Source organism: Bactrocera neohumeralis, chromosome 5, assembly GCF_024586455.1.
Source record: "Bactrocera neohumeralis isolate Rockhampton chromosome 5, APGP_CSIRO_Bneo_wtdbg2-racon-allhic-juicebox.fasta_v2, whole genome shotgun sequence".
Taxonomy (NCBI): domain Eukaryota; kingdom Metazoa; phylum Arthropoda; class Insecta; order Diptera; family Tephritidae; genus Bactrocera; species Bactrocera neohumeralis.
The window spans coordinates 57,604,196-57,748,374 of NC_065922.1; the positions used below are offsets into that span (position 1 = coordinate 57,604,196).

Sequence of the window (144,179 nt, forward strand, 5' to 3'; positions counted from 1 at the left end):
AACTGCCGCAATCACCATCAACAATGCTCCCCCGCAACTAAGGCAAAAAACGTCAACGTTTCGACTCATTTTTCATGCACCCTCAAATCCTACACATCCTGCATGACGACAACACATCCTCGCCGCCGTTACAGCAAGATATAAAAGCATCTGTTGTATGCTGGAGAGTGGAAGTTTTTTCAAAGCTATTAGAGATTGTTTAATACGACTTGAACCAAAACATATTTTATGGATATGACCCCATCCATGCTACTCAAATGTTCCTTTGTGTCGTTGTATGTTAAAGGCATAGCATTTTCAAGTGCAATTTCGCCGTTATCCTGTTTAACTTGTTGTTGTCTAGCCATAACTGTTTTCATTACTGTTTTCCTTGTTACCGACTGTTCTATGTTGTTTTTGTTGTAAATGAATTTCATTTACCACCCACATTGCCAAATATTTAGACGTGATTTTGCAGCCCCTCACTGTTTTTGCGGCCGACGTTGTGACGCAAGGGGAATAACGAATTTATTTATTTCGGTATTTTTATTGAGTAATAGTGGGTGGCAAATGGGTGGTGATATTGACTTTTGCAGGTTGGGATTTTTTCTAACTCTCCCTCGCCTCCACATTCCCACTGAAATGTTTGCACATTTAAATGTCGTTAATGGCGGGCGAAACTGCCTTTTTGGGCAGGGCCAACATTTAAGCAGCATTTATTGCTTTCGTGGAGGGCTGGCTGCGAGAAGTGTAAAGGATCATTGAGCAGTTATTGAAATTAATTGGAAATTATTCTCATAGTCAGCGGTCTAATGAGTTCGAATCAATTAGAAATAATTGCTTTTATAGAGAAGTTCAATATTTTAAATAGCCATTTTAGAAGATTTAACTTTTATTTCAATTAAATATAAAATAGTTTCTTGAGTGACGATACGGACTTTCTGTGAAGGAAATGTTAGTGGAATGAACACTACTAAAAGCTATTTTAACTATTAATTTCATTTTTATCTACAATTACAATTTACAAGTACAATAAATATGCCAAAGGTTTAAGTTGACGAAAAATTTTAAGAGTGAACTTTGAAATACAAGTACATAGGTGGGAGTGAAAATATTTAAAACACTTATCGGTACGCTTAATTGTTGTATATATTATACACATATTTAGTATTTAACAAATAACATAAGCTTAAATTTTCTATGATATCTTACGAACCCTGGACATAAATTTTGCTCAAAATAGAAGCGCAGCTCAAAGAAGAAAGAAATGGTAGCTTTTTGCTTTAGTTTTATGAACTTCTTCGAAATCACTGCCTTTGTCAAAGATCTGTGCAAAATTTTGTAAAGATTCTCTGTGAAATGAGCAATGTTTCCAACAAGATTTTAGTTTGTCTATCAGTTTGTATGGAAGCTATATCTTTTATTGGTATACAAGGTGCGTTCCAAAGTAAACAAGACTTAAAAAAAAAACAGAACAAATGTTTTTTTCGGCAAAATCAATTTATGTTATTCAAAATAGTCTCCTTCTGCTTCAATACACCTTTTTGAATGGTCCAAAAGCATGTCGAACGTGTGATTTAGCTCGTTGGCCGGTATGGCCGCGAGTATGCCGGTGCAAGCCTTTTGAATGGCCTCTACGTCTGCATAACGCTTTCTTTTCATGTGCAAATGCATTTTCCCGAAAAGGAAGCGCACGGTGCCATATCAGGTGAATAAGGGGAATGGTTAATGGTAAAAACGTGATTTTTGGTCAAATAATCGTCCTTCGAATGTTGAATTCTGAGCAATTTTTGGTCGTCAGTAAATTTGTGCGGAACAAACCGTGCACACACCTTTCGTAAGCCCAAATGTTCGGTCAAAATGCGATAAATCGATGTTTTAGAGATGTTCAATTCCATTTCCATGAATTTCAATGACGGGTTCGGCTGATTTTTGATGAATTCACGCACAGTTTCGATGGAATTTCCGGTGATCGCAGATTTTGATTAGCCCACATGTTGATCGTCATATATGTCCTCACGACCACTTTGAAAACATTGAAACTACTGGTGCACTCTGCTACGGGATAGGCAATTATCGCCATAAACTAGTTTCATCAATTGAAACGTTTCGGTAAAAGTCTTACCAAATTTAAAACAAAATTTATTGTTGGCTCTTTGTTCGAAGCTCATTTTCGCACAGATAATACGAGTAATGACATGACATGAAATTCTCACTGTTTACTTTGGAACGCACCTTGTAATATTGGAAGTTCCGACAAATAGGCAGTTTCTTTTGGAGAAAAAGACGTGTCCAAAATTTCAGATCGATATCTCAAAAACTTAAGGACTAATTCGCGTATATACACACAGACGAACATGGCTAAATCGACTCAGCTAATCATGCTGGTTATTCCTACATACAAATATAGACTTTATAAGGGCTCCGCCGCGGTTAAAGCGCCAGTTCTTTCTTCTTTTCACTAAAAAGCGCTAATTCGAGATCCCAAGTGCAGCCAGGTCTTTTTTCACCTGATCTCTCCTTATTCTCTACTTCCACCGGCATCGAAAACCTTCAAAGCTGGAGTGTTCTTTTCCATTCAGACAACATGGCCTAGCCAGTGCAGCCGCTGCCTCTTAATTCACTGAACCATGTCAATGTCGCCATATATCTCATCGTTCCATCGACTGGGGTATTTACCAAAGCCAGTGCGCAAACGATCAGAAATCTACCGCAAAACCTATCTATCGAACACTCTTAAGGCCGACTCATCATATACGTAGTATAGCAGGGCGGGAATAATAAAGCAATTTGGTCTTTGTTTGTCGAGAGAGAACTTTTCTTTCAATTGCCTACTCAGTTCAAAGTAACACCTGTTGGCAAGAGTTATTACGCGTTGAATTTCAAGACTGATATATTGTAGTTGTTAATGTTGTTACTGGTTCCAAGATAGATGAAACTATCAATATTATACATCAAAGTTTTGACTGTCAACAAATTGCGAATGCGATGACTTCTTGTTGTCAGGAGATATTTCGTCTTGTTTTCATTCACAGCCCATTAGCTTCGATTCCTTATCCAGTCTGAAGAAAGCAAACTAATGCCGCCGTTGTTGAGGCCAATAATATTAAAATTATCGGCGTACACCAGCAGATGTACACTCTTGTTAAAGATTGTACCTTCTCGATTCAGCTCTGCAGCGCGAATTGTTTTCTCCAGATGTAGATTGAAGAAGTCACAGAAGTCGAACCTCGGCTGGAGAGGTCCTTCCCGATACTGACGTAGCTTTTGGTGTTTCTTAACGTCAGCTTACACAGCCGTATTAGCTTTGTGGGAATATCTTAAATATGGTCCTAGATGATAGTGAAACCCTATGGTATGTAAATAGTCAACCACCATTTTATATATCTGTAAAGCTGCAATAAGAATTATATGTTTACCAAGTTTTGTTTCACGAAGTCAGTTTTGTTGCCCTTTCTGTCAAGTACCGTGGTTAAAAACTGTTTATTTTACGTTGGTGGTTAGATAGTGTAAAAGTGATTTCAATGCACTTTGGAACGTAATACTTTCCATCAACAATGTGAGGCATACTAAACTTATGTTTAAAGAGGGTAAGACCGCCTACAACATGGAAACCCTTTAGGGCAAAACTATACTTCCGATGTAAGTATACGAAGATGGTCCGATAAATAAACGTCTGCAAAGTAAACCTCTGTGGCGATGATAACCAACTCATTCTACTAATATTTCTGCCCAAAAATTATACATTCAAAACAGGAAACAAACAAAAGACAAAGCGGCGAAATCTAAAGACTATCGAAGCTTAATTCTCACAACTCAGTTGGTCGTCGCGAAGTCGGATATGTGAGCCGGTGCGTTTTCATGGCGCAGAAGCTAAATAAGACACATTGTTGTCATTTACCAAGGAAACACTAATAATTCGACGTTATAGAATCGCTTTGCCCTTCTCCAGGATTTCAATATACATATAGATCACAACTTGTGACGTCCATTATTTCGAATCATACTTGATCTCTGGTGTATAACAAACGATCCGTTTCAGTTAAATTTTCACTCCACAGCTTGCTGATGCCCAAAATTCCATGCATAATATAACAACCCCTGTCTTTTTAGTTGCCCAGTTAGCAACGTCAATAGGTGAAGAGTGACATATAGTTGTATACATGTATTTAAATCTATGAACTCACTCGATGTAACAAAAACTCATTAAATTTGTTACCTGTGAATGTTCAAAAAGTGCTTGAAAGCAATACTTCACCTTAAATTTCAATAACCAAAGTGTCGAGTTATCAACGAACGCCATCCTTCCCTTTCACTAAACTTAGTACAACATATTGCCTTAATAGGCTAATACAAAAACACAGTAATTACTTAAAATGTCGATGCGCACATTTATTTGTAATAATCATAATAATATTAATATTTTTTGCAATAGTTAAAAGTATTTTACAAACATCTCATGCAACTTTGCAACACCGAAAGCATCGTAGTGGTGTACAGAGTAGGTAGGAGGACTAATGAATCCTTCTATGCAAAACCTAACGCCAAAATCAACGAATACTTTTAATATTACAAAGCTGTACCACTTGACTGCTCATTCACCATATTTCATCTTCATAAAATTAACTTTTTTTTAGTTTCGAATGCCATATAATTAGAAAGTAGTATTTTGGTATTTAAACTAAGCAAGCTAGAGTTTTTAAATTTACATGTTAAATATATTTAATATTTGTTTAGTTGCAGTTGCACTTTGTCATTACATAAAATTTACGTTATTTATATATTTAAGTTTTTAGCTAAAAATCAACAATATTTATTAAATTTATTTTCTTAAGTTTCTTTACTTTTAGTTTTATTCAAAAACTAGCTATGCACTAATATTTTCCTTTGTATTTATGTGCAGTGTATTTCTTCTACAAGTATGTTATTTGTTTATGTTTTTTGCTTTTTTTTTTGCTTATAAATAGGGTATAGCGAGATATTTATTTGATTAGTTTAGCAAATAGAGCCCATCGCTAAATTATAATTTGACTTTTAACTGTGATTTTATTTTATTTAAAATTTCCTTAACACTCGTACATATGATCGAAAGGAGCAGACGCAAATTCCAAATAAAGGGTGACTCATATGCTTAAAGGTTATAGGCTTAGCGTTTTCGTAAGCACATTCTAGCTGAGTTAATGCAACACTTAAATGTTTATTTTCTATCAATTGGACTAGAAATTTTTTTCTATGCATTACCCGTTGCAACAAGTGATATTTTTTCGAAATTAATACGTTTAATTAATTTTTGATGAAAGATTTCTTTCTTGTTTGGTTTTTCATTTTGAATATTTGTGGTGTCGCTTTTTTTATAAAATTTTTAAACAATTTATATTCTTAATGTTTACAACATTGGTTCTTCAATATATTTCGCAGCTATTTACAAAATTTCCTCCCACTTCATATTTGAAACGATAAGCATTTCGATATTTTTTTTTGTTTAGTTGTACATAGAGTTTAGCATTTTTGATTGTTTGACTATGTACGATATTTTTAACAACACATTGTTACAAGCATTATTTACAATAGAGTTTGTATACCAAAATGTTTCGGCTTAACCCTCACTTAACCTCCTCCTTCCTACGCAAATTAGGCCATCATTCGTTTTTTATGTCCCCCTCACTACACACATTAGTTGTCGCATTAGTAGACCGTTGGACCCATTCCGAGCGCCACCTCAATTGGTGAACAGAAAGGGTCCCAATGACCCTCAGACCATTGGTGGTTTAATATCCACCAAAGTGCTGTGATGATCTAGTCCGGGGCTGGGCGCCGAATTGCCAACCAAATGATGATGGTGGTGATGATGCAAGTGAGCATGCGCATGTTGCTGTTGTTGATGATGTTGCAACTGCGCTTGCGCTTGTGCCTGCGCTTGCGCCTGTGCCTGGGCTTGCGCTTGTTGCTGCTGCTGTTGATGATGTTGTTGCTGAGCGTGCAGCATTACTGGTGAACCGCCAGACATATTGTGCGGTGATGACAGATGCAAGCCGCCGGCCAATAGTCCACCAGTTGGTGTGGTATTGCCACCGCCGCCTGACTGATGCGAATTGGGTGTGCCAGGATGACTACCATTACCAGTTTGATGTCCGTTGCTACCGCTTAGACCATTTGATTCGCCAGATTGGTTGCCAGGCTCCTCCGAATCGCTGCATGACTCCGATGAACCCTTCTTCATGCTACCACCTTGACCGGTAGCGTTGTGTGTCTTTACATGCTTAGCCAGGTGATCGCTGCGCATAAAGCGTTTGTTGCAGATGGGGCAAGCGAACCGCTTCTCACCGGTGTGCGTGCGCAGATGACGTTGTAGTTCATCGGATCGTGTAAAACGTTTGCCACAGAAAAGCCAATTACAAACAAACGGTCGCTCACCAGTGTGCCAACGCAAATGCGCTTTCAAATGCGAAGTCTTGCCGTACACTTTGCCACACCCAGGTATGTGGCACGAGTGTATATTCTTCTTGCGCAAGTGCACGCCAGCTGGACCCAATCGTTCAGCTTCCTGGCAATTCGGACAATCGCAAGTGGCGCGGCCTGCATAACGTCTCTGTGAACGTGGTGATGGTGTTGAAGGCGTTGATGCTTGCGGCGAGGCCGCAGTGGAAGCGGCCGACGGTGAACTATGTGGCAGCGAGAAACCACCCACACCTTGGCCAGGCAACATACTCTTGTATGTGTCTTGTAGTAGATGTTGGCCAGAGCCTAACAGATGTGCCGTATTTGAAAGCGAATGCGACAGCGCCGAAGAATAGTCTGAGCCGGCGGCTGTGGCGTAGTTGGCCATGGTTGAATGCATACCAGCGCCACCCATATCTAGCCAACTGCCAGCAGCACTGTGCATATCCCACCAACCGGAGTTAACGCTTGCTGCCTCGGCCGCTTTATGCGCTGATGCGGTAACCGCATTAAAGGGCCAATCATATGGATGACGTGAATATACGGAGCCGAATGTAGCGCCCTCCACTTTGCCCAACAAACCCTGATGCATGTGGTGATTGTCAGAGACCATGCTGCCACTCGGGCTGCTCGTATTCGGAAAGTAGAGATCGCTACCATAAGCTGAGGGGTTGCTAACAGCAGCACATGATGAAGGAATTGGGCGACTGTAAGGATAAATGCTGAAATTATTATCAGTTATAAGTATCGTTGCTCAATTGGTGGTATGTGGTGGAAAAGTGGATAACAGGAGGCAGGTGTGAAGGGTTTTGGTACTTTGCAATAAGCGCTTACCTAGCGGTGATGTTGACCATTGTATTGATGCTGGACGACGGCAAACTGCGTGAGGAGGCAGCCGATGAGACGCCGCTTAAACCCAAATTACTACTCGACGAACCCGAACCCGATGATGACGAAGCGGAAGAGATGGTACATGGTGAATGCTGCCCTCCAGCAGTACTACTCGACGGTGAAGTGGGACTTTTCTTCCAGGGATGGAAACCTTTTCCCACAGCTGCATCGGCAAGAGGCGGTGGAGATTTGCTAGACAATTTATTGCACTGTGCAGCCAACATTGCTAGCGGTGTGCCACGCAGACTAGGATGATCCTACAGTGAAAGTAAGAAATAAATTAATATTTTTATAAATTTATATAACTTGAAATTCTGTTTAAAATTACTTGAAAAGCATAAGCATGCGAAAGTTTAATCCTAACGGCAAAGAAACAACGGTTAACAGCAGCCTTTTGCGGTAAGCGCAATCAAAAGACAGTAAAACAAATTGATGAAGAAGCGTGAGAATATTCCACGAAGTACAAACCAATTTCAAACTGATCTGAATACAAATTGGATATGTTCAATAAAAAAAAATCCGCACAAGGCTGGTCACACACGGTGCTTCAACAAGAACTCCAAGTTAAAATAAATAAATTTTGATTTGTTCACTAAATCTAATTTGATTGCTACGCCAACTCAATTTCCTCTCGCAAACATATGACTACTACAAACAACAAATCTAACCAACGTAGTAGCAAATCCTCATCACGCAGCTGCCCCACCAATTATCCATTCATACTTCTACACCGATTTTTTGATTTATTCTATTTCAAATCGCCGCCGCATACCAACAACACACCTAACATTTGCTCAGAAAGAGTCTTCGAACAGTCAACAAGAGGAAGTCATTAAGTTCCCAAATAGCGTTGAGTTCAAAAACAAAAAAAAGGATGCGGAATTACGAGTGAAGATGAGGATATAGATTTTTGACTTCTTTGCCGTGCAGCACTTGCGTAGCGAAACGAAAGAACGTAAATCTTGACACTTGTTTGAAATTCTTGGAAAAAGTGTACTTATATTTTATTGGCGCCGAAGTAAGTTGCCTTTTTTATTTAATGCTAGTATTAGGCATCAAAGGTACCAAATTATTTGATGTATGGTTTTTGTAATAATTGCTTTCTCACCATAGTTTTTAATTACACACAAGTTTGTTATATACTCATTAGAATGTGAGAATGGTTTAGGCCCTTTACTTGTATGTTGTGATTTTTTTTTTTTAATTATTTATATGGTATATTTTGAATATTAAAAATTTTTATAATTTATATAATTGTAATCTAATTTTTTATTATTCAGTTTGTGTACAGAAATATCTTCTTCTTCTTTATTGGCGTAGACACCGCTTAAGCGATTATTATCTAATAAGAAAATATTTATAATTTCTATATTAATTATTTACTACCGAATATGAAGAGCTCCGTGCCTAAGACCATCTTCATGCCGAAAATATTAATGAATATTTGAAGCATCTTGATTGTATCAGCATGGACTAGTTTGATGAAAAAGTGGTCGATATTAACTGGTTAATATTATACCCTTTCTGCTGTTGCCTATATGTCAAACAAATCGGTTAGTATCTCTTACTTTGGTATGGTTTAATACCAATTTAAGGGATAATTTTCTACCTTCCTAATAAGATGTACATATACATATACATAATGATTTCCGATAGTTAAATTGCCTTTAAAATTAATATTTCAGATATTGAATCGGGTATAAGACTGAATCTATGTACATATACATACATTACATATAGTCTATATTATAAAGATGAAAATTTTAATTGTTTGTTTTTTAGTTTGAATTGAATGGGCTTCGAAACTACTTGAGGAATTTGAAGGGCTCCCGATGGGATCCTTATTCATCCTTGCTAAAACCTCAATACAAATAATTTTAAAAGTTCGTTGTCCAGATCTCATCGTTCCTTGAGGTCCTCCTACAAAAAGTGGGATGGCAAATGGAGTGGTCTGCTAGTATTAAATAATTTGTTATTAAAAGTGAGAAAAATCGGTTTACAATTTTATTTAAAAAGAAATGCATATTTCGAGTGGCATTTTTTCGGAAAATTAGAATGCCGTTTTGTAGTTATCTAATCACATGTTTCAATTATCAATATTTGGCCTTTTTAATGAAAATAAGAAGTTGATCAAGTATTGCGCTATTACTTTCAGCATTAAAACTGCCTTTTGTTTTATGAAAAATATTCCGAAGAAAAAAACGTTAGCATGAGCACATGTCTATAAATGTAGATATACTTACACCTATAGACATGTTCAGTGCTGCACACAACATTTATGCATTTATTAGTAGCATTGCAGTTTATATAAAATAATTGAAAGTTGTCTTGCAGCAAAACAAGATTATGCAAGTCGATAGCGCAGCGGCAAAATTTTCAGTTGCCCAGTTCATTTCCATATACAGTTATGGACAAAATAATAAGATTACTTTTTTGAAGAATGCTTTTCTTTTCTTTCTGAATCGTAGTTGTACTATGTATATCCCATACCCATATTTTCGGTCAAACGTGAGTGGAATTCATACTGGGACCTGCATATTCGGGCTCTAGGGGTTTGAACAGTTTTTGCTGGATTTCGAAAATTTTTGGTCATAATGTGGCATACTCTAAAAGCTTTATTCGTGCTAGGTTTTATTCCGTTATATTAATTTATTATAGATTTGTGTACTGAAAAGTGAAAGAATCAAATGGAATTAAAAATTGTGATATACGGAAGTAGGCGTGGTTTTAGTCCGATTTCGCCAATTTTCGTACTGTGACGTAAGGATGTAACAAGAATACCATGAACTAAATTTAGTCTAAATCGTCGAGCACTTCCTGAGATATGGGATTTCACCATTAAGTTTTGGGAGATATGTGAGGGTTTCACGAAGCCATAGACCGGATTTCAACTCGTCTCGTCGAAATTGTTTCCTCTTAACGTTAGGCGTAGATACGTTTAAAAAAAATTATGAGAAAAATCATCGCAAAACGTGGCAACGCTAACTTATTCACATAGAAGGGTCCACAAAACGTCGTAGGAAAATGTTCCTTGGTCAGACGAAAATAAAATAAATTAGAAAAAATGATGGCAAAATGTTTGTCAGACCATCGAAATTTTTATTCAAGCTATAGTGGTTGGATGTACATATCTCTTCTGGCATAGCGTTGGTTCTATTTTTGATATTAATGAAAATAAGGACCAGTACGTCCAAATACTTGAGGAGTTCACGCAACCTTTTAATAAATGCCCTTAAAATGAATATATATAGTATATCGCAATCTTAAGACTTTAATGTTACAACAACTTTATGAAAAGCAGTCAAGGAGCGTAGTAGATTTGTAGATGATATGTTCAAACGCAGCATTGTTATTAATGAAGGATTCTAATGTTAATTTTTCTTTAAGCACAATTTCTGCGTTTAAATATCCATTTTGGTGTTAATGTCCAATGAAATTCGAATATGGTCAAGTATGTGAAAACTCATTTTTACATTCAACTTAAGATAACTTTTTCATATCGTCACCTAAAATGCAAAACAACGTATCAACCGAAAAATCGAAATTGAGTTTTGTATTACTTATGATTCACTACATCATATTACATATAGGTAGCATGCAAATTTCAGCTTACGCTATCAGTTATAACCAATATATAACCAAAACGCAAATTTTGTCTTTATTAGTGGTTTTTATTATATCGTGTTTCCTTCGTCTCTAAACTTATGAAAAGTGGTGTTATTTTGAATTTTAGGTGACGATATTTATGTAATGTAATACACATTTGTAAATGAAGACGAATAAAATAAACCATTAATTAATTCCTTTTAATAGTTCTGTTTGTTATTGGCGTATGCAAAACTTGAATACTATTTTACTAAACTATTTTTTTGTCCATAACTGTATAACCAATTAATAATTAATAACGTGTCAAGAGTAAATTCCGTCATTTCAGTTGCTCGACTATTAACCCCAAATTAAAACGGTTTATAAATGACAAAATTGTCTAAATAAATCAAAATTGTTGAAACGTTTGCGCAGGCACACATTCTTTAAATACACCATTTAATATATATGTATTTCCTCCTTCGTGGTATCCGTATAAATTACGAATAACCGCAATGCCAACCACGAAATTAAAAAGCAACGTAAAGTTCGCTGCATCGCATGCAACAAGGCAACATCATTTAGACATTTGCAACATGCGCTAACGGTCAACGGTGGCAGGCGCGAAATTGCGATCGCAATTGCATTTATTTTAATTCGGCAACAACGGTTCAAGTTCACTTTAACGGGAAAATTGCTAACTACTGACTGTTACCTGACTAGTCTTCTTTTGCCGGTTGAGCATTTGATTATTGGGTAATTGCACTAATTGCAATTACTACCGCATCAACAAGAACAACGGCGAACAAGTGAAGATCTGCCGTACAGTAGTCGCGCGCTTTTCATTGGCCCAAAGTCGGCAATGCCAATTGGCAATTCTTTTGCCAGGCTTGCTACCTGCCGCAGCAAACAAGAAAACGAAAAAGATAGATTTGGAAACCAGCCACAATTTTCAGCTACTGCATTGCGCCCAAAACAAAAAAAAACTCGCAGATTAATAGCACTGAAAATAAAATGCTTTGGAAATTAACATCTTCTCTTCTGCACCCCCTTCCATGGCGGCTGACGCGTTTCTTCTTGCTTGCTGCAATTGAGCAAGTTCGGAAACATTCAGCGTACAGTCTGACTACGTAGATTGGCAACCAATTGCTCGATAATAATTTACTTGCAAAAGAGAAGAAATTTGCAGAACTACGCCACTGGAATAGTGAAATTTTGGCGGAAGCTACTATTTTGTAGATAATTGCGTGTTACGTCTGAGCGGCGGCGCATACTACGTCAAGTTGCTGCAAAGTATAGCAGAAATTTCAACTGAATCGCAGTTAGGAAATTTCGCTTTTCACAGTTCCCTTCCACAGTGTTTGCCTTCTTGTTCTGCCCACAATCTCAGTGTTACCTTATTGCTGCTATCAAAGCCTTTTCCTTATTCTAGACAAAATGAGTAAAAGAATTCAGTTAAATTAAAAGAAATTGCCCACGTTTAGACGCACAATTTTCAAGGCAATTCAACTTGTTTGGCATACATACTTGCGCACCATTTTCAATGGAGTATGCTGTGGGCGCTCGCTCACGTGCGCCTAACACCAATTACGAACTCTTACTATATTCAACGTAACTACTTTTACGAATACACGACGAATGCGGTTTATGTGTGATAGTGTGGTATCTACCAACCCACCAACTTAACAAACCACTTGCTGGTATATCTCGAATAGCTGGTATCAAGGTGAACCAGAGAGGCTTGACTTGTATCGTTAACCCACAATTCTCCCAGCGTAATGGCTATGAATTTAATGAAATAAGTTATTACACTGCAAAAAAGTGGAGAACACATCAGAGCTTTTCTGATATCTTCGGAGTTATGAAATTGATCAGAAATCGTAAATTGTAAGATATATACGTTATAAACGTAACGTATATTAAACATTATAGGTTGTCAAAAAAGTCTTGCGGTATTTTCGCTAGTTGGCGCTGAAAGCGCGTAGTTCTAGTTTTAATCTTCACATCGGGTCATGCTATACCTTTTTGGAAAGCTCATTTCACGCGCTAACGCGTGTTTGATTGATTGCCGTTTCTTTTAAGTCGTTCTTGAGTTATAGCGTCGCAAACATGGAGCAAAATAAAGAGAAAATACTGCATATTTTACAGTACTTCTACGATAAAGGCAAAAATGCATCTCAAGTTGCCAATAAAATTTGTGCAGTTTATGGACCCGATACAGTTTCCATTTCCACCGCACAACAATGGTTTCAACGTTTTCGTTCTGGTGTAGAGGTGGTCGAAGATGCGCCACGCTCCGGAAGGCCTGTCGTCGAAAATTGCGATAAAATACCTGAATTGGTCGAAAGAGACCGGCATAGTAGCAGCCGTAGCATCGGTCAAGAGCTGGGCATGAGTCATCAAAAATTCATTACAATTTCAATAAAAAAAAATTCCAAAAAAACATCGCAAGACTTTTTTGACAACCCATTGTTAGAGCTCTTCATAATAATAAGCAAAAAAAAATTTTGCAGTGAAGCTATAAAAGCCTTCAGAAATACAAAAAAATCCTTTCGAAAACTTTGATCGGTCAGTTTGTATGCTATAGTGCCAGCTAAATGCTGTAATGACTGGATCTGAATACATTTTTCTATTGGACAATAACCCATGTCAAATTTGATATATTTGATTTTCCATATAAGCACTTGATTTCGATCGGTTAGTTGGTATCGGAACTATATGATAAAGTGATTCGATCGGAGAGATCTTCGAAAATTGTACCACTGTCTTAGGCAGTAATCCGTGCCGAATTTCGTGAAGATATCGTGCCAAATGAAAAAGTTTTCCATACAAGCACTTCATTCCCATATTTCAGTTTGTATAGCAGTTATATGCTTAACTTACCCGATATTCCATGCAAAATTTCTTGAGAATATCTCGTAAATTGAAGAAGTTTTCCATGCAAACACATGACATGATAGTGATCTGATCTTAACTATTATGAATATATTTTTTAGGGTCCCGGACGTTTCCTTTTAGATTGCACAAACTTCGTGTCAAACTTATTATAACCTGTTTAGGTTATAAAGAATATTTATAACTTTTCACAATATTGTTGTCAAAAATAAATTTGTTTGAAGTAGGGAAGGGCTCAGTAAATTATTGTCGATTTGGATACAACTAACTAGAACATGAAGGCAATAAATAATCTAAATTTTTTAACTGTATTACTTACAACTACGAAATAAGCAAAGTAAAAATTATTTAGACAACTACCTTATCTTAGCTGTTCGCTTGCTCAGCTCTAAATTTTATATAACAGACCCTGCTGGAAAATTATTAATCCACCTTTATAGTATAATATAGTTCCTATCATGCCACAAAAACTACACAGATTTCATAAATGACTTTGCCGTGATGAAAGAAGGCACATACATATGTTTTACAAACTTCTTTAGTATCTTTAAAGATTTTAGGAGACGGTCTTAGTTTTGCACCTTAATAAAAAAATGAAGCAAATGGGAAACATTACATAATAATATATTCATGTCAATAGTAGAAAATTTAGCATTAAATATTCCTTCTAATGGTGGTCATTCCTTAGCAAGTAATGTATATGTAGTAATGCAGCTCAATAAGCTCTCCAGAAGTTAGGCGCTCGGTTGCAGCCTAATTACGTGTTAACACTGCAATATGTATAATATAAAATATAAATTACCACCTTTATTGAATCTAAATTTGGCAGGTGCTTTGTAAGCAAGCCAAGATTTCTCCGCGGGGCTTGCCAAGACCTCATACGGTTGTATACAAGTGCGCAGGTTTTAGCTTAATTGAGGCAATTATGCTGCAGCTGTAATACTGTATTACAAGTAAAATCAGTATTAACATGTGTACACATAAACTTAAGCATTCATAGACCAAAGCATGTTGTGGCACAAAACGGGCAGGACACTGCACTCATTGAAAAAAATTGTGCCATGCTTCAATTGTCTGTGATTTAATTTGATTAATCGATTAATTGACTTGCGATTTACAGCGAACGAGTTCAAATGCATATGCGCAAGCATGGGTAACGGTTCAAACGTTAAGTTGTATGTTTGTTGAGTTTGAGTTGAGTTTCGCTGCACTGCGCTAATCCCCTCTTTTTCGCCTTCGCACACGGCCTGCTATCAAAGCCTTTACCATCATCAACTCACCGGGTAGCCGTCAACAGCAAATCCAAATTGGTTGTGTCTGAAGGAGTGCAGCCAGAGTGTGGAAATTGGTCGAAAGTAAGGGAGAGAAAGTGGCGCTTGATTCATTTTTAACCATGTTCTTTATTCGTTTTGGAGGTATAAACCTTACCCTCCACTGACTGTGGCGCCACTCGAACGTCGCTAAACTGTCTGCGCACTAATTCCATTTCATTTAATAACAATGAGCCTATTGTCTAGCAATTTGCCACGGTTTTGCTGCCTACGAAAATTACTTCCAAAAAAATTGTAATGAAAGCAATGAAGCAACGGCATATTATGCTTGAAAACAAGGTGAGTCCAACAAATCATGCAAGCGCATAGCACTACTGTGCTGCCTCGAAAACATTGCCCACTCACTGTGCGTTCGCGTTGAAGCGGCATGCAAACTGTTTGAAATCGTCCGCACAGCACACATCATCACACCCAAATCAAAGCGGATCAGATCAAAGGTTCGCCCACTCTAGCGGTAACCTCAGCTCAGCATTCGACAACAACAAATATACTAACTTATCTGGCAATCAACGAGAATCTGATTGTGTGGCGCACTTAAGTGCCACATTGAATTTAGATTTTTCACTTTTTATTGCTCATTAAAATGTCCAACTGCAGCAACAAAAAGTCATCTCTCCTACCTAATAGGTGAGTACAATGTAGCGTTTATATGTTTGTGGAATAAACAGGTACCTTTCGTTTCGGCTCGCATGGCTGTCACTTTGACATTTGTTACTACATGATTCTGCTTGTCTCGTTTGTTCTTTGTCCATTTGTATTGTATTTGTTGTTATTTGGGTTGCTGCTGCGCACTAAATCACTAGTTGTGGCACCTGCTGTGAAAATTATGACACCGCCTATTGATGTGCAACTTGTTGCCGCTATCTCCAAAAGGTGGCAATCATGGAGCGATACGATGATATGCTTGTGTAACAAGCGTGTATGTAACTATACTATATACATATGTGTATTTAAATACTTATATTTATGCATGTTGCTACATACATACTCGTACACTGATTAGCTTATTGTGTTTACCAATATCTATCATCTGCATTGTCGTTTATTGTGGTTCAAGCACTGGTGTGGTGCTATAAGAACATGATATACAGTGCTCTCAAAACGCGTAACCAAATAACTATAAAAATACTTGTGTATATAGGCGCATGAAAGTTGGATGTAAAGGATTTATGAGGATTTGCAGATTTGTTACCTAAGCAGCTTAAAAATATATTTTTAACGCTTAAATTTTTTGCCAAAGGCATGCCTGATAATTTTTTTGGCAAAAGGTTAATCCACTTAGTCCAGACCTACCACTAGCCTCTATATATGTAGTGATTTCGGACTTTCCACCTGACTTTAAACCGTTTATATCGTTAATTATGTGCGATATTTCAATAAAATTAAGTAGAAAAGTTAATAATAATATATAATGAATGAAATTGGACTAGACCATGTTCAAAACCCCAAATCACTCATGTAAGAAATTCCTAAACACTGTACTCTGACTTTTCTCACCGATCTGAAACTTTGCGACACCCTTTGTTCAAAAGAAACCGCCAATAGCGGATAACTATTTCATATAGCGAGATATCTTAGCAAAATTTGGCTCTATTATTGTCCAAGACCACCCTGCCATCTCCGAAGAAATTTCTCAAATCGGATGGCTATGCTATAACATATAGCTGTCATACAAACTAACCGACAAAAGCCAAGTTCCTGTCAGTGATTTTTGAATTTGATTTTGATTTCCAAATATGTCATATAAATATAATAATGGGTGATCCAAGTAGAGATAGCCTTTCTATAGCGTTTTTGTTTTTTTTTGACAGATCACGTCGCGAGTCGTGCCAAGCTGTCTTGCTATTATTGCTGAGTGTTGGTTGGCATTTCATCTGTCTGACGTATGGAACGACTTGGCACATTACATCGAGATCTTAAATTGAAAACATAACAAGAAACAACGTTAACTTCGGCTGCACCGAAGCTAACATACCCTTCACAGGTGCATTTCTTTTAGTAATTATGTGTTCAGTTTGTATGGAAGCTATACGCTAAAGTAATCCGATCTAAACAATTTTTTCGGAGATTACATAGTTGTCTTAGAAAATAATCTATACAAAATTTTGTGAAGATACTTTGTCAAATGCAAAAGTTTTCCATACCAGCACTAGATTCCGATCGTTCAGTTTGTAAGGTTGCTATATGCTATAGTGGTCCGATATCGGCAGTTCCGACAAATGAACAGCTTCTTGAAGAGAAAATGATGTTTGCAAAACTTCAAAACGATATCTTAAAAACTGAGGGACAGACAGGCGGGCAGACAGACGGACGGACATGGTTAAATCGACTCAGCTCAACAAACTGATCATTTATATAGTATATACTTTAAAGGTCTCCGACGCCTCCTTCTGGGTTTTACAAACTTCGTGACAAACTTAATATACCCTGTTCAGGGTATAAAAAATACAGCTTGTGCAAGTATTGAACCAACGCTCGACCTTCCCAAGCGACATCGCTTCGCTCTATGGCTCTTGAAAAGTTCCAAGGTGAGAACGTAACCGTCATGGCGACCGTTATCGCGCCATGATAACCGACTATTTGATGCCTGAATTTGAAGCCCGTGATCTGGACGACATTTGGTTTCACCAAGTAGTTGCCACTTCCCACACATCGCATCAATCAATAGATCACGTTTTCGGCCGGTCGATTGGCCACCAAGATCGTGAGATATCACACCGTTACACTTTTTCCTGTGGGGATATGCTTAGTCTAAAGTCTATATGGACAATACCGCTTCGATTCAGGCCACGAAATGGATCACCCCTTTTATTCAGTCTATCTCTGAAAAAATTGCAATCATTTAGTCATATCTTTGAAATTCTTGTAGATATTTATGTCTGATCTTGTATTTTATATAAAATTCGTAACTGAATGGCAGCAATATTTAATGAATGAAAATGTTCTTATTTTTATATGACATTTCGTACATTAAAAAAAAAACAGAAACGCAAGCGGTCCTTGATTCCTGTGGTGAGGAGCACAAAATCAGTCAATAATCAAGAAGATACTGCGCTAATAACAAACACGTGATAATGTTTCAGCTAATAGCAAATGTGAGGTCGATAATTATACCGTAACTACTTAAATTTCAAACTCAAAGATGCAAATCACGCATCATATACAAACATACTTTAATAAGGTACATCCACAACGTACAAGAACAAGCATTTAAGCAAGCATAATTTATTTGTACAATATATTTTGTAATTTCCCAAATTAAATGCATTAACGTGGCACATAAAAGACACTTAAAAGCGCTTCCATCGATCGAAATTATGAACTGAAGAACGATGCATAATTAACTGTTAACGTTGCCGAAGATCAAATTCGTGAATTAATTTGCCGTTGCGTTTTTATATCCCTGCAGGAATTACTTGATGTTTGGGAGTGAACATATAGGGTGATCCATTTCAAGGTTCCCTACTTTTTTAGAAAGAAGCACAGAAACTTCAAATATAATGGTCAAAGTTTATTATAATTCGAAAAATTATTTTTTGGCATTTATTTTTGGAAGATTATCTCCTTCAAATGTTGGCCACGACTACGTCTCAGATGGTTCATCCGTTGACTCCAATTTTCGATGACACGTTTGAGCATTTCGACTAGTAACTGGCAAATAAATGACACGCGTGATGTTTTGCTCCTTGGTCTGAATCGAAGTGAAACTGTTCGCATAGACGTTAAACTTTACATATGCCCTCATGAAAAAGTTTAGCAGTATGATATCACACAGTCTTGGTGGCCAATCGGTCGGCCCAAGACGTGAAATTATCTGCTCACCGAAGTGTTTTCTTCATAAATCTATTGATTGAAGCGATATGTGAGAAGTGGCACCGTCTTGTTGAAATCAAATGTCGCCGAGAAAACGATCGCCATTGACGGTTAGGTTTCCACCAGGCGTATTTTTTGAAGAAATACGGACCAATGGTTCTAACGCCGCACAAACCACACCAAACTTTTTTTTCTGAATAAAATGGCAGCTCTTGAATCTCTTCAGGTTGCTCTTCATCCTAAATGCGTCAATTTTGCTTGTTTACATACCTATTGAGTCAGAAATCGCTTAACAAAATTTGGCTCGAAAACGTCGTATCTTCTAAGAACTTTTTAAGAGCCCATACAGCGGAGCGATATCGTTTGGGAAGGTGGAGTAGCTTCAGTTCCTGCATTTTTTTATGCTTTCAACTTAAGATCTCGACGAAAAATGCGCCAAGACGTTCCAAACGTCAGTCCGAGTTGCTGCCGGCCCCGAATCAACTCTCTCCGGTCTTCGTCTTAGCTACGGTTGCTATAATTTCTTCACTGCATGCTTAACATACATAGTCTATTCGGTAGAATATTATCTAATAATGAATACTGGTTCTCAAGTTGGGTGATAGTGTTGCGAATAGTACGCTCAGTATGCCGATTATATTGACCATAAGTTGAGCGAAACACATTCTTTCTAGAACGTGAATTTTCGTAATAAGTTGTAACGATTGAGGAGTATGTCTTTCCATGATGAAATGCCAAACAATATTAAACAAAAATAATTCGTCACTCTAAAATGAAGTAGAAATGAATACAAAAATCAGCTTCTATTTCTTAGCATTTGGTTAATATTTGGCGATAATGTTTCAACTTTTTCTGCGAGGGTATATTACTTCACAAAATATGCTTGCATGCATTCATACTATACACATATACATACATATACCTTATAAGACTTTGCAATATTGTATGCTTGTGTTTGATAAACGCGAAAAAAGGCAAACAAAAAATTAATGTTGTCTCGACGCGTAACGAATTAACGCACAAACAACCGAAGTAACTGTGGTTTTGCAGCTAGTGGCAATTGAAGCCTAAACAGTACACCCTGCAAAAAACCCAAAAAATTATGCTGCCTTCAACTTCATTTATTTCAGTTGCCTACTCAATCTTATCAAAAGTTGAGGCGACTTGAGTTTCACTTTTCACATGCATACGAGCTATACTTACGATCTCTATGTATAAGATCTTATACATATTGTATATTGTTTTATGGTCAAAGTTGTTAAATGACTGATGCAAGCTACTACCGTCGCTCCAGCTGTATTTTGATTTTTTATTGCTTTTATTCTTGTTGTTGCCATTTAGCGAATTTCATTCGTACCACGCGCAAGTCGAAGCTTAATGAGTTTTTGGAGCGCTATAGTTCGCGCTACAGTGCCTGGTTCGTACCGTCTAAAGCGCTCTCTGCGCCTCACTATATATCTAGTGTGTTTGTATATGCGCCCATCCGTTAACTACAGCTTACCCACACTTCCAACGCTCACAATCATTTAACTTAAATGCGTTTTTCCAAGGAAGCCCCCAAACACGACGACTATGGAGCCAACGCGCATGCGTTGAAACGTTGAAAATTAAAAATTTCAAAGCGCCGCACATCTGTAAGGACGATAGTGAACCCTTTTCCCACACAAACACACAAGTGTCAGATGTTTTTTTTCAATATTTAATTTTCTCTTTATATTTCAAGCATGATTTGCAAGATTATGTTATTGCTGTTGCTTCTATGTATGTATGTATGTATGTGTGTACCTATAGCTGTTGCCACTTTTAGTTGGCCTGTTCATATTCCAATTTTATATATTTTTAATCAACTTTCGGGCTCAAAGTAGCACTTGGTCGTGTCTGTGCGACGTCTTGAGAGCGGGTAAATGAATTTCTGCTTGCAGTAAATTAAGTTTGTTTAGTCATCAGCACTGTCAGAGTAGGGGAACAAAAACAACAATAGCACTTATTGAAATCGAACAAAAGCGTAGTGTGGCCATAACCGCTACCACATCAATAAGTGGCAATAATTATTCCCACGCTTAGTTTAGCGGCCAAAATGTTATGTTGTCTACAATTTTGTTATTGTTGTATTTATTGCTTGCCGGTTTGGTGTGGAAGCGCTCGGAATTTTGCAGTTTGCGCCCATTAGTTAACACTTCGTATGCTAATATCAAAGTGCTCGCCAGTACAATGCGACCACAAGGCAGAAACAACAAATACACACACAACACATCACTCGATTGGCTTACAAGTAAGGGTCGCCCGAGCGCACAATCGTCAAATGAAAGGTTAGCTGCTACTCCAACTCAACTCCTGCGGGCAATATTCCACCGGCACACCAGCAACTGCAATGTTATAAGCTTTCAACAGTAGCGACAGCGGCAGCAGCACTTTGCGGTTGCGCTTGTGGGCTTGGCTGGCATATTAAATGAACACAATAGCCAATGAACTTTTTAATTGCCAATGAAATTGCTTAGCGGATGGTCAGACAGTTAGCCAACCAACAGACTACTCGCACTCAAACGAATGTTGTCGGAACACAGCGGCCTTGCGAATACGGATAGTGCAAACAGTTCAGGGCTCGTCAGACCGTCTGCAATTTATTTACCTAATTTTTTATACGAATGTTTAGGCTTAAATTTTATTTGTTATTTGGCGCCATGGACATGAACAGAAAGCCGTTTAAAATATTAATTTCTTAACTATTATTTGCACAGGTACGGAATAGCAAAATGCAATCGATTTCGTTAAGTCCTCCGATATTCTGTGACTATATGTTTAAATAAAAGGAATTAATTTCGATTTTCCATTGGTGCATGACTAAAATTTCATCAGAAGTCTGCGAAATTCACGAAAGACATTCTTTAAAAAAAAGCTACGGTTTAGTGTCGGACACAATCACTAAAACTTATCATTTAATGACATTTGAATTCGTTTAATTCCGGTCAATTTCCAGGTAGCCTATAAAACGGAAAATCACATATATGCCGGAAACCCCGTTATATTTTAATTACCCACAATATTAGACAATTAAAAATGTGTCACAAATCGATGGTTTTATACACAATAATGCTTATACCGCGTGAGTGCCGTGAAATAGGGTGGCAGAACTGTTGAAAGCATTTTGCTATATGTATATGCTATAATGCTTAAAACGGCCTTTCACAGCAGTGCTGAAAATCCAGAATGGCCCTTGCGCAACTTTTTTCTTTTTTTTAACTTTTGGCAGAAAATAGGGGTATGAGTATTTTCAAAACAATAGATAAAATCGCATCTTTCAGCCGGTGCCCATTGTATAGCTTTGCTAAAAATTTAAATTGCTTCGGATGAACTTATACGTTCTGCTACATTTTCACCTTCTGTCTAAAATTCTTCTTCAGAATTGCTTTCTTCAATGGGTTCTTTGTTTTTCATTGATTCGACCAAATCACATTCATCGGAGAAAATGGCTGCCCAATTTCAATAGAACCCGGATTCAGCTGCGTTGTAAATTTGTTCTGGACATAGGCCAAATTCCTGAATTTTTGCTTGTAGCTTATTTTTGATCGACTATAATAGATTCGGTTGCGAAGATAATTTTTCCCATTGATTGACCTGTCCTTGTTTAACCTGGCTTCATGCCTCCTTAGTCTTTTCTCATGCTCCTATGCTATTTATGAAAATAATCAATATTACTAATATGCCAAATAAAGCTTTTTTAACACGCTAAAACTGAAATTTAAAACAATAAATGTGAGATCTGATCTTAGGTTCATTAAGTTTTTCGCTGATATGATTAATTTGATATCAGCGAAAGAATAGATACGATTACGATAGAACTTTCGTAAATATGAAAATAATACAATAAACCCGAAGAAAGAATGCTTAAAAATTTCGTCTAAGCGCTTTCTCAAAAACGCTAAGTACAAAAGTCAACATACATATAACCAATTATGTATGGCAGATATAAACTCACGCCGCACACGACGAAATCGCTGCCAATTACCCTTTGCTAACTGTAATGACTGCAAAGGCACTGTCGTTGGAGCCACAGCATATTCTGCAGAAGTTCATAAAATGCGCTAACTGAAAATTGTATTTATTAACTTCCAGCCGTAAAACAATCATACACCAAACCTTTACTGCAAGTCATTAAGTCGTAAAAATCCTGTTGGCACATTAGTCAAATGCAATATTTGCATTTGGCATATGAGCATACTCTATTTTATAACCCGCACAACTACCATTTAATAATCATCCGTACACACATACATATGTATGTACATACATATATAGCACCAAGCTGTGCTGCTAAGCAGGTCAGAAAGAGAAAGCAGACATGCAAAAGTAGAAGTAAGTAGCTGCCACGCCTCTAAGCATTTATTGCAAAAAATAATAGTAAGTAGCATGTCATAAAAATGAAATGTAAAATTTTCAAATACTTATAATGAGTATGCAAAAATAAAATGGCAAATGGCTAAAAAGTTTAAAGGAGGGCATACACATTTGCATATACATATATGTATATGCAAAAAATAATAATAATTTTAAACTTACAATAACAAGTTAGATACAGGCAGACACATGGGGATGCAGACAAATTTAAATGCTTACGAAATGCACAACCGTCTAACGGTAATTGAATACAAGAAGAAATGTAAACTTCGCTTGCTAAGCAGCTGTAATACCCTACACAAGTAAAAAGTGTGCCATACAAATATTTGATACTAATCGGTGAGCTTATATGGCAGCTATACTCTTATGCTATAGGGGTTCATTCTAAAAGATTTATTCGGACATTGCTTTGGACAATAATCCATGCGAAATTTAGTGAAGATATCTTGTCAAAACTCGTTTCCGACAAGTCAACAACTTCCTGGACAGAAAGGGTCGCTTACAAAATTTTAGATTGATTTTTCAAAAACTGAGTGACTAACTCGCGTATATACAGACGGTCAGTCAAAACAACCAGAGTAATCGACGATACGCTGATCTTTTATACATATATATATATTTAATAAATACTCCAATTTTCTCTTTTGGCTGTTACAGACTTCGATGCAAATTTTAAATACCTTGTTCAGGGTATATAAATCATGAAAAATAATATCAGCATGTTAAGTAATGAAAATATTACGTTTCCGTTTCATGGTTGCATAACCATATATCTCTCGCCATAAATATGGCCATCAAACCGAGCCTAATAATAGTTGTGGGTAATTGAATGGCCATAAACATATAAATGCCTATAAATATGTAAATGTGTTTATGTATTTAATACGCGTGTACGTGATTATTTATAGTTTGCTTGTAATATATATTTTCCTGAATATAATTACAGCCTTTGTTGTCGTTGTTGACACAAGCATCTCATAATGTATTAAATACCTTTTTTAAATATTCAAATATATATAAAACTATTATTATTGTTTTAAAGCAGAACAACTGTGTTTTTAATATCTATTTATGAATGCTATTTAAAAGAAAATTCAAAGATTGAATATACTTATATGCAACTACCTTTGCATATCAGAATTGCTAATTTGTTACAAAGTTACAGTGTTGCATGAAATACTGGTTGACTAGAGTTTATTTTCGTTGACAACAAATTATAGAAGTCATACTTAATTATCTCATTTATGAACTGCCAGATTAACCTTTAGTTGTGTACAAGAGAGGCTGGCGAAGATTTTAATTCCAATATAAATTTCAAAATCTCATATAAAGTTATACATTTTTATTTGTCAGGACTTTTCGATTTATAATAAGTCGTGTTACTCATCACAAAAGTTATGCTACCTTCTAACCTACTTCAGCACCTAAGCTATGTTATAATACCCGTCATAGGTTTATTATACTCTCGCAACAAAGTTGCTAAGGAGAGTATTATAGTTTTGTTCACATAACGGTTGTTTGTAAGTCCTAAAACTAAAAGAGTCAGATATAGGGTTATATATACCAAAGTGATCAGGGTGACGAGTAGAGTTGAAATCCGGATGTCTGTCTGTCCGTCCGTCCGTGCAAGCTGTAACTTGAGTAAAAATTTAGATATCATGATGAAACTTGGTACACGTATTTCTTGGCTCCATAAGAAGGTTAAGTTCGAAGATGGGCAAAATCAGCCCACTGCCACGCCCACAAAATGGCGAAAATCGAAAACTTATAAAGTGTCATAACTAAGCCATAAATAAAGATATTAAAGTGAAATTTGGCACAAAGCTATTTTGAATTCCATCTGATGCCTTCTCTGTATAATATATACATTAGGACCAAAGACAAATACGGTATTTGAAAAATATGTAAATGACGGATAATGAAATGTCGATTATCACTTTATCATGCGAGAGTATAAATTGTTCGGTGACACCCGAACTTAGCCCTTCCTTACTTGTTTTTTATATTATTTGTATTGAAGTTATGAAAAGATGGAAAAACTTTCCGTAAAATCAGTCAGATAGTAAGCCAAACATACTCCTCGATTCGAGTAGTGATTGGGTTCCACCGCCTCAAAGCGTCGTTCAGGGCGCCACTGTAAATTAAATGATCATGAGAAGCGCAATATCTTTAAAGAACTGCAAAAAAAATCCAAATCCGAAGGCTTCATATATTGCGAAAGAGGTTAATTAAAGGTTCGAGAAACCCATTTGCAGTAACAGCGTGTGCAAAATTTTCAAAAAAGCTGGTTGTCCAAGCCGAGTTGTAGGGAAGAAGACATCCATATCAATGACGAACAAGCAAAAGCGAGTTGCATTTTCCACTGAGTATATTAATAAGCTGGTGAAGTTTTGGAAACGGGTTATTTTTCCAGATGAAAGCAAAAATTTGCGTGTTTGAAACAAAACGGTCGGAAGCTTCTTTGGAGAAACCCCCACTGAGTGTAGCGATAAACAAAATCTTGCTTCGTCAGTAAAACACGTTGGTGGTGGTGTAATGGTGTAGGGTTGTATGCCTCTTAACGGAGTGGGTAATGTTGAGTTTATTAACTACTAGTAATTTTCAACAATTAATAACTGAGTTTATTTGGAAATACGTAAAGCGAATTTGAAGCAAAGTGCAGCAAAACTAGGGTTGAAGGATTTTGTTATTTGTTCTAATTTTGTTTATTGGTTCCAACAGGACAACGACCAAAAGCACACTGCATATTGTAAAACTTTGGATTCTTTACAATGTGCCCAAACAATTACATATGCTCCCCCTCTTCAATCACCAGATCTCAACCCGATTGAGTAGTTATGGAATTTGTTACAAAGTCGAATCCGTCAACACTATATTGAAAGAAATGCTAAAAAGTGTTATACCTGAAGAATGAAGCAAAATCACACCGGAGGAGACGTCAAATTTCGTTAATTCAATGCTAAACCCCTTAAGAGAGGTTTTATATTGAAAAACGTACCCAACTACTTACATTGTTACTGGAAATCATAATTTTTGCTTTAAATTAATGATTGTTATATTTTTATTCCTTTTAACGCAAACTTTTTCTGATCTGAATTACCTTTTTTTTATTTGGTTCTTGTTAGTGTACATTCTTAAATAAAAAACGGAACACAAGAACTGGAGTTAAATTGCTCAGTTTGTATGGCAGATATATGCGATACCAACAGTTCCGGGAAATGAGCATCTTCTTGGAGACGTGTGCAAAGTCTCAAATCAATACCTCAAAAATGGAATAAATAGTCGGGCATAACTAAATCGGCTCAACCGACTATATATGTACATACATATATACTTTATAGGGTCTCCGCCTGTTCCATCTGGGTGTAGCAAACTTCGTAACCCCTGTTCAGGGTACAAAATTATGATGATGTAAAACATAACAGATCCGCCACTAAATCCAACAACATTAATACTGGCTTTTATATTAATATCGAATAGCATTGAAAATAGCATAATATTAACCATATTATTTACTATTATTTTATTTTAACAGCAATTACATTCTTTCTTTTAATACACTTAAGATTTTTTAACCAACAACCATTAAATTAATTGCTTTTGTACAATAATATGATTTGTAATTGAAAAACTGAATATGCATATTTTAACACGCTTAAAGATAATCTTGAATGCACATATAACACAGACATTCTTGTATGTATGTATGTATGTAGGTTTGTATGCAGAAATTGGAGGTGCATGAGTACGTGTAAGCGTGTGGCAATCATACCATAAATGGTCTCTGATCGAAAAAACATTTAATCAAAACGTACATATGTATTTGAAGTCAAATAGCGCGGACAGCCAACGTTTAATAGCCGCCACAGTACAACACCAACAACCGCAACTGCAACAGTACGTGTTTATAACATCATGCGTTTATGGTTGATATAAGCCTATGCTAATATGTACATACATACATACACATGAGTGCATACATTTAGACGTAGATATGTATCAAAATATCAGTGAGGCGAAGCAGCACCTTTACGTGCAGAAAATACCGCTGCAATTAACAAAACATTTTAGTGTTGTGTACTCCCAGGTGAGTGTTTATGTGTATGATGGTTGGCGCACTTCCCGGTTATTAGACACTCGTCAGTTTTAATTAAGCGCCAACCGCATTTTGATAACACCATTAAATGCTCATGCACTCATTTACATACAGGCATACATAAGTACCTACATAGAAATTCGTAACACTGTATGTGTGTGTACAATATAGAGGAATGTATGCAAGCATTTCAACTACTAGCTAGCATATATTCATATGTAAGTGAACGTTAGGAATAGTTTTGTGCTCGCATGACTTTTACTTGTCCCTTTTAATTTCTTCTATGTACATTTCTCTGCTATACCCTAGCTATCTGGCCGTCATATCCAAGTGTTTTGCTAGTAAGAGCCAATTACACAGGTACACACACCGTTAAACAATTACAGTGCTCTTATTTGTGCAACGCCACTTCTGAGTGCATTCGAACTAACCCATTGTATTTAGTTTAATTATCCACACTTTCGATGGAAATTCGAATTTGTTGAAGTTTTAGTTGAAATAGTTGTAATAGTGTTTACCAACAAAAGTTCGACGGCAGATAAAACACTTTAAAACTTTTGCAATTACACACTTTGCAGTTCAGCGCACTGGCGTAAAGCGTAACTGCACTACAGAATATATACTACACTGCAGAATTTGTCTAAAGTACCACCTGTACACATGCGCATGAACAAATAACTACACAGTCAACACAAGTAGGTGGGCGCTCATGTCATCACCATTTTTCTGTCCATTCATTTGTTGATTTTGTCCTTAGCGCCCAAAAGTTATGCTGCATTGTAATTTCCTGGCGTAGTTTTATTTCTACTTAGGTATACGCCAAGGCGTCGAAATTTGTTAGAGCCACTCATCAAAGGGCAATTTTGTAACTACCAGTAATTTTCATCAAATTTCTTTGAAATTGTGAAAGGCTATTAACTTCTAAATTGGAGTCACCTTATCAAGAGTCACAGGTAAAAGTTAGGCTATACATTTTGAATGGATTTCCGGGAACATTTTTCTACTTACATAGGTTTTACAAGATCATTTCGCGGAAATCTGTAATGAATGTATTTGATCCAGTAATTACCATAATTAATAATTAAAGCCCTCTCAGGAGTATCTTAGCATCGTAAGCAAATGAGCTGCAGAAAAGGGCCTCTCCATAAATCCTAGCAAGACGGAACTGGTTTTACAAACTATAAAATACCAGAGGCGCATCTACCAGCAATGGGAGGAACGATTATTCGACCTACTAACAGAGATTAATAGGGATAATCCTATGAAGTAAGCTCTCGTGGAAATCTAATATCGAGGAAAGAGCAAGGAAGGAATCGGTTACCATGCAAACTCTCATCAAAGATGAACTGAAGCTATAGTTAAGTCAATAAGGTTCCACGAAATTTTTGTTTGATGGAAGGCACTAAAAACGACTACACTCGCGAAAACTTGGCGAGTACACTATTTGGGTATACTATGAACCACTCTAACTATGGTAGTATGGCACCGGAAAACATAACATTAAAATGTATGGACGTGAAAGCTGCCTTCAGACTCAGTGAAACTGAGTACTTGGATGACTGCGAATGATTTCATTAAGAAAACACTACTTGGATAACCAGGTCGCCGAACCTAGCCCTGGCAGTCACTTCTCTGCTCACGTACCTTCGAGGGAGGCTTAGGAGGAAAGTGGTGGTGAGCGTTTTTGTGAAATTTCCATCAATTTTAGGCTTCCATACTACTGGCTGCTATACAGGTAGCAGTAGATCTACGGCTCCGGAACGCAATCCATTCTGATAGTACGGCAGTTCGCTGACTATGCGCTCAAGACTAGTGAAAGGTTGTCTAGACTCCCTATCTCCAGCATCGAGTTATTTTATGACTAGACTGCTTTGGATGCCTGACCACACAAGTATTGCAAAAAAGTGTGCGATTGATAAGCTTGCTCGGAAAGGTACTTCAGTCTCAATGACTTCTTGTCCCCGTTGACTTCTTGTGGTTCACGACAGATCTGTTGATCTTCTGATCAAATTAGCAAGCGCTGGTCGAGTACCTGCAATGGTGCAGTGTAATGCGGAGTCTCATTGCACGCCGAATATATATTGGATATGTCAGCGTCAATTCTAGATAAGAAGGAGTTTAACCTGCTACAGTATCCAGAACGAAGCTTCGCAAGGGTCAATCTCGTTACTCGCAGCAACTTGAGCTCTTCTTCTGCAATGGGTGGTGGTTTGACTCCAAGTTCGCCATTCACTAAGAGGGAGACAGTGAAGGTGTTGATGGCCCCACTGTGAATGTCGGAATGTCGGAAATTAGTTCCGTCCGAAGTCTGGTCGGCGTATTGTTTGATGTCGTCGACGTGGTTGAGAAACTACCTCTTGATGTTCCTAGGAGGCGGTTCCGCTCCAAGCAGATGACTGCAGGGATGATTTCTACGAAAAAACCCAACAGGAACTGCTTGGAGAGGAGTTCATTATGCGCCTTAACTGGGAGCATATATCCTCAAATTACCCGCTTTTGCAAGATCAAGGCAAAAATACATCAGATCTTGTACTTTAAGACATTAAGGAGAAATAGTGGAAATATAATTAAGACAACTAAGAAGGATTGTGATAGGCTCAGGGCGTTTTTGCCGATAGCTGTTATCCAACTACTAGAGTTTTTTGTTTAGCTTAACAAAAGAATGCACATAGAAGTCGAAGTGTGAACTCTCCAAAATGCTGAGCATCTGCTATGTAACCTAACCTATTCCTGACAGAAAATTATTATATCCCATTGAATTTTTTATTTCAGTAACTTACGCTCCATAATTAATATTGATGTTTTCAATAACGTCAATTGCGAAATTTAAAGGCAAATATTTCCAACTTGGAGTATAAATTCGAAAAAATGGAGAAATTACTTTTCTTGGTTAAGACTAAATGTCTTCTTTTGTTCAAAACGTCACCGAGTGTTTTACAGTATAACGGACCATTTTTGTACTTACATCGAACCCTCTAGTTTTCTTCCCACACTGTTGGCAAGTCTTTTTCCAACATTTGATACATGCTCAAGGTACTATTACTGAAATATCCTCAGATGACTTTTGAGAAATTGATATGGACCATTTCATCGTGAGTAGTGTGTAAAATAATGCTAGATACTTATGAGCAGTTTCTTTTAAGAAACTATGAAAACACTGCAGAACAGAGCAAAAATCAAGTACCCATTTTTCGAAATAAACAAATGACAAAAGAGAAACAGGAACAGTTCGAAAAGGACTAAACACATCTAAAAGATGTTTTGGTTTGTTTATGCTATGCATTAGAAACGCTAAGTTGTTACTACCAAAATATACAAACTATTAACTAGAAGAACTAAACAGAAGAAATGTTGCAAAAATACACAGAGCCTAAACTAGCTTAAAACAATAGGAAAAAGAATGAAGTACTTGAGACCACAGAAAAGGCGATTTATTGAAGAAAAATTTCATAGCAATAATGACACAAGGTATTTAGAAGACAAGTGAGTTGTAAAAATATTGAGACAAAACAGTAAACTTTGAGAACGTGTACGAAAATAACCGTCCAACTATTGAAACAAGGATTTGCGACATGACAAAGAGTCAAACAAAGGTCTTACATTAGTGTTTAGACCAGATCCTCAAGAGTATCTTTTTGTATTACTTTGTTGCCATGATTATGGATAAAGCAAACACTCGAAAGTACAAAAGCCACTTACAAATTGGAAGGATAACGCTCACAATAAGAAATTGTCATGCTTATGTGTTTTTATTTTTGTTCTTGCAAGTCGAGTACATGTATGTTAAATAAAAGGTACATATATGCAGCATATAAGTGCGAATTTCTACATAATGGTACATACACACAAGTATGCATGAATTATAGAGAATATATATGTTATATACGTATGACTGATTGTTTGCCTTCCCTGTGTTGGGCTGCAGCATGACACACTAAATTTTGCCAACGCCACAAACGTGAATGTGCCAAAAACCAAATCAGCTAAAAGCGGATTAGCAATATACAAAGCCGATAAACACAAGCAACTCTCAGCACTTAAAAATCCACTGCTGTGCTCTCAGCGGATGCTGTGCCACAAACACTTTTAATGCGCGCCAGCATCCTACGGTGATAATTGGCGCAGCGGTACCATCACACAACCTTTGACGAGTCTTGCTACACTCTCATATACCGCTCTTGTGCCTCATGCTGCAATCGCTTATGTTTGCTAGCCCCTCCGAGCCGCGAGCAAATCTTAGCTTGATTTGCGTTAATTTGTTTAAATTGTTGCATGCCGCAAGGATCACAGCGACTGAGAAAAGACACCTAAGCGCGCCATGAACTGCCGCTGTCATTGCCGACAAGTAGAACGCTAATGGTAGCGATGCCGGGCAAGGCGGGTTGTAGCGGCTACCAAAATGTATGTGCGTCGTCCCAAATCATTATTCATTTACCCCAAATGTATTTACAGCAGCGGTGTTGTACGCAGCGTACAACAATAACAAATTATACATTACAATAAAAAAAAACACATTAAAAGCGGTTAACAAATTGTTTGCCGAGCTGGCAGGCGGTAAATGAGCAGTAGCAGGAGAGTGCTCCTTTGCCATTTCTTCAATCGGCCGTGCCGCTCTCGGTTTCATTCACACACTGTCCCACTTGGACCCTATTTACCCCTCCCCCACTGTGCTATTAAAATGCAACAATGCGTTTGCAATAAACGAAAAGAAATTTGTAGCAAAATAAATGCGCCGAGAGCACTAATGACAGCGCTGCAGCGAGTGTGTCGCACTTCCGTAGTCCATTAACATTTCGTTGCTACTAAATGAGGCAAATTAACACTGCGGGAAGGACGAGAAAGCGGTGAGTCCTTTCTGCAAGCATTATAGTTGCGCTTTTATTGATTTATTTCACTTGGCAGCTGTGCGTGCATTTTCATTATAAAATTCGAAAAAAGTGTTTGACGAACTATTTTTTTAAATACACACGAATGTACATATGTAAGTATGCAAGAGTATATAGTATGGTGCTTTGCTTTAGATATTTCATATTTATGTACATGTTGCACTTATTATACCCTAAACAGGGTATATTAAGTTTGTCTGTAACACCTAGGAAGATTAAATGGTCAGCGTGTGACGACCTGTGTCGATTTATCCATGTCCGTCTAACTGTTTCTTCGTCGTTCTGTCCATCTCTATATACGCATTCTAGTCCCGTTCTGGATGCTTTGATTTTAAATTTGATTTTAAACTTCTTCCCAAGAAGCTGCTCATTTATCGAAATCGGCTGTATTGGCTTACTATAGCATATAGCAGCGATAAAAACTGATGGATCAAAATCAAATTCTTATATGGAAAACTTGATGTAGAAATGTGATTATATTATATATCGAATTTAATTGAAATCGGTCGAGTAAATCCCGATATGTGGAATTTCACTTAACCCTTATGTTAGTAACCAACTTTACCGACGTGTTTTAGCAACCGGGTACCGGGGTACCCACGATCTGAGTATTAAAAATTTTGTTTGTTTCTTAGAAAATTTTTTTTTCTTCAAATATTAATAGTCGGTGACAATTTAAAGAAAAAAATACAACGTAAAAACAGCTCCAATTCGTGATGTGTGGACAATGTTAAATTCAAATTTGGCTCAGATGTACAAACCAACAGTTAACTTAACGATTGATGAACAGCTTTATCCATACCGTGGTCGTACTGGATCTACTCAGTATATTCCATCGAAACCAGTTAAATATGGTATAAAGATCTGGTGGATTTGTGATGCAGAAAAGGCATATCCTTGCAAGGGATCATGTATAATGGTAAAACAGATAATACTCGAGAAAAAAATCTGGGTGAAAGAGTAGTGAAAGAATTGGCGGTTCCGTACCGAGGCGAACGGCACGGTGAATCCACAAGTAATGCGCCACTTCTCCTCAAAGATAGCCGTTGAAAGTATATTAGGCCATACACTGACAGAAAGAGTCGTGATAAATCCTGGTCCAGAGACTCCAAAAGATAAAACCGGAAGGAAAAATGTAACAGGATCTTGTCATGTCTGCAAGACGGCGAAAGACACGGAAGGCCTGTGCCAATTGTCATCAACCTGTTTGTGACGAGCACTCAGTTAATCGTGTACAATGTGTTCAATGTCATTAATTATAAAAAAGTGTAAATTTCTTTATTTTTTTTAATAAAATTTAGTTGCATGCATTAATAGAAATTATATACAATTTATTTCCTATGCTTTCCACTGTGGGTACCCGGGTACCCGGTTACTATTGCTAATAGGGCGATGGCTAGAGTTATTTAAAAAATAAATAAATAAAATAAATCAATTAAATGAACTCACAAATAGCTTTCTTTTAAACTAAAAAACGAAACTAAAAAACAAATACACCGCGGTGGGTACCCGGGTATCCGGTTACCAACATAAGGGTTAAATGTGGGCGGCGTCACGCCCATAGCCCAATTTTGACAACTGCTCCTACCAAACCATCGCGTGCCATCCTGGATGTTTATGTTTTTAGTTATTGATTTATTGCACTTTTTCTAGGTTTTAACAAACCCGGGGAATGGTCGTGTTTATAAATCGATTTCACCTTTTTTCGTGCTGACGCAAGAAATGTCGATATGATGATGATAGCCTAACTACAGGTGCCCCTTGCTACTGCAATCCCATGTATCAAATTACAGTTTTATATCTTACTACTAATTGTGCTTCGTTATGGCATTTTATAGGTTTTCACTTCATGTGGTTTTGTGGACGTGGCAGGCATCTACGAAATCGTCTTTATTTTTTTTTCCAAGGGGCATGACGGACGGAGGGACACGTCTTGCTTTCCTGATCATTTATAAAAGATGATCCATTTCGAAGCTCCCTACTTATTATACCCTAAAATAAAACACAGAAACTTCAAATTTAATGGGGAATGTTTATTATTATTCGAAGAACATTTTTTGTCATATATTTTTTAAAGATTATCTCTTTCAAATTTTGGCAGCGGCTACATCACATCCGTTCCATCCGTTGAGTCCAATTTTCAATGACTCGTTCGAACATTTCGACTAATAACTGGCAAATGGCGCGCGTGATGTTTTGCTCCAAGGCCTGAATCGAAGCGGGATTGACCGCATATCAGCCCGGTTTCAAAGTCCATATATCTAAGATAAAACAGAAAATAGTGTTTTCAGTTCATACTTAAGTTATGTAAGTACTGAAAATGGGAGACTTAAGCAGTGCTTAAGTAACAGCTGATGCGAGCAAGTGCCCATCCGCTTGCATTCGATGATAGCTTTATACTTTTCCACCAGTTCCAATAGGTGCTCCGACTCGCTAGCGGTGAAATTCAAGGTTCTTTTGTTGTTTTCATCATTTTCGATATAACTTTCCTCTCAAATTTATGTATTATCTGTTATAATTTAAATATTTCAAACATATTTTTATTGATGACATTTGTAAAACATCATAATAAAATCGTATAAAAATTAAGCATTGACTGTGAAACGCAAACGACTACTCAGTCTGCAACAATGCTAAGATTTTATTTGGGCACAACTTAAGTATGGACTTTGAAACCGGGCATTCGACTTTACATATCATCACAGGTGATATTTGTCTTGTTGAAACCAAATGCCTCCGAGATCACGAGCTTCAACTTATGACATCAAATAGTCGGTTATTACGGCGCGATAACAATCGCCAAGATGGTCAAATGTTATTCAGTAATGAATGACTTGAGTGAAGCGCGGGAAACACATTCTTTACGAAACGTGAATTTTCATAATAAAGTTGAACGGTTTGTAAACGTTGTTCAGGCGTAAGTCTTTCCATGATGAAATGCCAAAAAATACATTTTATCCTATATACTATTTATATTAAACTTTACATATACATAAGTATTTAATTTTGATAACATTATAATTCTTTCTAAACATTTTGAATCTATTACCCACATGCTGAACTTTATTTAAATTTTTCATAAATTTTATGACTCTCTGATTTAAAATTCCACTCATTTTTCGTTAATTTATTGCTTTCATATATTTAATTTTAGAAAATCGTTATTTTTTTGCAACACTAAATTCGCCTTACTGTGCGAAATTATGCGGACGAAAGCAACGGTGCTTTTCTACGGCAATTCGTTTTTTTTTGCTTTTTTTACTTTTACAGTAGCGGAATGATTGCGTGACTTTTGACATATTCATTTTTTGTTTAAAAATATAAAAGTGCCGTTTGCATTTAACCGACAAAATAGTTAAGCAAATTTCAAATTCACAAAAGAACCCCAATGATTAACTTAGTAATCACAATAGTGCTAATAGCCATTAAGTTAATAAAAAGAAAGAAACGCTTTCAAAATGATCATCATCAAGGCAATTATCCTCACAATCGGCAGCCGTAATGAAAACTATTCTATGATCATCTCATAAAATATAAGCGCTTATATATGGTGCATATGTATATGCATACATGCATACATAATTATCTTGATCAACATCATCACCATCTCTGTCAGTCGGCACGTCTACATCAGCCAGCCACTTGCGTGTCAATAATTGCCGAGTATTTGTTATTTTTATTTATTAATGAAACTACAACAATAAAACACTTCTTATTATAGTGAAAATATCGAAACGGCAACTATTTGAACCACAACATACTATTATGTGCCATATGAAGTATACATATTTACATGCATGTGTGTTCCTGCCAAAGCATTTGGCCGCTTGTCGAAAATAAAGTATTTAGCATTCAATTCCACAAAGCTAGTGTCGTGTGTCCCCCAAAGGAATTCACAATCGCTTTGGAATGATATATGAAATGGTCATTTTAACAAATTACTTTTGTAGTTTTTTAAATCTTTCTTTTGTTTTGTTTCGTTTCGTTTTTATTACAGTAATTTCTTTTGTTAAATTAGGCGTTCCTCAGTTCGCGTTTATTCTTTGGTATTGTAAAACTGCGAAAGTTATTTTAATTATGGTATAAACGATGGATTTGGGAGAAAGAACTTTTTAGCATATGCTCATACATACATACGAACACATGTGTATAGGAATTAAAGTCGTAAATTAGAAGAATTTAAATGAAAATAGTCATGAAAAAAGCTGTTTTTAAAGAAATTTAAGCTTAAAAAATTGAAGCAATTCTGCTGCAGTTCTCTTAAGGGGTTACATGGGTTTCATCGGGTAAAAGCAGCATATTTTCAACAACTTTCTTCTCATACAAAAAATTAAATATTTTATTTAAATTTTTTATTGTTTCTCTCGCTGCATTTAGGTTAATATTTTGATTTTATTGTTTAACACCATATCATCTAGCTTTCAAGCCAAGAGCAAAACAAAAAAAGTAAGGAAGGGCTAAGTTCGGGTGTCACCGCACATTTTATACTCTCGCATGATAAAGTGATAATCGAGATTTCATTATCCGTCATTTATATATTTTTCAAATACCGTATTTTTGTAAAGTTTTATTCCGCTATCATCATTGGTTCCTAATGTATACATATATTATACAGAGAAGGCATCAGATGGAATTCGAAATAGCGTTATATTGGAAGAAGGCGTGGTTGTAAACCGATTTCACCCATATTTCGTAAGTGTCATCAGGGTGTTAAGAAAATATTATATACCGAATTTCATTGAAATCGGTCTCGTAGTTCCTGAGATATGGTTTTTGGTCCATAAGTGGTGCAGCTTCCTTCTGCCATTTCTTCCGTAAAATTTAGTGTTTCTGACGTTTTTTGTTAGTTGGTTAACGTACTTTTAGTGATTTTCAACATAACCTTTGTATGGGAGGTGAGCGTGGTTATTATCCGATTTCTTCCATTTTTGAATTTAATATGGAAATGCCTGAAGGAAACGACTGTTTTTCTACAGGTTAATTTTTTTAAATAGTCTGAACAAATTAGGGAATTCCCGCCATTACCGGAATTCCCGCATTTAATTTTTCAAGACCATTTTTATATGTGCGGAAGAAATTGCGGGAATATAGCGCGGGAATTGTTTTATTGCAGAAAACATGAATGACGGGAATTCCCGCAATTTACGCGAATGTGTTAAACAACATGACCTAGCTTTATGCGTACATTTGCAGTTCTGCGAAAAGGAGTCTGAAACACCAGAACAGACTGCAAGCTGTCTGCAGACTCAGGCCGAAGGCCCTTGGATCCTCTTTTCCAAAAAGGGATCACATCGCTTCGCTAGCACCTGGCAGTATATAGGAATTCATCAACACGCTGGAGCTAGGTGAGTACTTTTGATTTAGGAGAGGGCTTAATAGACCTAAGGTCCCGGTGCATTCCTCTTTTGTCAATCTAAGCTTACACTATTTTAAGAATTTTAGGGCTTAAATCCTTTAAATATTTTTAAATAATTGTTAATTGTTTTATTTGAGCAGGGATTAACAAAAAATTATGTAAATAAAAAAATATATATATATATTTCCCTACGAAAACTATTTTTCATTCCATTTAATTAACTATTCAATTAAAAAATACAATATTTATATCAAAACTAACCACCAACAAGCAATCTGCGGTTAAGTATGAAAACCACACATCAAGCAATTTTAGACTCATTAATCAATTTCTGGTATTTCATATCAGAAGTAACACAACCCACTACAGCAGCAGTAATAGAAACGCTTAGACTGGCAAAGAAATTCAAACAAACAAAAAAAAAAAAGACACTAAAACAACAGCAAATGACCCAGCTATATACGCCACAAAGCAGTCAATCAGACGGCCATTCAGCTGCATTAGACCAGCCAGTCAATCAGCTAGTCATTGAAAGCGTTTGACTCATCATTCGTCTTTTTCGTCCGTCAGCGCGCCGGTCATGTCCGCGATCGCCTACTGCAATCAATTCATAAAACAGGTGAGACGCCGCACAACCATTGATTTGTGTGCGGTTAAATACATTCGATCATCTTCTAACTCTTTTCTGGCACTAACTCATAAAACTAAAAACACGAATCCACTCTTTGCTGCTGCAGATTATCTTTTTTCCAAAGAGCAGCGTCAAACGTGTAATGATCATGCGATCGTTTTCAGTTTTCGTAGCCTCACCTCTAAGCACGGATTACCTCACTTGGGCAACGTTTAGTTGTAACTCCTTACCATTGGCCAGCTTAACCGCTTTGAACGTGCCACAGGCGTCTATCCAATAAATTCAAGTTGTTACCCACTTTTCCAAGCGACGCGTCACTCATTTACAATGAACGTGTGTTCCCACATTCGTCACGAAACTCTTTTAACTCGCCAATGTGACTGCAGTCACCTACCGAGGCAATATAGCTTTGGCACTGAGTGAATAGAACACAACACGATCACGCTAGTGATGATCGTTTATGAAAAGTTGTTGACGAAAGATCTTGCAACGGCAGCATATACGGCGGAAAGTGACCGCAGGCAATATAATGGGTTTTCAATTGAAATATAAAAAAATAGCTCCAGCATGGCAAAACGTGCAAATCGATTTGACGATTTTTTTTACAAAGAAAATATTTTTTAAGTTAGCGGACAGAGCAAGTCATGAGTTGTCTATATTTTCGTTTTTGTTGTTGTTTTTTTCAATGCAGCTATATTTTTTGTGGTTGATTTACTTTAGTCATTCACGTCTAGACAAGTACAACGCTTCCTCAGCTCAAACGAGATAAGTGTACACGCCCGTAACTAGCATTTATAAAAGTTGGTAATACGAAAACTTCTCTATCTAACATAAATAATAATTTTCCCCTTTTCGCCTAATGTGATTTTCAATATTGTGTGTACGTTTACTGCAACACTCATTAACTGCCGCCTAATCGAACGTCGATCGCACATTAACAGACACTAGATCAGTGCTTTATTAGATAGTACTTAGCTCCAGCTATCAATAATTACTCACTTACACTTGTTTCGAGGCTATACATGTGTAATTTAATGAAAAATTATTTAATACCAACTTGTGTGTACTATATTGACTTGTTTACATTCGATTATGCATAGTGAGTATTTGTACATAGAATCTTTTCAAATCCAATTACCAAATACTCATACCAATTCATTATGACTGGGTTAAAATATTCTTACTCGACTACATTTGCTTCAAAAGTCATTCTTTGGAAGGTTTTGTGATTTGTTTGAATTTTAATTTTTTATACAAATACGTGATATATCCGATTCTTTTGTATAAGATTAATATGTAACAGGTCAATTGAAAAGTCCCTAGCCTACCATGTAAAGAACATTTGTTTGGCAAACTTCGTTTATTATTCAACATAACTCCCTTTAAGGGAGTGCACTGATTATAGTGACCCTCTAACTTTTCGATACCATTTTGTAGTAAGATACATAAGTGCTTTTCTTCAAAATCGGCCTTAGTTTCGAGGCCTTAGTTTCGAGGCCTCAGTTTCAGCAATCACCTTTTCATTCGACGAAAACTTCTTTCCATCGAACATTCTTGTGAGACCTGCGAATAGACGCAGAGGTCCAGATCTGCAGAAACAGATGCAATTCGAAACCCAATTCATGAACTTTTGCCATATCTCCCTAAGGGGGAGCTGACTTTCCAACTTTTCGATACCATTTTTGTAGTAAGATTTGTCCTTTTCTTCGAAATAGGCGTCATTTAAGGCGATTGCCTCTTCAGTTGAAGAAATTTCTTCCCAGCGAATATTTTTGTGAGATCTGAGAACAGGAAATAGTCACTGGAACCCAGATATGGAGAATACGGTGGATGCGGAAGCAATTCGAAGTCCAATTCATGGATTTATGCCTTCGCTTTTACTGACTTGTGACACGGTGCATTGATTTGGTGATATAACACTTTCTTCTTTTTGAATACGTTTTTCGGCAATTTCGTACTTCAAATGGTCCAATAACCTTGAAATTTAACCGACATTACTAGTTCTGTCCAGAGAAACCACGGGGACACTTTTTATTCGTAACCTCTCAGCCAATTAAGAGATTTATTTACTAAGACTGCGTTCACACACGAATATTTTTGTCGTTTAAACTTTTAGTGCGTCTAAGAGGAAAAGACATGGAAAGTCGATGCCTCGTGCTCTGCAATTCGGTTTGTGTTTTTGTTCTTAACAATTCGCTACTAAGCAACTATACATTTCTATTCATTTTTTTCGAGCCTACGTTACCGGAACGGACCCGGATTTTTTATCCAGTCAGGGACTGTCAACTCGGCAGAATTCTGTCGTTACAACAACAACAACCAAAATGCATTTCGCGATACTGAACCACAAAAGTTGCCATGTATAAATTCACTCTAAATCTATTGAGCGTATTTAAAAAATATTTTCCGAAATTTGAAAAACGAAAGTTTACTGAATTATGTTTTAAACTTATTTTAATAATTGAGTTTCATAATAACAAAATAATTAATAAAATTTAATTTAAATTTACTGTAATAATTCAATATCTTCAGCAGTTAGCGTTCATTAACATTTTATAAGAATTTTAGTTAGTTAGTTGAACAAACAAAACTTGTAACAGCATAAGACATACGTACAATATTTTGCATAAATCATTGATTAGATCATTCGATTTACATATATATGTCTGTTGGCGACAAGTTGTCAGCTGCTAACATGTTCTCTGAAACTCCAATGCCCCTGGAAGTTAGCTATAAAATATTTTAATTTTGTATTATTGACAGCTCAACTAAGGTCCGGCTTTACTGTTCGGAAGCTATGATTGCAAACGATTTGTTGAGTTTGATGTGTCAAAGAAAACATTAATCAAGTTCGTAAGCTTTAAAGCGCTCGCACAAATTGAAACCTCTAGCTTTTACATAGGGTGTTCAAGACGGCTCTTTAGTTTAAGATTACGACTGATAATCATTATGTGTTCTAATGCTAAGTTTTAATTAGTGTTGTGCCAAATAAAACGTACAAATATTTTAAATAATCGAAATTCTTTATTTCTTTTTGATTAATTGCTTTGCTAATTAGAATTATATTATCGGTAAAAATTAATTCTGAGCAAAAATATCCACGCATATTTGGAATTTCATAATGCTTCAAATTAATTTGTTGTAGAATAAAAAATAGATTTAAAATTTTACTTAGTTGCCTTCAACAGCAGTCGCCGTTATAAATGTCTAAGTCCCGGTTTATAGTAATTATTACGTATATAAAGACCTTTATATTTATTGTAAAAATGTATTCAAATGAAAAGATTTGAAAATATTTTTTTTTGTCTTTAAAAACCCAAAACTATGTCTTGTCCGGAGATGTATATAGCTATTTTAATGACGCAACGTTTCCTTCATAATTACTTTTAAAAATTTGTTTTGATTTGTTAAAATCTCTTTAATCCCTTTACTAGAAAGAATGAGAATCTTCAATATATAATACATATGTAGTATTAGGGTCTTTTTTTTAACTCCTCATGAAATTTTCTTGGAACCATAAGAAAATTAAAGCCCTTAATATTAATATTATGTACTCCACCAAGGCATGTAAAGAAAATACAATAAAATCGTGATTTTTTATCTTTAAATTTCTATAGCTCAAAGGCACTTTATGGCATCGGCGAAGTAGTATAAGCTGAGTTTTCCGTGAAATTCGCGTTTTTTTGTATTTATCTTTTAAATGACAAGAGCTACAGAAAAAAATGTAAATGAAAACTGTTGGAAAAATTATTTGCGCTTTCATTAATACTTCTCGAGATATTCAGATTTTTAAGTAAGGCTATATGAAATTTTCACAGATTTTTTAGGTAAATTGTTTAAATTACTAATTTTTTTCCAAATATCTCGAGAAGTATTATTGATAGCGATTTTGCCCTTTTTGTAGCATTATTGGATTATTTTTCAAGTCAACAATAGAAGTTGTTCATATCGGAACACTTTAGCCTTTGTCCGTCATATAATCTGAACGATCAAAATCAATTTTATTTTATTTTACTTATTATTATTATATAGGATATTCTAGCTTCGGTGCAACAGAAGTTAATGTTTCTTCTCAATTGATTTTACTAATGTACTTTCAAAAACACGACAGAAATCGTAAAGCCATTCAATCCAAAATTCCTCAACAAAAATAATCCAAAATTTCGCCCACAAAATAACTACAAACTCAAGGATTTACTAAAGATCAGGAATAATCTTAAACAAAAAAATCTGAATTATTAAATAACTCTGCTTACCAACGTTCAATTTATAAAGGAATGCATCGAAACTTACCTGCAAATAAAAATAGTAAAATAAATATTAGTAAAAAAGCAAAGAAAATTTCTAGCTAATATTGATTATAAAGAAAACCCAATTGACGGCTTTAGCTACTGTTTATATTCATCCACAGGCTTAACCAATTTGTTGGAGACGCCCACAATAAAGAAATCAATATGTCAAACTACACCACATATACATACATACACGTACATCCAGTATGTATGACACTATCCCTGGTGGCAGAAACAAAAATTGTCAGAGGAGTAGACGCAACACCTCTCATATGAATGTATGAACACATGAGATCGTAAAAAGCTGGAAGCAATTCGCCAACAAATTGGCAAAGCTTAAATAAGCTCAACACGCTTCAGAGTTAGCAAATACCAACAATTGAGTACGAGTTTTGAGAGACTAGCGTTATTTATTATTATTATATGAATTGGTACAGCCTTAACTGCCAAGCAATTGACTACCGGTATTTCAAGCGCTGCTGACAATAATGTTGCTATGTACACACACATACGTTTGTATACAAATTAAACTGAAATGCTTGAGTGTGCGACAGAAAAAAGTCAAAACTGACACCAACAGCAGCCATAAGCTACGTACACTGCCAGCCCGTTGACCGCCTGCTTGACTATGCAATAAGGAATTAAGAGTCCAAACCTCAAACAGCTAATAAACACATATGCAAAATAAGCATACACAATAACATTAACAACAACAATAGGTGCAGAAAGCACAGCGGCAGTAGCAGCTTACAAAGTAGCGATATACACGTCTGTAGTTGACGCTTTCAAAGGGGCTCCATAAGCGCTGCCGCCGCATCTACAGCAGCGCACACAGCAGGAGATTTGTTTGGACGCCAGCTCTCGCTGTTGACCAGTCAGGCAAGCTGCCAGGCAATCGGACAGCTAAAGCATGAATATGAATATGTACATATGTACTCAGTTAACAGGTAACCATGTGTGTGTATGTAGGAGTGTATTCAAGTGTGGCGCATGCGTATGAATGGCACATACAAATCGAATATCACTAATTTAAATGAGCAACGCTGATTGCAGTTGCCACTGTTTCCTGCGCTACTAGTTGCCCGCGCTGCGTCATTGTTGTTGCTGCAATTGCGCAGTGGTTCTACTTAAGTCGATACGCAAATGTTCAAGATAAATGTGCGAATGTGCAAACGACTGTGATGTGCATAAGTATGTGCATTGGCTGCAGCCACAAAATAACACCGTTTTGCGCCTCCCTACACGTTCCAGGGCACAATGCTCACAATTTATCAACGTACGCCGCAATCATTGTGGAAGCGGCAGCGCATGGCCAACACCATCTCCACTCGACCAACTGAACAGTCAACTTACTCGTTGCACCACAATTCATCTGCGTCTCAGCTCGACGCCGTCGACGCGTCATTGCGCAAATTGATTTGCATAACCAATTATAAGCGCATACGTAGAGTGAGCGGAGAACATACAGCAAGCAGCGTTTGTTTCTTCAGTCTTTTGAATTTTTGCACTGTGAAACACAACGTTACAAAATTAATGAAACTTTTCTTGATAAAAGTCCTGTTTAAGAAGTGGAGTCAATGAACACCAGATTTTTGGGAATTTTAACTCTTACATCCTAACCCATCAAAACAGCTCACTTCGAGTTTCTTGTTTAGATGACGTCAATGCATTTCAATTTCAGACTACAACTGAAACTAGTAATAGTCTTATCACAATTTAAAAAAAGTTTAAATTACTGAAAATTTCACGAAGCACTAATCATCTGTAATAAATTTATTAAAAAAAGTGGTCCAAGTTTTGAGAATCTTTTGAGAACTTCTTCTGCAGTGACTTCAATGGCATGATGCGTGCGCAGGAACGACAGGCCGATCAATCTATCTTGAAGGATGTTCGTCCTCTGCCACGTTTGTACTGATAAACCGCGGAGAATGTGCAAAGAGGGTTCCAAAGTAAACATGATTTTTTGAATCTAGCGCCCCCTGGTGGCGCCGTTTAAGAATCTATGTACTATCTTCATCGATTGTTTAGTGAGAATTTCATGAGATTTCATTGATTGGAAGCGCAGTAATTGCGTTTTTATGCGTTTGCGTTTAATTGCGTTTGCGTTTTAAATGTCAGTATGTTTGTGTTATCGGTGCAAAAATAAGCTTCGAACAAAGAGCCAACATTAAATTTTGTTTTAAAATTTCAATTGATGAAACATGTTTATGGCGATGATTGCCTATCCCGTAGCAGAGTGCACGAGTGGTTTCAACGTGCTCGTGAAGACATAAATGCCGATCAACAAATGGGGTAATCAAAATCCGTGATCATTGGAAACTCCATCGAAACTGTGCGTGAATTCATCAAAACTAATCTGAAATAATCATTTAAATTCATGGAAATGAAATTGAACATCTCCAAAACATCGATTTATCGCATTTTGACTGAACATTTGGGCTTACGAAAGGTGTGTGCACGGTTTGTTCCACACAAATTGACTGAAGACCAAAAATTGCTCAGAATCCAACATTCGAAGGACGATTATTTGACCAAAAATCACATTTTAACCATTAACCATTCCCCTTATTCACCTGGTATGGCACCGTGCGACTTCTTCCTTTTCGGGAAAATGCGTTTCCACATGAAAGGAAAGCGTTATGCAGACGTAGAGGCCATTCAAAAAGCTTGCACTGGCATACTGGCAGCCATACCGGCCAATGAGCTAAAACACTCGTTCGACATGCTTTTGGGCCGTGCCAAAAGCTGTACTGAAAAAGAAGGAGACTATTTGGAATAAAATAAATTGATTTTGGAACAAAGACCTTATTCAAGTGAGAAATCTTTCATTCTACGGGAACTATTTTAGTCTCTAGTTAAAGTTTTCTCTCTCCCTCCTTTATTTTTCTCCTTCCTGCCTATATTTTTTTTTTCATATAGGTATTTTTTAGTTGGCTGAACACTCTTCTTAGGCTCGTTAATCTTGCCTGTATTTTCCTTCATACAGGACTTTCTCTTGCCTGTATTATCCTTATACAGGTCTTTTTCTTTGGCTGAGACCACAATCCGGCTCGAAGGACCAAATGAACATAAAACAAGCTTTATCAAATATTTCTTACCACTGGTGGGGGAAAATAAATGATAGTCAAGTCTTGTTCTGTGAGAACTATATCATTCTACGAGAAGTGTTTCACTTTCAGTTACGGATCTGATTGGATTTATTAATAATTTAATCTGCATACATTGCTACACGTAAGTTCCTATGCAATTATTTTTGAATTTAGTTATAGTCAGCATGTGCCGCCCATATTCTATTCATGCCATGTTTGTCAGCTTATCAGGCAAGTAAGCCATTGGCTCCAGAATGTAGGATGGTGTCCATTCTGGCTAGTTCATCTGATACAAAGTTAACAAGAATATCACAATGTCCTGAACCCCATTGCAAGTTTATCGTGAAATAGGATGTGTGGATCTAACATACTTGTAAGAGTTCAATGCATTATTTCACTATCTTTGACGCAGCTCTATGCTTTCTGTATACGTATATATTGTTTAAATATATTCCCTGTTTTGAGCACACTCTTTGTCAGAACAAGAAGGCTTTCTTTAATTGCTGTGTTCTCCGTTTGGAAAGTTCTATGAAATTACGAAAATAATTGATACTGGCGACTAATAGAGGACTCTCTTAAACTAAGAGGTGATTTCGCTACCAATTGCTTTTAGAACAAGTCTGTTGGCAGCAAATTAACGTTTAGTGCTTAAATTGGCGATTCTGATGCATATGCTAACTTAACAATTTTTAAAATTCCCACAGGCAATGAAGTCCAAAGGAAATATCATTTGAGCAGCTAAAAATAGTTGGGGCTTACACCATTCGTTCATTGTTCTATAACTAATCCAGATTTACTTCCTTCTATTTTGTAATCAAGTATTGTAAATTTACATGTATAATAGCATGCAGAAATGCGCCACGCCAAGCTACTACTAGGAGGTTTCAATTTGGCAAGGTTTGTAGATATGAACAACCTCCCCCGAGACCAATTTCGTCTCCTGGTCGCGCTCTATACAGGGCACTGCAGGCTCAGGAAGCGCTTGTCCAACAGGGGCATAGTCTCTTGCAAACTGCCAGTTTGTGACATGGAACAGGAAACTACAAAACACCTGATTCTAGATTGCCCAGCAATTTGCAGAAGCAAGCTCAAAGCAGCGGATCCACTTACGTGGACAGGGATCACATCACCTCAGTCGCACCCAGCAAGCACCTGTAATTTTTCAAAGTGCTCTATTTTGTGATGATATGTGATATAGAAGAGGGCAAAACCATAAGTCGCAGTGCAAAACCTCAATTATTTTCTATCAATCTATAATATATGTATTCATATCTGAACTTTTTTGTATTGATTCTATATTACTCTTATTAAAGTGACCGCTGTACAACTAAAACATGATTTTACATATGTTTCTATTCATTTTTAAACACTGTAGCATCAGTAGTATTCCGCATACGTTTTGAGTATGGCAGTCAGCTGGTCGAACAGCCTTGCCATTTGCGATTTGGTACAATATAATTTGCACGAATTCAAAAGTCGATTCATTTAATCGTATAACACATTTGTGCACACACATATGGCTATATGCCCACCACTGCATTTGCGTTTGCGCGTGATACCAGTCGGCCGAGAGCAAGCGCCGTCATTCAAATTGGCGACCACTTATTGTGGGCTGGCGAACACTTTGACTTACTGCTCACCTCGCCTTGCGTTGCTATAGGCAATTGCTAATGGTTCAGCTTGCAGTTTTCATGCTCTTTCGACTTCAGCTGATTTATTAACCAACTGTGCGATACTTTTATTTTTTCTTGCTCTTGCCGTTCCCCCATGCCTCTGCTGAACACCATCCTTTAGTAAATATGTAGTTCGCGCATTTAATTGTTCGATAATTTTTATGAAGCGATTTGGTTTTTTTCTCTAGCTCCGTGTTGAAAAATGCTGAAAAATCAAGTGACAGTTTAGATTTAATGATCATAATTAACTTATGTGGTCGCTTTTTCTCGCATGTAATGCATTGCTCGCCGTTAACTTTTATGGATTTTATATAATTACTTTTTATTACAGGAAATATTGTTGTTATTATAGTGCTTAATAGTTCATATAAAGGAAATATTTAGCTGAAAATTAAATTATGACATTAAGCAAAATTAACGGCAATTTATATAATAATCACGGAGTATATGAAAGCTTTATCATTTTCACTACAAGTGTTTAGGGGTTTTCCATAAATCCAAGTTAAATCGATGGATTAATAAATTCACTGCTGAGATAATATAAACTAATTATTAATTAATACTATTGTGAGCGCTTAAAATATGAGTTGACTTTCAGGTGCCTAGTTTGAATTACTAGAAGAAAGCTGAAAAATAATAATGAATTTTATTTTTTACAACGCTGAATGGCTGTGTGTCAGCCATTAGCTAACATCGTTTCGCCCTTTCTCTGTTCCCGAAATTTGGACGCTGTTTCTTTGACAAAAACTGTAAATGAAATTTATTTTTATTTGAGACGCAAATCCTCAACTTGCATCCACCACTGGTTTGATTTTTTGCGCGTGAAGAAAGAAGCACGACACAATTGTCCAAATGGCAGGAACCATATTAGGACAAGGTTGATCCTTGCTTCTCTCCAACCCATACCACGGTCCCTTCACCCTTCCTTGTCGTACCCTTGTCTTCAAAAACGGGTTGAGCGCCAAAAGGAGTCCTCCTCTGAATACAGCCTTACAGGACAACTAATAATTTCTAAAAGTTAACGATCCAAACGTGGTTAGTTAGACCTGAATAAACGCAATGAACCATAAATCTTCCGCAGAACCTTTCTCTCGAAGGCTCATAGCGCCGACTCATCAGATGTTGACATCGTTCATTCCTCTGCACCATATAGCAGGACGTGAATTATGAGTGTGGTTTTTGTTCGTCGAGAGAGGACTTTAATTCTCAATCGCCTACTCTGTCCGAAGTAGCACTTGTTGGCAAGAGTTATTCTGCGTTGAATTTCGATGCCAACGTTGTTGTTGGTGGGTATGCTGGTTCCAAGATAGATGAAATTATCGACGATTTCGAAGTTATGACTGTCAACAGTGGCGAGGGAGCCAAGACGCGAGTGCGATGACTTTTTGTTTGATGACAGGAGATATTTCGCCTTACACTCGTTTACTACCAGACCCATCTGCTTCGCTTCCCTACCCAGTCTGGAGAAAGCAGAACTAACGATTGTTGAGGCCAATGATATCAATATCATCGGCGTGAGCCAGCATCAGCAGTTAAAATTAATTGCAAATATTAAATTCAGTTGAAATTAAAATTGGATCGCCTCACCTTTAAATTCAAAATCAATCGAGACTTTATAAATTATATTATATGTATCTATATTTTTGTATACTTTGCGACTTCTTCATAAATTGTTCAATATTTAGGTGTACTGGATGATCCTTGGGACGGGAGTCATAAAGGATTTCTTTTAGTCAACTTCGGATGAAAAGGATCCGAAATATTTCAACACCAGTCTAGCCAAAGCTGGATAATGGAGTGACAGTTGGCGTGCGGCATGTTTGTATCCTTAGCGCTTGCGTAGCTATGGGATTGTATGAAGTCAAAACTACGACAATTGCGCCGAAATTAACAGATCAACCTTATTAATTGTGTACCTAAGCGAAAATCGGTTTTTAAGCAAATTCCGTTCCATAAAAATTACTTGCTATATAAGTGCTCATATTGATCGGGGTCTACCCTTCAAGGAACTTTAGCTGTATATTATAATCTCATGTTCAGCTCTTTTGATTACTGTATCTTTTAAATCTGCCATGCAAATATTGAGTGCAAAAATTAAGAAAGCAACTTTGAAGCCAGCACTGACATTGAATGATTACGCGCTGCAGAATGATAATTATACCACCACGTCAAAGTAGTAAATATATGAGTTAATGATGATAATTTCTTGAAGAGATATAAAATCAAGCGGCAGGCGCCAAAATGCATGCCAACTCATTTAAAACTCATCAAGAAACCGAGAAATATGATAAAAAAAAAACTTAATTCTACAAAATTTTGCACCGCAAAGGAACAAGGAAACACTGTGTGAGTAAGAAGCACGAAAAAGCAGTTGTGAGAGGGATTTCATTTTTTAAGAAATTTGCGTGGCTATAAAAAAGGTTTTGAAAATTGGTAAACTTGCGAACGAAGCATAGGTCTACCAAGCATATTTCGGACATTGTGACCACAAGCATAAAGACTTAACGGACTGAGTGCGTGCGTTGGTGGCGCATTTGTTGTCGGTGTCGTAAAATGCGCTGATATATTTGGACGTTTTTATAACACGACGTTGATGTATGGAAGTGGATGGGTTTTCATATTTGTGAATGAGGATGCATTGTGGCGATGTTGTGACTATGTCCATGTTAGGGTATTGGCCGCAGTGTAAAGGCGTTAAAAAGTAGACCGTTTCTGACGCAAACAGTGTTGCAGATTACTATTGTATATGCAACTTTGTATTGCAATATCTTTTTTTCTGTTGCAATGGCAAGCGCCAGCTTGTAAATTTAATAACTTTATGGTTAGCTTATTTCGCTTTATTTGTTTTTACCTAATTCAAGCGCTCAGTAAGAGGCTTTAGGCGCGTTCTCATTCAACTGTGAGTATTAACGATTGTTGCATGCAACATTGGTTTAAATGCATACATATGTATGTATATCTGCATATTGGAAATTTGAAATTCGTGAATTGAAAAAGGGAATAATTTATACAACTTTTTTAATTAAGTAATTCTGTAGATGAGACCAAAGAAATTATTTTAAACTAATATAAACTTTTGATATAATAAATATAGCTACAAAAAGAAAAAACGTTAACTTCTGTTGATATACATATTTTTACTAATAAGAAAGATGCCGCTTCGTGGAACCCGCTTTAAGTCACTCGAAGAGAGAAAACAAAATTCGCTGAATGAGCTACTGACCATCCCAAAAAGTGCTTATAAATTGTGTTTCGAGGACTGGAAAAATATTTATTTTATATATTTTGAATTTTATTTACAATTTCCGGGTTCCTTCTTGACACAATATATGTATAAGTTTAAGTCGAGCATTCTACATCAGTTCATTCACTTGTATATATGTATGTGGAGGAACGTTTCCAAAGACTCCCTTGCCAAATTTGTCATTCCTTCCTTGTGACAGTTGACAAACAGCACAAGGTTCAAGAGTTCATACAACGCAATGCGCCACAAAGTAGTGTTGCAATTTCACAACACAAATTACTGAATGAAATCGTATCTTGCTAGTGATGCATTAAAGCGTTAATTCATCGTTTGAACGCTGAAAATAAAACGAAAATGGAATTCAAACGAATCTGGAAGCAACTATGCGCGTACATACACGCCACAAATAAGAATTGTTGCACGAAACAGCTTTGTCACATGAAGTAATGCAACCAATTTGCCAATTTTAGTGTACAATACTTAAAATATAAGAAGATAGTATAAAACACTGGATTCATACAATATTTTTTCATTGCCGACGCTTTGTCGCCACGAATATTGCGGCAATGCATTGCGGCCAAACTTCGTCGTGCGTGCCATTCTTTTGATACGACACATAGCGTTGCAAAGTGGGCGTATTCAACACACACATTTCGATTCGTTTCAATTGCAACGAAAATTTCTCTCTTTTTTTGCAACTTTTAATGTTGAATTTTCCTCTGTAACCACTGTTTCACCGCAATTTTGCATGCTTGCTAGTTCAGCTGGCATGCAAGTTCGGGCAAATAAAGCACTCGCGCCGCACATTTAGCTAGAATACGTATGCTAAAAAGAAAAGAAATTGAAACAAAAAACGGTGTGTGTATGTAAATTTTCCGCCGTGCGCCATCTCGAATTCTTTCTATCAGTATCTCCTTTCGATACGTTTGTGTATAAGTATGAATGGAGTGTATCAAACTGTAGCTATACCTATATACTATCTACATAGCAGGCATATTTACATAAATGCGGGACATTTTTGAAAATTAAATAATGTATTTTTCTTTCCATGTCACAAACGTTTCTTATACTCAAAGAGTGGAAATGTAAAATTACGAAAAAGTAAAATGTGGATTATATGAACACTTTCGTATGTACATACATACATATGTACATACATACATACATATCTATCTATTTGAGTGGTTGTATGGCGTTTTTATTCGCGGTGACTTGGCGTTAATAAAATTTCCATGCCACAACCGCCATACTCACACAAGCACACCATCTTTCATTCACTTAGAAATAAAAAATACAAAAAAATATGTTCACCATTTCAATTTTTTGCTTTTGCAGGCAATAAAATATTTTTTCGTCAACGCCCATTCCTACGTATTTCCCCCTTCCGATATGCATCTGCATATTTGTGCTTGCGAGTGTTATCGCTACATTTGGAATTGGGTGTGTTACACGAGTACCGAGTACTGTTCGAAAACGCTTTATTTCCTTTTACTCTATTTACGGTATGTATGCCTCGGTTGTGGTGTGGTTCGACTGTCAGCTATATATTTTATAGAACTCTCATTCATAACGAATGAATCCTATTTTTGCAATGATATTAGTCACAGAATGTAATAAACCAAATTTTGAGAAACCGGTTAGTATAATACGAATTAATTGTAAATGCACAAACGTAAGAACAACACTAGAACGATATTCTAGTTCTTTTTGGAACTTGCAGTGCGGCATAAAAATATTGTATTATTTTTTATACACAAATATTTGTCTGAACACGAAATGACAATTGATATTGTTGCACTCCTTACCGTAGAAAAAGATGACATGATCAAATTATACTATTACGAGCAAAAAATAGTAAGACTTTGTTCATAATTTCAAAATTCTTAATTTATTCTTCAAATTTATGTCGTCCCCGTCAAAGTATTCCCCCTTGGCCTCATGAGTGTACATGCCAACGTTTTTTCCACTCTTCCAAAGCGTTGTTAAACTCAATTTCCGGAATAGCTTCCAATGATCGTAGCGATTCACGTTCAATGTCTTCAATTGCCTCTAAACGGTTTCCCCGGAGTGGTCGTTTGAGTTTGCTGAAAGGTCAGAAGTCACATGGAGCTAAATCAGGCAAATACGTTGGTTGTGGCACGAGATTGGTTGAAAATTTTGAGAAAAACTCAAGAAGAATCAATGCAGTATGCGACGGTACATTATCGTAGTACAAAGACCATGAGTTGTTGGCCCATAATTCCAGTCTCTATTTGCTGTTAACACGACGCTGTTTAAAAAAAAATTGAGTGATTTTGAAACCAATCGTGCTTTCACTTTTCTTGGATCCAAATGATCTTTCAATATGGTTTTCACTGATCCTTCCGATATTCCAACGACGCCAGTAAGATCTCTGACTGTTAATCGTCGATTCTCAAGCATCAATTCCTTTATTTTATTAATGTGTTGATCAACAGTTGATGTTGACGGCCGACCTGGACGTTGTTCGTCACCAAGGCCTCCCAACCCTCTTTGAACGATTTGTACAAATGAAAACCACTTGCTCCCGAGGTACAATTATCTTTGAAGGCCTTTTCCAACATTATGAAGGGTTCGGCACCAGAAATGTGATTCCGCACACAAAATTTAATGGAACTTCTTTGTTGAATAATTTCACTCATCGTAAAAATAGCCAAATGCACTTTATGTATTTCAGAAAGACAAGCGTATACTAAATATCAATGATTATTTGAATATGGTATTTGGCACAGAAGTCACTATGAGTTATATCGGGTGATTTTTTAAGAGCTTGATAACTTTTTTAAAAAAAAACGCATAAAATTTGCAAAATCTCATCGGTTCTTTATTTGAAACGTTAGATTGGTTCATGACATTTACTTTTTGAAGATAATTTCATTTAAATGTTGACCGCGGCTGCGTCTTGGGTGGTCCATTCGGAAAGTCCAATTTTGGGCAACTTTTTCGAGCATTTCGGCCGGAATAGCGAATTTCTTCGGAAATGTTGTCTTCCAAAGCTGGAATAGTTGCTGGCTTATTTCTGTAGACTTTAGACTTGACGTAGCCCCACAAAAATAGTCTAAAGGCGTTAAATCGCATGATCTTGGTGGCCAACTTACGGGTCCATTTCTTGAGATGAATTGTTCTCCGAAGTTTTCCCTCAAAATGGCCATAGAATCGCGAGCTGTGTGGCATGTAGCGCCATCTTGTTGAAACCACATGTCAACCAAGTTCAGTTCTTCCATTTTTTGCAACAAAAAGTTTGTTAGCATCGAACGATAGCGATCGCCATTCACCGTAACGTTGCGTCCAACAGCATCTTTGAAAAAATACGGTCCAATGATTCCACCAGCGTACAAACCACACCAAACATTGCATTTTTCGGGATGCATGGGCAGTTGGCCACCAAGATCATGAGATTTAACGCCTTTAGACTATTTTTTGTGGGGCTACGTCAAGTCTAAAGTCTCGAGAAATAAGCCAGCAACTATTCCAGCTTTGGAAGACAACATTTCCGAAGAAATTCGGGCTATTCCGGCCGAAATGCTCGAAAAAGTAGCCCAAAATTGGACTTTCCGAATGGACCACCTAAGACGCAGCCGCGGTCAACATTTAAATGAAATTATCTTCAAAAAGTAAATGTCATGAACCAATCTAACGTTTCAAATAAAGAACCGATGAGATTTGCAAATTTTATGTTTTTTTAAAAAAGTTATCAAGCTCTTAAAAAATCACCCGATACCAACCTAGGAACAAAAAAGTATTTTGACGAATGGATTTTCGAGCGAAATTTAAATCAGAAAGTCGTTCTATGTATTGCCCATAGTAGTATATACAGGGTGGGCCAAAAGAAACCAAGGGGTGTAAAAGTTTAATAACTTTTTCGTTTATTAATTTTTTTTATTGAAATTAAAAGGAGAGCGGTATCGGTTTATGATAGAAAATTTGTTACGTCCTGCTCTTGAAAACAGACCTGGTATGTGGTTTCAGCAGGACGGAGCTACTGCCCATACTGCCCGAGACACAATGGCACTTTTAAGTCAAATTTTTGGAGGGCGAATAATTTTCAGAAATTCGGAAATTATTTGGCCAGCGCGATCGCCAGATTTGACAGCACCCGACTATTTTCTTTGGGGTTATTTGAAGGAGCGAGTGTATGTGAACAAGGCGGAGACAATCCTCGAACTCAAGGCAAACATTGGTGCAGAAATTCGAACGCTACAGCCACAAGTTTTGAAAGATGTTATAGAAAATGCTGTAAAAAGAGACATCATTTTTCATACTTAGTGTAAAAAAATTTCCCTTTTGTATATTATATAATCTGAAAGCAAAAATAAAAAAAAATTAATAAACGAAAAAGTTATTGAACTTTTACACCCCTTGGTTTTTTTTGGCCCACCCTGTACTTAGCATTACTAAATAAGTATTTAATAATGTAAGTTAACTTGATTGAATCAAGGAATAATAAACCTGGTTTATGAGAATTAAAAAAAAACTATTTTAGCTTAAAGTATTTCAATAGAATCGTGAATTTTTGTTTTTAACACTTCAAATTATTCGGGATAAATTTTTATAGAGTTATGATTGAAATATTATATGAGGTCCGATCATAACTTTTTTTACCGAAAATATTGGTCAATCATGGTATTTTTTTGTCTGGTCGGATCATGTTTTTTTCCTAATATAATGATCAATCAGTACGCGATATCGAAATAAAATTCAAATGCTGTTTTTTCTGATGATTAAGTTGTTGAATGCCAAAAGATTATACAATCAGGCTCTCATATACCTAACAGTGTAAAGATTTTATACCGCATGTATCGCTCAATGTATGAGATGTCTTTGGTGGCGAAAATCTGGGAAAGCGGCATGTATAACTCCAGCACGCATATAATAAATATAATGTTACTCAGTATTCTAGTAAACTGTATGCCGGTAAATTAGTCATCTTAACAGAATTTATTGATAGTAAGTAAGTCTGTGACTTAAAGTATAAGCTGATTAAGGTTTCAAATGAACTTATACAATTTCTTAAAGAGCATGTTTTGCTTTGCTTACAAATTTCCCATATATTACGTATTTTCAAAGTTTGAACCTGTTTTCAGCTCTCGGCTGTTTGTGATGCTCTTATACCCCTGGCCATATTTGTTAAAGCGTTGAATCACCTCAAATCGCCAGCTAAAATCTTGCATTGAAAACATGAGACCATGGAAAATCAATCATTTTGCTGCGCCAGAGCTGCAGGATAATCAACATCGACGCACTGCAACAGCAATAATAATGGCAAGTACGGCAAGGTAACGTCAACAAAAGATTGTTGAAAGCAAAACCGATGATGATCAACCGATGATAGCAAGTAATATGCACACAACAAACTGCCAGCAGTGAAAAAGCGGCACAGAAACTAACAACTGGAACTTTGACAGAAAATTTTCAATTTTTAAAACGTTTGATCCAAGCAATGGATATGGGAAGCATAAAGCAAAGAAACAAAATAAAAGCCGAAAACAAGCGACTGCGAAGAAAAATTATAAACACTTCGTGCATCACCAACTCCGCGAATGCAGATGCTTTTCTTCGGCAAATGCCATAAGAATTTTTCAATGTTGCATATAGCAAGTAAATAAATCCAAAACGAATCGCATTAGAATGTCAATCGGGCAATTTCGGAAAAGGCAACACGTCTTCGAAGCGCCAGCAACATAGTTCCATGAGTCGGCAACTGACAAGATCACTGTATGATCAGTAAGGCACTAAGTGTACAAAAGGCAACCAAAAGCACACAGAGCCTGTGCAACATGAACATGCCACCAGCAAACAGTTAAACGACCGGTGGAACGACCATCCATGCAAAATGCTTAAGCACACCATTACCAGCTCGCAGACATAGCGGGTACGACGAGTTGGGATGAAGCGCGGCGAAATCGCTAATCTGTGTGAGCGTACGTTTTGCATTTTGGGCGCCTTCCAGGCAATTTTGGCGTTCCGAAGCATCCACGGCCACAAGACAATTTTATGTGCATCACGTGGTGTTGTGCGCGAATGTGCAGGCATTGTTGTTCACTTGCCAGTTTATTTTTCATATTCAAACAAGTATTTTCTTTTATTTAGTCATTTTTACTTATTTCATCTTTTTTTTTAATTTTCGACTTTTCTTTTTTCTGCGCATTTATCTTTTGTATATTTTATATTCATAGGCAAACACTGCGGCGCTCGGAGCAAAATTTATTCATGTTAAAGTAACAGCATTAACATTGGTAGTTGCTGAGCATGAGTCCTGCGCCGTTTGTGACCTCTTGTCGCTCACATAGCGACAACGAATAATGCAGCGTTATTTTGCATTCATTCGATATTTATTATAAATAATAAGCCTTAAGAAATCGATGTAAAATTATGCTTGCTACAGATGGATAAAAATGATAAACTTCTCTCTAAGTAGGAAGAGTTCAAGTGAATCAAAAAAAACGAATTACTCAATTCATTTTCGTTTTCTACCACTCACCGCACCTTATGTTTGATCCCTGTTCTTTAAATTTATAGCCACCTTCGCCAGTTCGGCAAGTTCGGTTGGTTCGGTTGGTTTGAAGACCTTACTATCGAATTTGGTATACTCACAATATTACAAATACATATATCTCTGTTTTAAAACCAGCTTAAACACTGAAAACAAGAGCTTTAAAATTCGTCATAAAATAATTTTTACCAAGAAGCGACTGGTAAATATTGGGTAGTCGAAAAAGTCTTTTCGTATTTCTATTCAAACTTCAACTTATTTTTTATATTCATAATATTAAATAAATAAACAAATATATACCATTTTGGTCGACCACTTTTTGGTATATTCCGGCAAGAGACATTATTCCAGCAGTGTTAAACTGTCATCAGTGTAAATCGAAATTTCGAAATTTAAAGAACGGAAGCAAGCGAACCATTGTTGTGCTACACGAACTGGTATAGCATCGTCTCCGTAAACTTCACAAATTTCATTGGTGGCTTGCGTGGCATTCTTTCCTTTTTTATATAAAAGTGTCAAAATACAGCGAATTTCTCCATTATTTTTACTCATTTTTGAATAGCTGTAACTTTTCTTCAACTTCTCCGAATTTAATAATTTTTTTTTGCTAGAACTTAGCCAACACTATATGGTGTAACACAATGTGATTAGTAGCACTGAAGATATAGGACTGCAACGACATCTATTGACTAAATACGAGAAGACTTTTTCGCCTACCATATATGTATATCTGCTTTCAAATCAGCCTAAACACTGAAAAAGAAAGCTTTAAAATTTAGTAATTTAGCCATTCCAGACAAACGACTAGTAAAAATGCAGAAAACGGCGTTTTAAATAAATATAAATATACAACTAAAAATTTAGAAAAAAACTGTTTTTTTGGTCATAAATTAATTTTGCTGAAATTCAAAAGTTAAATTTCCGGTGTGTAGACCACATGACACCTATCGTAATCGAATAGTCAAAGAAAGCATAGAGCTTCCCCAAAACATACGGCGGCGATCCGATAATGAGTTAGCTCCACTAAGCGATTGCACCATTAACATCAAAGTAATTTACTATCGTGTAGTAAATTCTTCTAGACTTGGGCTGAAATGTTGACAGTAATCGGTAATCATTGTCAAGACTTCCGCCAGGATGAACTCACAGATATGTGTTGACCGCATGTGGAAGGGGTAATGTCCGTCGATTTTAGAATGAAAAAAAGATGTCTGTGATTCCTTTTGGAAGGAAATCGCACAGCGAAATAAACTAGCATGAGAATAGTAAGAGCGATAGTTTCCGCGTTTGTTTACTCCAAACAACTAATTTAACCGCGATAGTCGCGTAGTAGTATTTGATAGTAATGATTGTCGCTATTTAAGCACAAACCGAAAGAGTTTCTGCGTCATTTTGTGACCCGCGCTTCGACGATTGCGAAGACTGTCCAATCAACCTACTACTCAGCGGGCAGGAATTATAGACGAATGTTGTCGTCGGGCTCAATATCTATTGAACCACCCACGTATTTACCATCATAATTTCGGGTGATCAAGGAATAGAAACATAGACTCATAGTTGGGCAAGATATCATCTAATCTTCATAGTAATTATGGAGTCACATATATTTTTTAACAAACAGGCATTTACCTTCACCTTTAACACTTGCAAATCCGCTTTTGTCACAGCTTGAATAAAAAAAAAACAAATTTTTGTTTTGATTTCCATAACTTAAGAAAAAAAATCAAACTATTAGCAAACAATTTTGAGAACGAGGCATTTTTCAAACAAAAGCAGCAAAACATGGACAAAGCGGATAAGCGGATTTCGCATATTGTTAACTCGAACTTAAAACAATTTTGTAGTTCAAATTAAGCTAGCTAAACAAAAGCAAAGTAAACACGACAAAAGCAAAGAATAGTGAGTATAAAAAAACACACACAGCAAACGCCAAAGGACACAGCATAAACAATAATCTCAAGTACTTCGTCTTTTGTCTGCGAAACGTTGCTATTTTCGAAAGTATGCCATTGTATCGGGAGAGTCAGTCAGCTGGACGACAATGCACGTATGGAAGAGAAGCACTAAATCACAGTTGAACAGAAGGCAGAAAAGCAGAAGAACACAGAAGGTCAGCAATGAGCTGAGTTGAGCTGCAGCCAAACGGCACAACGGTACAGTAGCTTCGCAACAAAAGACAACCACAATAGCATGTGATGAAGGTATAGTCAGGTCAAAGCGAAAAATAGTGGCACGACGCGTGCATGCAAAGGACATTTCACACAAAGAGCATGATGCTGAAACACCAGGAAAGGACATAGCGCTAGACTTTTGTATTGAACGCTGTAGGCCGCCACAAAATGTTATTATTTCCAGTAGTGTTGTTGTTGTTGTTATCATTTTGAAGTTGTTATGCGCTTGTGAGTGCAATTCTGCCATATGCGCTCACTTACACACTTAAATACATATCGCCAGCCATACAGAACTGACATGTCAGCGGATTTGATTTCGCTACGGCTACTTAGGACCATGACGTGTGAGGGGTTAAAAATTGTAGCAACGTAACGAATGCATGCAAAAGAATTGGGCTATGCGCATAGGTTTGGGTGTTGGACTGCTGGGCTGTTGGGCTGTTGAGGATAAACCTAAGTTATCGGTAAGCAGCTAATTTAATTTGCCTAACGGCAAAGGGGTTACATGGGTTTCCTCGGGTTAAAAACAGCATTTTTCAACAATTTTTTCTCACATAAAGATTGAAATTTTTTATTAGAATTTCTTATTTTTACAAACACACACTTTTAACAAAGAAATTCTGAAATTTCCGGAAAAAAAAGTATTTTAAACTCGGCCATTGCGACGCCAATTCCGGTAACCCCTCGGAAAAAACATGCGCCCGCGTTGGCAGGATAACTCCGTACAGGATCAGCTAGGGTGACAAAAAAGTATTTCAGTTTTTGAGCTTGGACGAAAGGAAAAAACTATAAATTAAAAATTGGATATTTAGCAGTCATTTTTACAAAAAAAATTAAAACTTCAGTGAAAATTTCGAGACATTTTTTTCCAAATAATTGTAATCGAAAAAAATCCTTCGTCCAAGTCTTTTAGAATTGTATCTCAAAAGACATGTGTAAAATTTCATGAAGATCGATTGAGCAGTTCTCGAGAAATCTTGTCAACCGACTTCAAAAATACAGTTTTTAGAAAAACACGTTTAAAGACGGCGCACTTAGCCTACCTAGCCTCGAGCGCACAAGTTCTCAAGGCTGTATCTCTGAAACTATTACTCGGATCAACTCGAAATTTAGGACAATGTTCTAGAGGTGTTGTAGAATTTAATATGTCAATAAAAAAATCGATTTTTTAAAACCCGCACATCCATTCAACCCCTTAAATGCACATTTGTGTGTTTCGGTAATGCGCTATTTTACTGTTACTAAAAAATTTATTGTAGCATTACAGAAACTTACAATAAATCAAAAAAAAACATTCGACCGAATAACAAGTAGTTTCTACACATATACATACATACATATGTGGACTTGTCAAAGGAAACGGAAATATTTGTAACGGCTTGTAAAAAATTAATTTTAATTAGCTTAGCTTACAGGTTGTTAAATACTTACACAGTGTGTTTATTTTCCCAACTTGCCACCCGCATTTTGCCTAAAATGACAAAAAATTTAAAAAGAAAAAAAAAACTCGTAAGTCACGAGTACCTGTCAACGTTTTCTGTCATAAAATTTATAAATAAAACAAACGTCAAAAAATTTATAGGCAAATCATATGTAAAAAGCAACAACAATTGTAAGGAGCTTAAAATGTCAGCAAAGCTGCAACAAGTACACAATTTTTATGACAAAACTCTAGTCCAACTCGCTAGCCTTTCAAACCAATGTGGCTGACATTTTGGGAAACTCAGTTTCATAAATTTCCGCAGAGTGTGAAATGATTTACGTCTGCTCATTTACGCCATTTAGGCAGTGATTTATTTTTACTTTGATACTGCAAGCGTTATGCTTGCCTGATTCCTGCACCAATATACGGGGGTACCACGGCGACAGTAAGTGTCAGCAAGCATATGCACATGCATATGTAAATATGTTGCATAGTGTGTGCCAATATCACTTGTGGTTGTCAACGCATCATCAAAATACACACACACACATATATATATATATATACATACATATATGTATGTATGTAAATATGGGCTTCATTTTTCAATTTATTTGTTTTTCGGTTTCAACATTTTTATTGCCCGCCAACCGCTTTTATTGCCCCATAATCAGCTCTATGTGGCGCATAAACTGTTAAAACATTAAATGAAGTCGTTGCAAGTGTGTTTAATGATGCGCTCGTTAATCGCAAATGCAAATACAAACACACTCATGCCTTATTTGCCAGCATTGCATTTAGCATATTGTGGACTCCCTGCATTTTGAGTGGCTTCTGACTTTTCATCTGCGTTCGTTTGAGAAATGGCAAAAGGATGTGTTATTCCATGCTGAATTGACAAATGCATACCATACAGTTCTTTTAATAAGCTGTCAAATAGTGCCAACAAACGAACATATTTTGGTCGCGAAATCGCGATATTATAGATCTGTAGTCTAAAATTATGTGAAACGTGTTTTTTTAGGGTTCTGGGTTTCAAGAAGATATAAAGCCCATACAATTTAATATAATGACTAGGAAGTTACCTTTAAATAGAGAGGTTTGTTCACTAAGTTTTAAAAATTACATCGAACAAATGACCGCCTCGACTGGAGCTAAAAGATTCCAGCCGAGAGGCCCAGTTTAACCACACCAAAAATAGTCCAGGAGTGTTGAATTGCACAATTTTTGAGGCCCACGACGCGAAATAATGCGCTTACCAAAAGTTTCTTTTACTAAATTGATTGTTTCGTTGGCTGTATTGCATGTAGCATCGTCTTGTCGGTACCGACTCATAGCTCTATAGCGTTCCCCATCGACTGTAACGTGATGGCCATCTTCACTTTTGGAGAAGTACTGATTTTTATGGATGGAACGGCGTCTCAACAATGTTTCGTGGATTACCAATACTCCACGTTCGGCAATTTCGTTTATTAACGTATCCATATTCGATTCTCTGTTCCACTGCAGCAATAGCGTCTTTGGTGCGCCCTGAACGTCATGTTACTCGAAATACCGACTCTACTAAATGATTATGTCGACCGAGTATTGGACGCAGCACGAAATGAATCGCTCGAAACGAACCATTACTTTGGTAATAAACTTGAACGTTACAAACGTTGGAATACAGGATTTGTCCGGAAAGTAATAGGACTGATTTTATTCCGTCGCAACGGTACTGCGCACCGACTGGATTGGGTAGAGGGCGTTCCTAGCCCTACGCGCGCCTGCTAAGTTGTCTCCGAGCACCTGGAGAGTCAAGACAAACATTTTCGAGCGACGTATTCCTGTGAGTAGTGCAAGCAGCATTCGTTAGAGCAGAGGTACGCGATTAAATTCTGTGTGAAACTCGGTAAATCTGCGACAGAGACGTTTGATATGATCAAGCAGGCAGGTTTCATCAGCAAAAAGTGGTGTGTTTCGGTGACACCAGGTCTTTTTGGAGGACCGGGAAGAGGTCGCTTATGAATGAGCAAATCCAAAGTGAAAACGATGCATTGCATTGTCTCTTTTGACAAACCGTCAAGACCAAGTGGAAGTTCTCAAGAGACTCGAACGAAGGATCAATCGGATCCGACAAGACATCGCAGCCGATTGGAAGTTACACCACGGTAACGCCCCGGCTCACACCGCCTTTCTTGTGAACAGCTACCTAACCGGTGCTGGCATCCCAACTCTTCCGCAGCCTCCCTACAGCCCAGATGTGGCTCCACCAGACTTTTTTTGTTTCCTTCCCTGAAAAGGCCGAGGAAAGGTAAGCATTTTAAGACGACAGAGGGAATCCAAGCAGCATACACCTCGGCTCTCAAGGCTTTTTCGGAGAATATCTTCCGTAACGCCTTCAATGCTTGAGAATCACGCTGGCAGCGCTGTATCGACGCAGAGGGAGCCCATTTTGAAAGTTTTTAAAGAATTATAACGATTGGTTCAATAATTTTTTTTAAATCAACTCAGTCCTTTTACTTTCCGGACAAACCCAGCGTATACATAAAAAGACTAGTATTAGTCCATATTTTTATCAACAACTGCTATTATGAAATTCTCTTCCAAATAATAGTAATTTTCAAAACCCTCTTATTTACAAAATACCTGATCCACCAGGGTATTTTAATGAAGAAATTTAGTTATTTCAAAATACGGCACTAAAATAATAAATCTTAAAATTATTTGCAAAATTGTAATCGTTTTAGTATTGTGGCAACTAATTTTTCGATGCGGTCGTCAGGATACCTCAAGTTCTAGTCAGTCGATTTACTTGAAATTTCGCAAGAAAATTCTTTGAATATTATTCCCTCAAAACAAAAATATTTGAAAGAGTTTTTCTACTATTACTTCTATTATTATTTTAATTCGCTCAGCGCTTTCACATAATTTTATTATTTTAATTTCAAAATTTCACATTCAAGTGTTCTAATGCAATATAGACTTATAAAGCGCAAAAGGTCTCTGTACAACACCGTTTCATAGTCGGTATGTGCTCATATGTACATATGTACTTGTACATATGTATACATATACATACATAAATTTATAGTTGCTCGCATTAACTGAACGCCACACCCGATTGGCGTACGTCGGCGCTTGTCACCTTGTTATTGTATTATTTACTGTTTTTGTTATTGCTAGCCAAGGTTAATACAAACACGTCAAATTAGTTTAACACCGTATGAGCATATGAGCAAGCAAATGAAAATTATGAAAAGCATTTGTACATGCATATGTATGTTTGTGTGTTTATGCATATGCATTTTCAGCTAATTTGTCAGCATTTCATATTTATATACTTCTAAATTCTTAGCGCTGATGAACATGTGTCCACTAATGAGGAGCTGCCCTACTGAGGGTTGACACAACATTGTGTTTAACTGCTAAAGCATACATATATACATACATACATACATACATACATACTTACATACATATATAGCAATCTTTGCATGAACTCCGCATACGACCTCATAAGGCATAATTTGCCAAAGTTTCGATAGCAAGGGTTTGAAGTGGAGTGCAAGGCACTGCTATGGGATGGAACTGAAACTCAGCTAAACGAGAAGAACAGAAAAAAAAAACGAATTTCAAAGTGTAATTACGCTCATTAGCGACCCAAAAGGAGAATTGTGCGGCAGTCGAGTGAAATTTAATACACAAACTGGGACAAAGTGTGTAAGCCGACAGTGTTGAGTAGAGAAACGAGTAACTGCTAGCAACAAATTGGTTTGGATAGGTTGGCAAAGCGATGTGTTAAAAGTCGATATGCTAACAAAAGTAAGCAGGATAAACTATACACTTAGTAAAAAACGAAATCATACATATGTACACTATATGCGTATATAATGAAAATTAAGAAACACCAAAGAACATTATTTATAATGACACTTTAACCGCCTTGTATCCCTTTCAGACCTGAGAAATTAAAGTTTACAGATTTTAACGCCGCTTCGCACATGTGCTAATATGACCATCGTGAATGCAACAAAAATAAGAAAACAATTTTCCGAAGAAGGATTCCTAGAAAAAGGACCCGCACAATTGTATATTACCGGTCTTAAGGCCATATTATTGAAAGAAAAAGCAGTACGATTTCAAAAAAAAAAAAATGATTTTATATTGATGGAATGTATTTAAAAATAATATTCATGTACATTGAATGAAAGCGATCATTTTTTTGTGTGGTACTCCTGAAAACAGTTTTTATTTTTGGTTAGGCAGAGAAATACATCGCATTTGGAGCATTTTATTCTAGTTCTGCTTGTACATTCTTTCACGCGGCACATCCGTGGTGTTGTCATATCCATTGCCTCTGGCCAGTGATCATACCGATCAGTCGTACATCAACGGGGTCTGTTTCTTTTTGCAGCTGTCTCTGCTGTTGATGTGCATTACGGAACAGGTGGATTAATTAGCCTTTCAGTGAATTTGGCCAATACTTCGCCGAGCTTAGATTTAACCTTAAATAGGTCTTTAATATTCTTTTTTCGCATGCCCGCCTTTAGTGCATCGGCTCTGTACTCTATCCACGCATTGCATACTGCCATGTCAATCAAATGAAAAGTTGTTTTTACAGTCCATTTCTTCGTTTTTATAAAAATTCTGTAGTATTCCATTGACTGATCCGCTGCGTCGACTCCGCCCATTTTAGCGTTATAACGCTTCACGATTTGAGGGCATGGTACATTAATGTGCTTGCGTTCCTTTTTGCACCACCTTTGTACCACTCCAACTGGGTCTTTTCCACATTCTGTGGATACTAGCGTAACGCACTTGCTATCGCCCCATTTAACTGCAACTATATTACCTTTCACAAACTGGCTTATGTCTCCTCTATTCATATTTCGGTCTAACGGGAAATCCATCCTCTGCACAGGCAATCGGTTTAAAGCTATGGTCCCAGAAGCCTTGTAGCCGAGTTCCAGGAGCTTTTCTAAAAGCGGAATCGTGGTAAAATACCTATCAAAATAGAGAAAACTCCCTTTCGGCATATGTTTTGTCAATCTGATGACAATAGACGGTCCAACTCCCAAGCCAGTGTCAGAAAAAGTTCCTGCTCCTTGGAATATTTCGAAATCGACGACGAGCCTGCTGGAAGTCGCAACAACAAGGTTCTTAAGACCTACAGGTCTCGGATTATTTTTAACGTATTGGCGCATGGACGCCCTTCCTGTAAATGGGATCATTTGCTCATCAATCGAGTATTCCGTAATTTCTGTTGATAGTGTGCTTGGCATCGGGATTTAACGCAGTCTATAACCGGCTGAATCTTAAACAGTTTGTTTGTCGGAGGCTGTAGAGTATCAACAAAATGGAGTCTGTTCCTTAATGTAAAGAATTTATCTCTGGTCATCGCGTTTTTTATTTGTGCTAATCCGAAGCCTTCCGACCAATACATCCGGACTCTGGGGTAAGCTGAGCAACCCATTATGATATGGAGTCCATAAAGATTTTTAATGTCGGCAGCAATAGCATTGAGGACACATCCATGCTGAGATAAGTGATACTTATTCGTGAAAAACGCGGCGTTTTGAAAATGATCTTCAGGAAAATATTTCTGAAAATACTCCATGGGTGTACCAACTAAAATATTTCCTTGATGACTTGTTTGTTGCGGGGGCGTCGAGTCTACAAAACCGACGCTCTTCCAGACTTCATCCCGAGCAGATACGCTTGTATTTACATGACTTACAGTTGGGTCTTGATTAGCTGGAAGTAAAATTTCATCTTTCGAAGAAGTTTCATTACAATCCGACCCGGATGAACCGCCTTTGCCTATTTGGTTGTTCCCAGAGCGCATCATCATTTGAGTCATCAGAACTAAAGTCAGCATCGGAATTTTCCAATATTTGGAGAACTTGAAGCACGTCCTCATCAAGATTCAAATTGAAATGACCTCGAATGACACAATTGTGTGGGTAAATGAAAATGCGAGGTCAAACCCTGAAGCGCACAATTGTGTGGTCCTTTTTTAAACTTGTTCAAAACACTTAATTTAATTATAATTTTTTCACAATAAGACAATACATATATAGTTTATTTAATATTTTTCAATACACATTTTTGCAAAACATCACGAAACTAAAACACTGCACAAAATTTATTTCAATTTACCTTTTTCCATTCTTGACAACACGGCTGAACACTTCAAAACTTTGCAAATTGTGACAAAAATGAACAAAAAATCAAAGCAACCGTTGAAAAGAACCGTTAGAAATTAATGGCACAATCATTGCTTTCGGGTCTTAACACGTAGTAAAGCGAAAAAAAATTTTTAACCTATTTTTAGTCTTACCCGCACAATTGTGTATTGAACGTCTGAAAGGGGTATATAATGAGAATAAGCACATAGTTTAATTAAACTGCATGATTAAAATTATTTATAGCTATTGCATAACGAAAAAATCATGCGCAAGTGTTGAAAGGTAGTCAATATTATTATAGGTATTATTTCGTATTGAGAATTGTAATTAAGTATAAGCACTGCTCATAAACAATTTTCTTTAAACGTGGTAAATTGCGCTCAATGCAAAGTGCAACAATAAAAATCCGTACTATAAGTGGACAAATTATGGAATCGTGTATTTGCATTGAAAAAGTCGTAAAGCAAAATAAACTTAAATTGCTCGGTAATTAGAAAACCCATAAATATGGAGTTGTTGTGTTTGTACTTTCGATCTAAATCAAATGAAATCGATCTTTGCTTTCATGCTCCTTTTTAAAATTTTAAAGAAGAAGAATTTTAATTTTGATACTGATCATAAGACCTTAAGAGGCACACATAACAGTATTAAAAAATCTGAGAGAATTTTTGTTTGGCTTAAGGGGTTACATGGGTTTTCTAGGGTAAAAACCATAATTTTTCAAAAAAAAATTCACACATAAAAAATCAAATATTTTATTAGAATTTTTTATTACACAAACACACATTATTAACAAAGAAATTCTGAAGTTTTTGGAAAATCTCGGCCATTGCGACGCCATTCTCGGTGACCCCACGGAAAAAAAATGCGCCTGAGTGTTCAAGATAACTCCTTATAGAATCATATACATAAAGTGAAAAATACGTGTTTTAGTTAAAACCTTTACTTAGAACTTAGACGAAGGAAAAAAACTGAAAATTTAGCGACATTTTTTTTCAAATAGTTGTAATCGAAAAGAATCCTTCTCCAAGTCTTTAAGAATGGTATCTCAGAGACCTATCTAAAATTTCATGAAGATCGGTTGAGGAGTTCTCAATCTTGCCAACCGACTTCAAAAACACAGTTTCGAGAAAAACGCGTTTAAAGACGACGAACTTGGCCTAGCTAGCATCGAGCGCACAAGTTTTCAAGGTTGTATCTCCGAAACTATTACTCGGATGAGTTTGAAAATGAACAATATTCTAGAGGTGTTGCAAAATTTAATGGGACAATGAAAAAAATCGATTTTTTGAAACTTGTAAACCCATGTAACCCCTTAAAGTACACTTAGGGTTAAAAAAATTATATTTAATCAATATTAGGAATGTTGAACTTCTGTATCTGAAATTTCGCCATACATTCTCTTCTGTCCAAGGAGCTGCTCACGTATTCGATATGGATATATCGGACACATTATACGATAAAGTTGAAATCCATCCAGTACAATAAGGCATAGATTATTTACGAAAGTGTTGAATATCATTTATAAAAAGTTTTTGCCTAAAACGTTCTGGATTGATTAAATAATCCGAATTTAGGCAAGAGTTTACTCGAATTATATTTTAGAATAGCATCCCTGGATTTTACATAGAACCAATATTTTTCCTAAAGTACTAATATGAATAATAAGGCATCCTCCTACTATTATACATCTACTACACTTATGTTTGTATTCTCGCCATTTTCTTACTTTCTGTTTTCCATCTGCTATACCATACAAGTATAGATACTTGTTTATACATAATATATACATGCAGAAGTACCATATAAAAATATAATAAAAAATAACAGAAAAATTACATTTAAACCGAACGCACGCACACTCAAAAATCAACAACAAAAATAACAACTTCAGAAACACAGAGCGAAGTGATTTATAGTCTGAATTGCAGATAATTGTGATAATCATACCAAAAGATCGCGCAACGTGCAAAGAAATTTAATTTCTGAAATTGCAATCGATATTTCTGTGTGCGCTTTAAAAGCTCGTTCGCCGAGTCTCAAGCAAAATCCGCATGTTGCGATTTTAAATAATTTTATGTTTTTAATTTATTTTATATACAACGTTGTGAAGTGTGGAATTCACGATTCAACTTTTTGTATATATAATATAGACATACCAAAGTGCTTAAAGATTTATGTAAGCTGTATTTGTTGAAATACAATTAAGAGAATGCAACAATGCTGCTATAAAAGATATACATATATGTATACATATGTATGATAAGTAGTTGTTATACTATATTTTATAATTTTAGCCGATATAACGTTATATCGTCACCTGAAATGCAAACAACGTAAGCAAAACTAAATTTTTTTAAATATGAGTGGTGTCTTTAATATTTTTATAAAAATAGATCTATAGCCAATAGTAACATCTTTGTGATTAGAAAGGCGTTTCGAAATCCTCTGTAAAACAAATAAATAAGTAGACATCATTCCAATATTTTTAGGATTCTAAAGTTGGTATTTACAATTCGAAACACGATTTTCTAAAAAAATATTTTTTATCAATAATTTCTTAACAGCAGAAAAAGTGTTGGGAAATAGATTCATTTGTTTTCGTGCCTGCTATGCTATCTAAGCGGGGATATACATACATACCTCTAGAATTTTCGAAAAATTAAAAAAAAATTCGCTCTAATCAATTTCAAAACTATTCAAAAATCGGTTGTGATCTGTTTTTATACTCCCATAAAAAAGGTATAAAAAATTACCTTTTTTGTCGGTACTAGAGGTATCCCCCCCTTAATATGGTGTCCGCTTCAATATATAAAAGAAAAATTATCAAATAATCAAAAAACTAAATTTCGAAAAATTTAGCTTCAAACAAATTATCATTATTAGATTATATGACACTATCAGTCGAATTAAATAAGTTCGCATTCAAATTTAAAATTGTAGTTATTAAATTTTCCCTACCCACTTGTGCATTATAAAAAGTGTTAAAATAAGTCAAATAAAACAATAATCACGACAATCAGTAGCACGATTGCAGTAATTAAGCAATGACCAGTCATAAAACTTAATGCTGCAACAAGAAAGCATACAACCACAAAAAATCATGAAAAAAACAGACTGTAAAACGCATAATAAAAACACCTTAATAGTATATGGTAATAACCATTCACAATAATGCATGTAATACAACAAATACAAAAACATGGAAAACAACTTTTTCTACGTTCATTTGTTCATATATATGTATATGTGTATATAAAAATCACAGAACTTGCTTGCAAAAGTCACAAGTGGCATTAAGCAATTTCCAACACATTTTTTCCTTATTCCTTATAAGTCTATTTATGACTTTCTGGTGCCACAATTTCCCGCGCAATCACCAATGTGCGCTGCTGCTACGCATCTCAAACGAAATTGCAAGTCAGCGACGCATTTCGAACGCGCTGAAGTGATGCGCATGCGCGCAACACAGACAGTTGCGCTGATCATACATATACTCGTGAACGCTAATAGTAAATACAACTACAGCTACATCAATGTGTTGTTGGGGGATGCATATGTACCTACGCAAAACTAACTGAATGACTGACTGGCTGGCTGACTGCTGACTGGTGACTGCTAGTAGACAAGATAAGAGAAAAAATTGTAAGAAAAACATAGGAAACCATGTTAATGTCGAGACCGATGCGTACGGCATATTTGACTTTTGTTATGTTCACTGAGTCGCACTGCATCTCTTTTCAATTAAGCTCGACAATTGCCCGCTTTTTTAGCAAAGTCATGGCGACTAATTTCATTTGTTAATAGCGTCTACACGCGGCGTTCAAAGGCTACGTGGCGCTATTACATATACATACACTTAAAAAAAAAATCATTGAACGCGCCGATGCAAATGGCTGTTACCGCTTAACCCGGCTGGCTCAGCCTATACGGCAGCGCGTACCCTTTGCTCCGCAGATTATTCATATTTTCGGCTACATTAAATGGATAGAGAAAACTCATTAAAAGTTATTAAATAATAGTTTGATAACAAAGAGACCGCTGACGTCCAGCCGCCACTGTGGCAGCTCGTATTACCAGGCCACCACCTGCGGTTAGCGCGGCTACGTGTGGAGATGTGAATGCGTAGAATTGTGGAGGCGCGAGAGGGCGACTTAAAAATCAATACGCCGTTTTGAAAACATATCTACACTTGCCGGCGCTTACACCACTTAGACCAGTGGGATAGCTCCTACAGCGCACACCTGACCACCGAGCATAGTAGGTTTTTGTTTTGTTGTTGTAGTGGGCGCACCGGTGGCTCCCAATTTAGTGCACAAGTACAATTCTCAGCTCGTCCTCCTTTTCGATAATTTACATGATTTTTATTTTCATATGTACTTTAATAATCTTCTACTTTTCAATACGATTAATTACAAAATTAATAAATGACACGGCGGTTTTGCCTTTGTTACACAGCCGCCACAGCGGTAGTTACACACCGATCGCTTAGTTGGCGTTTGTTGCGCGATCAATGAATGCCCCTCAAAATGCTTTCGAATCTGTCCGCTGTTTACATGAAAATTTAAATATAAACATAAGTATATGCACATTATTTCTTAATTTCTTTTGTTGTACGGCATATGCCGCTTCGATAGCGATTACAAACGAACCGTTAGGTAATTGTTAATTTCAATTTGTTTATTATCTTTTTTTTTTGTTATTTTTCAAATTATTATTATTTTTAATCCGGCTGATGTGAAAATAACTGAATAACTTCCAACTCAATATATTGGGGCATCGGTTTGTGGCGCCTTCATTGGTTAGGTAGGTACATCGTCTTCTACTTTACTGGCGTAGACTCCGCTTATGCGGTTATACCTGAGTTTACAACAACGCGCCAGTCGTTCTTGCTTTTCACTGTTTGGCGCCAATTGGAGATTCCAAACGAAGCCAGGTATTTCTACACGTGGTCGTTCCAACGAAGTGGAGGTGTTCCTCTTCCTCTGCTTTCCCCAGCGAGGACTGCGTCGAATACTTTCAGAGCTGGAGTGTTTTCGTCCATTCGGACGACGTAGCCGCTTTCCTTTAATTTCCTGAACTACAAGTATGTCAATGTCGTCGTATGGTAGGTACATATTATTAAGCAATTCATATAACAACACTCACTTTTGATTTTTAGTTAGTTATTATTCGAATGTGTTCGGAAAAAAGTGAGTTTGAGCTGCCCTGATAATTTGGTGCAGAATCATCCAAGATCAAAAAATCAAAACTCATACATAATACCAGATACTATACGAGTTATTATACCAGTTACTAGCTTTCCCCAGATAGCCCCGACAGGATTTTTCGAAATTTCATTTCATCATTTTCTTGAATACTTTGAAATAAGAAACTCGATTTTTAGCGAAAAAATCCATTAAATTGTTGATGTAAAATCAAAATTATTAAAGTATTTTAAAATAACTCTCCGACGATACCTTGTAAATTGTACGGAAATAGCATTCACAAATTTAAAAGGATCGGTGTAGTGGTTGTTGGTGTCTTACAAATTGAAATCATGTCCTTGCATAAAAAACATTTTATTTGACAAGATATCTTGATAAATCCTATAATGGTAAAATCTGGGAAGAAATTGTTCAAATCGGACTTCTATAGTAAATAGCTGTTATACAAATTTACCGATCACAGTCAAGATAAAGACTTTTAACGGGTTTTCTTATTATTAAGAAATACTAAGAAATTCATTTTACCGAAAAGTACTTCATACCAACTTTTTCGTGATCACACCAAACGATAGAAGATTCTACTGTAAAACAAGGGTGGAAAACTATCTATTGCTTTTCGAATCAAATCGAAGTGAATTACAATTTTTTACCTAAAGCTGACACTAAAAATTTTATTGCACAATATTATGTTTTGCTCCAGAAAGCCAAATAATAAGGTACTGATTTTCGCTCCCAAATTAACTATACGAATATATAAAAAACACTTTATAAAACTAAATTTATGTATAATAAAAAAGGCTTCAATAGATATTTGGAATATTGTTTTTATTCTCTTATGAAGAAATTGAAATCCAACTAATAATGTAATAGCAGTTTGCAATTTTTTGCCAAAGCTCAAAAATATACATTCATATAGAACATTGGCTACTACAATCTTAAAACTTTTCTAAGAATACTTGAGCTTCCATAACATTTAGTACAGCCGTTGGAGAAAGCACGCCGCAGATAGATTCTTTGAGTCAAAACTAATGAGCTTGTCATTAATTACAACATTTCAATTTTCAGTTACAATTAAAATTTTATTTTGTTTGAAAGCACTAACCAAATATTACATTCTTGCAACGTGTGCAATCTTAAGCACCACTGCCTATTTTAAATTGCAAAAATCATACTCTTTTAAAGCTCTTAATATCGCCTAAAGAGTGTAAAAAAAATGTTAATTTCAGTTTGTCTTGGTAATTTATCATTTCAGTTCGTCTGCGTTCAAGCTCGCACCGCCAACTATCTGCTTAAAAGCTAAAAACATAAGCACACACGCAAGATAAATGATGAGAAAAAATTAAATCATCAAAACACGCCACCAAAAAATTACTAAATCTTCAACTTCGAATTCGAATTGACCTATACCTTCTATATACTCGCATACACATATATTTGGTTTTGTTGTTTTAAATGTATCTACTTTGTGAGCCGCTCTGTTTGTTGGCGCGTTTAAACGCTTTAATTAAAACCAATGCGCATGTGTAACTTCGCTCGTTATAAGCTACGTTTAATTTTTGTGGCTTCGAGCTAAAATCCATTTGTATATATGTATATATATAGTATATATATATATATGTATGTACACGTTTTCACATTTTCATATTTTTTCCCAGTGCTAATACATTTTATGTTGTCTCTGTTATAGTGGCTTGATCCTAGTCAAAGTTGACGCGTTGCTTTGAACTTGGCCGCCTCGATTGCTAAATGATTGATGTGGTATTAATTTTAATGTATGGCATATATGCCACAGCGCCAACAAACGCGCACCGGCAGGCTTGATGTAACTCTTTACTATGTCCATTCAAGTATATGCGCATATACATATATGTTTATGTTGTGAAACTTTAGGCCACTACTAATAGGCCAGATTTTGTGAAATATTTCTTGTTAAAAGTATTTTCGCCACAATTTGACTGGAAGCTTACAAGTCTTTTAGTAGCGTGTAAAGCGCCTGCAGACCTCTTTACACATGACTTCTTTCAGCTACAAACGCAGCATACCGCTTACCTGAGCCATGCTATACTATACAAACATGTACATGGTAACAGCGACTGGGTACGTTCTATTCACTACTGATTCCACTGAAGTGGCAACTGGCAGTTCACTACTAATTTGCATACTCGATACTTGCGTGTTAGCGTTAGAGCATCTGGCGGCTAGGCCGCATACATACATATATGTACCTATAGCTGTGTGTAGATGTTATTTTTTTCATTGTTGTGGCACTCAATATCGTTACTTAGCCCATTTCTTATAATATTTTTCCGTCTTTTGCTTTGAAGTCATATTTAAAATTTAATTAGTCCGTTGTCATAAACGCTATTAATATTACTTTAGTCGCTGCGGTTGCGTCTATGCGCCTCCTCGCCAAGCTTACTTATTTGCCTTCAAAGCTAATCATGACTTATTGGTGTTATAGTTTCTCCGATTAGTTATTTTCATTGCCCCCGTGTCCTCCGTAACCGCACTGCCGAGGTTAAGTTACTTCGGTGCTTCTATAATTTGTGTTAGCGCGTTGCGGCATACAGCCTATAATAAACGCTAGTCGCATTTACTTACTTACATATACATATATTTTCACACTAACTTTTTATTAATATTCACCAAAAGCTACATAAGTTGCAATTTGCTAATCGATTTTTTTAAATACATACTCCGCACATTAATTAGCGCGAAGCACAAGTGTTGGATCTATATTTATAGTAAAACTATTTTTCGTTCGTTTCAGCACGCATACTTTCATTATGTAATTAAAATAACTACAAAAACCATATAACACTATGAATGATGATTTCTGCTGAAAATCAGAGCATACCGCTTCCAAGCCTACTATTAGCGCTGCAGTATCCGTTTCAGTGAAATGCTTCTAGCTATTCCAAATTAATGACTTCTTTACAAACGTATGATTTGGAAATATTTAGCGGAAACATGAAAAGCTTGTCGTTAGTTCCGTTCTCTAAGCTAATAGTTAATGATTCATTATTAACTATTTTCACCACGTGTACCTTTGGAAACTGTTGGTGGAAGAAAAGTTATTTTATATGTATCACTTCTCCCGCAAATAGTAAGACATTCATAAAGAAGGTGGTATATTTGAGAAAATAGTTATGTAACCACTGCAACTGAATGAAGTGCTGCTTTAACCTGCATATTTATTTGAATATTCAATATCTAGATTATTCACTTTCAATATTATCTTTTCTTGGAATTACTATGAAGGAAGATCCACTTCTAATATACATAACTATATTCTATTCGCCAATCCTTTGAGGCGAATTAGGTTGATATATATTTATATATGTATGTATATCTACCCCATCGAGCAAAAGCCTATAGAACAGAGTTTCTAAGGAGTATTTGCTTATAATGCGTCGTGATCGGATTCTCATTACTTGTATAATCAAAATAAATTTGTCCGCTCATCATTTTTTCATCTTGTCCAAATTGTTTAATTAAAATCTGCAATCAAATTTCTAACCATTTACAGAATTTTTATATGTAAAAATAAAAGCACTTCATTTTAAAATTTTTCTCTTTGGGAAAGCGATAGGTAATTTTAATTTTTTAGCTTTCAGGATAAGTTTTAGCTTCGCCGATTTTTTAGTATGAATATCCGTAATTTCGTAATACTAGAGAAATTTAATTTAGCTTTTTCTTATACATAAATATGTGTATAAAATTATTTCGAAAAAAATATTCGTCGTGTTTTTTACCTTAAGAGGTTACTCTTAGGTAATTCTTAAAGACTTGTATGAAGGATTTTTTTTCGATTACAACTATTTGAAAAAAAATAACGCGAAATTTTCACTGAATTTTCCTTTTTTTTGTAAAAATGACTGCCAAAAATCCAATTTTCAGTTTTTCCTTCGTCCCAGTTCTAAGTCGTCGCAATGACCGAGTTTAAAACATTTGTTTTACAAAAATTTCAGAATTTTTTTGTTAATACTGTATATTTGTAACAATAAAAAATTCTGATAAAATTGTTAAAAAAAAGGTTGTTTTTTAGCCGAGGATCCCCATGTAACCCCTTAAGGGGGTATTCTCATGTAATAACTTCGAAAAATCGTTTTTTTAATTTGACAGTAAAACCTATTAAAAACATGCTGTGAAAAATTCAGACCGAAATTCATAGTATTTGATAAGTTACAGCTCATAGTCGCCGACGTGTCGTAAGCAACTGTCTACCAGGCGCCTTGACAAGTCTGCAGCTGCTACGTTTCTAAACGCATTTTTCTCGAATCATCATTTTCTGAAACTGTCATGGTCCTAAAAAAAAGGTATTCAACCGATTGCTTTAAAATTTACATATGTTCTACTCATTTATAGTTATCGTCCCTACCAGAATTGTTTATTTTCGAAAATATTTCATATTTTTTTTAACGATTTTTAACGATAAAAAACAAGATTTTCGTGACTTTTTTTTGAAGTTCGACATTTTTTTTAATGAAATCGATTATATTTGGTAGGGACGATAGCCGCAGAACTACTGAATAATAATCCATTCGATTTTTTATTTCAGACAACAGGAACAGCCGCTATCACCCTAACCAGTGAACTATTTTTTTTGTTGGGGACTACTTTGATTAAAAAAAAAATATATTTAAAAATGTAAAAAACGAAAAAAAAAATTTTTTTGTACATTTCAAAATACAAATAAAAATATATTAAAAAATTAAAATAATTGAACTTTGGTGTCGCATAAAAAAAAATTTCCTAAAAAGTGATAAAATGTATGCGTTCACATGAGAGTAACCTCTTAACTTCTTTCTTACTCATTAGGTAGCAAAAAACTTTATTCGGTACAGTCTTTAAAAATGTTCCGAAATTTGCTTTGCTTTCCGAAAAAAATCTATTAAATTGTTTTAATGTTTATTTTAATTATGCTTTATATAGAGATTACATTTGATTCCAAGAATTCCAATTTATCTACATATCGCCATCATAAATGCAAAATGACGTAAAATCATGGTTCATAAGTTCACAGGCAGGGGAAAAGCGATATAATAGAAACCACTCATAGAGTAGAGGCCCGCTAATCCTGATCAATTAAAACCGGCCCCTATCCGGAATATAAGGGAATCCGGATTACCAAAGACATATCAGAACTATGTATTAAGAAAAAATATTTATAAATTTCTGTTTGTTTATTATAACAAATAATTCACATGTTCCAAAAACAAAAAAAAACTTAAAACAATAAAGCATAAAAGCGAATGTACAAGGGACATAATAGAAATTTTGAATTTTTTAACCCTGTCCGGATTACAGTGGAATCCGGATTAGGTCGTGTCCGGATTAGCGGGCCCCTACTGTATTAAAAAAATTTAGTTTTTGTTATAAAATAGTTATATATTCGTTATCACACACTCATATAGACAAATTATATCTGACAGCGATTTTCGATTTGTTTATGTTCCGTTATTTTGCATTTCAGGTAACGATATATAGTACATTCTTTAATACTACGATCAGTAAGAAGTGAAATAAGAATAATTTGGTACTTGTAGGAGCTTCTCTCGAAAGAAGTTGTACACTCCTTGATCCTACAAAATGTATGGATTTTCATGAGAAGCTTTTTGATAACAGAATAACATTTGAATATTTGGTTGGCGGCTTACAAAGCATTTATGGTCCGTAACCACCAAAAAATTTTCAGCTGTATCTTTTTTTTCAAACTTTTTTGGTTAAATGAAGCTTAAAATCTCACCTTTCAAACACAATTTAATTGCTAGCACTGGAGATATACGGCTGCAACGACATCTATTGAGACAATACGAAAAGACTTTTTCGACTACCCAATATATACGCGCAACTTTAAATCTTATCTGTATACACACATGAAGACATTAGAATTTTTTTTAATTTTATTTAACCATTTAGCTAACAATTTCGGTTATCAATATAAGAAAGGTAAATACGCATTATATGCCCCCAAAAGCGTTATCTAAACAACTTCAGTGACTTACCGGATTAACCTGCGGCTTTTGCAGATGCGTGGCGATATTACCGATATTCATGCCCATGGCGGGTATTTGTGAGCCGTACAACTGTCCGGCCGTCGGTGTCATGTCCGTTAACATTTTAGTTACGTTCTGCTCACTGCAGCGATAATCGTTGACAATTGTTTTTGTTTGATTATTTAGCTGTTATTTAATATTGCCGCTTTGAAACAAACACTGAAATGCAGAATTTATTATGACAAATTTGTTTGAGTTGCACTACAATTGCGGAGGATTATTACGTGAATGCTTTGAGGGGACCGAAATCAATCGTTTTTGTTATTTATTTTTATTTTGTGAGAGAATTGAGGAAGTTGTCACATGTCATGAGTGATAAAGCAACACGCTGGCGTAACAATCATCAATCATACTTTTCACTTACAACGGAATTCTGACTTTTGCTTTCTTTTAGTATTTGCAAAATTCAAAATTTTTCACATTATCACTTTACTTTAACTAATGTACTGAAGGTTCGCTTGAGTTTGCTTATGCGTGTTATCTAAAACTTTCTTTGCCAGTATTTGTGCTGATTTGAATATTTATATGTTTTTACACAACTATATATCTAATTGTTAAAAAAAAATTTTTGGACTGTGACATGTGTTTTTCTTGAATATTTTTTTTACTTATTACACAAATTTTTTACACGTTCCATTTCCTCTTTCACAATAATCCGTCTAATTTAAGATCCACTGCTTGCAACGCCGTCGCTCAATAGCACAATGCAAATGGTGTTTCTTTTCTACTACAACTTTTAACAATGCAACACAAGAAACGCTTCCGATTGCGAATTTTAATTTTTTATTGTCCTTTTCGTAATTTTTGCAAGTGAACTGGGAGTACTGCCTTATTGTGTTACTTGAATAATAATTTTCTTTTATAAATTAAAAAATCCCTATTGTGCTTTGTGGGACCTCGCTTATTGCCTTTTAGTGCCGCTGTTGTGTGCCTGTCCGTCTGTTAATCCGACAAAAAGTGCCAAACCGTTGACAGGTAGTTGAATTGTGGTGCGCAGCGTGGCGCCTTCTTCCCATAAGCGTAGTGGCTTGATGCGTGTGAATACCTATTGTGTGTTGGCTTATCGACACAGGATCTTTACAGGCGATTTGTTGATGATTTCCAATGACCACGCGCAATCAGCTGAAGCAAACACATACTTATTGGGATTATTGTTAATAAAATTCGTATTTTGCAAATCGGTTTTTAAAATTTTGATTTTTTTTTTAACTTTAGTTACTTTCACGCGTTAGATTACGATCACTAGCTTTTCGCAAAATTCATACGCAGCTCGCTATTTGCTTGGTGTGTTCAAGCCGTCCCAACAACTGTCACTAGCACTGCTGCGGCTGCCATTCGAACGCGTATACCAACTAGCCACACCGGCCGGCCCACTGTGAACGCAGGGCGCTTGTTTTTTTTTTCAATTTTTATTTTTTTCTTACTATTTTTCTTTTGCTTTTATTGTCGTTGTTTTTGTTTACGCCTTTATCGGAGATAAGTTGTTGGAAATCCACTTGCGCGTTTGTTAATTCGCAAAAAGAATCCGCGCAAATATAAACGGGCGTCGTATCTGTACGTACAAATGCTGGTGACTGTTCTGCCCGCTGCGGCACAAGCGAAAAAAGCTCTCTAAAGTCACACAAACACAAAGGCAACAACACATAAAAACACAAAGTAATGAACATAAATAAACACACACACACACGCGCATACACTTTGTAACGATACCGTGGTTAATGCTGGCACCCCAACGAATGAATGTTGCGCAAATGAAACAACAAATGGCACAACCAAAGCCAATGAGCCAACCAAACGGATAAGCAACAGGGAGGAAAACAAAACTACATAAACAGTAGATAGGCGTAGTATGTGTATATTTGTTTTTTAATTTTTTTGTTTATTTGCTGCTGTGCTGTGTATCTACGGCTTAAGCATACAACAAACCGTCATTGTTGATGGTTACGCTTGTCGTTCACTCGCTATGCGCTCTACGCGCTCTACAATGTGTATTGTGTTGGCTCGTATCGGATTTGAATAGCGCGCTGCTACACTGCCAAGAAACCGGTGCTCGCTACTGCCGAGCGAAAAACACTTCGACCAGTCAAGCAAGGCGCACATACGCAAACACAATAGAAGTAAGGCAGGAGATAGCTGTAGCTGGTAGTGGTGGTGGTGGCGTTTGATGAAGCATGGCAGCAGGCGGCTGGTTGGCAAAAGTGGTTGGGACGCGTCCAGCCATTCATCAGCATACAACGGCAAATATGCATATACACATACATACATATATACATAAGTATATACTGTGCAGTAGCGCCACTGCTGATACAGCGATGGAGAGAGCGCACTCGCAGAGAGTCTACAAAACCAACTAACGACTGCATCACGGTTGATAAACTAAGGAAGTTTTTTATATTGCAAGGCGATTAAATTATTGTCTAAAATTTTTTGCATTTGCTTTTGCTTTTTTCGCGAAAGTTGAACTTTACTAATAGTTAGTGCGACTGGATTTTGCGTATATGGAATACTTTATTAATTAAGGTATGAACATACTAGCAAAAATAAATTTCCAAAAATTAGTAAAAATAATCGCAATGAAATGATCATGTACGTATTCTAAAATTGAACCCCAAGTGATAAAATTTTTACTTTAATCATGTATGTTTGTATGCACTGACGACTTTTATGATCTTTAAACGACACATTTTATTTAAATTCTGCATAAAAATACAGCTTACAGTTGTAAATTTACACAAAAGCTTACAAAAATTCATTTTAAACGAGCTGAAATTTGATTTTTTTACAAGTATAAATTCACGACTATCGCGCTCTAACTCTCTCAACCAGTATTTCAAACGACATCCTTCATGCTAGTTTCAGATTTTCCAAAAAACTACTCAGAGAAATTGTTCAGTCAAGCATTCATTCATAAAATTGAGTAGCACGCTTCTTTCATTTCCCCTCCAAAATCGACTCCTTTGAATACAAGAGTGTTGGTGCTACAACTTTTCTATGTAGTGGTATGAAATGAAAACAAGCAACTTCAATTAATTACAACCAGTTTACAGACTCATCAAGTTATCTCCCTTACTCGCTCTTAGCTCCAAGCAGCACTATGAAACTCTTTTACGACGCTTTCTTGCTTTCTCACTTCAACGTGTTTCAATACTGCAACGTCCCATTGTGCGAGGCATCCACCAATTGGCTGCTTGTTTTATTCCAAACCTTGCGGTAACCTATAATTAGTGCGATGGCCGCTGCGCAAAAGAGATAGCACATAGGAGAACTCAATGGGATATTTCACTTCAACGTATTTGAGCAAGAAATAAAAGAGCATCGACAATGGCTCGTGTGCCACATAGCGCATTTTTTCTAAACCAAGAATATACTAATTTTATACAAACTTACATATGTACCTATATATATATATACATATATGTAGAACATACATTGTAGTATCCTGTAAATTCGTCAATTTGTTTAGGTAAAAACGCTTTGTACTGAGTACTCTCATATTTATGGGAGCACTTCCGATGTTGCGAAAATTAATTTTTTGTGAAATATATTTATATACATATGTACATATGTATATGTAGGTGTCTTATATTTTTCCGCAAAATTTATTTTTTATTCTATGACACAATTATATACAACGTCTCATTATTTAGAGCTTTTCGGATATGTCAAGGTCATTTTTATACAATACAAAAGGTATTTACGTTCCACAAAAAGAAAGCGTTTAACTGTTTTAAACATGCTGACTAAGTACAATTATAATATTTTAAAACATAAATTAAAATAATTAAATGCGTAATTTTTGCAAATTTTTTTCTAATTATAATGGTCAATATTTATTAACTATTTCTTGAGACATTTTTACAAATATAATACAAGTTTTTATGAAAACTTTCAAGGAGTACATTAAAACTTACAAAAAAAACATGAAAAATAACCGCAGAATAATTTGTTTTTAATTATAATTGAATAAACTCATAACCTATTCAATAATCCACTTTTAGCTGAGCGCAGAATTTTTTACCAGAGAAACTGGCACCTAAAATTAATAAACATATTATACGTTAACAGCTCATAGTTACATAAAATATAAACATACATATGTATGTATGTATGTATATATATATATTATTTTTCGTAAAAGTCCCGAATTCACCAATCTATGACAAAAAAATATTAACTGCATAATTTAACAAAAATATTTTGTTCGCTGTAATGAAACCGTCATATACTACATATGTATATACAACAAAAAAACACATACCATTAAAGAAAGTGTTTTCAGGGCAAATCACGCCAATCAATCCCTTGCACCAGCCTAAAAGGCATAAAGCAGCACCTCATTCAATTCAACTCCCCGCAACCACACACAATTGAAAGCGAGGCAATTGTCAGTTGAGTAACTCATTCACTCCCCACTCACTCAGAATGCACGACAGCAATGGCGAGGGCATAAAACTCTCGGGCACGTCAGGTTAGAAGTGTAGCGCCAGCACAGAACCCTCAAACCAACACAACTACGCCCAAATGGCACTCCTTCGCCTCCACCTCCAGCAACAATGCCATCATCGTCACCATGGTCGCGGCCGCTGCCATCGTCTACACCATCTACGACGCGGCTACCAACGCCTGACTGCTCAGGCGAATTGAACGGGCTGCTGAGCTGGGATGAAAATGCATGGCAAGGCCATAGCCGCCCCCAGAGCGAAATACGGCATCCTTATACATGTCATATATACTAATTTACATACTTACGTATATACATACATATACATATATATAGATATGTATATACTTCGTACAATATAGTATGTGCTTTTAAGAGCGTGTGCGCGTTTGCTCCCACAGAACCTACAGGTTGCGAGGTTGGCCGAGTGGGCGTAGTTTGCGTGTCCGCTAGAATTCCCCGCAGTGACTGTATGTATATGCTATGTCTATGCTGATTTGTTCTCGTGCTCGATGAATGCTGTTGTAGCTAATCTACTGTGGTGCACGCGCTATTATGGCATGTGGCATGCCACGGGTGAAAAAAACACCACAGATGGAAAAGGAATAAAATATCGAAACTTTTTGAACGACGCTGACGGATGATGGTATAGAAAAAGTACCGAAAACACCGTTGGTTTTCTATTACCTAAACACATAAGCAGCAGGAGTGCGGCTATGCGGTGGAATTTCACGCTGCTGCATCGCCCGTCGTGTTTTAGACGCTCTTCTGACATGCGTCAAAATATTGTTGTAGTCGCGGCGCAAAAAAGTATGAAACTGTGAATTCCAGCGGTATAAATGACGTAAATGGTATTTATGCATACAAATGTATATGTATGTATGTATGTAAGTATCTACAAAAATGTGGAGATATGAGCTTATGAAACCACATGCTTGTAATGATATTGTAATAAATGCATAGATGAGCAAATATTAAAGTGACGACATATAGTATATTCACATTAGGGTGTATCATATATCTATCGTAACACCCAAAAGCATATCGGCTGATACTACTGTAGGCCATTCAAACTGATAAACCATACAAATCAAGATTAAGAACCGTTTTCTAAAAAAGATTCTTTGCCGAAAGAAGGAGCCTTGGTTAATTTAACCAGAACTTAACTGTCAAATAGCTGGTGACTAGACATTGAGAAAACGGCCCTAAGCACTTTATATAGCCTTTTATGCTATAAAAAATTTACCTCTGAAAGTTATTATAGCTACGGTGCAGCTTAAGTTAACAAATTTAGCTGTAAGCATACTGAAATGAATTCAGATATTAATAAAAATTATGTTTTCGTTAACAAAATTTTTTTAGATAAAACGCACATTCATTTTTCTTTATTCCACATAATCTTCTATTTCTCCTACCATGCGAAATCCGTCACTCTAATTTGCCAAATTACCTATGTACAAGTATATAGTAAATAAAGTCCCTAACAACAAAGCCAAACAATATATTTGACTATAATGCACACTTTTGACACTCAATTTTTATACTACATATATGTTTAAACTTTATTATTATTTTTGGTCCAATAAGTTCTTAGCATACAAAAGAAAAATGAAAATTTCAAAAAAATGGTGGTTGACAGGCTGATGAAGCACTTTTTACAGTCCTGCGTCTATTTGGATGGCCTTTATAGCCAGATATAACAATATTCGCTTCGACTGTTTCTTTTAATATATACAAACATATATCTCCCAAGCCACTCAAGTTATATCACTCAAATTCGCACAGTACAAATCTTTTTGACTCTTCTTAAAACATTGTAAAATTTTATGAAATCGGATATAACGGTTTTGTTAAAAACTACTAAAAGTTTTATAAAACAATAACTAAATGCTTCAGAGGTATTATCTAGGAAGGCACAGGAGGTCCTATATAGGGTCAAAGATGGGTATGGCATCTCAGGACCTACTAGAGCGATAACGATCCACCGTCAACCATCTGATTTTTTCACTTTTGACTATGAAAATCAAGCACAAATGAATGTACTTGCCTATACAGAGCGCTTAATGTAGGTCATGATTTGTCAAAATCGGACAACAACTCTTCAATCCCCCAAATTGAGAATATTAGGACACAAGTCTCTCCAGCGAACATTTTCCCGAAAATATTGATCAATCTGTGAGATATGTTATTGAAATTCAGAGCAAATCCTTTGCTGATAACAAGATGCCCTATTTTAAAACTGGTTTCAATTGCATGAAGCTGCTGTCAACCGCCATATACCTAATACAAACATTTTCGAACTTCCGGTTCACTTTATACCGCATATATCGGCCAGTATGTCGATTATCTTAACTCAGACAACATATTAGTAGTTTTTTGCATGTTAATATTGTGTGATATTGCGAAAAATATACAAAATCGGTTTAATACATCTCTTAGACCCTATATGCCTAATATACAATTTTCAAGCTTCCGGTTAACCATATACTGTATAACTCATCCGAATTACCTCTACTTCCATATAGTACAAATGGTATAATGATTTTCGATTTTCTAACAAACCTTATTCCGAAAATGTCGTTCTGTGTGTGAGTTATATATTTAGAAAATTGCTGGCTTTGATCCGTACAAACTGGAAGAGTATAAAATGTCTTGTTGCTTCCGAACTTAGCCTCTCCTTACTTTCCTTATATTTTATCAGCATTTTCGTAGTCTATAGAAAAAGTGTCAGTGAGTTATTTTTTTGTTTTCTCGAATAAATTACATTATTAAGTATTTGTTAAGTTTGAAGATATTTTATATTGCATTACGGTAACTTTTTAAGAGTATTTCTCCGGACTCGAAATTTATTAAAACCACAGATAAGATATGCCCTAATGTTTATAAGTTAAGACTATATGTTTTTCCATCATGCATTGTTATTAAAAATATTTCAAAGTGGGAGTTAGCAATTGCTTTTTGCATTTGATTTGCTATATGCTGAAGTCCTTAAGTGCACAACCAACGCAGCAATTCAGAACGTTAAGCACAGCGCAATGAGCGACACACCGACCCCTTTTCACGCAACCGATTTAACACATGTGGAGTGCGTTTGTATAGAAGCGTGTTTTAATTTTTCCAATTTATTCATACACTTCAATATTTTATTTATTCCAAGCACGCACTTTTCCAGAAGTTCTCCAACTTTCATTGCCTCAACATTTCTTACTTACTTAAATATGGTATGCATTGTCGGTATATATGTATGTAAACATACATACATACATGGATCTTACGAGTTCAGAATAGTCCACGTATTTGTCCACTCCAGTGGGTGCCAACCCATTCATTCGATTAGTCGGCAAATTGGGTGTTACCAATGGGTGTGCCATAGCATTGTAGTGGCTTTATATGTGCAGAAGTGTATTAACCCGAAACAATTGAAATGATTTCATTTCAATACCGCTCTGCTCTATTGAATCCATTATAATAGCAAATAATGCTTTTTCTTAACTCCCGTTGTATTTGCTTCGATTTGTAAGTGTTTGTTGGCTGGGTCATTGTAGTTTGCAGTGGCATTTTGCTTACCAATAGGTTCACGCCCATAAGACGATTGCACTTTTCTCTGGCGTTGCAATACATACAATTAAAAATTAAGCAAGAAGAGGGAAGCGGTTCGCTATACCATATACGAGTATGCTGCTTCTTACATAAATATATTTGATAATTCTTAAAGGAATGTAAGCTTTTAAATACATTAATTTAAATTGAAAAGAGAAAAGAGAAGCCTTTTAAGAAATTATTTTAACAAATTTGTATGAATAAATCATATTTTATTTTCAATTATTTTTAAAAATTGGGTAGTCGAAAAAGTATTTTCGTGTTTTGTCAATAGATGTCGTTGCAGTCATATATCTCCAACCACATTGTGTCATACTATATAGTATTAGAAAGGTGAGATCTTAAGCTTCATTTAATAAAAATTACATTCGGGGAAGTTGAAAAAAAGTTACAGCTTTTCAAAAATGTGTGAAAATAATGAAAAAAAATAATTTGAAGTTTGATTAGAAGTACGAAAAGACTTTTTCGACTATCCAATATTTAAACTTATGTCCAGAATTTCTATTTTGTATCATTTTTCTAAGGAATTGTGTTCGAGATTGCTTGGATTGTGTACATAGACTTCGCCAAAAGTTTCAATTGGCAACAGTTGCACATTTTTTATACGCTGCAGTATATTCTAATAGCATGCTGTATCGTCTCGTATAAGCGGTATACCAGCGCACGCATAAGGCACCATCAAAAACACAAAAATTAAATAGTTTCATTCTCAAAATATTTTTGAAAGTATGAAATTTTAGTTCAAAATATATAATCCGAATCCTGATTATTAAGAATTTAGTAATTGTTTGATAAATCAGAAATGTACGAGCGGACTACGGTAAGTCCGGTAACTTAACCTATAAAAGAAAAACGAAAATTTTTTAATATTACGATTTTCATCTTCACATAGTCTCCTGAATCCATCGATTCTCCAACTTCTTAATCTCCCTAGAAAATATGTTTTATGGAGGCTTGAATAGTTGGCTCAGTGACGACTTGACTCTATTTTCGGTTCGTCGATGTAGATCACACCTTGTGAGTGCCAAAAAATGGTGTTTATCAACTTTCCGTGCGCATAGACCGTCTTTGCCTTCTTCTCCTCGTGAAGTTCACTGGTTTGGCTTTTCCTACTCCTTCGTCGTGGAACTCTATTTTGCCGACAGTCACGACTTGAACTCTTTCCAGTTGCGCTTAAACGGTGTCAAATACTGCCGTAACTTAGTCTGAAATTTGATCTTGTTGTCCGAACAACCCGTCAGCTTTCTCATACCCAACATTTCATGTAGGACATGTTTAAATTTATAATCTGTGGTTCATGACATTGTGACGGAGCACTTAAACATGCACAAGGTGTACGCGAAGATGGTCCCAAAAGTTCTCAGTGACATCGAGAAATTGCAGCGAGTGGAAGTGTGCCAAGAAAATTTAAACATGTGTGAAAGTGACCATCAAGCATTTTGAGACGATGGAGGGGATCCAAGCAGCATGCCCCACGACTCTCAAGGTTATTCCGGAGAATCGACTTAGTCCTATTACTGTCCGGACAAACCCTGTATTTTGCGATAGTTGGGCTAAATACTTATTGCGCCGCTCTTGTATATGCTCTGGCGAAATTAAACATTTTCTAGACCAGACTAAAGAAAACTTAGTAGTTTACTTATTTTTTGTTACAATAAAGAATATTATATTATATACGAACTCAAGAAATCTACATCTAGCATTAGATTATTTGACTAATACTCTTATCACGATTATATTTATTTTTGTCATATTTTAGCTCTAGCTAAATATTTATCCTGTAAATTAAATCCAGTCACGAATTTCGGCATACCTTTTTTCTTATGATATAATCTATCTAAATTTTCTCCTACTAAAAGCACTCACTCACACAATTCATTTCTCACCTCACGCTACATACACACTTAGAAACGGCACCAAATGTTTATCGCTCATCAAGCTTGATACCCGATTGGTGTGCAAAGTCGCCTTTATTGCCAGCCATTTTGTGTGCTTTAATTGCATGCATAAGTGTAAGTTGGCAAATTGTCATTTGTCAATAAGAATGAAGCACGCTCAGCCTGCTTGCAACATTTCATAGCGAATCCGCCAACACTTTTTACAACGACACCTTCTCATTGATGCATCGCTACTTTTTAATGATTATAAGCATTGCCGGGATACTCGTAACCGCCGTTGTCTCACTGTTTAAATCGTCATCGGCAGAATGAGCAAACAATTGAAATGCTTAATTAAGTAAATGTTTAATTGAATTTATTTTATTGCGCTTTTTAATTAAATCGTTCAAAGTTTTGTTGCGAAAAACGCCACAACCGGTAAATGCCACCATGACACTTGTGCGTCTGCTGGGAGCTGGTAACAAGTAATGGTGGTAGGCGTGACAAAGTTTCGAAATGGCTTCATTAAGCTACGGTGTCATTCATGCAGACTGAGGATTCGCAGCTTAATGACTTCATAAATGCGACTAATTGAAAGGTGTTTCGTGGCAATCAGCCTCTTCGCAAATAAAATCATTATCATTAATTGCACGAGCCTTAGTTTGGTTGCAGTTTTCAAGTGATTAACGCTTTAAAAGAATTAATATGTACTAAATGGTAGAAATTGTTTACAAAAAATTGTCAGTCTAGAATGTTTAAAATTAAGGAAATATTTAAAACGATTTTATTACATTTAAAAACACCCAGCTTTGAACACTGATAAAAATACTTCAGAAGCCATGTCATATTCATTTACAGTAATACAACTTGTGTAAGACTTATTTCATCTGCCTTGGATATTTGGCTGGATTCATGACAAAATAATGGGATAAAACTGAAAATGCATGTACTTAAATTTGATTATATTATACTTTATAAAGTTTAGTTTTTTAACAAATAATTTAAACAACAGGGCTTCGTATAGTTTTATATGAAAAATCTTTCTCAAAAATATATGTGAAAATTAACTTTTTGTTCAGCGCCGGACCGAGACAATTTTCCGCACCTTCTAATCCTGTTTTGTCCCACCAACAAAATTTATAATTTTTGAAAATTATTGAGGTTACTTTCTTTAAAAAATACTCATATTCCAAAGGTTTAATATAATTATTTAAAAAGATTAAAATAATTAGTGCAATAAAAAAGTTAATTATTTTAAATATGTTCTTGCCTTTAATTTGGAAGAATAACACATGCCTGTTTTAAAATAAAAATTTGCTAATTAAATATGTGAACAAATACATTAAAAATGTAGAGAAAATTAATTAAATCAACTTAAGGTACTTACAACCTTGACAGTAAGGCCTAACTTAGGCTTACGGCTTTTGATTTTTTTTATTGAAATTAAAATCCAATATGACGGATAATTGCGGAAGTGATACTTATTAAGGCAAGTTAGCCATGTCTGTCTGTCAGTCCGTACATTTGTGTATATGTGAACTAGTCCCTCAATTATTGATCGATCAGAATTTACACACCCGTCCTTTTCACAGCAAGAAGCTGCACTACAGCACATAGCTCTCATACAAAAGCGAACGATCGGAAAGAGTGCTTTTATGGAAAACTGTTTAATTTGACGAAATATTTTATATGTGTTATTGCCAAGTCAGCAGTGCAATCTCCGAAGAAATTGTCATATCGAGTCCTTATAGCAGATAACTGTCATACAAACTGACCGATCGACCAGAGACATTAAATTTTTGGACGATGGACGACGAAAGTGAGCGAAATCGAACTACAGCCGCGCCTACTTCCCATATAACAAAATTGTATATTTCATCTGATTCTTTCTTTTCGAGTGAACAAATCAAAAAGCAATTAAGCAAACTTAGCACGAATAATTCCTTTAGAGTATGACACCTTATAACTAACAATTGACCAAATCCAAAAAAACACTGTTCCAGGTCCTACGTTTCGAATATTTTCACAATAGTACCTATAATTGACTTTTCACCGAAAATATTGGTCAATGGGACAGATTTATAATTAACATTCAGAGAGAATCTTTTCCTTATAGTAGAATTTCTGTGTGCTTCAAAAGGGATGAATGGGTTCAATATGTATACCTAATGTACAGTTTTCGAACTTCCGGCTAATTTTATACCGGCCAATATGTGAGTTATCTTAATAAAATTGAGAGAGCATTTTTTTCTTATATCGGTGCACATTTGTGCGTAGAATGAATAAAATCGGGTGAAAATTCGCATCAGACAACATGTAACTGGGAGGCCTTATGTACGTTAAAGTACTTTCTTGGGTTTAACTCTTGCAAGTGGCAAGAGTATGAAATGTTCGATAATACCCGAATATAACTCTTCCGTACTTGTTTGTTTAATGAGATTGCAGTTTTATTGTAAGAAAATGGATACAAATGAATTATTCGAAGTATTGCTCATTGCTTGTCACAATTTTTTCTTATCTTTCTCATTTAAGCGTTTCTAGGTACATCGGTTTTAACAGGTTTGGCAACGTGTGTACAAGCGAGGTCATGCAGAAAAATGACTTTTTCGTGCCTCTCCTGGTATTGAGGTCCTAAGGAAGCCAAGTCTCTTGTTTCTCTATCGTTCTCAGTACATGTAGTCGATCCTCATCGAGCAACGTCCCCAATTCACCGTCGTCATTGAAATGACGAAACTAATCACGGTACATTGTTTCACTTGGGGCATCACCTCCGTAAACTTTTTGAAGTTACCGATGTGCTTCAGCTGCAAATTTTTTTTGCTGAAAGAAGAAAATAAACACTTCCCTAAAAGTATACGACAAATAAATAAATACCCTAATGTGGAAACCCAATTTCTTTTTCATAGGTCTAGGTTAAGTTTTTCACGTTTTTGATATATCAAAAGCGTTCACCACTACCTGATAGAGCCATCTATTGACAAACTGTGAGAACTTAGTTGCGCACCTAATACTACCTATATAGCAGAAAACCCTGCCTTTTTTAAGTGGCTAAAACTCAATTTCAGTTCAGGTATTTTGTATAAATCAGACAATGAAGATGGTAAGCTAAAATCGTTAACACTTCATTTAACCTTAACACTTCACTATCATAGTCACTTCTTTCAGAGAGCAATGTAAAATTTTTGGTTAAATTTAATAATATATTTGCATTGATTGATTGATGCTTTTACTATATCTAAGGGAAGTTAATTTCACACTAAATGGTCCTCATTAAGTATTGCTTCAGCACAAAGAAAATATGTATTCGTCACAGGGTACTTTTGTGTCCAGTCTGGACGTTAATCCAATAACAATGAAGGTAGTTAACAACTGTAAATTTTTCTAAAAATATTTATTTAAAATATATTAAAATTAAATGATTTAAATACTTTCTATCTTAATATGGAGGTTATATGAGCAGAATCAAGAATCGAATATACAAAATTGACAATTCCGCATACTACAACTAAGGTTAAGTTAATAAAGCGTTAATTAGTTCACATCTTTAAATTATAATTTAATTAATTATTAAAGCTCAATGTCACCCTCCATGACAAACTCTGCTATAACATTTTATAATAAAGACTATCCACGTCAATGATACCATTAACGTCTGCAAGGTCCTTACGCAAACAGACATATCTAAATCACAGAACAGTACGCACAAGAGATACCCATTTACCCCATTCCAATCAAACGTTCATGTGGTCACAAAGCGACCTAAAACCTAATGGCAGCAGATACTCGAATTGCATTGTGATTTGAGTAGATTTGTGCAATTAAGTGCTCCCAAATAAAAATGAAAGTGTACAACAAAAATAGCAAACATTGTCTCGTTGTATAGTGTATATAAATAAATTGAAAAACATGAGCAGACAAACTGGTAGTTAGATATCGTGTTTACTTATCAGTTGTACTATGTACATATGTGCTGCAAATTCAGTAAATGGAATAGTAGTAGTATATATACTACTCGTTTACCGATAGTTAGTGGAGAGCAGTATGCGACACACATATACACATGCATTAGAAACTAAGCATAAAGGGGGGTGTGCAAAAGATCCCCCGTGGACAAGGCAAGACCACCACAACTAAACAATAAAAACCACAAAGACTACTGAAATACTTAAGGCTATTTTACGGATATCAAAATACAATGAAACATAAAGCAAAACACCAACCGAACACAAACAGCCAGCAAAAACATTGAGTCCATACGCCGGCATGGATAACCGTCGAGATATTTCAGCTACCAGGATGCGAACAGAACAACAACAACAAATTTACTATCAGTAACACCAACATCGCACCCTCGAACTCGCTATGAATTCCAATTGGTATGGTACATTGTGAATAATATTTATGCTTGTTTGTAACTATGAACAAGACATACATACGTACATACATACATATGTATGTATGTCATGTGTACAGGAGTGTACAGAATAGAAATAAGAGTGTAACTGCTAGATATTTTGAGGCCATAAAGACAAACTGAAGTTTGTTGCGTATATTGTTGTTATTGTTTGCGGTTAAGTACAACTTCAAGTCGTAACTTTATGTACATACTTAAAATCATTTTTACATAAATACATACATTTATATAAACGTGGAAATATTTATAAACTTTAGAAAATGCAAGCGTATACGAAAACAAGAAAAAACGTTAACTTCGGTTGCACCGAAGCTAAATACCCTTCACAGGTGCATTTCTGTTAGTAACTATGTGTTCAGTTTGTATGGAAGCTATATGCTATAGTTATCCGTTCTGAACAAGTTTTTTAGAGATTACATTGTTGCCTTAAAAAATAATCTATACCAAATTTCGAGAATATATCTGGTCAAATGTGAAAGTTGTCCATTCAAGAACTTGATTCCGATCGTTTAGTTTGTATGGCAGCTATATGCTATAGTTAACCGATCTGATCAATTTCTTCGGAGATTACATTGTTGCTTTAGAAAATAATATATACCAAATTTCGTGAATATATCTTGTCAAATGTGAAAGTTGTCCATTAGGGTGTGTCATTCTGAGGCAACCTTTTTTTTTTCAACTGAAAAACAGGCTAAAAAAATGTGAAATGGGGGAGGGATGGTAAACTCGATTCCAATTCTACTCGAGAATCGAGTTTTCTCGTAAAATAATCGATTTTTCGAATGTCAATAAGAATCGACTTCGACTACTGAAGATCGATTCCGAAAAATCGATTCTTTTACGAGAAAACTCGATTCTCGAGTATCCATACTGGCAGCCATCGCGTGCACATATAATAACCTCCGCACAATAACAACCACAAAAAAATGATTTTTTTCCATGTTATTTATATGGAAAACAGAAAATTTGAAACAGGCACCTCTCAATATTAATATTAAGAGCTCATCTTTTGAGTGACTTTCCTTTCCACAATTTCAAAAGTTTTTAGCCTGTTTTTCAGTTGAAAAAAAAGGTTGCCTCAGAATGACACACCCTATTGTCCATACAAGAACTTGATTCCGATCGTTTAGTTTGTATGGCAGCTATATGCTATAGTTAACTGATCCGAACAATTTCTTCGGAGATTACATTGTTGCCTTATAAAATAACATGTACCAAGTTTCGTGAATATATCTTGTCAAATGTGAAAGTTTTCCATACAAGCATTTGATTCCGATCGTTCAGTTTGTATGGCAGCTATATGTTATAGTGGTCCGATAACGGCCGTTCCCACAAATGAGCAGCCTCTTGAAGAGAAAATGACGTTTGCAAAATTTCAAAACGATATCTTAGAAACTGAGGGACTAGTTCGTATATATACAGACAGACGGACAGACAGACGGGCATGGCTAAATCGACTCAGCTCGACATACTGATCATTTATATATATACTTTATAGGGTCTCCGACGATTCCTTCTGGGTGTTACAAACTTCGTGACAAAGTTAATATACCCTGTTCAGGGTATAAAAACATTGTCTTATACATCCATTAGGGTGGGCCAAAAAAATTTTTATTTTTTCATAAAAAAACAAACATTCATAAGTTTGAGATCTTAAGTGCTTATATGGGTTGCCTCGTACTATTAACAAAGAAATTCTGAAATTGTGGCACAAAGAAATTGTAAACTCGACCATTGCGACGCCATTTCCGGTGACCCCTCGGAAAACAGTACGCCCGCATTGGCAGGATAACTACTTACAGTATGATCTAAAGTGAAAAAATATGTTAAAACCTTAACATAGAACTTGGACGATAGAAAAAAATTTAAATTTTTGTTTTGGCAGACATTTTTACAAAAAAATTAAAATGTCAAGGAAAACTTCGTGAAAAAACCTGGAAAAAAATCCTTCGTCCAAGTCATTCAAAATTGTTTCTCAAAGACTTGTGTAAAATTTCACGAAGATCGGTTTAGTAGTTTTCGAGAAATTTTGACAACCGACTTCAATCAATCAGTTTCGAGAAAAACGCGTTTAAAGACGGCGCAAGGTCTCAAGACTCCGAAACTATTACTCCGATCAATTATCAATTTAGGGCAAAATTGTAGAGAAGTTTTAATAAGATAATAAAAAACGATTTTTTTGAAACCCGTTAACCCTTGCAACCCTTAAGTTTTCATCAAGCTTTTCCAACTTTGTTTACTGTATGCGATTTTGTAAAGTTCAACTTATACTCAGTTATTAATTTGTAATATAAATGAATTATAACGGTATACTATATAAGGAAAAAAAAATCGTTTTTTGGAGCACCCTAATATGTATACATATAGTATATGGGCATGTACATAAGAAGTTTAATGTTAAATTTCACTTGCATAAATACATACATAATATACACATGCTTACATAACAGTGAGCACTCTGTAGAGTTGGAGTATGTTGTGCCTTTGTTTGGGGGGCGAACGCAGTTGTTAGTTATAGGCGTGTCGCCAAATCGTAAATCAAATTGAAGTGGGTCGCAGCCGGGCGGCCAACATGCGCAATAACAACAGCAACAATAAGAACAACCGAAACCGCTATTTGGACAACGACAGTATATTGCTAGGAATGTTAAAGAAAATGTTAAATAACAAGACAACAGAGTTTCATTTACAAATACATAATGTGTAAATACATATCACTTTCATAAAGGAATACATATCCGTAAATACGTCTATTAAAATTGAATATAAATGAACGAAATGTACTTTAAATTGGATAAATCGATAATGAAACAACACTTAAAGCAAGCAAATAGAAAACATTTAACAAACTATACCACAATAATGTCGTAGGACTTTTGAAATACCCTGTATATCCTGAAGTATAGTACGAGCATGTAAAGCGCTGCAAAGTAGTATACGCAACGACTAACGGGGAAACCCTCTGTGTGGGATGTAGTAAGCATGCGACGTAGATTTTTCGAAATTTGCTGAAAGGAAGAGCGCTTTATTTCAGAAAAAAGCTCCACATGTCGCGAATAAAATTTCGACCTATAAGTAGTAGTAAATCGATATCTTAGAAAATGAGGGACTGCTAAATTGACTTAGCTCGGTATAATGTAATGTTTAACCGATTTCGAGGTTCCCTACCATTTTATTTTTTGAAGATTATTTCTTTCAAATGTTGGCCGTCTTCTCCAATTTTCGAACATTTCGGCTAGTAATTGGAAAATGACACGAGTGATGTTTTGCTAGACTTTACATATCCCCACAGGAAAAAGTGTAACGGTGTGATATCACACGATCATCGTGGCCGAGCCAAAACGTGAAATTATCTGTTCACCGAGATTACGAGCTTCAATTTCAGACATCAAATAGTCGATTATCATGGCACGATAACGATCGCCATGGACGGTTACATTCTCAACAGCATCATTTTTCAATGAATATGAACCAATGATTCCACCGGCCCACAAACCACGCCAAACCGTTGTTTTGTTTACATACCCATTGAGCCAGAAATGGTCCTCATCGCAGAACAAAATTTGGCTCTAAGACGTTGGATGTTTTTGGAACTTTTCAAGGGCCCATAGAAGGAAGCGATGTCGCTTGGGTAGGTAGAGCGTCTTCAGTTCTTGCACAAGCTGTATTTTGTATACTTTCAATTTAAGATATCCACGTAAATACGTCAGTAGTTCCATACGTGAATCCGAGTTGCTGCGAACGTTGAGTCGAATCTCCCCGGTCTACATGTACACTCTCAGCCACGGCTACTATATTTTTTGCTATGAGCTGGACGTGGTCTATACGGTCGAATAGAATCCAATAATGAATGCTAGGTGTCAGGAGGGGTGATCGTGTTGCGAATAGTACGATCAGTAAGCCGACTATATTGACCGTAAATTGAAACATATTATTTAAAGAAAGTGAATTTTTGTAATAAAGTTGAACGATTTGTAAACGTTGTTTAGGCGTAAGCCTTCCTAATGCCAAACAATACTGTCATAAAGAGGCTATTGAAAAATGTATCTCTATTTTGATCACCCGTTGTATATGTATATACATATGTATATTTTATAGGGTCTTCGAAGATTCCTTCAGGATGTTACAAACTTCGTGATAAAATTAATATATTTTGATCAGGGTTGATTTTTACCCATTTTTTTTTTTTTATTTCATTAATCCTGTGAATAATAATGGCAACCCTTTAATCCAACAGCAGGTTAAACTTGACCTCTTCAAGGCTTCAAAATTTGCGATGCTTAAATTACTAGTTCGCTATTGGACTTTCTTATTGAATTGCCAATGAACGAGGGCAACGTTGGCCATCACAAATATGTATCCAAAACCCTATATCCATTAAATTTATTTATTTTTTTCTCTTGGTCACAGGCACTCGCACATGGCGTAAGTTCATATCTACTTGTCTACCTGTTTACCTGCCCTGCCTACATGTGCTTGAATCCCGCCTGCAACGCTTTCAGTGCCGCTCAATCTCATCATTAGCAGTCGCCGATTCTGTGGTGGCCGATGACAAACGCTGGTGGTTGCTTCAGCTGCAGACTCCATGCAGACAGCAATCGAGGGTGTGACAGACAACAGTAAGAAGGAAAAGAATCAAAAAACAAGAAAGAAGTATATCAACTGATGCAACAATTGCAAAATTCTTCCGAAGTGCTAAGGCCATTGTTGGTGTTTTTCTTTTGCTTCCACTCGTCAAATGTTCTCTCTTTTACTTACTCTTACTCTCCGGAGATGAAATGTTGGCGCGCTGCTGCTAACCTATGTTTAAATTTAAGAGGGTGCCAACACTCGAGTGAGCCGTGTGTGAATTACACCCTTTTGCACCGGTGTATTGCGCTTAATTATTGTAATTTATTATTTAATGTAATTCCTTTTGCAGGCGCCCTGTGCATTGAGTATTAAGCAGCGCGCGCTGCACACTGCCGGTTGGCTGGCTGGATGCCTGGTGATGAAATGTCGAAAATTTCCGCAAATTAAGAAAGCACAATTGAGGGATTTGCCATTGATCGATTGCTACTGCAGGCGAAAAGTATAAAATTATTGTAATTAACTTGTTGGCATGTTGCCACTGCAATGCTGCACACCGTTGCGTTTGCTGCCACCAAGCCGGCAAGTTGTTCAATGTGCAATAAGTAAACAAACGTTGGGCTTGGCTAGACGAAGTAGTGCGGGAGTGTGATATTGAATTCATTGAGGATAGCACGTCATCGATTAGCTTTTATGCTTGTTTACATTATGGCATGATTTGATAAGTATCGTTGGAAGGTGACGAACATAATTTCAATTTGGAACACCCTCCGTTTAAGAATTTATTAACAACATAATTTACATATGGTCTAAGCGACTTAATAAACGGAAAGTGAAATAAGATAAGATACAAAGAAGATCGATATAACTCGAAGTAAGATTTGCTACTTGAAGTGCTGAACACAATGAGCGCGACAGACTGCAAACGACATCTGTCATATTAGAATACACACGTTCTTATGGACACAGTTATGTAGTTGTGCAGCTGCCTCAATAACTATGTCCCTAAGGACTTGTGTATTTTAATAATTGACAGATGTCGTTTGCAGTCTGTCGCGCTCATTGTGTTCAGCACTTGACTGTTCTACCATGACCCCAAATGTTATAAAATATTCAAATAGAGATAAAAACGTGGCTACCACCATAGACACTTATAGAGTCATGCCAAGATGTAAGCTAAAACATGTAAAAACGCTAACGAAAGACAGATGGACAATGGCTAAATCGACTCAACTCGTCACGCTTGATATATACTTTACAGGATCTCCGGCATTAACTTCCGAGTGTTACAAACATCGTGGCAAACATAAAATACCTTATACAGGATATAAAAATTTTGTTTGTCCGGGAATTATTTTACTTTAAAAAGGCTTAAGACCCACTCGGAACGATCACAGTCCAATAAACCTTTGTAAACCTTTTTCATTTTCATGGAATTATTAAAATCAGCCCCTATAGCATATAACATAGCTGCCATCCAAACTGAAGGATCGGAATCAAGTGCTTGTAGGCAAAACTTTGTCATTTGAGAAGAAGTCTAATTTGTCAGAAGTTATTATTTAAGGCAATGGTGCAATCTCCAAATTATATTTCTGCATAGCGAAACCTTCCCCAGACATTTCCTTCTCTATGAAGGATATCCCGCGCACAGATGTTGAGTAAACTTTTTCACGGATGGATCAATGGATAGGGTAGGGGCAGATTAGAGGGGGAATCTTCTGCCTTTTTGCAAAACCGATAAGCCTGGAGGAGAGCGCATATTTACCCCAATTTCATTAGATTGAGACCGAGTCAGTTCTCCCCTTTACTCTTGCGCTCTAGCTTTAGATATATGGAACTCCCGAGTGCTGGTCAGCAACTAGAAATTTGGCGATTACAAAATCTTTCTCATCCAAGAAAAACCGCAAGAAGTAGTTCTTAGCTTTTCACATGGTTCATCGCGCCGTAATGGTAGATGATCTAATCCGGGCCATAGAGAAAAAACTTGGATACAAAGATGTCCGGGCTCCTCCTAAAACTGCGATCCTGGGAGGAATTGCTTTCAATCTTCACCGTCTTTCCTTCACTGTCTCTGACTGGAAAATGCGACAAGGATACTTCTCAAATACACATCAAAACTGTATGAAGACAGGTGAGGTGGAATCATTTAGGCTTTGAAGTTGAAAGAATTGGTTAACAAATTTGTGGTAAACTCGATACACTTCTTCGATTTATAATCAACTGGCGATCTACCTATCTAAGAATTTTAGAATAAAAAAAACACGGCTGTTAAAGCTGCCTATACGGCTGGTCAGTTGCCTCCGAGCACCTGGAGAGTTAGGACAAACATTTTCGCGCGACATGTTTCTGTAAGTGGAGCAAGTCGAAAATGCAAATTCGTTAGATTCTGTGTGAAACTCGGTAAATCTGCGACAGAGACGTTTGATATGTTCAAGCAGGCTTACCCGGATATTGCGTTAGCAATAAGTGGTGTGTTTCTGTCGCACCAGGCCTTTTGGAGGGCCGGTAAAAGGTCGCTGATGAAGACCGTATCGGGAGACCTGCAACTTCGACAAACTCCGACAGTGTGGCAAAGTTTTGAACTCAGACCGTCGACTAAGTATTCGTTTAATTGCTCAGATATTAAATTTATCAAAATCTGTGGTTCATGCGCTGCACCGACGCAGAAGGAGCCTGTTTTGAAATTTTTAAAGAATTGTAACGATTGGTTCAATAAATTTTTTAAATCGACTCAGTCCTGTTACTATTCGGAAAAACTCTGTAATCCTGACCGTGCCGTGCAGATTAGTTTATTTTCTTAAGCTAATTCCTAGTTTTTACGACAATCATATTTCAAGCTCGGTGCTTTGAACCACTACGATCCATTGATAAAAGTTTCCCCTGAAAAATTGCCTAGAAAGCACGAATTCAAACACAAGAATTGGAGCTGAATATAACCATACAACAGGCACTTCCTGTAATAACTTGTAGGATTTCTATACGTTGGAACCCAAATCAAAATAATCAATAAGCGATCAGCTGTTTACGTTGCTCTAGGCAACAAATTTAGCAATATTTATTTACAAGACTTTGTTTACAAAGCGCTTCTAAGCAACACACATACTCCATTTGAATTCTACTTTGCATTAACAACTCACTCATGGCTGCATGGAAACGCTTGTAAATCTGAGAAAACATTTTCAGAAATTTTCACATTCTTGAGCAAATTTATCAAGTGAACAGACGTGTTTGGCGTGCAACCAAAATGGCTCAGATAGGAAAAGAACCTGGGAAACATATGGACAAAGGAGCCGCAGGCGACACACTTAGCATGTCTAGCAGCTCTTCTACGGATGATCAAGGTAAGTAAAAATGGAAATTTTTGGCAAAAAATCTAACCAATTTTTACGCGCATATCTTCATTATACAAATCTATGCAGAGGCTGCGGACAAAAAGAAAAAGGATCTACTACCCACTACGCCAGTTATACCAATACCTGACTATACCGAAGAGGAATTGAATAAGCTCATCATGTATGTCCAGCGCATGACAATGCTATTCGCGTTGGACCACCGTGATTGGTGTGAGGAGACGTTAACTACCATTAGACGGTGGTTTATGGAGGTTAACTATCCCCTTATGACTATTTTCTATGATCGCAATATACTTAGCGCTTGTCTTGGATTCCCTCTGGCCCCCGTGGCTGATATTTGTTATTTTGTCCGTAAGCAAAATCAGATTTTCTCAGTAGAGGGATTCCATGATGAGATATATTTCGGTACGATACAAGAGGACGTAGACGGCTGTTTACTGAAAATTATGCAATATGTATATCAGCCAATATTCCGTAACTACAAGGATTGGAACGACAATATTAAGAGCCGCTTCTGCAGAGCAATGGATAAATTTCTATGTTATCTTACGAGTTTGCATTACAAAATGTCCGGTCTTACAGTATTATATGTGCCTTATGTGGTAAAACAGATTTCACGAGCAGATGTACAGCACGATCGTGAATTCGTTAAAAATCTCGAAGCGATTGTAGTCTATTGGACGACGCAAATTCGTACACTCATAAATGACAAAACACTCATAGCACAACATGATTTCGTGGTGCCGACAGAAGAGTATGAGTTCTGGCTTTATCGATGTAAGCAGCTAAAATCTATGATACTCAATATGAAACCAGATGCTGATACCCTTATTTCTTCCAGTTGAAGTATTACAAGGCTTGGACACCCAATTGCAACACGAAGACGTACAACAGATTATTCACGTTTTACGCAATTCACATTCAGTTTATATAAAGCAAGTAGACGAACTCATCGAAGAATGTCACAATGAAATGGAAGAGGCTAAATCGAATATTAAATATCTATTTTTGCTAAATGAACCTTGCTCACACATTGACCAAGCCGAATCACCAGCTGCAGTGCCAGCGCTCATACCACGAATTGTGAACATCATACGTTATATTTGGTTGAATTCTGAGTTTTATCAACGGCGCGATCTCATCACTGGTCTATTTCGCAATCTTAGTAACCAAATTATCAAGTTCTCACTGGATCAGGTAAATGTTGATAAAGTATTGCAAGGAAACCCACGTTTTGGCATACGTATGGCAAATATGGCAATCGACTGCTGCCTCTCATACAGAGCCATCTACGATTTAATGTCGAAGGAACATGCCACTCGTAAACCTGATATTGGTTGGGATTTGGAAAATGCTATGATCTTTAATCATGTAGACGCATTTATTGAACGGCTTAATGATCTTATTGACATATGTGAATCAATGATCGTATTTGGTCGTTTGGATGAAACCGAGGCAATACCAAAGCCAACATTTGGTGGCACTAACGGCGAAGAGTTTGAGAGGACTGCAGAAGGAGTTGAAAAACAATTTATGGTGTTGCTGGATGCTTTGGAACACGACTCTAAGGAACTTATATTAAATGTTAATAAAAATGAATGGTGAGTTACGTGATCGAGGGAACATACTGAAAACATTCGCACTACAATACATATAAAAGCCTCATTCCCTGATTCTATATAAAGCGAGGAGGGTGGGCTTAAATACGAAAACTCATTGATTATAAAATCTATAATTACTTGTGAAACCGTACTTTTTACAAATAATACAAACAGCGGCCTACTACTCCGTATCTGGTATGATTTCCTGCGCCTCAGCCTCATTCTTCACGTACGCACTAGTTCGTTTTTAGCTGACGTAATAGCAAATGTCATCCACAGGTACCCGGGAAATCCACAAAAGCGCTAAAAATGTAACGATCATAAAAAATTGTTATAAGAGGATAGTTGACCTCCACAAACCAACGTCTAATGCGCGTCTCTCGCACCAGACATGGTGGTCCAATTCAAATATCATAGTCATGCGCTGCACATAATTTTTTTTGTTGTCTACTTTGCTGGGGGAATACTCAGTTTTTAGATGATTCCCAAAAACGGCCACATCTAATCCGATTTTCAAGCCCAGCAATTACATTAACTCGTAGGAGAAGTACCATATATACGGTGACTAATGAAGCTTTATGATAAGCTTATTTCAACACCTGAGGTAAGACATTTATACAGATATCCGTATAGTTGATAAAATAGGTTAAATCCGTTCTTTAGCCCTAACAAAACCGTACCTATGTGCATATTTTCGCCGTGGCGGCGATAGAGGTGGGAATCGGTACGTTGCTGTCATTGAATAACACGTGTTCCTTCGATTGGTGCAGATTCTCTATAATTTCAAATCACATCGGCCTTAGATTTCAGCATAAAAGAGTCCCGTCAACGCTTTTCCTTCCTTAAAAATTTTCATATAAATAAACTTTCAGTAAAATCCAACCAACGGAGGCCACATCTGGTCCTGCCGATGGAACAGTTCAGCTTCTTAAGGGCAAGTTCGCCGTATAAAATCCCCCCTTTCAACTATTTCGTGGTTATTGGCGAGTTTCATCACCCTTTATTGGAAAGGAAACAAAAAAGTCCGGTGGTCACATCTGGGCTGTAGGGCGGCTGCGGAAGCGTTGGCATGCCGGCCTTGATTAGGCAGCTGTTCACAAGAAAGGCGGTGTGAGCCGGTGCAACTTCCAATTCGCTGCGATATATTGTCGGACCTGATAGACACTTCGTTTGAGTGTCCTGATGACTTCCACGTAAAACTTGGCGGTAACGGTTTGTCCAGGAGGAACAAATTCATGGTGGACGATGCCTATGTCAAAAAAGACAATGATCTTCGTTTTCACTTTGGATTTGCTCATTCTTCCAGTCTTCATCAGCGACCTTTTCTTGGCCCTCCAAAAAGGCCTGGTGCATTCGAAACACACCACTTCTTGCTAAAGCAATATCTGGGTTAGCCTGCTTGATCATATCAAACGTCCCTGTCGAAGATTTACCGAGTTTCACACAGAATTTAATCGCGTACATCTGCTCTAATGAACGCTGTGTTTTCGGCTTGAACCACTCACAGAAACACGTCGCGTTGGTACAGTCGCGGCTGAAGAAAATCAGTCCTACTTGTATTAATTTCTGTATAAGCCCTGTGTATACATATAGTTACAAATGTTCTTGTTTTCAAATAATCTTTCCTTGCAGGTATGAAGAGGTACTGAAATATCGTCGCACAGTGCAGAGTTTTGAAGAGACCATTCAACGATTAATGTCTAACGTTTTTCAACGCATCTGCAACATCGAGGAGGGTTTGGAAGTACTGAATGTAACACTATTCTATTCCTATCGCGCTAGCATACGTAAGACCTTCCTCCGACAAGTAAGCGATGTTTGGATAATGTTCGATAAAGAAATGTCTGATACAACCAAAATGCTAATGGAACGTGTGAAACTTCATGAATCTTGGTTGCCTTATTATGTTTCACGTGCCATCGGCTATCGCATTAATCTCGAACGCTTGCAGTGGCTGCGCGATCGCCTCAATACATCCGAGTGGATGCCAGTTGTGCCCGAAGCGAAAATAGTACTTGATAAATTTGAAAATCTTAAAAAGGACTATACCAAAGAGATAAAAAAAGCTTTCGATGATTGGGTAAATAATTGCAGTAGCCCCACGCTAGAGAGTCGTTTGGAGCGAACTTTGCTCATACGCAGCAAGGTTAAACGCGGCTTGATCGAATGTAATATGGATCGCTCGATACTGAGCATATGCGAGCAAGCGCGTCATTTTGATAACCTTGGGTTTCAAATACCACCACTAATACGAAAGGTGTACGATCGTTATAGCACGCTGCAATTTGTCTACAACAGTGTCCTTACCGTATGCTTAGACTACAATCGCATACTTGCCGCACTCTCGGAACAAGAGCGTACACTCTTTCGTGCACTAATACATGCATGCGATCGTAAAATTGCACCTGGCTTGTTTAAGCTTACTTGGAGTGGCGAATTAAGTGATGCTTATATAGCTGACTGCGCCAAGCACACTAAAAAACTACAGGACTCTTTGGATATTTATAAACGCGCTAACCGCCAAATTGCCAAAACATGCGAGAAAATCTGCGATACAGCTCTAATAAAGATAGCGCTAAGTGGTGCAGTAGAATTGCCAGTTTTCGAGTTATCATTGGCGGCCTCTACACGTAAAGCAACAAACATTATTATAGGTCACTATGAAACAATTGTGGATTTGCTATTTGCGGTATTCCAGGAGTTCCAACCTGTTTTAGATGAGGTGAGTGCGTTTAGCTCCATAATTATTAAGGGTCTGCAGCAAACTGACACTCGAGTGTCCATTCTGCAATGAAATCGGACTGCAAGCCACGCCTACTTTCTATATAATACAATTTTAATATCCATCTGAATTCGAATGAACAAATCAAGAAGCAATTAATATAACAGGATATAATTTTGCACGAATAATGCCTTATGACCAAAAATTGTCCAAATCCAACAAAAACTTTTCAGGCTCCTAGGAGCCGAACAATTAGAACCCAGTACATATATTTTAGTTTTTACCGAAAATATAGGAGATATATTATTGAAATTCAGAGAGAACTATTTGTTCCTGATAGTAGTATGTCTCTGAGTCTAAAACTGGTTGAATAGGGTCAATATTTCCCTTGGCCCACCCTATGCCTTATATAAAGATTGGCGAACTTTCTAGTAACTTTATACCGCATATATCGGCCAATATGTGAGTTATTTTAATAAAATTGAGAGATCGTGTTTTTCTTATAACGGTCCATATTTGTGCTTAGGATGAATAAAAACAAATGAAAACTCCCCCTAAACTTCTTAAACTAACAAGCCTTATCGACATGAAGGGGTACTTCCTGGCGTTAATACTTGCAAGTTGCAAGAGTATGAAATGTTCGGTTATACCCGAACTTAGCTCTCCCTACCTGCTTTTGTTTTAAGATCATTTCAAGGATTATTGTCGAACGTCTAAGCTGAGCAGGTACCAAAAAAATTTTCTGTTTCTTAAATAACTACTATTCTTTGACTTCTAGATGGAAAGTGAGTGGTATGAGTATATTATACAATTCGATGCTATGCTAAATGCGGCCCTTATGACTTGTGCCCGTAACTCTTTGCTAAATGTGTACAATCTGGTGCGTTCCGAAGGTGACATACTACCATCACCTATACTCATATTGGAAGCTGATATTGTTGATGGGAAGGTAAGACAGAAATTAAGGCAACTCTGGTATTTATTCTAGCATATTTGTATACATTCTCAATTTCTCAATTTCTTCTGCTTAAATCTCCATCCTACATTAGATTCAACTTAATCCCAATATGAAAGACATCATGCAGCTATTTTCCGGTATATTCGAACGTGTTAGCACAAGTCTAGCGATTTTTCCTAGACTCACCGCAAAACTGAAATTGCCAAAGGAATATCAACAACCGATATTTTCTGTAACTTTTGCAAATGATCTAGAAGCTAAGGAAATACAATCATCACTCGAATACGAAGTAAAATATAATGAAGAAGAGATCGAAACATTTTTAATGGGTTGGCGCTATTATCGAGATATTTGGGAAAAAACAGAATTGGAATTCACCAAAAACATACTATCAACCGATCAAAAATCTTATGTTTTCGAGCAGAGTATTGAATATTACAGCAGTTTGGCTGATGAAATCGGCATGAAAGACTCCATCGTGAATGTGTACTTTATATTGGTTAATCAGAACTTTCTTAAGAACACGCTCATGGATTATATTGAAAAATGGCAAATGTTAAATATAAAACTGCTGCTGCGACGTGCCACAACTAAAATCAATGGTGAGTATAAAACTAAAAAATTCTCAACATACAATGTTCTGGTTTAACTCAAATATGTTCGAAATTCTCTGAAGTCAAAAGACGTGTATATTGTACGTTTTACAATAACAATTTTTCATTAATTTGCAATCTTTAAAGGTGTTTACCGTTATATGCGTAAGAATGGCGATCGCATACAGATCATACCACGTAATCTTAAAGAAGCACGCGAGGCAACCGAACTATATGAATTTCTATTCAGCGATGCGCCACGTAAACAAGCGGAGTTCCCTGCAATGCTCAGTCTATTTAAGCTTCTCGATTACTATCTGGTTGAAATACCCGAAGGCACACGCAAGCTTGTCAATAATCTGGAGACAGAGTGGGATGCGTATTTGAAAATTTTATTGCATTCCAGTGATATGCTGGAAATGACACGAGAGGAATTCAAAAAGACATTGCTGCGACAAGCAGAAAAATTCAAGACAGTCATGAAAGAGTTTTTGGGAGATTTCTTGTTGAAATTACCAACCTCTGCACACACGTAAAAATCATGTCAATTATAAATTATTAACACTATATCCTTATTTTCATTTTCGTCATCATGCCTATCCTAACATAACATCCTTATTTTTCTTTCCCTTACCCTTCCTCTCCTTTTTTCCATAGCAAACCGAAAATCGCACTCAAGTACTTACGAATTATTGAAAATAAAGTTAGAGATTGTTTCAATTTCGAACAGAGTTTAACTAACGATTTAAGCACATTTCATATAAATCAGCCGGATAATATGGATTTGAAGAAATTAGAGAATGAATTAGCAGTCGTTAAAAGTATTTGGGAGCTCATACTTGAATGGCAGACTGCCTGGGATGAGTGGCGTAGAGCCAATTTTTGGCAAATCAATATCGATGTAATGGAAGAAACAGCCATTAATCTGTACAAAGAGTTCAATACCTTAAATAAACGGTACATCGACCGCGATTGGGAGATGTTACAAGTAACAACCAAAACAGTGGATAGTTTCCGACGTACACTGCCCTTAATAACGGCGCTGAAGAACCCTTGCATGCGAAAGCGGCACTGGGATAATGTGCGAGACACCGTTGGAGTGTAAATATATATGAAAGTGCAATCATATTGAGGGGGGCAAAAATGGAAGGGGTAAATCCGTATTTTAAAAACAGAATTTTTAAGAAAAGTTTCAGCAGCTAAGTGATTGAAACGATAAGTCGATTTATGAGTCATTAATAACGAAGAATGCAATGCGACCTTAGGTCTATTGTGACCAACCATAAAACACAAAAAGTTTTATTCGGGTACTTAAGGGAATCGAGTTCAAATTGTATGTTTCAAATAAAAAAGGGAAAGGTAAGATCGCTGAAACTGTAAAGTAATGTAAAAATATATTGTTTCGGCAAAACCCTAGACATAAACTTTTTTTATATAATTTAAACTACTTCCATTATTTAGATTGTCTTAAATTTAATCCGGTTCGGAAGGTCCTTCTGGGCGCTAGCCTTACTTCGCTCCCCACTCTTCGTTGTAGTTTCACTCGTGATATTTGCCACTTCATCGTAGTTGAGATTGGCATCCCCTCAATATGATTGTGCAGTCTCTGCTAAAAGCACTCACTTATACAACAGATTTCCAATTTAGATATTTCGATGAAAACTCCAAAAAGTTCACACTAGAACTTATCATTAATTTGGACTTTCAAGCGTATTCTGAAGAGATTCAAGATATCTCCAATGCCGCCACAATGGAACTGCAAATCGAAAATGGTATCAAGAACATTGCAAGCATTTGGCGAAAACAATCTTTCGAAATGGCCTTCTATAGGGATGGCATATATCGTATTAAGAATGTAGACGATTGTATGCAACTACTTGAAGATCATATGGTACAGATATCGGCTATGAAATCCACACGATTTGTGGAACCGTTCATTGAGGTTGTCGATTATTGGGAGAAGACACTCTCGTATGTGGCGGAAACAATAGAAATGGCCTTGAATGTACAGCGGCAGTGGTTGTACTTGGAAAACATATTTGCAGGCGAAGACATACGTAAGCAATTGCCGAACGAGGCGAAACGTTTTGTTGGCCTAACGGATGAATTTCGTATGATATCTTCGAAAATGTTCAACGCCAAGTCGGCCGTACGGGCAACACATCTGCGCAAACCCCCATTTTTGCTGGAACGATTCAACAAAATGGACGAACGTCTGGAGCTCATACAACGTGCTTTAGAAATATATCTGGAATCGAAACGACAATTATTTCCACGTTTCTATTTCATTTCCAATGATGATTTATTGGAGATTTTGGGTAATGCTAAACGACCGGACTTGGTGCAACCGCATTTGAAAAAACTCTTCGATAATTTGTATAAGTTGGAGTTGAAACGTGTTGGCAAAACAATGAGTCGATTTCAGGCGATGGGCATGTATTCGGACGATGGTGAATACGTAGAATTCCTCAATGTTTTGTATATAGAAGGTGCCTCTGAGAAGTGGTTAAATGTAGTGGAGGATTTCATGTTAGCCGTTATGAAAGAGAAACTCAAGCAAACAAGGGCCTCTCTGAAGAAACTTATTAGTAATCGCGAGCAGTGGTTATCGCTATGGCCAGGCCAAATGTTGCTCACGACTTGTCAAATCCAATGGACAACTGAATGTACACGCAGTCTTATCCATTGCAAAATGGTCGATCAAAAGAAACCGCTGCGCAAATTAAAACGGAAACAAAATAAAGTGTTAGCTAAACTTTCGGAGTTAAGTCGTAAGGAGCTTACAAAAATTATGCGTCTCAAGGTCAACACATTGATCACAATTGAAATTCATGGGCGTGATGTCATCGATCGCATGTATAAGGTGAACTGCAAAGACATCAGCCACTTCGAGTGGTTCTCACAACTTCGTTTCTATTGGCATCGCGAGTCTGAACTCTGCGTTATCAGGCAAACAAATACAGAGCATTGGTATGCTTATGAGTATACAGGTAATTCAGGACGTCTAGTTATAACACCACTCACTGATCGTTGCTACATAACATTAACGACGGCATTGCATTTACATCGCGGTGGCAGCCCCAAAGGTCCTGCTGGCACTGGCAAAACAGAGACCGTTAAGGATTTGGGTAAAGCCTTAGGTATGTGGGTGATTGTCACGAATTGTTCCGAGGGTTTAGATTACAAGAGCATCGGCAAAAACTTTTCTGGCTTAGCACAAACTGGCGCGTGGGGCTGTTTCGATGAATTTAATCGCATTAATATCGAGGTATTGTCTGTAGTCGCACAACAAATTTTATCCATCATGTCGGCGCTCTCTGCCAAACTAACCGAGTTCAATTTTGAGGGTATTGTAATCAAGCTAAAACATACTGTTGGACTCTTTATTACCATGAATCCCGGTTATGCTGGCCGCACCGAACTCCCAGATAATCTTAAATCAATGTTTCGCCCAATAGCCATGATGGTGCCTGATAACGCCATAATAGCAGAGAATTTGCTCTTCTCCGATGGTTTTTCGAACACACGCAGTTTGGCGCGTAAAGTTTTCACACTGTACGAACTAGCCAAACAACAACTATCCAAACAGTATCACTATGATTTCGGCTTGCGTTCAATGGTGGCGCTGTTGCGTTACGCTGGCCGAAAGCGTCGTCAACTGCCGAACACCAACGAAGAGGAAATCGTTTACCTGGCTATGCGTGATATGAATGTGGCGCGTTTGACTGCCAACGATTTGCCACTTTTCAATGGCATTATGTCCGATATCTTCCCCGGCGTTACTTTACCTGTTATTGACTATAGTGACTTCAAGACCGCCATTGAAGATGAATTGAAAAGCAACGGCTTACAACTTATACCCATTGCCATCAAAAAGATTATAGAATTGTACGAAACGAAAAATTCAAGACACTCCTCCATGATTATCGGCAATACAGGCACCGCGAAGTCGGTCACTTGGAAATGCTTGCAAGGTGCCTTCGGACGTATGAACGCCAATAAGCATCCCGGCTGGGAGGCGGTCATTGTGCATCCGGTTAACCCAAAGGCGCTCAATTTAGCCGAACTTTACGGCGAGTATAATTTAGCGACCGGCGAATGGTTGGACGGTGTACTCAGTTCGATTATGCGTGTCATATGCGCCGATGAAGATCTCACACAAAAGTGGTTGCTATTCGACGGTCCCGTCGATGCAGTCTGGATTGAAAATATGAATTCGGTCATGGATGATAACAAAATTTTAACTTTAGTAAATAGCGAGCGGATAACAATGCCGGCACAGGTTTCGCTGCTATTCGAAGTAGCCGATTTAGCTGTGGCCTCGCCAGCAACGGTTTCCCGCTGTGGAATGGTATACAATGATTACAACGACTGGGGTTGGCGTCCGTACGTGAACTCGTGGTTAGCTCGTCAAAAGCTTCCCGAATATGTAAGACTAGTGCGCGAATATTTTGATCAATATTTGGATAAAGTTTTAGATTTCAAGCGGCTACGTTGTAAGGAAATTGTCAAAACAAATCAATTGAATGTAGTTATGTCAATGTGCAAACTACTCGAGGCTTTCGCAACCAAGCAAAATGGTATTGCACCCGGTAATATGGATGTATTAGAAACAATGAGCAAACTCTGGTTTCTGTTCTCCCTAATTTGGTCGGTGTGTGCTACGGTCGATGAAGATAGCCGCAATCGAGTGGATACCTTTATAAGAGAGATTGATAGCTCGTTCCCAATTAAGGACACGGTTTATGACTATTACGTCGATCCGGCGCATGGCACACTTATGCCGTGGGAGAGCATGCTTTCAGACTCGTGGAAGTATAATGAAAAGTAAGTGAGAAGCAACTACTTCGTTGAAATCTAAATATTTTTATTAGGCAATTTTAAAAAAGATAATAGTTCAATATATTTGATTTTGTTCTATTTTAGTCTTCCATTCTATAAAATAATTGTACCCACGGTGGATACTGTACGCTATGAATATCTAGTGTCCAAACTACTACAAGAAGAACATCCGGTAATGTTAGTTGGTAATGTGGGTACTGGCAAAACCTCCACCGCAGTCAGTGTTATGGATTCTTGTGACAAAACTAAATATACCGTGCTTTCTATAAACATATCCGCACAGGTAAATAAGAAACATTTCTTTATTAACTATACACAACAGAACAGATAACTTCTACTTTCAAATTTCAATTCGTAGACCACAGCCGCTGGACTGCAGGAATCAATTGAAAATCGCACCGAGAAACGTACAAAGACCTTCTTTGTACCAATTGGTGGCAAACGTATGATTTGTTTCATGGACGATTTTAATATGCCCGCTAAGGATACTTACGGCTCCCAGCCACCTCTGGAACTTATACGACAATGGATTGATTATAAATATTGGTTCAATAGACGTAATCAACAAAAGATTTATGTGCAGAATACGTTGTTAATGGCAGCTATGGGTCCACCTGGTGGCGGTCGCCAAGTGATATCGCCACGTACCCAGAGTCGTTTCGTCGTAATCAATATGACCTTCCCTACGGAAGCCACCATTATGCGCATCTTCGGCACTATGTTGCGGCAGAAGCTAATACCATTCGCTAATGATATACGTGAGGTAGCTTTGAAAATCACTTCCAGCACAATAGATCTATATAATGCGGTAGTTACACGCATGCTACCGACACCAGCAAAGTCTCACTATTTGTTCAATTTGCGCGACATATCGAAAATATTTCAAGGTCTACTACGCGGCCATCATGAGGCACAAACGAAACGCGCAAGCTTTCTGCGTTTGTGGGTACACGAGGCCTTTCGTGTGTTCAGCGATCGTCTAATTGACGATTTAGATCAGGGTTGGTTTATGAACGAGGTGAATAACATACTCGGCAAATATATGGAAATCACATTTCACAGTTTGTGTCCCAACAAAATTGTGCCCATATTTGGTGACTTCATGAGCAATCAAGGTTACTACGAAGATCTGGCTTTTGAAGATCTTCGAAAATATATTAATCGTCAAATGGAGGAATACAACAACTTCCCTGGCATGGCACGCATGAATTTGGTGTTCTTTAAGGAAGCAATAGAGCATGTAACGCGTGCTGTACGTGTCATCTCACAGCCTCGAGGTCATGTACTCAACATTGGTATCGGCGGTTCTGGTAGGCAAGCACTTGTTCGTTTGGCTGCTTTTATTTGTGAATTCGGCACTTTTTCAATTGAAGTCACCAAAAAGTATAAAACCAACGAATTTAAGGAAGATCTGAAAAATTTGTACAAAGTCACAGGTATCAAACAACGTGGTACCGTATTCCTCTTCAGTAACGAACAAGTGGCGGAAAGCGCGTTCCTAGAAATACTTAACAATATGTTGAGCACAGGAGAGGCAAATCTCTTTAAAGGCGATGAATTTGAAGAGCTAAAAACGGAATTAGAACGACCAGCTAAAAAGGCGGGCATACAATTCACAACCGAGTCACTGTACAACTTCTTCATGCAAAATGTACGCGAAAATATGCACGTATCACTGGCAATGAGTCCGATTGGCGAGGATTTTCGCAGTTACATACGGCAATATCCTGCTTTGATTAATAATACTTCACCGAATTGGTTCCGTCTGTGGCCGCAAGAGGCGCTGTTGGAGGTGGCACAAAAGTTTTTAATGGGATTCCAAATAAATGTTGCAGTGCCAGGCAAAGAAGATGAAAAACATAGGGACAGTTTGGTGCAGACTACTGAAGACCGACTGCAGAAGGCAGTTGCATACGTATTCTCGGTAATACATTCTAGTGTGGCACAGATGTCGGTGCAGATGCTGGCGGAAGTTAAGCGGCACAATTATGTCACATCGCCCAACTATCTAGAGTTGGTGAGCGGTTTTAAGGCACTACTAGAAAGTAAACGCTACGAAGTCTCCTCAAGTGCCAACAAACTACGAAATGGTCTTTCAAAAATTCAAGAAACTCAAGAGAAAGTATCAGTCATGTCGGAAGAGTTGAAAATAAGCTCGGAACAAGTAAAAATCTTAGCTAAGGAATGTGAAGAATTTATTGCAATCATAGAGATACAAAAGGCCGAGGCTACGGAACAAAAGGAAAAAGTCGATGCAGAGGCCATTGTTATAAGGCAAGAAGAAGTAGTTTGTTTAGAGTTAGCAGCCACAGCGCAGGCTGATTTGGACGTTGTTATGCCAATGATTGATGCTGCCATTAAAGCTTTAGATGCATTAAGTAAAAAAGATGTGGCCGAAGTTAAGTCATACGGACGTCCGCCAATGAAAATTGAGAAAGTCATGGAAGCCGTTTTGATACTGCTGGGAAAAGAACCTACTTGGGAGAACGCCAAAAAAGTGCTCGGCGATGTTAACTTTTTGAATGATTTGAAGAATTTTGATCGTGATCATGTCACCGATAAAACCTTAAAAAGAATTGGATTATATACTAAAAATCCAGAGTTAGAACCCGATAAAGTAGCTATAGTATCGGTAGCCTGCAAGTCACTTATGCAGTGGATTATGGCTATAGAAAATTACGCCAAAGTATATCGCATCGTAGCACCAAAGCAGGAGAAGTTGGACAATGCGATGCGTTCGCTGGCTGAAAAACAGGCAATGTTGGCCGCTGCTATGAAGAAATTAGAAGAACTTAATGCCGCCATTGCCGAACTATATCGTCAATTAAACGAGAAGACAGAGCTACTCAATGAGCTGCGTATAAAAGAGGAAAAGTTGAGGTAATTTTAACCATATTAGTTACAGGACTTTCAGTGCACCGAAACTCTATTCCACCTCTGTAAGAAGTCTTAGTAGACTTATTGCCTTCAATATTTTTATAGTCAAAATTTGCGATTTCAATTTAATGACTTAAATGCAATACTGATTATTTTTAGAATTTTAGTAGTACAAAAGCTGGTTTGATAGAAACAAGCTTGAACTTGGATCTAAAGGGTCCAAAGGTAGGATTTTCTCATAATTTCTAATTCTTGAATTCGCCAAAAGACTTGTGCTCTTGCAAACCCAACGGTTGTTTCTATCACCTAAAACTAATCGAATTATACACAGGTTTATGTATGTATAAAATTCTGTATCTCGATTCGTAAATGTATTATATTCGATATTCGGATCTACTTTATAATTATGCAAAAGTCGTACCACCACTTCGCCCACTGCCACGCCCACAAAACGTCATTTAACACAAACTGTTAAAAACTCCTAAAAGTGCGATAATTTAATAACTAAATCTGACAGACACACAATTTTACATCATACAATATGGGAATGGGAGAGCTTTATAGGAGCCGGTGTAAAAATTGGACGATGAGCATGCATTTTGAGGTGAGAGCACATACATATCTCGGAACCTGCTCGACCGATTTCAACCAAATTTGGTAGGTGATCGCATTTTTATGCAACAGTGAACAGTGAATTGGCGAAATCGAACATCAAGCAGGTCTACTTTCCATATAACTCAATTTTATATTCCATTGGATTCATTCTTTTCCAGTGTACAAATCAAGAAGCAATTAATATAACACGATAAAAGTTTGCCACGTGAACTGAAGCCAACAAAAATTGTTCAATGACCTAGGTTCCGAATATTTGGACACCAGTACATAGTCGACTTTTTACCGCAGACATCGGTGAACTCGTGAGAGGATAATCCTTTCCGGGCATTGGTATGTCTGTGTGTCGAAAATGGGCCGAATCGGGTCAATACTTCCCCAATGATTAGATTCTGAAACTTAAGATAATTATGGGTAACAAGTTTGTACAATTTTTTATGGTCCAAAGCATTTTCATTATTTGAAAATGTGACACCATTAGGAGTCACAGGGGGATGTTCCAAAAAAATAGTAGAATTTTAAGCGCCTATCAGACTATACAACCAGTTATTATTAATTAATTATAGCTTTAAACATTATACCAAATTATACCAATTGTATTCGCTTTAGAAAACAACTTGAACGTGCCATCATTTTGGTGGAATCTCTGTCTGGCGAGCGTGAACGTTGGATTGAGACTGTCGCCTTACTGGATATAGCATTCGAAAAGCTGCCTGGAGATTGCCTGCTATCGACCGCATTCACATCATACCTCGGCCCTTTCGATACCAAGTATCGCGAGATTCTCGTAGAGAACTGGGTCAGCTTGATTGTGTCAAATCAAATTCCCTGTACTGATGAAATGAAAATAACGCTTTTCCTCAGTGATGCCGTAACCATACGTGAGTGGAATATACAAGGCTTGCCCGCCGACGACTTTAGCACTGAAAATGGTGTCATTGTTATGGGAGGCCAACGGTGGCCGCTCATCATTGATCCGCAATCACAAGCTAATACTTGGATCAAAAACTATGAAGCCAATAATGATTTAAAAGTTATTGATTTTTCACAAACGGACTATTTACGCTCTTTGGAGCGTGCGATGTCAGCCGGAAACCCGGTATTATTGCAAAATGTAGGCGAGGCTTTGGATCAAGCTATAAATCCGATACTGCGCAAAAGCTTCACAATGCAGAGCGGCCAAAAATTGATCAAATTCAATGATAAATACATAACATATAATGATAACTTCAAACTGTATATAACTACCAAAATCACAAATCCACATTACCCACCGGAAATTTCGTCAAAAACGACTATAGTGAATTTCGCCGTGAAGCAAGATGGCTTGCAGGCACAACTCCTGGGCATCATCGTGCGTAAGGAGAAGCCGGCATTAGAGGAGCAAAAAGATGAATTAGTATTGACGATCGCACGCAACAAACGCACACTCATCGATTTGGACAATGAGATTCTGCGCCTTTTGAACGAAAGTCGCGGTTCACTGCTGGAGGATGATGAGCTGTTTGCCACACTGCAAAAATCTCGTCAAACATCAGTGCTAGTTAAGGAGTCATTGGCCACCGCTGAAGTTACGGAGATCGAAATCGACGCCGCGCGCCAAGAATACCAACCTGCGGCCGAACGCGCAGCTGTACTTTTCTTTGTACTCATGGATATGTCCAAAATCGATCCGATGTATGAATTCTCACTGGCCGCTTACATCTTACTCTTCATACAGTCAATTGAGCGGAGTCCAAAGCATCAGATCGTATACGAACGTATACAGAACATAAACGATTATCATACGTATTCGGTATATAAAAACACTTGCCGTGGCCTATTCGAAATGCACAAATTACTCTTCTCCATACACATGACGGCGAAAATCTTGGAATGTGCCGGCAAACTAGTAGAAGCGGAGTATGATTTTATACTCAAAGGCGGTATCGTACTGGACAAGCAAAATCAAGCGCCTAATCCAAGTCCCAGTGAGTAACAAATTTCGGCTGTCCGCTAGTTTAGCGTATGAATTTTATTTTTATTACAGACTGGATTAGTGAACAGGCTTGGGATAATATAACGGAACTAGACAAAGTCGCAGGCTTTCATGGCATAATAGACTCGTTTGAGCAAAATCCGAAATTATGGCAGAGTAAGTATTCAAATTCAAATTACGCATGCTTAACGCAATTAATCAAAAAAAAAAACTATAAATAGTGTGGTATGCCACAACAACGCCCGAGAGCGAAGATCTCGTCGGCGAGTGGAATGACAAATTGACTGACTTCGAGAAAATATGTGTCGTACGTTGTTTACGACCCGATCGCATCTCTTTCTGTCTCACCCAATTCATTATCAATACACTTGGACCGCGCTTTGTGGAACCACCTGTTTTGGATTTGAAAGCTGCCTTCGACGAATCCATATCACAAACTCCGCTTATTTTTGTGCTTTCGCCTGGTGTGGATCCGACACAATCTCTCATCACATTAGCCGAACAGTGCAGAATGTCCCAACGCATGTTCTCACTCAGTTTGGGACAAGGACAGGCGCCAGTTGCTACGAAAATGATCATGGACGGTGTACGTGATGGCAACTGGGTCTTTTTGGCTAATTGCCATCTTTCTTTGAGTTGGATGCCCACATTGGACAAAATCATTGCCACCATGCAAACTATGAAACTACATAAACGTTTTCGGTTATGGTTAAGCTCAAGTCCTCATCCCGAATTTCCGATCTCTATACTACAATCAAGTATAAAAATGACCACAGAACCACCGCGTGGCATAAAAGCGAACATGCGTCGTCTATATAATAATATAAACGAACAGAACTTCGAGACGGTTGATGAAACGGGCAAGTACAAAAAGCTTTTATTCGCATTGTGCTTTTTCCATACGGTCTTGCTGGAACGAAAGAAGTTTTTGCAACTTGGTTGGAATGTTATATACAGTTTTAACGATTCCGATTTTGAAGTATCTGATGTGCTATTGGCTTTATACTTGAATGAGTATGAAGAAACACCTTGGGGTGCACTGAAGTATCTTATAGCTGGCATCAATTATGGCGGACATGTGACCGACGATTGGGATCGTCGTTTGCTCACAACATATATAAACCAGTTCTATTGTGACTCCGCTTTAACTACACACAAATTTCGGTAAGTGAAATATCTAATTTAGTAATTTTACTTAGATAACAGATATATGTATGATAATAATTACAGCCTCTCTACACTCACAAATTATTTCATACCCGCTGATGGAGACCTGCAATCATATATTGATCAGATACACCAATTTCCCAACTTTGACAAACCGGAAGCTTTCGGTCAGCACCCCAATGCAGATATTGCTTCACTGATCGGTGAGACGCGTCTTCTATTTGAGACCCTCATGTCAATGCAAGTGCAGACCACCACTTCGGTAGGCGAAGGTATGGAAACGAAGGTTTTGCGTTTAGCCAAAGATATATTTGCGAGCACTCCAGACGAAATAAATTACGAGCAAACCGCAAAGTTAATCGGCATTAATCGTTCACCACTCGAAGTAGTGTTGCTGCAAGAGATAGAGCGTTACAACTTTCTGCTGAGCAGAATGAAAATACATATGCGAGATTTGCAGCGTGGCATAAAAGGACTTGTCGTGATGAGCACCGAACTAGAAGATATTTATCAATCGGTTTATGAAGGTCGTGTACCAGCCGTGTGGCTGAAATGTATGTACCTTCACTATTAAATTTGTCTGCGTTTCTTCAGCTAATGATGCATCAACCTTTACATTACAGCTTATCCGTCTTTAAAACCACTGGCTGCGTGGTCACGCGACCTCATTCTACGCATCGAACATTTCTCACAGTGGGCTAAAACGCTCAAACAACCAATGTTATTTTGGTTGGCAGCGTATACTTTTCCCACCGGCTTTCTTACAGCAGTGCTGCAGACATCAGCACGCGCCACCCGCACGCCTATCGACGAGCTTTCATGGGACTTCTTTGTATTCATCGAGGATGATGCGGCCGCAGCGCGCATAGTGCGCGAAGGTGGAGGTGTCTATGTGCGTAATCTATTTTTGGAAGGTGCCGGCTGGTTGCGCAAGTTGCAATGCCTGCAGGATCCACAACCAATGGAGTTGATATCCCCAATGCCCGTCATACATTTTAAGCCAGTCGAGAATCTGAAAAAGAAAACTCGTGGTGTTTACCAGTGTCCAGCATATTATTATCCAGAGCGTGCGGGTTCCTTCATTATCGCCGTGGACTTGAAATCCGGTAATGAAAAGGCCGACTACTGGATCAAACGTGGCACTGCTCTCTTACTTAGCCTTAGTGTGTAATCAACGAAAGGCCTTGCTCTACTGTTAGCCAATCCATTCATTCTAATTAATTTATTGTTATTTTATTTAATTTGTTGAACACCTTTGAGCTAATAAACGCAAATATTTTAAAAATATAAACGACATGTAAGCAAAACATTAGCGGCTTACACGCGCCACACATGCCGGCACAAAGCGCCACGGTAATTAAGTAATTACTGATAATTGCGAATAATTATCGAGCACACGCATTGCAGCGTTACATTAACTGATTGGTTTAAATGCTATGTTGACTTCGTGGCTCTCACTAAATAGCAGTTATACACACAGTGACGTGAAGTTGCATCGGAATATTTTGGATATTTTTTTATAAATTCGACACAAGGATGGTAAAATAATATAACACTGATCACGTGTACATAAAAATTAATTTTTAACGGTATTTAAACTTAAGCACCTCGCAACCAAATTAAACATATATCGTCACCTGAAATGCAAAATAACGTATCAAAAAAAATTCGAAATTGAGTGTCTTATTGATTACGCTTCACTACTTCAAATTATATACATAATATTACATATGTCCAACTTTTTCAGGGGCCCTATTCTGAATACCGATTCGGAAATGTATTCTATTCGTAATTCGGATCTACTTTATAATTATGCGTACGAGCTGTGTGGCCATGTTCACGGATTTGTGTCAAATTTTGCCAGCGGCTTCAGTGAGGTTTGCCATTTTGTCTTGCCACGTTTTGCTTTGGTACAATGCCGGGGGGCCTATTCGATTTTCGGATTTTCATCTTCACTTTCTACTCAAAAAATTGAAAATACGAAAATCGAGTTACCGAATACGAAAAATCCAATTCGAACAAATTTTTTTTCGAGCTTAGTTAAGAGTTTACGGCCCCTGGCTTGACAACCTCATCAACAAACGCAATTGCATTCTAAAAATTTACCGTTTGGTGCGGATTATAGCTGCATAATTTCTTTTTTAAAACGAGACAGGAAACGCCGTTACCATCACAATATTGACCGACTTTTTACCGCGGAATTTGATGAAATCGATGCGGATTATCTCTATTGACAAAAAAACGTCGCCGCATCATGTTTCAGTCTAACCATGGACACATTGTGCAAAGTTTGGCGACTCGTTAATTTAGAAAAATGGCCCCGTCAAATCGCAGCCAAGGTCATGCGATTTAACGCCTCTAGATTATGTGCTCGGGAGGTTTTTTAAATCAAAAGTTTACGGCAATCAACCAGCAACGCTCGAGGAGCTCAAAAATAACATTCAGCGTAGTATAGCCGAAATGAGTCTTCGAAAAATGGCGAAAATGGGTGGAGATATGCAAATGGGGCCATGGGGACCGATTGAACCACATTTTGATCTATTCATAAATGGTATAAAATATAAAAAAACGGAACGCATTTTGCCCAAATTTTTGTTAATTTTTTTATTTGAACATCAGGACGTTCTTGTTGGTGAATCCTTTACGTATACTAGCCATTCACGAAGAGTTATATGTACATATTTTTATAATCGAACCATTGATTGACATTTTGTAACTAATTATATTCTAAGGCTGCCTAATTTTGTTATCTCTACGTTCTACCATCTATTAGTTTTTATTTAGAAAGGTCCCGACCCCAGCGGCACTCAGGTTTAAGCTTGGTTTTATAGAAAATTGTTAAAGCAGAAATGCTGAAAATATCAATTGCAATGGTGTTTGAAATCATTTAAGAATAGAGCGGAGTTCGAACATTACATTATTATACGCCTATGGTTATAGATATTGGTGGCACCCGAGTAACCTAACTGTAGTTCCTCTCATTGCTCATTATTTTCAATTATTCAGAATTGGTTTCTGCTGGGGTTTGAATATACGATCCAATAACTGGTAGTAAATATAGTTATAAAATGAAATACTATATGTGACCTGGTCTACGAAAAGGGAGCTAACGTGCGAAAACTAGTTTTCTGGGAAACAGAAATAGCATCTCATCTTCCATCCGAATCAACTAAAAAGTGAAAATTGATTTTTTGACACCTAAGCCCCCTTTCGGTAGACGAGGTCACATATTGTGATAGAATTGTTTCCTTTTATGATATCCCCTACACTCAACTAAGTACTTTCTAAAATAAACTTAAGCTACTTATTATTTTATTTTCACGGACTCGCCAAATTATATTGGCTAAAAGGAATATTATTTGGTACGTTTGAAGGTTTTGAAAACAAATTTTGATCGAGAAAGTACTGATGTTACGACCTCTCTGTGGCAATTTGCTCAATGTTATTCTAACCCTCCTAGGATCTTCGATTGCGATATCCAAATGATGAACTTTTATGACGAATATTCAATCTAATGGAAAAATATATAACTTGGTTGAAACGGTCGATATAGAGTATTAATTAAAATTTATTGGAATTTTCTAACTTTTTAATAGCTTATAAACCAAATTTAAAAAGTGTAGTACTGTGGGCAAAAAAATAGTAAGACTTTGTAATTAAAAACATCCTGTTGTCCACCCTTTTTGTTTAGTGGGTAGGTACAGGTGTGGTGAGTTGTGTTGTAGTCATCAGCTGTGGTGAATTGCACTGTTGTATTAGGATGAGCCAGCTTTACCGGGATACTTAACTCATTTAAACAGTTATGGTGATAGTTTTCTTCCTTTATCGAGGTGTGGTGCACTCCAATTCCTTCCGACCGACAAGACTGGCAACAAGAAATATTATTTGAGTGTTATTCTTCGTTTGCCGGAAACTATTCGTAAATCGTCTTCTTCTTAATTGGCGTAGACACCGCTTACGCGATTATAGCCGAGTTAACAACAGCGCGCCAGTCGTTTCTTCTTTTCGCTACGTGGCGCCAATTGGATATTCCAAGCGAAGCCAGGTCCTTCTCCACTTGTTCCTTCCAATGGAGTGGAGGTCTTCCTCTTCCTCTGCTTCCCCCGGCGGGTACTGCGTCGAATACTTTCAGAGCTGGAGTGTTTTCATCCATCCGGACAACATGACCTAGCCAGCGTAGCCGCTGTCTTTTAATTCGCTGAACTATGTCAACGTCGTCGTATATCTCGTACAGCTCATCGTTCCATCGAATGCGATATTCGCCGTGGCCAACGCGCCAAGGACCATAAATCTTTCACAGAACTTTTCTCTCGAAAACTCTCAAAGTCGACTCATCAGTTTTTGACATTGTCCAAGCCTCTGCACCATATAGCAGGACGGGAATTATGAGTGACTTATAGAATTTGGTTTTTGTTTGTCGAGAGAGGACTTTGCTTCTCAATTGGCAAGAGTTATCCTGCGTTGGATATCTAGGCTGACTTTGTTGGTGATGTCTACGCTGGTTCCAAGATAGAAGAAATTATCTACAACTTCAAAGTTATGACTGTCAACAGTGACGTGAGTGCCAAGTCGCGAGTGCGACGACTGTTTGTTTGATGACAGGAGATATTTCGTTTTGCCCTCGTTCACTGCCAGACCCATTTTCTGTGCTTCCTTGTCCAGCCTGGAGAAAACAGAACTAACGGCGCGGGTGTTGAGGCCGATGATATCAATATCATCTCCATACGCCAGCAGCTGTACACTCTTATAGAAGATGGTACCTTCTCTATTTAGTTCTGTAGCTCGAACTATTTTCTCCAGAAGCAGGTTAAAGAAGTCGCACGATAGGGAATCGCCTTGTCTGAAACCTCGTTTGGTATGGAACGTCTGCTCCATCGTCATCGATTGGGGAATCGGGTTCGCCTTCTCCTGACGTTGTGCGTTCACTGCCATTCAGCATGCTGGAGAAGTGTTCCCTCCATAATTTAAGTATGCTCTGGGCATCGGTGACTAGATCACCTTTGGGCGTTCTACAAGGGTATGCTCCGGTCTTGAAACCTTCTGCTGCCACATCTTTTCGTAGAATTTTAGCATTACCCCTATCGGCCAGCTTATCAAGCTATTCGTACTCACGCATTTCAGCCTCTTTCTTTTTCTGTCTACAAATTCGTCTTGCTTCCCTCTTCAACTCTCGGTATCTATCCCATCCCGCACGTGTTGTGGTCGATCGTAACGTTGCGAGGTAGGCAGCCTGTTTTCTCTCCGCTGCGACACGGCACTCCTCGTCGTACCAGCTGCTCTTTTGCACTTTCCAAAAACCAATGGTTTCGGTTGCAGCTGTACGTAAGGAGTTTGAAATGCCGTCCCACAGTTCCTTTATCTCATCCGAGGCTTTGTTTACGTGGCGGGTCCCAAACCCAGCGCTCAACCCTATGCAGGGGAAGTTTCGCCTTCTCACTTTAGCTCGCTTCGAACGGATGTTCTTAGGCTACCAAGAGGATACTTGGTCAAAGACCGGAAGTCGTGAGCTGCTTGAGTCATATGTAAAAGAATCGTTTCTCGCCAATCCCAAGTGAATGGCGGTCAGAGAACTTTCCTCACTTGCGTGAACTTCTACAAATGACTCCATCCTCCACTATTCGTAAATCCAGGCCGAAAATATGGGTCGAAAACTATTGGTTTTTGCACCGCGTAATGTACCGTTGTATACTGCATTGATTCTTCGTGAGTTTTTGCCATATTGTTAACCAATATCGTGTCGCAACTATCGTACTTATTTAGTTCCTTGTGACTTCTGGCTATTCACAAACTCCAACGACCGCTCCGGGTAAATCATTTTGAGACAATTAAAGTCATTAAACGTGAATCGCTACAAGGCTATTCCGGATATTGCTTGTAACAACTGTTTCGTGGATTGAAAAAAAACACGCTGGTACAAGTGTATTAGGGCCAAGGGGAATTATTTTCAGGGGATAGATTTTAAAGAATAAACTTAGAATTTTAAAATTATAAACAAAGTCTTACTATTTTTTGCTCATAGTAGTAGATTTGTAACATTTATCGCGGTAATATTATGGAGTTGTGCTACAAAACATAGCCTAGTGGTTGTTTTCGTTAATTTATATGTTATATATAGATTTCAGACACCCGAAATTTCCTACGGTACTATAAATAATTCGATATTTAAGATTGTGTGCAAATTGTTCCAAGACTAGTATATTATAATTTTGATTTGATCGTTATTGAATTGAAGGACATCGAACAATCTTTGTAGAAGAAAGGGTATATGTACATATGTTGTGTATGCGTACATAAGCGCAGTCAAAAATGATATTTAGTCCAATTTTAAAGGAATGCATGCGGTGTTTTTTTTACTCCATGTTTTTATTGATACCATTTATGTAATTGTTTCCAGGTTGGCATAATTTATTTAATTCATCGCATTTTTTCTCACTTCAACAGACAGATACTGCAATACATACTCACATTGAGCCAAAATAGACGAATCGAATGGCCGAAAACACAAAACGACAAACGGCAGGTACAACTAATGACTGTGAACGCATACGATTGAACCAAATATGATACATATACTATAATATATGAATGGAACCGTCTGACTGGCGAGTATTCGTGCGCAAACCCCGTAATTATCCTTCGATGCCAAATCGAAAGACATAAAATTTATTATTACGAATTAATAAATTTCTTATACAATATATTGCATTGCCACTGTTGCAACAAAATTTCTTTAGATACATACTACATACACACATTATACAAATGTGTCTTTCGTGGATGTGCATGTGCATGTTTCTATCTTTTCACTTCTCATGCTTCTTTTCCTTTCGGTTAGGTCGCTTGTTTGTGCTGCTCCTTCTTACGAATAACTTGCAATATGCAGGCATATAAATATGTATGTACATAAGTAGATATACCCATTGCCACGGAACGAAATCCTTGAGAAGAAATTTTTTATATTGCCATTGATATGCGTTTATATGTACGTATGTATATATTTAGTCGCAGCACAACAATTTCGCATAAATTTGTTGCAGCTTTGCAACTTTTTACGATAACATCTCGCTGGCATTATTATTATTATTATTTATTTGTAAGTTATTTACCCGTTTGCTGCAGGAAATACTACTAGTAATGGCACCAGCGCGCTCCACAGTGGCACGTTTGGCAGCATGGATGCCGCAATCAGTGTTACCACAAGTTTTTTAGTGAATGATAACTAATTTATATTTTTATTTTCAAAAAGTTTAGTTTTGCGCTTGAAAGTTTGGGGTCTTATAAGGTAGGAAAAGTTTATGTACATATGTATGTCTTTCAATGCTGACAGAAGTCAGATGTGGCACTTTCAGAGCATCAGAAGTTGAAGTTTAAGGATTTCTACATGTCGAACCCCTCACCCTTTTCCTACGTTCTTGAGCTAGATACAAAAACATGTGTTTCTGCTATTCTAGACTCAAGGAACTGACGTTACCAAGTATTAATCTGAATTATTGTTTTCCAAAAAAATTTTCCTCCTTTCTCCGGGTGCACCTGCAGCAAAGTCTTTCGTGGATTTTGAACGCGGCTTTGTACAAAGTTTTTGCCTTCAACTCCACCATGTTGGGTTTTGCCTTGAGGCTAGTTTTTGTTGTCGGACAAATGCCTTTGACATCCCACAGAAAGCGTAGCAAAGCTTATTCAAAGTTCAGTAGTACCACAATCGCTGTAAACTGCTCCCTTCACCTCAGAGGTGTGGCCGCGGGTGACACAGCTAGTAGACTCACTGTGTCCGCCAGTCGTAGCAGGTCCATTCACCGACAATTGGGCGGATATCCCAGACAGCTTTTTTGCATCGTTTTCCTCCATGTTTAGTCTTATTTTCAGGGCACCTTAGGTTCCTCATAAGCATATATGCAAAGCAAAGTTACCAGTGAGAGAAGGATGGATATATGCCCCTGCCTTAGCTAGACACTGCCTGCCCTCATTACCAAGACCTGCTCTAGGAACTAGCGCAGTTTCTAAACCATGGAGGATACCGTGGAAGTCAATAATTGAGCCATTCATTTGAAACCAGTTACGGATGATTTGTGCTATCATTAATATAAGGTAACTTCCCAATTATTCCCAAGAATATATGAATTCTACCCACTTTCATCATCTTGAAATATTGGTCACTATTTATTTGATTCATTTAGTTATCATTATAATATTCCCACTGAAACGAAATAATAAAAGACATAAGAAACCCAAAATGGCAACACTGTCCGCTATGAAGAATGAGCGTTGAATGTGAATGCTATCGCATATTTCAAACGTTTATTATTGTTGCTGTGATTTTTTGTTGTTGTTCTATGCTGTCTACAACAGCGATTAATGTCTGCCATCCTGAAGGTGGAAGATTAAGTTATAGGGTTTTAATATGCCTCGCCACCGCTTAGTCGCTGACTGCTATGAGTCACTGATAAGATTGGATTAGTCAGCACTAAATTGCGCTCTTGTCGTGAATTTTTTAGTTACTTATAGTTGGTTTGGTGGGAAAGGATTATATTTTCTGCTATTTTATGCATTTCCTAATACGTATGTGTAGAAATGTATGTATGTATGTCCTGTCAAGGCATTTCTGACAGAAATATGTGTGTATGGTATAGAAATAAACGATAATTAGGTTTCCGTAAGCAGTTTAAAAGTTATGAATGACTTCAATTAGTAAACTTAAGTACAGACTGAAACTTACTTTTATAAATGCAATATTAATTATCATTGTGCTATGCGAAAGAATGATTAAGCTTAATGCAAATTTTTAACCCCATTACGGTTTGAAGTGAGATCAACCCAACTATTTTTTTTGGTATTACGTACTTGGACTATTTTCAATCGAAGTTTCACTGGACTAACGATTTGACAGATAATTAAACAGCAAAAAAATTTTAAACGCCAGAATAAAACATTTCATTTCAGTTATAGCTCACGAACTCAGAGAAAATATATTAAAGTGATCATTAATTTTTATTTACATTACTTGCATTTTAACGAGCGTATTGTGTGAAAGATTTAAGCCCACCATCAACAAACTGATTGGACCTTATCAGTGTGATTTTAGGCCTGGAAAGTCAACAACTGGGGTTTCAGACGAGGTTTCTTCAATCTACTGCTGAAGAAAATAATTCAAGCTGCAGAGCTGAATCGATAAGGCACAATCTTTTATAAGAGTGTACAGCTGCTGGCGTACGCCGATTATATTGATATCATTGGCCTCAACAACCGGGCCGTTAGTTCTGCTCTCTTTACACTGGAAGAGGAAGCGAAGAAAATGGGTCTGGTAGTGAATGAATTCAGGAATAAATATCTCCTGTCATCAAACAAACAGTCGTCGCACTCGCGACTCGCGTCTCACGTCACTGTTAACAGTCATAACTTCGAAATTGTAGATAATTTCATCTATCTTGGAACCAGTATTAACACCAACAAAAATGTTATCGTCTATATCCGAATAACTCTTTGCCAATAGGTGCTACTTCGGACTGAACAAAGACGAAACTCCTATAAGTCAATCATTATTCCCGTCCTGATGTGTGGTGCAAAGAGGCTTGGACGATGACAACATCTGATGAGTCGACGTTGCGAGTTTTCGAGAGTAAAATTTTGCTGAAGATTTATGGTCCTTTGCGCTTTGGTAATGGCGAATTTCGCAATCATACGACGACATTGACATAGTTCAGCGAATTAAAAAACTCTCTCTGAAAGTATTCGATGCAGTACCCGCCAACGGGAGCAGAGAAAGAGGAAGACCTCCACTCCGTTGGAGAGATCATATGGAGAAGGACCTGGCTACGCTTGGAATATCCAATTGGCGCCACAGCGAGTGGCGCGCTGTTGTTAACTCGGCTATAATCGCGTAAGCGGTGTCTACGCCAATTAAGAAGAAGAAGTATATTCCGTCGACAAAGACGTACTACACGATAGTAATTATCACCTTCATAAAGCAATTATACCCCAAAAAGCAATAAATATATCACATTAGAACCCGTTTTCAGCGTTTGTGTGTTGTACAGAAAATGTTTACTGATTAAAATAGAATATTGCTTAGTTTTTTATAAAATTCGCCCAAAATATTCAGCAAATATTTATGATATTACCACCCATTGATTTACCACCCACCAAAAAGCCAAACGCACAATGATCATTAAAACCCCAAATAAAATTAACAAAATTTCACAAGCCAATCCAAGCAATTGGTCAAACGCTGTGTATTGTTGACGGGCCGCGAGCATCAACAAAATGGCTCAGCAATTTCATCACGGCATTAACGCAAAAAAGGCGTGGCACATGGCGACAACAAACGACAACGGTGACGACGACGAAACTATGATGACATTTGTGTTGCTGGCACAGCGATACAAGTAACCACTTACGTAGTGACGGCAATATGCGGGTGCTGCCACCCGAACGGATGTATTGTAGTTACGCATATACTATATGTACATATACATACTTACATATGTGGAGTTGTGGTGGTCTGAAGATAGAAACGGCTATGTAAAACCGTTGGGGTACCAACAAGAAAGTCCTACAACTTCAGGCAATGAATTGTGCGTACTCCACCACGAAGCTATCAACCATATGCCACATATTTGACGTTGGCAGTGTTTGCTTACGTTGCCTGCAAATTCTCACTACCACTTACGTAAGGTACTTGCTGTCGAGGTGATTATTGTTAGTTGTTGTTTTGGTTTCCCTTGTTTTGATTGTTGTACTGCTGTCAAGTTTTATTGCGCTGTCAGCGAAGCGACGCAACAACATCACTTTAACGGCTGCGTACTCGCTTCTATTATATACCTACATACATACTTATGTACATATGAAGGAGAATGCAAGGGAGTACAAACATCATAAAAAGAGCTTATCCATTTTTTACAACGAACCGAAGAAGGGATTGTCACTAGGACACATATTTGATATGCTAATTTACAGAGGTAATAAAAATGTCACGGGATTTTATTTTTTGACAATTTGCAAAAATATTACTTCCCAAATGAAATTGCATACATTTAAGCATAGAGTAGAGTGTTTGCAGTTAGACATTTTAATGGAGTATGAATAGTGAGATATAGTGGACTCATATTGTTTTTTATATCTATATTGTTCTGCGTAAAATTATATATTTTGAAATGAAACTAAAGTTGAATTTATCATTTAATTTTTTTTTCATTGTAACGCAGCTTGATAAAATAATTTTTTGGTTTCTGTTCCTGTGTACAGAAAATATGGTTTTCCAACTCCTGAGCACGCCTCGTATATCTGGCTGTGTGTAAAACATAGCGTTTCCAAATTTATGCCACACACTACACGACTATCCTTGTGTCCTGTTGATTGTCATCTCAAATTCAATTTTCACTGGAAACGGAATACGTTTGAACTGAAATTGCCAATCGTTAGATTTGACTTTCAATCTTTCAGTTTAAGTCAACAACATTAGAATTTTTGTCAGCTAACATTGCGCGTGCACTTAAGGAATCGTAGTTACGATAATTTGTCCAATGTGCGAACATTCGTGCTGAGTTCATCTTTCGTGAATTGATAAACGGCAGATGGAATTGATATCAAACCACCAGAAGTATCAATCGGAATTGACCCATTTCTAATTATTAGTGAATACGATATAAAATGTCTTCGGCAATGTAATTTTTGTTCGTATCCCATAATTGACGCGGCTGTGAAGGCTGATATGTCGAAATGATTATCGCGAAAAGTGTGCGATCTTCATTTATATTCGAAGTAGCTATCGCATCGTCCATCGTTTGATTCCTATGATTATCATGCTCTAGCAATTATGATTGCTGGCTTGCTTCTCAAAAAGTTGCACAGCCCGTACCATTCACACTACGCAATGACTCAAATGAAGTTGAACGGCGTACATTAATCAATAGCAACTGAAGGTAGAAGCAATCGTCGTTTTTCGGGTGGATTGTGTAAATTCGTCCTAATGCATTTGTTTAGAACACACTTGGATGTCCATCTACTGGTTGGCCTTGCTTCCTGCGTAACTATTTATCGACGATGCATTTCATGTATAATATCAAGGCATTTCCGAATAGAGCAATGTTCTCGCAAACGGTTCACTGACGAAAGTTGAGAAAAAACTCGTCAATGTCAATTTTGTTGCTGGCGGTGTTTCCACACGCTGTACTGTATTCTCTAAGTTGAAAACGTTCATTAATTTCAGTAATAAATATCCTACAAAGCGCTTTATTGCAGTTCACATATCGACCGTATCGTTCAAGACCAATAAATGCCATGTTGCTTCACCAAACTACAATACTCAACATTGATATGAGTTTTGAATGTGAATTAAAAAATAGTGGGGAATATAGTACGATCCATGTGTCGTCAACTTCGATATTCACTCTTCTAAATTGAGTGCTGACATACAATCCAAAAAGCGATTGTAGTGTCCGCAAGGTCTGGGTCTTTCTCTGGATCAGGAATTTCCGCAGAAATGATTTCTTTAACTTGATCTGGTGTAACCACCGCCACCAATCCACCATCCAAAGAAGAATGTGTGCGTGCGACAAACCTTTTTTTTGCATCTCAACAGAGTACATCCAGCATCTAACAGCACCATATACACCATACGTTGCTTTAAGATAAAGTCCATCAAACATCACAGCTGTTGTTTGAAAAGTCGTGCTGTGACATCGTGACGATTGCTTGCTGATTGACCGCACGTATGTCATCGCATCATGGGAATACTCGGTAATGTGCCTTTGGCTGCCAATGGATGTTGATGCCAAAAAGAACGCCGACCAATATTAGCGCGACTTCTTCGTCGCATCGTAACAAATTTCAATCTGTAATTGATCACTTTCTGTGAAACACACATAACGCTTTACCTGAATAATTTCCAAAAAATTTTTTTGAATAGCCGGAATAAAGAAAGCAAATGACAAATTTGAACAATTCAAATAATTGAAAAACAAAAGGAAAAAAGTTGAGAAAAAAATTTTGTGTGAAAAAAAAAATATTATTTTGGAATTGTCCAATTTTCCGACTTTTCCTCACGAAAAGCATACAAACTACATTTTTTACAAAACAAGAAAAATTTTAGCTTCTGCACGAAGCAATAATACCCCTTATAGCATTTCAGGTAGCCGCAATATGTATGTATAACTAAAATCTAAAATCTTTTTAGGCGAACGGTTTGTTTTGGCAAATATATAGTACATACACTTTCTTGGAGATATCGATATCTCAAGAACTGAGGAATTAGTTTCGATATATACAGGCAAGAAGACGGACAAGGCTAAATCGACTCAGATTATCACGCTGGTCATTTATATGCCAACACACATATTCAGCTAAGAATTCAAATAAAATAGTAAGACATTGTTCTTAAATTTAAAATTTTTAATTAATTTATTGTCTGTATGTCATCCCCCTCAAATACACTTGTTCCAACGTTTTTTTCAATATTCAAGATTTGTGGGCCCATAGTTTCGGCCTCTTTTTTAGAACAGCTTCGAGCAAATAACGCATAACATTCAAATAGCTTTCCTTTTTGACAGTTTGGCTGATCCGAAGGTGTTTGGAGTGCGCCACACCTGGATAACCGAAAGAGGCTCACCTTTGCCACGATATTCAGCCGATTAATCGCCAGTAATAATGCGTTTCATGGCATCCTGGTAGTCAGAAAACATTATTTCACAGATGTTAACGCGACGCTGTTTTCTAAAAAATTTGGTGGCCCAAATAATCTTTCAAAATGGTTTCCACTGACCCTTTGGATATCCAACGATACCAATAAGATCTCTGACTGTTAATTGTCGATTTTCAAGCACCAATTCCTTTATTTAATTAACGTGTTTTTCATCAGGCGATGTTGATGGCCGTTCTGGCCGTGGTTCGTCGTCAACGCGTTCTCGACCCTTTTTTAATAATTTGTACCAATCAAAATCATCGATGGCCTCTTCCAACATTCTGGATATTTCGGCACAAGAATTTGATTCCGCACACAAAATTTAATGAAACTTCTTTGTTCTCTCTTACTATTTTTTGCTCGCCGTATTATTGTGCGATAACTGATGTAGAATATGTATATACAGATGTAGACTCCTAAGGCTGGCGATGTCAGTATGAAAGATTATCAAGTGCCCCTCCTTTACTTGATAACAAAAAATCAACCATTATGAGGGTTATACGGTACACATTTCATAAGGAGTTGACGCAGATGCTTCAGATTCTGAAAAACCTAAGTTCTTTATTATTTGGACTGATCATCAGAGAGTTAGTTATTCGGAACGTCCGACAAATAATTCACTAATTTATATAAAATAGCTCTCTAGTGCTTTCAAATCGTCATCAGGTCCATCCGAACGCATATTTTCGAAAGCTTGACAAAGAGTGAGCGTAAAAATTCAAAGAGAATGGGAATATGTTTATACCCTGAATAGCGTATGTACTTAATAAGTTTGTTACGAAGCTTGTAATAAGCCCATAAGAAAACGTCGGAGACTCTATAAAATATATGTGACCTGGTCTACGAAAAGGGGGCTTAGGTGTCAAAAAAAAAGGAGAACAAATAATGAGATAACTAGAAACTGACGATTATTTTTAACAGCTTTTCCCAGAAAACTAGTTTTCGCACGTTAGCCCCCTTTTCGTAGACCAGGTCACATATATACATAAATGATCTTCATGATCTGAGCGGAGTCAATTTCGCCATGCTCGTCTGTCTGTCTGTATATCACGTCCTTTTTTCCCTAAGAAGCTTCCCATATGTCGGAACCGCCAATATTGGACCCCTATAGCGTTTAGCATCCATACTAACTAATCTAGTCTTTGCAGGCACAACCTTTTTATTTGATGAGAAATCAACATGAAAATTGGCATGGATTATTATCCAAGGCAACGGATACAATTCCTGTTCAGATCAAACCACTGTAGTATATAGCTGTCGTATAAACTAACTGATCAAAATCAATTTAAAGTTTTCTATATCATATATTTTAACGAATTATAGTTTTGGTACAGCAAAAGTTAACGTTGCCTTAAAGCGAAAGTGGAGCTTTTGGTGCAATGATTTAATTCGATACAACGCGAAACATCACTGTTAAATTACGGTGCATCATATTGAATAAAATATTCATGTTTCCTTTTAACCCTAAAAAGATAACACTATTTTATACCACTGGAAAGATACCAATACTTTGGAACTATGGATTTTAAAAATTATTTTTTAACTGAAATCATTTATTTCACTCAAAATTAATTAAGTCCTCTCAAAAAATGGGTTATACGAATAGAATCGTAAAAACTATGAGTACATATGTACCGCTTATAAAATTAATAATAATTTTAACTTGCATAATAAATAAATGTCATTAAAAATGTTGTACCACAAATTAAGTAAATTTGGTAATTTAGCCTTACAAATGTAGGCAAAAAATTTCAGTAGAAGACCATAGATTCTCCAATACAAGATATAAATTGGGTATTAGTTATATAACTATGCTTAAAAAATAAGATTGCTAACAAAATGCGGAACTAACGAACGGTCACTCAAAGGCTTGGCGAACATAAAAACGTCAAATAGTTTAATTATAGTATTGCATAGTCTCTGTAGACAAATGCTAATTTTGTTAAGTAACAGATAAATGTAATAAGTAGAATGTATGTCAAATTAGCACATAAGTTATTACTGCTTATTTTAAACCGCAAATGTTAACACCCAAAGACAGTTTAGAAAAACACCTATTTATTATATAAGCCCCTTGTCAAAATCATTACGACTGTCAATTTGATGCTTTGCTAATAACACTTTAAATAACAAAAAGTTCCAAACGCGCGACACAACTTTGTGCGAGAATTTAAATATAGTCCCAGTATATTTGAAAAATTACTTCACAGCTGGACATTCGACCACGCCACGCCGCATGGCTATGATTTAAATCAACGCCTCCTCCTGACGTGTTGAAAGATTGACAATATTAATTGCCGGTTGCTAATTTAATAAGGCAAATTTTTTAATACCGAACTTCTACTTATGAGTTTAAAACCAGTTCGGGTTTAACTTGACTCTTAAATGACATATGATGCCGCTCAGAAATATCATTGTTGGGGGGATTTTTAACATCTTTATAAATTTATTTAAATTAGAGAAAAACATACATACTATATTTATATAGAGTGTTTTTTTTTAGAATACCGTTTGTCTTTCATACGTATACTTTGACAAATTTCAATCCAAATCACACATCAACATGCAGAAATTATTGCTTAATCTGGTTTGTTTAAAGGCTTTATTGGTCTAAACATTTTAAAATCTGCTAATGGAACTAATGGAGCTAATGTTGTATCCACTTAAAAGAGTAACAAGCAAATAATTCGTGACTTTTTGTTTTCCCACGGCAATATCAATCCTCTAAAAATTGAATAATGATATAAACGACTATTTTGAGATAACGTCAAGGCAACACTGGAACGGCGGAATCGTTTTCATAAGTCACAATGGTCATATAATTATAATATGTTCAAATAATCAGGAGATTTTTGTTTCTTGGTTAAAAAGTATATCTACGAATAAGTAATTATTATTTTAATATTTTGTTCAATATTAAGGGATCATCTCAGTGTAACCCTCCGAAAAATCAATGAAATGTGTTGAAATTAACTAATCGGTTCGGTTTTTTACAAATAAATACACTCATGACGAAAACAAAATGATTTTTTTTATGTTTATTTATTGGGTGTATAATAGTTAAATAACTTGTTGTTGAAATTACACTTAAAAACAAGGTCCTGTACGATGTCCACGATTGCGGCGCCAAAAATTACAAAAAGATTATTAACTATTGCGCTTTGGAGAGTTTGAATATTTTTTTCGACAGCTTTTCGTGGAAAAAATAGGAAAATTTCAAAAAAAAAAAAAAGCTTCCATAGCGCGATAGAGAATGACGTTAAAAATTTTTATTACAGTGTATACTATCCGATAATGCAACAAAAAAAATCGGTTTTTCGAAAATTTCACACTGAGACCGATCGCTTAAATATTCGTTCAATTAATTAAGAGATTCCACAGGGATTCAATAATTAAATATTTTCTACATTTACTCCATATTGCCATATTTTTAAAACATTTACCCAAAAGCTGTGAAAAACTTGCTCAGAATAAGCAGAACCTCCTCAGGCAGTGTGAAAATGAGTAATATCGGATAATAAGGACGCCCATTCCCCATATAACAATTGTCTTGAAAACTACTGAAAGTGTGATAAATCAATAACAAAATGCTTCAGAGGCATTCAAGGGAGTTTAAGTCTAGACCTTTAGGTGACATCGCGCTTCTCGCGCTTAATATAAATTCCATTATAAAATAAACTTTTCAGAAATAGTGCCTCCAAAGAACACCAACTTCAAAAAAAATATACCATAACTTTTCAGGAGTCTAGGTACAACCATAAATAGGTAGACCTCCGTGTCTATGACTGAGATCTTATGAAAAATATCGGTCAATGTAATAATACAGTTCCTCTGTATCAAACATAGGCAAAATCGTCTCAAGTATAAACGAAAAAATATTTCCAATCAATTTTATGAATATAACTCACATACTTACCGACATAAAGTATGCATAGCTGAGTTGGGAGTTCAATTTCAATGAGAATTATGACGGCCAGTGTAAGAATTATTTCATAGAATTGTTTAGAAACATATTTTCAAATATACTTGAGTAAGTTTTCGACGGATGTTCTCACGCAAACGCCTCAATACGCCCAAATCGAACTCTTTATATATATAATGCTTTCCTTGAATGTGGAATTGGAAGCATGTCCAAATAGACATGTTTACGATACTCTTTTTGAAAAAAAAATCTGCTTTATCGAGACGAGTCGAACAAGAACGTGTTTCGTGACCAAAATATCTACCAAAATCATTCGAACGGACTCGCGAGAGATGCCGAGCTCTCTTGCCAGCTCTCTGACACTTGCCTGACGATTGTCAAGCACCATATCCTTCACATTTTTAACATGAAGGATACTAATTTTGTTTGTAAGGAACTAAATTTGTTTGTAATCCATTCATAGTTTTGAAGTCCAGCGAAACTTGAATTTGACTATTTCTTCAGGTTTGAGCGGCCCGAACTTTGCTCTTCGTTAATTGTTACTAAATCTCACATTAGCTTACCGTTAGGTTTATAACAAACACTTATTCTAATATTATCTTCCTAAAAGCATCCTTCTTGTTTAGAACAGTAAAACCAATACATATAATTTCCAGGTGCAACTTCACTACCTATTCTAATTTATATTCTTTCATGCACGATAAGTTTTCAATTCCCTTTAAGGGTAACAGCTATTTGATTAATCTTATTCGGAATATATAAAGAATCATCAGGAATCATAATGGTTCCTACAACCAGAAGCTAATCATTAAAATTTTCCTACTTTATTTGATGTGTTTAAAACTTATTTTTTACTTTTCCAAAAAAAACTTTTTTCTTATGGCAAATTTCATCAATTACACACCATGTTTACTCTTTATTGCAGTTAGGTGCAACAGCAGCCTTTACAACGCCCCGCTCCACATGCACTTGTCGGCGGTACCTTTGCGTATTCATTTATCTCTTTTGTCGTGAGTTTTGAGCATCTTTTGGCAATCGACCGACAATTGCACTCTTTTTTGCACTTATGTGTTTGCATGTACTCTTAAATGTGTGGAATTTGACAAATTGTACATTTTGTTGGACAGTAATTTGCCTGTGGCAACTGGTGTCTGCATACACATATGTACGTGCCATTATCTTGCACTGCTGGAATTCACAATTATTCCCAACAAAAAGTAGCCAATTTCAGCCTACCCGCCGGCCGACTAACTGACTGACCAGACAATTCCTGTTTCCTTTTCTAATGAAATTAATTGAAGCAGCAAACAAAAGGCGTCTCTAATTCGGAAATTTGAATCGATCTAACTTGTCACATTATATTCGTTTGTATTACTATGCTCAGCCTGACACCGGTGCACTAGTTTACTACACGTGTAACTACTTGTCTTCCTTTCGCTCAATCCATTAGTGTAAACTCATGGGAGTCTGACAGTATTTTTTTTGCAATTCCAATTAACTAGTCAGAATTTGCATTTCCTCTTAAATGTACTATGAAACTCAAATATATACATACATATGTATGAAGAAACCGAATGGAGAGCTACGGTGAATAACACAGCTCTATAAAACATAAAAAATATTGACCAAGATATCTTAGCAAACTTTAAAGGTCACAAGTCTTCAGATTACGAATTTATTGTAGTGATCGAGACGGTGAAACAACTTCGCCAAAGTTAGTGATTTAATACGTACTATATACACCAGAAACATTTACATCCGAAATGGTATGAGAGGGTTTTATAGGAGCCGAGGTAAAAATTGGACAATGGGAGTGAGTTGCCCAATTTTAGGTGAAATCATATATGTATCTCGGAACTCGCTTGATCGATTTCAACCAAATTTGGTAATATAACGGGATAAAACTTGGCAGGAATAATGCCTTTAAATTATACCACCTTATAACCAAAAATTGTTCAAATCCAACCTGTTCAATCTCCTAGGTACCGAATATTTGGACCCCACTACCTATAGCTGCCTTTTATCGCGAATATATGTGAGATTAAGTAATTGAAATTCACTGATAATCCTTTCCTAACAATTATATGTCTGTGTGTCAAAAATGGGTAAGGTATTTCCTTAGTTTTAATTCTTGCAAATAGAAAGAGTATAAAATGTTCGGTTGCAAGTGAATTAAGGCCTTCCTTTCTTGTTTTAATTATATTTGTGGAAAAATTCCGAAACTTAGTATAAAGAGTCTTTAAATGAGACAAATCATGAAAAATACAAATTTTATCAATCTTATGAGAGTTTCTGGAAATAAAGCTGGGAAAAGTTACGTCTTGAACGTCAAAATTTTCCTAGGAAACTATAAAGCACCAAATTGTAAAGAAATTGGAACTGACAAAATTTGAAATTCTATGATTAATAGAATAGAATGGTATATAAATATAATTATCAGGTTAAACGATATCCGCAATCAACAGGTTTAATTTTGGGATAATTTAGGAAATTATAGCAAGTAAAAGAGAGGGCGGTTCCACTAAGATCTAAAAATGATATGCTATAAAACATAATGATAGTTTGGTTGAGTTGGCAAAGGAATAGTGGATCTTGTTCAGTATTTCAACCATTCGCGAAAATGATAAAATTGCTTAAGTATATTGAGTGAAACTTTAGGGATAAATTCTTTTACAGTTTGAAACACTGTTAATCGCTGAATTTGGATAAAGAATAGGGAATATGTAGTTAAATTTTGCTGAAGCTTCTGAGAGTCCAGCAAAAATTTTTTTGTGAAAAATAGCATCTTTTCGAAAACACAGCATTTTACATATTTAGTTAAGTTTGGGAAGTGAAACTTAGGTTTAGCCTTAACTGTGTTTTCATGTTAGAATAGAAAGTTTAGTTTCAATAACCATGGCCAGGGTCACTATCCAAACTAATCTAAATACAGACTTTTCAATTCTGAATGATGAGACAAATGATATATGATACTCAATCTGTACCGCCTACCAAGAGATTTTCTGCAGTAGATCAAAACTAACCCAATTTATTGCAGAGAAATACACACATACTAATCTGGAGATACATGTAAACATATATTGTCTACAGTATTCAACACATACTCTAGGCATAATCTAGTCAAAGATACGTATAAACGTTGCCTTTTTTGACACCTGTTTGCTTTAATCGTCTACATCCTTACGTCCGCCTCATGTCTGCTATGGCTACAGTAGAGTTCATTCATCATTCAGTATACAACGAACGACTAGAAACACAAAATATCTAAAGAAATAGTTGGCTTCACCTTTTTCCAATTCATTAGTAGTTGTCGGCGATTTTTCTTTGCTATGCACTGCTCTACTTTACCTGATATTCAGCGCAATTTATTATTCTTTGAACATTTCCAGGCCTTTCATTTTTATTTTACATCGCAAACATATAATTAGATGTCTGTAAGTTTGAACATTAAAAAAATATTAAATTATTCACAAAATTTATTTATTTTTTCAATCGTTAAAAGAAAGGCATATGTGCTTCATGTAAGAGTATTTATATGTTGGCAGATGTTTGGCCAAGTATTAACATATACAAGTATTAAAATGAAACTGAAAGGTCGACGAATAGCGACTTATAGGTACATATGTACATATGTATTTATATGAATACATACATATATATATATATAGAATGTGCTGGATTGGGTGCTTCTAGCGTGTTTGACGTTAAGTTTTCGTTCAGGTTTCAAAACTTAATCTGGACTCTATAAACAACGATGAGGTAAATATTATAATAGTTCGTATAATTTTGTTTTGTATTTTGCATTACCTTTGTTGCGTCAAGCGACATATCTACAAATTTATACTTAAAATAAAAATAATAAATGAATTGTGAAATATTGAATTATACAAATTATAAAATATTGAATTATTAAAAATTAAATTAAGAAAATCTATTATAAAATACTTATCTTAATAATGCATTCATAATATCAATCTACTACTTACCTTAATACTTACCATAATCTTTTACAATATTTAACGAAAGTTGAAGAGTTATACTTACCCCTTTTTTAATACATATTTATATTACCACTAGTTTAAGCCGTTAGTTTTAAGATATAGGCTTAGCAATTAGATTAAGTGAAATAAAGTTGGCTATTGTTATTGAACCGTGGAATAGACCGGACGCGTTTTCATTTTTTATCTCAATTTACTTTCGACAGGCAATTAGGCTTTATTTTATTCGCGCATTCCCTTATATTTTCGCTTCTCAAAAACGCTTGAGAATTTTCAACCTTATTACAAAACTAGAACTTTCATGCTGAAAGTTATTTCATTATTTCCGAGTTTTTTTTTTTGGAGTTTAGACTAGTCATAATCTATTTTTTACTTAAAGTACAGTTCTGAATCCTATACAGATCAAGGCGTTTGTGTTACTCAGCTTCGTTACGCAATTTACTAGCAAGTCTTACACACATAGACTAAGACTTAGTTTTTGAGAATAAACAGCACACGTTTATATAATCATCGATTCATTTTTCCTTACTAAAGCGGCTGTCTCCGGATCGAAAAACCAACAACCAGATCGATCATGTTGTGATAGACGGAAGACACGTCCCCAGTGTTTTAGATGTGCGTGGGCACATCGACTCGGACCACTATCTTGTTGGAGCAGAGATTCGCACCCGTCTCTTTGCAGCAAAAAACGCACGCCAACAAACACAAGGGGTTCGACGTCGAGAAGCTGCAATCACAACAGACAGCCGAACGATTTCTACTCGGCTTGCACTCCTGCTCTCTGAGAGCACTCGTCAACAACTCGGTATAAGGGAACTCAAACTCCTTACGTACAGCTGCAACTGAAGCCATTGGTTTTCGGAAAGTGCAAAAGAACAGCTGGTACGACGAGGAGTGCCATGTCGCAGCGGAGAGAAAACAGGCTGCCTACCTCGCAACGTTACGATCGCCCACAACACGTGCGGGATGGGATAGATACCGAGAGTTGAAAAGGGAAGCGAGACGCATTTGCAGACAGAAAAAGAAAGAGGCTGAAATGCGTGAGTACGAAGAGCTTGATAAGCTGGCCGACAGGGGTAATGATCGAAAATTCTACGAAAAAATGCGGCGGCTTACAGAAGGTTTCAAGACCGGAGCATACTCTTGTAGAACCCCCAAAGGTGATCTAGTGACCGATGCCCAGAGCATACTTAAATTATGCAGGGAACACTTCTCCAGCCTGCTGAATGGCAGTGAACGCACAACGTCAGGAGAAGGCGAACCCGATTCCCCAATCGATGACGATGGAGCAGACGTTCCATTGCCCGACCATGAAGAAGTTCGAATAGCAATTGCCCGCCTGAAGAACAACAACGCGGCAGGGGCCGACGGATTGCCGGCCAAGCTATTCAAACACGGCGGCGAAGAACTGATAAGGAGCATGCATCAGGTTCTTTGTAAAATATGGTCGTACGAAAGCATGCCCAACGATTGGAATTTAAGTGTGCTTTGCCCAATCCATAAAAAAGGAGACCCCACAATCTGCGCCAACTACCGTGGGATTAGCCTGCTCAACATCGCATATAAGGTTCTATCGAGCGTATTGTGTGAAAGAATAAAGACCACCGTCAACAAACTGATTGGACCTTATCAGTGTGGCTTCAGACCTGGAAAATCAACAACCGACCAGATATTCACCATGCGCCAAATCTTGGAAAAGACCCGTGAAAGAAGAATCGACACACACCACCTCTTCGTCGATTTCAAAGCTGCTTTCGACAGCACGAAAAGGAGCTGCCTTTATGCCGCGATGTCTGAATTTGGTATCCCCGCAAAACTAATACAGCTGTGTAAACTGACGTTGAGCAACACGAAAAGCTCCGTCAAGATCGGGAAGGACCTCTCCGAGCCGTTCGATACCAAACGAGGTTTCAAACAAGGCGACTCCCTATCGTGCGACTTCTTCAACCTGCTTCTGAAGGAAATAGTTCGAGCTGCAGAACTAAATAGAGAAGATACCATCTTCTATAAGAGTGTACAGCTGCTGGCGTATGCCGATGATATCGATATCATCGGCCTCAACACCCGCGCCGTTAGTTTTGCTTTCTCCAGACTGGATGAGGAAGCAAAGCAAATGGGTCTGGTAGTAAATGAGGGCAAGACGAATTACCTCTTGTCATCAAACAAACAGTCGTCGCACTCGCGACTAGGCTCTCACGTCACTGTTGACAGTCATAACTTTGAAGTCGTAGATAATTTCGTCTATCTTGGAACCAGCGTAAACACCACCAACAATGTCAGCCTAGAAATCCAAAGCAGGATAACTCTTGCCAACAGGTGCTACTTCGGACTGAGTAGGCAATTGAGAAGCAAAGTCCTCTCTCGACGAACAAAAACCAAACTCTATAAGTCGCTCATAATTCCCGTTCTGCTATATGGTGCAGAGGCTTGGGCGATGACAACAACCGATGAGTCGACGTTACGAGTTTTCGAGAGAAAAATTCTGCAAAAGATTTATGGTCCTTTGCGTATTAGCCACGGCGAATATCGCATTCGATGGAACGATGAGCTGTACGAGATATACGACGACATTGACATAGTTCAGCGAATTAAAAGACAGCGGCTACGCTGGCTAGGTCATGTTGTCCGGATGGATGAAAACACTCCAGCTCTGAAAGTATTCGACGCAGTACCCGCCGGGGGAAGCAGAGGAAGAGGAAGACCTCCACTCCGTTGGAAGGACCAAGTGGAGAAGAACCTGCCTTCGCTTGGAATATCCAATTGGCGCCACGTAGCGAAAAGAAGAAACGACTGGCGCGCTGTTGTTAACTCGGCTATAATCGCGTAAGCGGTGTCTACGCCAATTAAGAAGAAGAAGAAAACAGCAAATTGTCAAAGTTAGTCCTTTATAGTCGCCAAACCCCTTAAGTGTTATGTTCCCTTCATAGATTTTGAATTCTGGTAATTTTATTATATCGACACTTTGAAAGATTGTGTTTAACTGATATTTTGAGGTTAAATACAAGAGTTGTCCTGAAATTAATAGGACTGATTTTCTTTTGCCGCGACTGTACTTCGGAGCGTGCACGCACCGATTGGATTCAGTTGACTCTGAGCACTGGAGCGGCAGGGCAAACATTTTTCGTGCGACGTGTTTCTGTGAGTGGCGCAGGCCGAAAATGCAGCGTTCGTTAGAGTAGAGGTACACAATTAAACTCTGTGCGGTTAATCTGCGACAAAGACGTTTGATATGATCAAGCAAGCTTACCCAGATATTGCTTTAGCAATAAGTAGTGTGAAAAAAGAGAGACAATCTTCCGAGTGACACACGCTGGCGTCTCCTCGACCAAAAAAGGGAATAATGAGCAATTCTAAAGCGAAAGCGATGCTCATTGTCTTTTTTGACATCAAAGGCATCGTCCACCATGAATTTGTTTCTCCTGAACAAACATTCGACGCCAAGTTTTACGTGGAAGTCCTCAAGAGACTCAAACGAAGGATCAATCGGGTCCGACAAGACATTGCAGCCGATTGGAAGTTTCATCACGACAACGCCCCGGCTCACTCCGCCTTTTTTGTGAACAGCTACCTAACTAAGGCCTGCATCCCAACGTTTCGGCAGCTGCCCTACAACCCAGATTTGGCTCCCCCGGACTTTTTTCTTTTCCCTTCCTGAAAAGGCCGATGAAAGGCAAGCATTTTGTGGCAATAGAGGGAATCCAAGCAACATGCAGCTCAGCCTTCCATAAGGCCTTCAATGTATGTACATAGTAAGATAAATTTTGTATTTATTACAAACTCATTTAAACCCATAAGCATGTGTGGATTGTCTCGATTGTACTCAGATCAAGGGGAAGTTGTTATAGTATTTTCTTCTTCTCTCGATTGACATATGTACATACATACATACTAGTGCCCCCATCCATACAATGTGCGAACGCATATAAATAATTTATGATTTAAAAAGTATTAGGTTGTATGAATAGATAGGAACCTCAATGTTTCAAGCTTATTCTACAGCACTTAGAGTATTCCAAGAAAACAATTCATGAAATAAAATGAGATTGGAAAAAGAACTCGACGAAATCTAATCATAAAAGGTCTAGTAGAAAGAAATCCAGTATTTTTCGTTAATTTGAAATTTATATTTAATTAGAATTATTCTATTTAGTTGAAATATCTACCGTTTTCAACGATAACTTGTTGCAATTTTGAGGGTGAACTCATAATGCTACTCTCAAAGAAACCCTTCTCTCAATCAGGTAAAATTCAGATATTTGATTTTATAAGCTTCTCTGGAAGCGATTTTTTTCACCACCAAAATCTTGCGGCAGAACTAACAAATATTATGTACTCTTTTTTTGCCGGTGATCATCTTTGACGGGTGCTCAAACATTACTGAGTTTAACAATCATACAATTTTCTGAAAAGTGTTTTAGTATGAAATCTTCTTTTTCGAATACCATACTATGGCCATTTATTGTGCCACCCTACAATCGAAATATTTATTTGTCATGGTGGTTACCGTTGCAGACATCTTTATTACAGTCATTTAAAGTTGAAATTTGAATTGTGTATTCTAAAGGTACGAATTTTTAGACTTAAAAACTTATTCAAAATTGCGCCCTTCACAATTTATATTTGAAACTGTTTCTTTTACGGTTCATAGAGTATTTTATCGATAATTTTTCACTTGTTCAGATCCTTTTAGAAAATTTCTAAATATAAAAGTATAAGTTTTTTCCCATAACATACATACAAACATAATGCCTGTACAACATTACTCAAAATGTTCTGTGCATACTCGGTCGTATCACACCCACTTTTGTGAAATCATTTTAACTTAAATCCAACTTTAAAAGAATATAG

The 144,179-nt window shown here is 36.9% G+C and overlaps 2 protein-coding genes across 9 annotated transcripts; one reads left to right on the forward strand and one right to left on the reverse strand.

The window, feature by feature from the left end:
• Positions 1-4,346: 4,346 nt before the first annotated feature.
• Positions 4,347-82,669, reverse strand: LOC126757891 (transcription factor Sp9). 8 transcript variants are annotated; one of them, XM_050471785.1, is made up of 4 exons: positions 80,062-80,080; positions 78,085-78,294; positions 7,252-7,565; positions 4,347-7,139 (listed from the first exon to the last, which is right to left on the reverse strand). In XM_050471785.1, exons 2-4 carry the CDS (start codon positions 78,196-78,198, stop codon positions 5,732-5,734), a joined length of 1,836 nt encoding a protein of 611 aa, XP_050327742.1. In that variant the 5' UTR covers positions 78,199-78,294; positions 80,062-80,080; the 3' UTR covers positions 4,347-5,731. The 8 variants fall into 8 exon arrangements, with proteins under 8 accessions (XP_050327742.1, XP_050327741.1, XP_050327740.1 ...); XM_050471784.1 differs by lacking the exon at positions 80,062-80,080 and adding an exon at positions 79,560-79,804; XM_050471783.1 differs by lacking the exon at positions 80,062-80,080 and adding an exon at positions 79,181-79,804.
• On the forward strand, positions 80,176-118,982 carry LOC126757894 (dynein axonemal heavy chain 2). The gene is made up of 17 exons (XM_050471791.1): positions 80,176-80,655; positions 100,220-100,377; positions 100,456-101,166; positions 101,231-101,990; positions 103,623-104,712; positions 105,491-105,661; positions 105,762-106,272; positions 106,411-106,795; positions 106,921-107,364; positions 107,911-111,090; positions 111,190-111,388; positions 111,464-113,985; positions 115,204-116,564; positions 116,624-116,728; positions 116,794-117,736; positions 117,803-118,293; positions 118,363-118,982. Exons 2-17 carry the CDS (start codon positions 100,281-100,283, stop codon positions 118,908-118,910), a joined length of 13,518 nt encoding a protein of 4,505 aa, XP_050327748.1. The 5' UTR covers positions 80,176-80,655; positions 100,220-100,280; the 3' UTR covers positions 118,911-118,982.
• Positions 118,983-144,179: the final 25,197 nt, after the last annotated feature.

Excerpts from the sequence above, each read along its gene's own strand:
- LOC126757894 (XM_050471791.1), top strand. The coding sequence starts at position 100,281 with ATGGCTCAGATAGGAAAAGAACCTGGGAAACATATGGACAAAGGAGCC. Across the intron at positions 100,378-100,455 it reads CTCTTCTACGGATGATCAAG|AGGCTGCGGACAAAAAGAAA; the intron begins GTAAGTAAAAAT and ends AAATCTATGCAG. Across the intron at positions 106,796-106,920 it reads TTACCAACCTCTGCACACAC|CAAACCGAAAATCGCACTCA; the intron begins GTAAAAATCATG and ends TTTTTTCCATAG.
- LOC126757891 (XM_050471785.1), bottom strand. The coding sequence starts at position 78,198 with ATGTTAACGGACATGACACCGACGGCCGGACAGTTGTACGGCTCACAA. Across the intron at positions 7,566-78,084 it reads AAAAGCCGCAGGTTAATCCG|GATCATCCTAGTCTGCGTGG; the intron begins GTAAGTCACTGA and ends CTTTCACTGTAG. Across the intron at positions 7,140-7,251 it reads ATGGTCAACATCACCGCTAG|CATTTATCCTTACAGTCGCC; the intron begins GTAAGCGCTTAT and ends TAATAATTTCAG.